Below are 114053 nucleotides of genomic sequence, written 5' to 3' on the forward strand. Positions count from 1 at the left end.
TGTAGTTAACCAGTCACTGATTCAAGACCCACAGTGGTATTACCCAGGGACAAGGTGAATGGCTTCGGCAATGAATAGATGATTGATTCTGTTGTGGAATCTAACTTTTTGAGCCAGGTGATAAATTCCTAGGGTTGGTACCTAAAAAGGTGGCAAACTCCCCCACCACCCCCGCAAAGTCAAGAGGTCCTGGATGGAACACAGGACCAGTTTTGTGGCTGTTTTTTCTACCTCACCTTCCCAGGAACAGAGGTCACCTATAGGAGGATCTGGGATGTCGTTCTTTTCTTTCTTTCTTTCTTTCTTTTTAATTTTTAATTTTTTTAAAGTTAAAATTTTTTTTAATTTTTAATTTTTTTATTAACATATAATGTATTATTAGCCCCAGCGGTACAGGTCTGAATCACCAGGTTTACACACTTCACAGCACTCACCCTCCCCAATGTCCATAACCCCACCACCCTCTTCCTCCCCCTCTCTCCCCCCAACCCTGTTTGTTTTGTGAGATTAAGAGTCTCTTATGGTTTGTCTCCCTCCCATTCTCATCTTGTTTCATTTATTCTTTTCCTACCCCCCAAACCCACCACATTGCCTCTTAACTTCCTCATATCAGGGAGATCGTATGATAATTGTCTTTCTCTGATTGACTTATTTTGCTAAGCATGATACCCTTTAGTTCCATCCACATCTTCGCAAGTGGCAAGATTTCATTTCTTTTGGTGGCTGCATAGTATTCCATTGTGTGTGTATACACACACACACAATGGAGAATATATATATTCCCCATATACCACATCTTCTTTTTCCGTTTATCTGTTGATGGACATCTAGGTTCTTTCCATAGTTTGGCTGTTGTGGACAGTGCTGCTATAAACATTCGGGTGCACATGCCCCTTTGGATCACTACATTTGTATCTTTAGGGTAAATACCCAGTAGTACAATTGCTAGGTCATAGGGTAGCTCTATTTTCAACTTTTTGAAGAACCTCCATGCTGTTTTCCAGAGTGGTTGCACCAGCTTGCATTCCCACCAACAGTGTAGGAGGGTTCCCCTTTCTCTGCATCCTCGCTAGCATCTGTCATTTCCTGACTTGTTAATTTTAGCCATTCTGACTGGTGTGAGGTGGTATCTCATTGTGGTTTTTATTTGATACCTCTTGTTATTATAGTGAGGGCAAGGTGACCCTGAGGGAGGGCATGGTTGTTTTAGAGAGAATTTATGAATGCAAGAAGATTACAGGAAATAGAGTAAGATAAAGAGATTTGGGGGGGCCTGGGTGACTCAGTGGGTTAAGCCTCTGCCTTCGGCTCAGGTCATGATCTCAGGGTCCTGGGATCGAGCCCCGCATCGGGCTCTCTGCTCAGCAGGAACCTTGCTTCCCCCTCTCTCTCTGCCTGCCTCTCTGCCTACTTGTGATCTCTGTCTGTCAAATAAATAAATAAAACCTTAAAAAAAGGGGGGGGGATTCTTTTAAAAAGAGAGAGAGAGATTTGGTAAGTTTGATAGGTAGCAGGGTCCAGTTGACAAGGAACAGCCAAGAAGCATGGGTTCCCCAACGTTAGAACCATCAGGAATTAGCCAGGGGTCATAGAAATAACCATCTGGTGGCTGAGGATAACCAGAGAATGCTAATCTTGAGGTGAGGGGGAAAGCTGTGTCTGGAGGTGATTTCTGTGTGGTTGGGCTGGGTCTGAGAAAGGAGCTAGGAGGTGCCGTGGGGACATTTCCATTCCCATGAGGGATCTCCAGGGAACACTGTAGTGGCCTGGGGCTTTTATGTTGGATTTAGTGCTGGTTAGGGAAGTGTAATGATAAATGTTCATTCTCAGAAGAGGGCCTGTGGTAAAATCACAAAGGAAAAGACAAGCCCCTTGTGAGGATGGACTGGAATAGGTGCAGGGTTTTCTCACGGGGCTAATCACCTGGGTTAAAACAGTGGAGGGCAAGCTGCTTCCCTTTCTTGCTGTACCTTTAGGGTTTTTCCAGGCTTGTGTTTCTGACAGTTGAGGCCAGGGGCAACCGCTTGGTGCAAGTAAAAGCGGAAGAGTCCGAAAGACTGTTCGTGTACTGTACCCTGCATTTTGTCCTTTTCCGTGTGAGCCGTGTCAAATAAACCACACAAGGTGACTCAAGAGATGAACTTGGGGACTGTGGAGCAGCCATCTTGGTGTTTCCAAAGTCCATCGGAGTGGCTTAAATACACAGCTTTCCCCATCCAGTTCTTTCTAAGTCTGAAGCTACCATTTGGGCCGTGTGGATTTCTTTCACGATTGCCTGAGGAGCCGTCCTAAAATAGTGCTCTCTCAAGGAAAGTGAATAATCCCACCGGGGGTCTAGGCCTTGAAAGCAGGATGCAAGGGCACAGTCCCAAGGCTTGGAACCTGCTTGGAGTTTTGGGGTGGGCAGGGCGCAGCCTGCTGATGCAGCGTACTTATCAGTCCATCTGTTTCTTTAGGTCGCGTCTGAATTTTTCGTGCCGTGTCCCTTGGCTTTTTACCATAGTCATCTACTGGGATAATACAGGTGCCTCCAGAAGTTCTGCTATTTGGGGTCTATTTTTAACTGGGGGACTGGCCGCTGTCGAGAATCCTCTCTGTTTTACGTACCCAAGTCACGTTCTACCCCAAAGGCATAGCAGCTATCAGTATATATGTTAACCTTTATTCCTTCTGCTCTTAATGCAAGCCCAAGTAAAAGCAATTAACTCAGCAATGGGGGCTGATTTGACATTTGACAGGGCTCAGTATTCTAGAGGTTTACATTGATCAGTGATGGCATTTCCAGCCTGGAAATCTCCATTCTCCTTAAGGAGGTAGGAGCCATTGAAATGAAGAGTGAGGTCAGCGTGTGTGGGGGAGGGGACTTCTGAGGAATCTAGCCTAGGACATGATCATGGTCTAGTGTTAAGGACACAGTCGTGGGCCATCCCATTAGTGGCTGAGGGAAGTAAGGTGGCAGGGTTTGGACAGTGATGTAAGGCGATGTGAGAAGGAGAGAGTAAGATTTCATGAGCGATAAGTCAGGAGGCAGAAAAGTACTATGTGCTTCCATCAAGCAGTAGGGTCTGTGCCACAGAAGGAACATGTATGTTGAGCAGATGACCTAATGCTAAATCAAAGGCCGCTGGGACAAGTTTGGTGGTTCTAGCCCTTAAGGTTCTCAAAAACATCTTTGGATAGGCGCCCCCAGACTCCCGGGTGTGGGGCTGCCTCCTCAGTTTCGGCACTAAGGGGGTGAGGCGGTGGGAGAGAATGTAGGTTTAGCTACATCCTGCAGATCCTCCAAGATCCCAAATGCCTATCGGTGGTTATCTTCTTTCAGGGAGAGGAAAATGTCAAATATGGGAGCCTTGGTCTGTGAAGACAGTTGTACGTACAGCCAGAGTATCATGACCCAGATATCAGACTCACGGGGGCTTAGCTGAATTTTGTCCCTGGGCCCTTGGTGGCCCTTTCTTGCTAAAGCCTTAGGAAGCCTGTCATGACTGTCAGAACACAGAAGGAGGTCATCTACATATTGGATTAAAGCAGAGTCTCCTGGGAATTTTAAGTCCCTCAAGCTGGCATTTATAGGGTGTGGGGGGAGTGCATTGTAGGAGCCTGCTGATGGCTCTCCCAGGGGAGGAGAACACGTACTGTACTGGGACTCCTTAGGAAGGGGAATTCTACACAAGATGGAACACACATCGGGGGCTGGGAAGTCCTTGGGGGGTTGGAAGAAATGGCAGAGGGAATAGCATTAGGATTAGGTGCCAAGGCCAATCTGGATTTAACAATTTGATTGACAGCTTCTCAGATCTGGGGCTGATGCTTTTGCCCACTTGGTATTTTTGATGGCCAAAATGGGAGTATTGCATGGATTAGAAGTGAGAATTAGAAATTTTTTTGTCTAATAAGCCTTGAATAAAGCCAGAGCTTCTGGCTTTAAATGATCCTGAGGAATCCTGGGGAGGGACATGGAGATCTAGGTCTATCTTGAGGGGTTCTGTATCTATTTATATCCATAAAGAAGAGGGAGTCCTGTCCCATAGTTGATTTGAATATTCGGTGAGGAAAGTGTTAGGTAAAGGGGGCAGAGGACCCCAAGGAAGTCAGACAGAGCCCTAGGGATGGTAGACATGGAGGGGAGGAGTCAGGGACCTAAGAAGGAGACTTTCTAGGGCATAATGAACTTTTCTATCTTACTCATAAGAAGATGCCTTCTGAACAGACTTCCGGGTTGGCAGAACTGGCAAGGAAGTGGTACCGAGCTTCAGGAGGTTCCATGGAAATATTAAGGGGTGGAGACAGAGGCAGGCAGATAAGAGCTAAATTATGAAAACTCCCCGTGGGTAAAGTTCGATGACTCGAGGAAGCAGGGCAGGAAACAAGCTGTAGCTAAGGGTAGAACACATTGCCCCAGAGTCAGTGAGAACCGTGATGGGGTGCCTTTGAACACGTAGGGTTATTTCCCCTTGTGAGTTTTGTGACCGTTGAGGGCACTGGACATTTACTTCTTAGGGGAAGAGTCAAGAATTTTCTGGTGAGGACGGGACTCGGGTTTTTTCCGCCTTCTTGAGGCCTGGCATTCCCAGGCCCAACATCCTTCTTTCTTACAATTTCAGCAAGTGTCTCGATCGATGGAAGACGGTGATTTTGGAATTTGCCATAGATGAAAATCTCAGGTCCTCCTAGCTGTTTTAATTGCAGTGTCGTCAGCCCGCATTCTGTATTCCCAGTGGTTCTGAAATACCATCTTCCCAACGCTGGGCTAATGGCTGGTGCTTACACATGTCTGCATTTTGCCAGAAATATTATTTCTCTGGAATGTGTCAGGGACCTCTGGTCTGAGACCACTTCCAAATGGAAATGTGGCCAGAGCTGCGGCTCTTTGCCAGTTCCAGCCCAGAGAGTTTCTGTCTATTGTCTTTAATTGATGGTGATCGTTAGGCACATTTCATCTTCGTTTATAATTTTGAATACATGATCAATCTATTTTGGTGAGAGAGACCTAAAGAATGGCTTCTGTCTTTCTTCTTCTTCCCTCATTTTCTTCTTCTTCTTTTTTTAAGATTTTATTTATTTATTTGACAGAGAGAGATCACAAGGAGGCAGAGAGGCAGGCAGAGAGAGAGGAGGAAGCAGGCTCCCTGCTGAGCAGAGAGCCCGATGCAGGGCTCCATCCCAGGACCCTGAGAGCATGACCTGAGCCGAAGGCAGCGGCTTAACCCACTGAGTCACCCAGGCGCCCCTGTTTCCTCATTTTCTAATGGGAGTTAGAGGTAGTCCGATACCCTTGATGACCTTCAGGTATGGTGCTCCTTTGACCTTTCCAAACCAAAAGGAGGCACCCCAAGGCCAAACCATAGGTGGAGAAGTTGATCTAAATCAGGGAGTCTGGAGAGCATGCTCCAGAACAAACCTAAAGTAGCCAATAAACCTTTTCTATTTCTTTCAGGAGTCAGGAAAGTCCTCGACGGTGGCATGTTAATTCTGACCAAGACCAAGGTTTGAATGGCGTCTCTTCTGTCAACCACGGCATAAGAACGGGTAGGGGTCACACCCTGGGCTTCATCTGCAAGAGATGGGGGTCTGGTGCACCTTCAGGGTGCAGGAAGTGGAGGCGCCGGGCGTGTGTTGGTGAAGGACATTTTGGGGGAGAGGGATGGGTATGAGGAAAACTGCGAGGCCACGAAGGGTTCGGGAGGGTTTACTGAATGAGAACAGAGTCTCTGAAGACATTGTTTAAGTACTTCTATAGTTTGAATGAGGTTTGAATCATTTAGTTACTTTTTGGCTTCTTCAGACCAAGTGAACAAAGCAGAGCATTGTGCATCAGAGAATTTTGTTTCTTTTGCCCTAAGGCTCCCCTCAGGTGGACTAATTTGGGCATATCCAAAGAGGCCCCCAAAGGGCCCACTGTAAAGAGAGTTTCTGGTGAAGTTTTGCTAATGAGAAAGAAAGTGGGCAGCATTTGGCTCTAGAAGGATAGAGTCAGCAGGAGTTTTGAGGAGAGATTTCAGTCGGTTGAAAAGCTCCCGTGTTCTTGACCTTTACTCTTAGGAACAGAAGTACCTGGGACTCTAACCCAGCCTCTGTTCCTTACAGAGATGGGCCTCCTTGAATCAAAAATAACCTAGGACTCATCTGGCCTCTGTTGACTCAGGATCTAACGCAGCTTCTTACAAACAGCTGCTTGCTTGGGACTCTGACCCAGCTTCTAGAGAATATTCAGAATCCTAAGAATCCAAATCCTCTCCGTGTTTCAGGGGACATTTATTCAAAGCAATGGGCTCCGGAGTCAGATTCATCATAGGATACCCAAGCCAGCAAACAGAGTGGAGACAGAGGGTCTAGGTGCGCACCATGAAGCCTGGTTGTCACGTCTCTGAGTCTGATACTGGTTCTGGTTCACATCTGGGTCACCGCATCAAAAACCGTTAAGGAGAAGAAACAGAGTCAGAGAGAAGTTAAAGCAGTGAGGATAGATTTTACGGGGAAAAAACTCTCAAAATAGGGAAAGAGACTCCAGGGAAGACCTGGGCTCAATTCCCAACACAACCAGAACAAGGGGAGTTTATAGGCAAGGGGCTGGGTTGGGGGTGGGGGGTGGGAGGCATTGGTGGATGGGAGATCACTACAAGGAGCCAGTGAGTCTGGGGTGGGCTCTGGCTGAGGCAGGCAGTATCACCTGGGGATAGTGGGGATGGGGGGCATGATTGGATTATCAGGGATGGGGATTTCTCCCTAAACTGATTTAGCTGGTTTCTTGCCAAACTGAATTCTATAGCAGCAAGTACACAGAGGGGCCTTATTTCTTCAGGGAAAAGGTTGGGACAATTTTATCCATTTCCACTACCTTTTCTGTGGGACCCCTCATTTGAGAAATGGATTTCTAAATGTTTTTAAAAATGAAAGAATAGTTGACAACAAGGTGTTCTATTAACCTTCTGGTGTACCACACGACGATCGAACAATTCTATACCTGCACTGTGCTCACCGTCATCAGTGGGGTGGCCTTCTAAATTTTTTACTCTGAAATGTATGGTAGGTGTCAGAAATGGACAGCAGGCTTGTCTTGGTTTAATGGAACGCATTGCAATCTTTCACGATATTTATTGCCAATTGGTCAATTTACAAAGAAGGATTTGAGGGGCGCCTGGCTGGCTTAGTCGGTAGAGCTTGGGACTCAGGGTTGATAGTTCAAACTCCACACTATAGAGATTACTTAAAAAAAAAAAAAATCTTGCAAAAATAAAATAAATAAATAAATAAATAAGTTTGAGTTTAGGAGGTTTTCAGTTAAGAGAGGGACCCAGGAACAATGAGTAATGCTCTTACAGGCCTGTGGTCAGCTTGGTAATTATTTTCTCTCCGTTGGAGGTTCCTCTCCTGGGGTAAATCCTACTTAAAGAGGAGGCATCCCTTGTGACCCGACCTTGAAGTCCCCAGTTTGGGTTCTGGCCCCTGCAGGCTCCAAGGTGGGTTTGAACACCTGTCTGTCATGGGGGCCTGTGGCTCTGCAGGGTCTGGCCAGGACCCAAGGCCTGAGGGGACTAGCCTTCTGTTACCCAGCGTTAAACCTTCCCCACATTTCGCTAATACCATTTCATCTAGAGCCTCCGGCCACCCCGCCCCTCTTGTTTTCTTGGAGACTTTTGGGATCAAAGTGCCCAGCTTCTCTGTGAGCCCCTGAGGGGTAGTGAGGGGTTGAGCAAACAGGTGGGGATTAGAAGCCAGGCCTGGGGTGGGGGCGGGGGTCTGCCTCAGCACTTATTTACAGGGCGATCTGGAGCAAGTTGTTTCCCCTCTTTGGGTTTGTCTCCTCACTGGTAGAAGGAGGGTTCTGGTTCAGGTGGTGGCCGAGGTCCCCATAAAAGCCACACGCTGTGGGTCAGAACCAGGCCCTGGACCCCCACCCCCATCCTTGGCTGCCACCCCCGCCCCCCACTTGGCCTCTCAAGCTCCCGGTACCAAGACAAGGCATAAACAAACAAGCCGAGGTAATTTCTCTCTTCCTTGGAGACAAAGCTGGGGTGGTCTGGAGAGGCCTGCGGGAGAGAGCCACGAGTGCCAGGTGGAAAGGGGCCAAGGAGGCCTCCAAGATCACTTCCCTGCCCTGCAGGGAACATCTGAGGACACCCAGGCCAGATGTGTTGATTTTGCGCTCTCTTTGGTGTGAGAAAATCCCCATCAGGAGCATCTCCCTCTTCCGAGCCAAGCCTGCCAAGGGGTGGACCCCAGGCTGCGCTGGTCTCATCGTCTGCCTTCGGATCACATCTCCTCTTATGGAAGAGCCCCAGCTGCTTCTGCACTGTCAGCCGAGCGCTGGGGAGCCGGCGGCTGGGCTCCACGGCACACTCAGTGTTTGGGCTCCTGCCAAGCCCTGCCGCCCAGCCTCCTGCGGCCAGCCTGGCCCCCTCCCCCCTCAGGGACTCTCTGGCTTCCTTCCTCCATCGCCACCTGCCAATCCCCACTGAAGAGCCCCTTCTAGATCTTGGCCCATTTCTTCAAGTTGCTGCACTGTAATTCCATCCGGGCCACATCCTCCCCTGGGACTGGTGCAGCCAGCCCTCCTGGGTTTGTTCATGGTGGGGCTGCCCTCCTGGGGAAAGCCAGTGGTCCTGATGAGGAAAATTGGGTGGTCTGGGCCTACAGAGCCGCCTAGGTGGAGGCTGGCTTCGACGTTGAGGTTAGAACCTGCCGGAAATCGGAAATCAGGATGTTGCTTGTACTTCCCCAGTGTTAGAAGTGCAGAGCTGGGGTTGGGGATTCTTCTCCAGGTGCTCTGGCTGTAAGCACCCGACACAGAGCTGGTGGCCCTGTAAGTGCCCGCTGCACAGGACACTTGCTGTGTTCCTTGCAGGCCCGGAAGGAGGCTGGGCTTCCTCTCCCTTTCCAGCGTGACCTCAAAATCCATAAGAACCGACTGCCCGGTTGGAGCTGAATCAGCAGATCAGTGCAGTGGAGTTGGGGAACCAGGCACAGAAAGTGAGTTCCCGCATCTTTGGGCTGGGATTGGGAGCTTGCCTCAGAGAGCCCAGAGATGCTGGAGGCAGTGAGAGCTGGCGTGGCAGGTCCCCATTCCCCAGGCCTGGGGTGAGGAGGGGAGAGCAGGCCTGATGGGGAGCCCCGGGGCAGGACTGAGGTCAGAGCAGAACAGAGATAAGGGATTTCAGCTGTTCTTCTGCACAAGTGGAATACCCATTCCTCCCCAGTTTACTTTTTGGGGCGGGTTACCAGGAGGACAGAGGAGATGATTCTAGAAAGGGCTCTGAACGTGTTGTAGCAGCGTCAGGTCTGAATACCTGTGCTTACACTGATGAGGAGTTGGGGTTCCCCCTCACCCGGCACAGGCCCTGCCCTGGGCCACATGTGGTCTGTGCCACTTGTCTGGGGTGCAGGCCTGGCAGGCCGGGTGACCCCACTATCAATTTACTGAGACATCATCAGTGCCTCCTCTCACGGCCACTCCAGAGCCATAATAGGGACTCCCAAGAGTACCCCTGACACTGAATGGCATGCTGGAGAAGGTGCAGGCAGAGGACAGTCATCTTGTCACCTAGCTGAACAACAGAAGCAGTCCCAAACAAAACCCAAAATCTAAACTGTAATTTTTACTGGAACATAATTGAAAACAATAACATAAAAATCTCTCTCATCACCAGAGATACAGATGACAATTGGAGAGGACTGGTCTTTTGCTCTGGTGAAAGCCTGATGGAAAATAAAAGGCCTGGACAACCCCTGGCCTTTCCTTGGAGCCCCCCTCAGAGTGCCCATGGCAGGCGGCTGGAGGCAGTGGAGAGAACTGGGGGAAGGCCTTGCCCCTCCGCCTCTTTGGGAAAGCTGAGGAGAAGCCAGAGGCCACAGAGCGTTGGAGGGCTGGCTTAGAGCCGCCATAGCCAGGCCAAAATGAAACATCTGCTCCTGGTTCCCCAGACACCTGGCTGGGGGCGAGTGGGAGGTAGGAGGTGGGGGGAGGGTGGGGGGAGAAAACTGAGGCAGAAGCACAAATCAGCGCTCTGCACCTTGGCCCTGAGATGGTCTCCGCTGGCTCCAGAGGGGGAGACCAAAAATAAATAAAAACGACGGACTTCAGGGAAGGAGGGTGATGGACCCATGAAGACACGGTGTGTCCAGCGCGAGTAGAGAAGAGCCAGGGGAACCCTGATGGAGGCCAGTGGCCTCCAGATGCAAACAGCTCATGGGGGGAGGGTGTGTGGGGGGGAGGGTGTGGGGTAGGGGCTGTTTGTAGGAGGCGCTACAGTGGGGTTGCTGGCTGAGTCTGGATGGGCTCACCATGACCCTGACTTTCTTTTGTGCCCAGCAAGTCTACAGGCCACAGATCTAGAACTAGGAAGCCCAGGCTGCCCTCTACTGGTGATTCCTGGTAATGACCACACATAGCAGGGCTGAACCTGCACCCAAACCAGCTGGGAGTAAACAAGCCCCCAGGAACCACCAGCAGTGCCTGCGCTCCAGTCCAGGTCTCCCTCTGGGAGGCTGGGAGCCTCCCCAAGTCTTGGAGCAGGATTCTCCATCTCTGCCTGGCCTGCAGAGGGGCCTGGGATGAGGGTCTCTGGTGCTCACTTCAAAGGCATGGAGAAGAACTTGTTCCCAGACTTGCAGCGGACCTGCTCGGCATGCGCACGCAGCACCATCTCGGGGTCTTCAAACTCATCCACAATGTTCTTCCACCGGAAGATGAGAAAGGACAGCTGCATTAGGGGAATCAGGGACCCACAGGGCACTGTGAACAATATCAGCCTACTAAAATCCTTCAGGGGTTAGGCACTGCGGAGGGAGGCTGAGGGACGGACGCACAGGCTCCACGCTTAGAAGTCTTGTCTCATCAGCTCTGCAGTCTGGGGAGGTGGGTCCTATCATCCCAATTTTGCAGAGGAGGAAGTGGACGCTCAGAACAGGATAAAGCTGGAAGGGGGGATGGGGTCTGTTGGAGCCTGAAACCAGAGCTCTTTACCCCATGGCCTGACTAGGCTAAGAGCAGAAGTGGCTCTATCCTCCAGCACACACTTTGTCTGGCTTGCAGTATGTTAAAAAAAAAAAAAAATTCACATTAGTGCCAACATTTGAAAATGAGAGATTGCATATAAAAGTCTGGATTTCTGGTCTCCCCTGAAAAACAGAAGAGCTAGCGACATGGTCCACATTCCTGCATGGCAGGATCCCCCACTCTCCTCTCCCTACAGTGGAGGAGTCCCAGCTCCTCCGAGGGCCCTGATGGGAAGAACTGTCTCACCTACTTAGCAGAACAGGAGGGTTACCAGGGTGGGCGCGCCTCACGCCTGGCACCGTTCACTCATTTCCAACACCTGCCGGTCCCTGCTGGGCACCTGAGCCTTAGACCTCTGGGCAAGGGGCTAGGACTTCAGGAGAGGCCTACAACATTCTCTCAGATCAGTGGTGGAGGGCAGTGCTTCTCAAATTTTAATGTGCATGCAAGTCCCTAGAGATCTTGTTAAAATGCAATTCCGATGTCTTAGGTCTGCGTTTAGGTCTGCATTGGGGCCAGAGTCTGGATGGCTAATAGGCTCCAGGGGGCTGCATCCAAGGGACTGCCGTCTGCGTAGCAAGGTGAGGTGATAGGGATCTCCTTGCCCAGATTCTGGTTTGCACACATAATCCTCAGGGCCTGTCGCCAACCCTCCCACTCCCCAACACATGGCCGGTCACTCCTGGCACTGGGCGCCCTCTGTGCTCCCGCACTGCGAACACACCTGTAGTTCCCGCAGGCACCGTCCTTCCAGGGGGAGACGCGCGTCCCCCACACACCAGGCCAGACTGACGTGGAATGAAGGGTCCTGTGGAGGAACAGCAGGGAGGCAGGAGGTCGTCTGGATGCCTTGGCAGGTGCAGACGTGACAGGAGGTCTGTCCGGTATCCTTGCCGGAGCCCTGGCCTGCTCCATGAGGGTCTAGACCCTTAGTGCTGACCAGTGTTGTTCCCAAGCACCCTCCGCAACTGAAAAAGCTCTGGGTTGGCCCCAGCTGTGGACTGAATTGTGTCCATGACCTCTCCCCTCCCTACCCACCAGATGCCTATGTTGAAGCCTCAACTTCCAATATAATGGTATTTGGAGATGGGGCCACTGGGAGACAATTAGGTTCAGAGGAGCTTTTCAAAGGGGGGCCGTCGTGATGGGATTTGTGCCTGTATGAGAGAGGGCAGGACGCTGGCTTCCTCTTTTTCTACCATGTGAGGACACAGCGAGAAGACTGCTATCCGCAAGTCAGAAAGAGTTCGCACCAGAAGTGGACCATGATGGCACCTTGATTTTGGACTTCTAGGCCCCAGAACTGTGAGAAAAGAAATTTCTGCTGTTTAAAGCACTCCATGTAGGGTATGTTGTTACGATGGGCTCAGCTGACTAAGACAGTCCTGCTTCCAGAGGCTTTCCCTTAACGGTCATTAAATCTGGGACGTGGACGAGAATGCCAGCTCCAACTCTATTTTCTGATCTAGAACATTTCAATAGATGACATACTTTCTAAGATGAAGTGAACAAAAACCAAAATGTCTAAAATTATGAGTAATAATCTCCACTGAAATTCATACTCCTATGCCTCAGCAAGGTTTTAAAAGAATACATCAAGCAAAACCAAGGGCCCTTTAAGGACCTGATACTCAGTTTGGAGTCAAATACCCCTGGAGGGCATGGGGCGCCCCGGTGAGGTGCTGAAAGGCGGGAGAAGCCACCACTCTTCCTGGTGTGTCAATTTCACTAAAAAAAAAATCTGGGAAAACTACTATTTCTGAAAAAAGAAACATGAACATGGATCCATATGGAGCAGAATGGATAAATCTTGTGCACACTGAAGATGAAACAAAAGATTTCTATGAAGCGTCGGACTTCTGACGGGCTGCACCTGAGTGCGCCCCTGGCTCCTCTACTCGCCTGTGTCCTCTGAAGTCTGGCATTTGGGACGCTTCAGGGGGGCAAGTTCTGGAGGGCTCTTCAGTTTGCTTCTAACAAGGGCTCCTTTGAGGATGGTTTGTTTCCACTTTTAGGCGGGCCAGTGGAGAGGAAGAGCCTGTTTATTACCTGGTAGAAAGTGGTGAGGTCAAATTCTTCCATGACTCTATCTACCTCCGAGACCAGGTCCAAGAACTGGGGGTGCCCGGAGGTGACCTCAAGTCCGACAAAGGTCCTAGGGGAGGGCAGAAGTGGAGATAACGTGGGCATGAGATGCAACCCCTGAGAACACAAACCATCCCCACTGAGGGCAGGGGAGGCGACAGGAAGTAGTCAGGTCAGAGCTGGGGGTTCTCCCTTCTCCCCTTTTGGGTGCCTCGCTCGCCCGCGCTCTGAGCTGGCTCTTTCCTCTGTCCCTAAACCTTCCTTCCCCAGTTGTAACCACAGATCTCTCCTCATTCCTGGGGGCTCATGACCCTCGAGGAACTCCTTCATCTGCCCCTGCCACGTGTCTGCAACCCCTCACATCACTCCTGAGTCTGGACTGTTTCTCAGGGATGAGGCTCCTGGGCATGGGCTCCCCTCCCCTCAGCTCTCAGACATGCTCCCTCATCTTTAAAAACCCTGCCATGAGCCCACATCTTTAGCCAGACACCCTCCTGGTCTCAGTGAAACTTATTAGATGACTTGCCTACTGTCACTCTCTCTAATCCCTCACCTCCTAGTTTCAACCCACTCCACCACTTCTGAAACATGCTGGGCTCATTGGTGCCTCACGACTGCCCAGTGATGGACGTATCAAGGGCAGGCGTGTGACGGCACGGAAATGAGAGGTTATGGAGATGATGGTATGAGCTAAACATTCAACTGGGGATGGAGCTGGGCAGAAGCCCATGTTTTTTTCCAGTGGCAGGCTTTTGTTCACTTTACCAAGATGTTTTTCTCTCCCTCTGCCCCCCTCCCCTCCACGTTCCTCTGGTTATTTTTCTTAATGAAAGGTTCAGATTTGGGAACAGCTGCTTTTGTAGTCATAGAGTTGGTTAAAACACAAACAAAGAGGGTGCCTGGGTGGCTCAGTCGTTAAGCATCTGCCTTCAGCTTAAGTCATGATCCCAGGGTCCTGGGATCGAGGCTCACATTGGGCTCCCTGTTTGACAGGAAGCCTGCTTCTCCCTCTGCCACTCCTTCAGCTTCTGTTCCCTCTCTTGCTTTATTTCTCTCTCTCTTTCAAATAAATAAATAAAATATTTAAAAGAAAAAAACACAAAGAAAAAACTGGGACAGAAAAGGCCAGAAGCAAAGCACCCTTTGAATCTTTACTTCGAAGAATTTGTAGAAGGAACTGGGGGCAGACGGGGAGACCCACCTGGTTTTCTCTTGATTGGTATAAATCTTTACCCGGTTGGCAGTAAAGAAGAATCTGGAATTTAGAAGACGAAAGACCATGTTTCAGGAATAATAATAATAAAAAAAAATCTGAAAAGTTTATATTAAAAAAGAGGACTTTGAAAATACCATTAACTCACTGCACCCTTCATTTTGTTATCCTATTATACAGGTGGTATAACTGAACCCTAAAATATTAGAGCTGGACAAGGCCTTATGTCATCACCCAGCTGAAGTGACACATAACTTCATTCAGATGCTGGTGAAAGTTTTCTTAATAGCAGTTCATCCCAATGAACAATGAGACTATTTCAATTTTACTGCTGGGAACTGAGAAAGTCTTATTCATCAAAGAGGTGATAAGAGATGAACATTTCCCATGTGCCAGGGGCTGAACTGAGGGCTCTGTGGGCATGAGCTGAGGGAATCCTCATGCGACTCCATGACGCGGGCGCTGTAACTCTGCCCATTCCACATACACGGAAACTGCGGTCAGGTAAAGTTGAATTTGGTAAGCCATAATCTTAACCTCAGTCTGTCTGATTCCAAAGCTCTTGCTGTCACCTATGATGCTTTAATGAGGGGAAGTGGGTCTCAGCTGGTGTGCAAATGGGGCAGAAACACCTGCCCGCCCACATACCCACCCACCCCTCAGCTCTGTTACACAGGGCCCATTGGGTTCAGTCAGTAAGTCCTTTCATTCTGGCTGGTTCCTGCTGTATTCTCTGAGACACTAGATCTTAGGGGGGCCCCCTGTGGACCAACCTGGCAAATCCCACTATAGGAAATGATCACTGATGGCCTCCAGGCCAAGGTTCCATGTGATGGAACACAACCACCCGCATGCCAGGCAGAATCTCACAACCTGTCCGGGGCTCAGATTCAGTGAACTTTTGGCTTCCCCATCAGCCTTCAGCTTCCTAATGCATCTCTTCTGGGGAAAATGGAAGGGGCGACAGAAACAGCAGGAGCTTGGTTAAGCATCAGGTTTACCCAGAGCTCAGCAAGGGACTTGACAAACATCCTGAAGTGCACGTTGGAGGTTTGTGCCCAACTGTGAGGGTTAATGTTATGTGTCAACTTGACTGCCTGGAAGGATGCCCAAAGGGCTGGTAAAACATGAAATCTGGGTGTGTCTGTGAGGATGTTTCTGGAAAAGATTACCATGTGAATTTGTGAAAGGAATAAAGCAAATGGCCCTCCCCAGTGTGGGAGGGCATCGCTCAATCCATTGAGGGCCTGGACAGAACAAAAAGGCAGAGGAAGGGCAAACTGGCGCTCCGACGCTCTCTGAGTGGCGACATTCATCTCCTGCCCTTGGACACTGGACATTGACTTTCCCGCTTGTTAGGCTTTTAGGCTCTATCAGGACTTACACCATCAGTCATCTCCTACCCCCAGCGCTTCCCCCACCCCCACGCCTGATTCTCAGGCATTTGGACTCAAGGCTGAATGATACCACTGGCTTTCCTGGTTCCCCAGCTTGCAGATGGCAAACTATAGGGTTTCTCGACTTTCCTAACTGCGTAAGCCAATTCCTATAATAAATCTCTCTGTATCTCTATCTCTGTCTCTATCTCTATCCTATTGGTTCTGTTTCTCTAGAGAGCCCCAACATAGATTTCAGTACCAAGAGTGGTTCTAAACCAGGATTTTAAGGTTGAGTTTTCTGAATTGGTTCTGAAGCTTCTGGAATTGGGTCTCTAATCTGATTTGATTCAAAGACACTACTGACTATTTCTAGTAGTAAATCGAGCACTGGTAGTCCACATGGGAACCGATTATAGAGACGTGTACAATATCTGCACCGCATCATCCCAGGCAACCATCTATTAGAAGGAGCTAAGTGACTGTATGATACTTTCTAACAGTTTGGGGGGAAACTACGGAATATAATGACATGACATTGGTTGTTTGCTCCTAATGTGGCCAAAGTGCTAAAAGAAAAAGGTGAGCTTGGGGATTTCTGCACTCAGGCAGCATCAAGGACCTAGGAACCTCTAGGTATGCCCTGCTAGGGAGACCCTCCTGTCCCATAGCCTCAGGGCTGTAACTGCAGAAAAAAAAAAAATCAAAGGTGGAACAGAGTGCTGTGATTGGCTGAATTACACCAGTGGAACTCCCAGCTGTGCTTACTGCTACCGTTTAAGTGAGGGCACTGCCTGGGAAAGAAGGGGGATTCTTGGAAGGGGCATGCATGGGAAGCACTGAGCCCCTAAATTCTTACAAGCTTTCCTTCCCAGTGGAAGTGGCCCCCAACAACAGTGGTTTGGGCTTTGCCACCTCCATCTGTGGGGACTCAGCCGGCACTGAGGGTTACCCTGCAGGAGGACGGTGAGGCTCCTCCGGACCCACTCCCACTACCCCTTTGTTTCTATTTTTCTTTTTTAAAGCTGTTTTATTTTATTTTAATTTTTTCTTTTTTTTAAGATTTTATTTATTTATTCGACACAGAGAGAGAGAGAAAGAACACCGGAGCAGAGGGGAGAGTCAGGGAAGAGGGAAGGAGAGAGAGGGAGAGGGAGAAGTAGACTCCCAGCTGAGCAGTAAGTGCGACTTGGGGCTCAATCCCAGGACCCTGGGATCATGACCCGGACTTAAGGCAGACCCTTAATCGAGCCACCCAGGCGCCCCTTCCACCTCCTACTTTGCTTCTAGACCTATAACTAAAGTCCTGGCAGTCCCCTAAAGGTGAGGTACAAAGTGGGACTTGTGAGATGTACCATACTTCCAAAGTACTACCCGAGTATTCTGATCTACATGAGCAGAAATCCAGGGAACGTGTGTGGTTATTAAAGGTGTGGGATAATGGTACAAGCCTCACAGAGTTGGCTTAGGCCGATTTCCTGATGCGGGCTCATGAAGCAGAGATCTGGCCTGAATGCCACAGCTCGGGGGATGGGAAAGGATCTCACAGTTTGCTGGGTTAGTTGCCTGAAACGTGGACAAGGGGTGGCTCCAGTGAGGGAGCTGGAGACACCCAAGCTGAGAGGTGGGTGTAGTTACCATGGAAGGCAGCAGAGCCTCGGGCAGGCCTAGGGTACTGGCTAATTGTCAGGGCGCTCCGAGAAGTGAGCTAGACAGGAAGCCTGAGAAAGTCTTACTTCATCTGTATAAGCAGAAACAGTGCAGGCCGAGTGAACAAAGTCTAATCCGATCATAAAAGGAAAGTCATGGATCCTCAATTTCCAAACTTGAGCCAGTTTATGGACCCAAGACCCCTTGAATGAAGGGAAGGGCTGGTCCCTTTGAGGAAGGACCCTGGTATACTACTAAAATTTTATAGTTCATTTTTTTCCCTAGCCTTCTCAAAAGGGACCTATGGCCTTTTGCCAGGGTAATTGTGCATTAGAGAAAAGGAAATAATCAGGCCTTCTGGGAACTACCAGATAAGGCCGTGAACTAATTCCAAGAGACCAAAACATCACTGTGGCTCTCTAGTCAGAGTGGGGGCTCATGGAGGCCAAGTGACCTATGGAATTTCAGCTCAGGCCTGTCTCGGTGGGCCCCCAAACCCAGCCTGTGGTTATTTCTCCAGTTCTGAAAGCATAATTGGAATATACACTCAGCGGCTGGCAGAATCCCCACATCTGTTCCCTGACCTGTGGAGCGAAGGTGATTATGGTAGGGGAGCCACCTGAAGCTACCAGAACTGCCTCGACCTAGGAAAGTAGTGAATCAGAAGCAATACTCCATCCCTGGAGGTTTCGCAGAGATCAGTGTCACCACCAAGGACTTGAAAGACACGGGGGAGGGGATTCCCACATCTCCACTCCACTCTCCTCTCTGGCCCGTGCAGAAGCCAGACGATCTCAAAGAATGACAGTGGGTTAGAATAAGCTTAACCAAGTCCATGACATTGATGATGACACTGTTGATTGGGCCTAATGAGTGGCAAGTAGCCACTTTTCCAGATTTCACAGAACCCTGGCTAAGACGCCAACCAACCCCTCTTGTCCCAGGAAACTTGCATTGGAAGGCAGTTCTCTCATTTTTTGCTGGTGGAGGAGTCTCTACCCCACTACCCCGGGGGTACACACCTGCCCCAGGCCTGGCCACTCAGAACACAGCATTCCCTCAGTTGCATTAACAGAATCAAAGGTGCATTGCCCACTCTTGGCCAGAGGCTCAATCAGACAAACTTGAAGAGGCCACCTAGCTTGGCTTTCTCCAGGACACAGGGGTGGAAACACCCTGTGCTGGCAAGGAGAGCCAGCCAGGTGACCTAGGTGCTGTTCTCTGGTCCCACATGCAGCAAGAGGATAAGCGACATCTGGGCTCCCCAGGGACCAGTAATTTTAGCAATGGCCTGTGGGCAAAGTTTCCAGAGGCCCCAGTAAGGGACTTGTCCACGTGAAGGACCACTGCGTGCAAAGGAGCCCAGCATCATGGCTTCCTGCCACAGGTTTTGTTCTCACATGGTCCTCGCAGCCCAGATGCATGCAGTGTGGTGATAAAGTCCTTTTTGCCAAAGTCATGTGGCCCCAGACCCAGCTGACATTCCACCTCTACCCAGAGAACAGAGCGGAAAGCAGGTAACTGAAACAGCCTCACGTAGAAGGGGACAGCGTTCTGCTAGCTGAACTCACGTATGGAGAGCCTGTTAGCCAAGTCAGACCCATCAAAGTTGTTCCCGACTTTTTTTTTTGTTTTTTTTTTTTTAAAGATTTTATTTATTTATTTGACAGAGATCATAGGTAGGCAGAGAGGCAGGCAGAGAGAGAGGAGGAAGCAGGCTCCCTGCTGAGCAGAGAGCCCGATGTGGGGCTCAATCCCAGGACCCTGGGATCATGACCTGAGCCGAAGGCAGAGGCTTAACCCACTGAGCCACCCAGGCGCCCCTGTTCCCGACTTTTGCTGAAGCTCTTAAGAAAGAGGGCTGGCTTTCCAGACCAGTAGACTGGCAGCCCCAAGCTGCCAGAGGCCTATTTGCCTTTGTGAGGAGGAAGCCCACACAGAGAGGGGCAGAGCTAAGAGATGGTGACAGTCAGGTGCCGTCTTCTGGTCACCCCAGTGCACTCACACATGAAGCCAGCGTGACTTCTGAACTTTTTAGTTATAGCAGCCTATGAACTCCCCCTCAGTTTAAGCCACTTTGGGCTGGATTTCTGGTATCTGTGACCAGTACGTCCTGACAGACATATTGCTCCATCAGTTTGGTAGTGATGATAAAAAAACAGGGGTGGGAGAAGGGGGTACTGAATGAGGTGGAGAGAGAAGTTTTAGTCCCAGTTCTCTGGCTGACTGAACTGGAACGAATCCCTTCCTCCGCTGGCCCTCAGAAAGGGCTGAAGCAAACGGGCAGTTCCCTACCTGGGTGAAGTTCGTCTACGGAATTCCTGGGTCTGAGGCCTCCACACTGGGAGTGTGGGGCTTACGCTAGAAGACTTCAGTTTTTCTCCTACACAACTACACATCCAAGCTTTTGAGTAACACCTTTTCTGAAGCAGGGGCTCTGCAAAGAAAACCACCAACTGGATGGCTTCTTGGGCTCCTTCTGGAACCGACACTCAGAGGATCCCTCTCTCCTCCTGCTCATTCAACAAATATCCATTTGATGCCTACAGTCAGCAAAGCACCTGGAGCAGAAACGTGGGGAATTCAGAAAAAAGGGGTGCTCCTGGGCCTGCGGGAGCTTGGCTCCCCAGGGGACAAGGACCAGATAGGCATGAAATGAGCACGAGGGTATAAGCTGCCCCAGTATGAGATGATCCCAGGGACTGGGGAACTCTGGGGGAGATGCCAAATTGGAGAGCCTCTGGGAAGGAGCAGGGCTTTGATATGGCTAAGTACAGGGGGAAAGGCACTCCGGTAGGAAGAAGAAATATGCGTAGTTGAGGAAAGAAAAGTTTGAGGCTAGCCAACCAAGCCAGAGGCGGGGTCCAGGTCCCATCCTTCCCCCAGCACTACGCCAAGGCCCGCATGACCTCATTTTACTCTCATAGGTCCCCTTGGAGGCGGCCACCACCGCTCCCATGACCTGCCCACAGGTAAGGATTCAAGGCTTCCAGAGCTTCTGTGGCCTGTCCAAAGTCACCCAAGGTGGGGTATATGGTAGGCTGCTCCAGATGTTCAGTGTTCAACCTTCAGGTCTGGTCTGCTGGCTAGGGTAGTACGCCCCACACCTACACCCACACAGTAGCTTAGGACAGGAAGAGGAGCTGAGGGGAGGAGAAGCAGAGGAGGAAGCACCAGGCACTCACCGCTGGAAGGAGGCCAGGCGGTCCTTCAGAGCCTGCACAAAGGGGATGATCCAATGATGCCGTAGCACCACGCTCTGGGACAAGCTGACGTGGAATGCCTCCATCCGGACCAGCCGGGGGACACATGTCTGGGCGTGGGCCAGCAACATGTCCAGCAGATCCAGGAAGTCCTCCCTCGTTTCATCTGGAGGCAAGAGTGGATAGGGTGGGCCATTCTCTTAGCCAGGGCCGTGTGGCTGAAGGAAGAATCCCAGAAGGCAGAGAAAGGCCTTCGTTACTCTGGACTTTTGGGGACACTTACTTTGAGAGCAGCCTAGCTCTATGTAGTTTAATATGATTTTTGTGGTTGTAGAAGTAAAACACATATGCTCACTGTAAAGAGTTCAAGTACGAGAAGGAAATATGCAAAGGAGAAAGCAGGGCCTCCTGAAATCCTATCACCTAAAGCAGTGGTCTCCAAATTGTTTTGATCACCTGGGCCATTAGGAAACAAACTCACAAGCATCCCTGCAATAAATGTGTATTTATTTATGTTACAAATGTGCATGTTAAAATTATGTCCACTGTAAAATGTACACTCTTGAGAATGGAAATTTTTATTTATTTATTTAAAGTTTATTTATTTTTTGGTTATCTCCATACCCAATGTGGGGCTTGAACTCATGGCCCCGAGATCAAATCGTATGCTCTTCTGACTGAGTGAGCCAGGTGCCCCAAAAACAGAAACTTTAAAAAGATGAGATAAAAAGAGATATATAAAGAAGTTCTAATACTTTTCTTCCAGATGGGTCATCCTGACCTCTCCCCAGGGGGCATACACCCCACTTTCAAGTCTACTACCCTAGAGATCAAGACTGCCGGAGTTAGATGCCTTTCTTCCCAGCCTCTGCTCAGTGCTTATCCCAGTGTACACATTTTATTTGTTGAAAAGATGAGAGTGTACCATTCAAACTGTTCTTCCACTGGCTTTCTTCATGTAACACTACAGGGTGGACAGTCTTCCTTTCAGTGTAGTGGGCAAGCTCATGGTCACTGGTCCACAGTAATCCATAATCACAAACAACACTTCCTTTATCAGTCCCTATTAGATGTTGAATCTCCTGATAAATATTTAGAATGCTCCTAATTTTTCACAAAGACGAAGAACACCACGATGACCACCACTGAATGTTCACATATTCTTCTTTTTTAACCAAATGTGGGCCTGGAGCTGCATGGGTAACTGCTTGCGCCCCGTATGTTAGTCAATTTATCCCAATGCCCTGGTGAGCAGGCAGTGTAGAGACTCATTCTTCTGTGGATGGGGAAATGGAGGTTCTAAGAGTTGACCTAATTAACACAAAATACAAAGGGCCACCACCTACTCTGTGTATTGTGTTAAGAGCCTGACATAAATAGGGCGCCTGGGTGGCTCAGTTGTTAAGCAGCTGCCTTCGGCTCAGGTCATGATCCCAGGGTCCGGGGATCGAGACCAAAATAGGGCTCCCTCCTCAATGGGAAGCCTGCTTCTCCCTCTCCTGCTCCCCCCGCTTATGTTCTCCCTCTCTCTGTGTCTCTGTCAAATGAATAAATAAAATCTTAAAAAAAAAAAAAAAAGAGCCTGACATAAACGATCTGATTTAATCTTCACAAAAGTCCTAGGAGATACAGATTTCTATAATACCCATTTTAGAGATAAAGACACTGAGGCTCTGGGAAGTCCAGTAACTTACTAAAGGGTGGCATTATGTGCCTGCCATTCACTCATGGAGGCTGGTGGGGGCGGGAGGGGAGACCTGCCCAGCATACCCAGGGGCCTCTTAGAAATAAACTGCCAGCTACAGCCACACTCTGGGATGGCCGACACTCTGCCCTAGACCCTCCCTTGGTCACCTCCTCATGAGTGGGAAAACATTATACCCAGAATTAATTAAAAAAAAAAAATTTAGGCAATGAATTCGAAACTGAAAACAAATTTACAGAAAAACTCCCCAATTTTCTCTGCTAAGTCCATCTCTTTCCTACCATCCATGTCAGAGGTTTCTGGCTTGTTCCTCCTGGTTGGGGCCAGCTTCCTCCCATCAAGAGGTACCTGTCAGGGGTGCCTGGGGGGCTCAGTGGGTTAAAGCCTCTGCCTTCAGCCCAGGTCATGATCCCAGGGTCCTGTGATCAAGCCCCGAATCGCATCAGGCTCTCTGCTCACCAGGGACCCTGCTTCCCGGGGCACCCCCCCCCCACTTGTGATCTCTGTCGGTCAAATAAATAAATAAAATCTTTAAATTAAAAAAAAAAAAAAAGAAAGAGGCACCTGTCAGTCTCAGCCTCTCGCCCTTTAGACGTTACTCACATGGCACATAGACGTGGGTAGCCCAGTTGCCCCGCTCATGGGGGAAGGTGCGCACCCGGCCTCCATGTTTTTCCTGGTCGTCCTCAGGCTCTCCCTCAGTGTCTAGGAACATGTGCAGCACACTGTCGGGTACTGGCAACCTCTGGCTGGGGAGAGGGCTCTGGGAACTGCAAGAGAGAAAAAGGAAACGGGCACACTTAGCCTCCTGACATTCTCTACCTCTGTAGCTACAACAAAAGTCATAACCCCTTATTCAGGGTGACTGTGTGCATCCATTTCCCACCAGGTGCTGCAGGCAGCTTCTAGATAACCACAAAACTCCTTCCCCAGTACTGTCTCACTGGGGTCTCCCAACAGCCCTGGGAGGCTGACTTTAGCTGGGGGCCTGGGAGACTACTGGGCAGGCAGCACAGTGTGGTTCACATTCCCTAGGGTAGACAAGCCTGAACTGGAGTAGCGCTTCCTAGCTTTGGGGTCTTGGGGCAAGTTATGTGCATTGTGTAGGCCTCAGTTTCCTCATCTGTAAAGTGTATCCCGACCTGATAGAGCTATTGTGAGATCAACAGAGATGCCTGCTTGAAAGGCACTCTTAAAAGCACCAGGCGTGGCACTTGAGAACAGAAGCTCCACGAAGTCAGACTTCGACCGTTTCGTTCACTGCGGAGCGTCCCAGCCCGAGCCTGGCGCAGAGCGGGTGCTCCGTGAGTATTTACCGGATGAATGAAAACACTCTCCAAATGTGGAAACAGACCTAGGATGACGCTGTGGGTGCGCGCCCGGAGATCCCGGCGGCACCAGGAGATCCCAGCGGCCAGCGCTGGAGGCTGGACCCGAGCCCACGTTTCCTGCCTCCTCACCTTGGCCTAGCCAGGTGGGGGCACTCTGGGGCTGTGTCCAGGGCTGTCCTCCGGACCCTCCTTCCCGCTGTGCCCCTCTTCTTTCCCAGGCGAGACGCCCCGCATCATCGCCCCTTTCCCCCCAGGACCCTCGGGTCCCGTCGAGGTGTCGCGCGAACCAGCGCCCTCCCCAGAAAGATCCTCTCGCTCCTTACCGCCGGCAGCCTCCAGCTCCGGGTCGCGCCAGGGCCCCAGCCGCGGCCTCGGCCTCATCCTCATCCTCCGAGCCGCTGCTGCTGTAGCCCACCAGGGGCGCCGCACTCATGGGGCCTTCACCACAACAGGCCGTATCCGCGAGGGATCGCACCCGGAATTCCGCTGCGCCGGAAGTGCCCTCCCGGGGGCGGAGCCAGGGGAAGCACCGCCTCGGGGCGGGGCATGGAGGGGCGGGGCCCCACAAGACTCTGGCGGGACTCTACCACTCGGACCACGCCGCTTGCCAGCTCGCAGCGCTTTGACGGCTACCTGGAGCCTCCCGGAACCCCATACCTAGCCTCTGTGTGCCCATTTCACAGATCGCTCTGGGCCCTGACCTCTCTGTTCGCTCCTCTGTCAGCAGCCATCCGTGACCAGACTTCCTTGCCGCGGACGGTCGCTGGATCAGCGGTCAGCGCCCTAGACCCAGCGGAGATCACTGCCCTCGAGGCCCAGACGGGATCAGAGGTCCGGGACACCCCTCCTCAAGCCGGTCCAGGGTCCGAGCTTCGGGGGCGCGTCTCCTAAGAGCAAGCTGAGCAGTCAGAGGCGGGTCAGTTCCAGAAGATCGGAGGGTCTAGGAGACCCCTCCTCTCAAGAGCGGGCGTCGGGCCGCGGGTCCGGCGCGCCTCCTCCCCTAAGGCCGAGCAGGTTGGTGGGAAGCGGGGCGCCCTCCCTGGGTCAGCTGAGGCGTGCAGGCCAGGCAACTGGAGAGCCACCCCGCACGCCCCACTGTGCGACCCGGCCCGGCCACGGGGTCCCCGGCAGGGGGCGGCCTCGCTCCGTGCCGCCCGCTCCTCCTGCAGCCGCCGCCGCCCCGGCTGCCGCTCCTCCCCCGGCCCCGCCTCCCTGGCCCCCGCGCCGCCCGCCTGTCCGCCGGTCTCTGCAAGGCCGTCGGTCCGTCCGCCCGCCCTCCCGGCGCTCCTCCGTCCTGGCCCCGCTATTCCGGCCACGCACGTCGCTTCCTCGGTTCCGGCCGCCGCTAGCCCGTTCCCCGCCCCCAGGCCGGCCGCCGCCGCTACTCGAGGCCGGGGATTGGCAGTGCGCGTAGGCCGCGCCGCCGCCGCTGGAGCCGGAATAAAGGGGCGGCCGAGAGAGCAGCCGGTCGCCACTCGCCCCGCGCCTGACCCCGCGGGCGGCCTGGAGCAGGTGAGCGGCGGGGCGCTCGGGGCTGCGTCTGGGGGTCACTCCCGCGCCCGCCGCACCCCTTCCCCAGCCGGTCCGCCTGCCACCACCACCTCCCCCTCTCCACCTCCGGCCCGACCCGGCGGCCTCCTGAGCTCTGGGGCGGCCCAGGCCAGCCAGGGCGCGTAGCTCCTAACCGGGCCCAACCTGCGGCCCTGGGGCCTTCTTCGGGCCCAATCGCCTGCGGGGCCGGTTCCTCTGGCCCGTAGCGGCCTGGCCATTCCTGGTGAGGGCTGACAGGAGGCAGCCCAGCTGGGCCGGCTGGCATTGCCGGCGGGGAGGTGATCGCCTTTCATTCGGTTTCCCAGGGAGGAGGAAGGGCTGGCGTGGGGCGCAGGTGGGGGCCTCCCTTTGCCTCCCTCATCCTAGTCTCTCCTCTTTGCGGCACGATCAGAAAGGCCTCTGGGCTGCACCCCTGGAAAGGACAGGGGTGGGCAGCTGCACTGGGGGCCGGGATCCGGAACCCTGGTTCTGGCAGCCATTCATGTGGGAGGGGGAAAAAACATCATCTGGGTTGGCACATCCGGACCTAGACTGAGCTCAGGGTAGCCCCTCTTCCCTCTTTCCTGGGGAGGCTTCCTACCTTCTTGCTCATGCAACCTGCTGCGTCCACCCTGAGTGGGGCTCCTTTCCTTCTTTCCTTACTGGAAGATGCTGTGGGTGACAGTTTTTGGTCTGACTCTTGGGTTTCTTGGGCAGAACAGTTAGAGGCAGGGCTGGCCTGTGAAGGCATCCCCCTTTTCCTCTTTTTTCCTTCAGGAGAAAACTTAGAAACTTTTCGATGTTTGAGGCAGAGAAGCTGGAAACCTGAAAGTCGGTTGCATGTAATTCTAAAAGTTCCTCCCTCTCGCTGTCATTACCTTCTGCTGCCACAAAGTGGTGAGTTAGAGATTTGCCTGGGATGGGTGGTCTTTACCTTCCATTGATTACCCAAAATGTTAGAGACTTGGAGCCAGGGAAGGCAGTCGTCTCTGGAAAGGTTTTTTTCCAGGTTGTCCTGGGAAGAGGAGAAATGCTCTGTGTTTAGCATGCTTCTTTCCACATTGCCAAGGGAAACTTCTGATTGATTGCCTACTTTTTCCTGCAGGCCTGGCAACTGTGATTTGGAGGATTTAGGAGTTTGGGGTGCTCTGGGAGCTAACTAGAGCAGGGATGTTCTGCTATGGAGACCTGCAGGCTGGGTGGGTCTATGGACCAATCATTGTTACATTGGCTCAGGTCTCCGCAAGGCCATCCTAACAGTTGTTGGACAAAGAATAGGCACGTGGTCAGTGGTCAGGATGGAGGGCCTGGGGGATAGTTGAGAGGGATGTGGGTCAGCCCCTCACAAAATAAGGTTTTTTTTAATTTATTTTTTAAAGTTTTTTATCTATTTGACAGAGAGAGAGAGAGAGAGAGACAGTGAGAGGGAATGCAAGCAGGGAGAGGGGGAGAGGGAAAAAGCAGGCCTCCTGCTGAACAGGGAGCCCGATGTGGGGCTCTATCCCAGGACCACGACCTGAGCCACCTGGGCACCCCACAAAATAAGTTTTTTGAGATGGTCCTCAGTTTCCCTAGTTGTTTTAGATATTGGCTGCCTGAGGCCATTTGCCATTGGGGCTTCGGGTCTAGAAGGCCTGGTTCTCCGTCCCAGCTGGCTATTACCCTGAGCAGGGAAGTCCTGGGTTATGATTCAGGGCAGCCAGGGGAAAGGAGTTGGAAGTCCTCAGGGTGTCCTCCACCAGTGCCTCTCTGCTTTTATCTAATAACATATTGGGCTTCCAAGTAAGAATTTTATTTGCAAAAAAAATTAAGTTGCTGAAATTGGTTTGGACGTCATGGCCCTCCCTCTTCCTTTGGAGCATGAGCAGAATTTATGACTTCTTGGTATTAGGGGCAGATCATCCCAGACCCTTATCTGTGAGACAGCTGACTAAAGAGGGCTGGCTGGAGGCTGGGGAGGCAGGAAGATCTCTTTGCTGGAGGGGCTGAGCCCTCAGCAAACTTCTTTGGTCCTGTGTGAAGAGAGTGGGTCTTCCAGCCCCAAACTCTGCCCTCTTCCCTGATGTGTCCACAGTGTTGGCAAGTGCGGACAGAATGGGGAGAGGGGTCCAGGGACCAGCTGTGTATCTCTCCGTGAAGCTCACGGTTTTTCTCTTCCCTCCAGAACCAGTCATCAGGGAAGGCAGAGCCCCTCTGGCCTCGAGGGCACCCTGCTTCGGAGAGCCACGCTAGCCTGTAGGCAGAGCCTTGTGGTCCGCCTAGGTATTAACCTTGGGCTGTCTGACCAGTCCCTCTTCTGTGCCTTGTCTGAGGTTTTGGTCCATACCTGATCCTGGGCAGCTTCTCCCTGGGCTGGATCGCCTTAAGCGGGAAACTGAAGCCATTACTCTCCAAACCCTGTTTCATCTTCCCAAGCATGTCGGAGAGCTGGCAGCAGCCCCCGCAGACGCAGCCGCAGCAGCCGCAGCCACCACAGCCTCAGCACCACGCAGAGCCCCCACCGGCCCTGGCTGAGCACACCCTGCCCCCGGGCTCGGCTGAGAACCCCCTGGGCTGTGCGGTCTACGGCATCCTCCTGCAGCCAGATCCGGGCCTCCAGCCCCCGCAGCACGCGCCCCTGCAGGCGGCCAGCGAGCCGGGCCCCAAGTGCGGCGTGTGTGGCCACGACCTGGCGCACCTGTCCAGCCCGCACGAGCACCAGTGTCTGGCGGGCCACGATCGCTCCTTCCAGTGCACGCAGTGTCTCAAGATCTTCCACCAGGCCACGGACCTGCTGGAACACCAGTGTGTGCAGGCCGAACAGAAGCCTTTCGTCTGCGGTGTCTGCAAGATGGGATTCTCACTGCTCACGTCACTGGCGCAGCACCACAGCGCGCACAGCGGCACGAGCGGCCTGGTGAAGTGTTCTATCTGCGAGAAGACCTACAAGCCGGCGGAGGCGGCAGAACCCGCGGCCGCCGCCGCCGCCACCCCCCTACCCCCAGCCCCCGCGCCGCCGCCGCCACCGCCGCCGCCCGCCGTGGCCCCTGGAGAGCAGGCGGACAAGCCCTACAGCTGCCCCATCTGCCAGAAGCCCTTCAAGCACCTGTCGGAGCTGTCGCGGCACGAGCGCATCCACACAGGCGAGAAGCCGTACAAGTGCACGCTGTGTGACAAGAGCTTCAGCCAGTCGTCGCACCTGGTACACCACAAGCGCACGCACAGCTCAGAGCGGCCGTACAAGTGCGCCGTGTGCGAGAAGACCTTCAAGCACCGCTCGCATCTGGTGCGCCACATGTACGCGCACTCGGGCGAGCACCACTTGTTCCGCTGCAACGTGTGTGAGCTGCACTTTAAGGAGTCCTCGGAGCTGCTGCAGCACCCGTGCACGCCGAGCGGGGAGCGGCCGTTCCGCTGCGGCGAGTGCCAGAAGGCCTTCAAGCGGCCGTCGGACCTACGGCAGCACGAGCGCACGCACAGCGCAGAGCGGCCCTTCAAGTGTGACCTGTGCCCCATGGGCTTCAAGCAGCAGTACGCGCTCATGCGCCACCGGCGCACGCACAAGGCCGAGGAGCCGTTCAAGTGTGGCCTGTGCGAGAAGGGCTTTGGGCAGCCCAGCCACCTGCTCTACCACCAGCATGTGCACACCCTTGAGACCCTCTTCAAGTGCCCCGTGTGCCAGAAGGGCTTCGACCAGTCGGCCGAGCTGCTGCGGCACAAGTGCCTGCCGGGCGCGGCTGAGCGGCCCTTTAAGTGCCCCGTGTGTAGCAAGGCCTACAAGCGCGCGTCCGCCCTGCAGAAGCACCAGCTGGCGCACTGCTCGGCTGCCGAGAAGCCGCTGCGCTGCACCCTGTGCGAGCGCCGCTTCTTCTCGTCCTCTGAGTTCGTGCAGCACCGCTGCGACCCGGCCCGCGAGAAGCCGCTCAAGTGCCCGGACTGCGAGAAGCGCTTCAAGTACGCGTCCGACCTGCAGCGGCACCGGCGGGTGCACACGGGTGAGAAGCCCTACAAGTGCCCCAACTGTGACAAGGCCTTCAAGCAGCGCGAGCATCTCAACAAGCACCAGGGGGTGCACGCCCGCGAGCAGCAGTTCAAGTGCGTGTGGTGTGGCGAGCGTTTCCTGGACGTGGCCCTGCTGCAGGAGCACAGCGCCCAGCACAGTGCTGCCGCAGCGGCTGCGGAGGGCGCCTACCAGGTGGCTGCCTGCCTGCCCTGAGTGCCGCCCAAATGCGCGCCTCCGAGCGCCCCCAACGGCCCCTGCCCCGCACTCTACCCGCCGTGCCCTCCGCCGGAGGGTATGGGCAGAGGCTGGGTGGGGGTGCCCAGCACTCCTGGTACCGGCCTGGAGGTAGGGTGTGGGGAGCCAGATTGCTGTGGCTGGCCCTGATCCCACAAACCTCTTTCCCATTACAGGATTCCCTTACTTGAGAGCCATCAGCCTCCCTTATCTCTGGGGGCCTAGAACCAGGCTGGAAGTCAAGTGGACTGTCTCAATCCACCCCAGGGAGGGATTGGTGCCAGCCCCACCTCCCCAAACTTTTCAGCCTAATTAGAAACCAGATGGGGTAGGAAAGAGGATGGTCGAGGTCAGGCGTGGGAGAAGGGCTAGATCCTGTTTGTGGGCTGGATGTAGGGCAGCTGTCCTCCAAGTCCTGTTTGAGGGAGCAGGCGGCTTTGTGATATAGTCCTGGGGACCAGGAAGGGCAGACGGTGAGCCTGAGCCGCAGGCCTCTTCGTCTGCTCCAGCTAGGGACCGGTGTGGCCTCCCAGGGGAGGGCTGCACATCTGTGAGTGGGGTGGGCCTGGAGAGAATCAGCCCCTCCAGAAGGAAGGAGGCAGAGAAGTTGTCCCGTGACACACTCAGCCAGGGACAGTGCTGTCCACAGGGAGAGGAGGAAAGGCAGCTTTCGTACTGAGGGCTGCTCCTGCTATACAGAAAACGCCCCTCCTACCTTTGCAGCATGGTACCAAGCTCTGGGGAGTTTGTTCTTGGCCTGACAGAACTACTGATGTGGAAGAAGGGGACTGTTAGACCACCTTGGTGCCTGGGAGGAAGCAGGGCCAAGTCCATGATCTTACCAGTGGACGGAAACAAGTGCCCTCCCCCTTGAATGTGTGAACCAAAGTGTCAAGGGCGGCCCCAAACAGCTTGCCCCAGCTCTGCTTCTGGGCTAAGACCAGGCCTGGGCACCCAGGGTGGGGGAAGTGCTCTCCTAGTGACTCCACAGTGCTCTCCTAGCCCCTGGGAATCCTCACCATCAGTCTGCTGGGCCTGGACCCTGGGGGTCTTTCGCTGCCAAGCCAAGGTGCCCTGGACATTATCCTCTGACTTCCAAGGCCAGAGATTCTCTCTGGGGTCCTCCGGGGGTCCCTGTAGGTCTCTGCCTGCCCACAAGGGCTCATGGAGTTAGGGGTGCCCAGAGTAATAGGGAGCAGGCCAAGGAAGGGGTTGTTAAGGGAGCCAGTAGGTGCCTGGAGTTGACTGAGATTGCTGGCCGGCGGGGGTGGGGGCCCTCGGGAAGCCCAAAGGACCTTTATTATCAAAATGATTCTTCTGAACCCAGCTGTGCCCCTGCCCCGCCCTCTTCCAGCCCTCCCTGGGCGTGGGTCTTGAAGACTTTAATCAGTGCTCGCACCAAGGGCCCAGAGGAGCAGGGAGGCCCGCCTTGTCTCGTTCTCACCTTGAGAAGGCTGAACACCCCACATCCGCCTCCTCTCTGGGACTGGGCTCCCTTCCTGTGCCTGCAGAGAGGGGCTGGTCCTTCCCCTCGGTGCTGGCTCTCAGTCACAATGCCTCAAAAGACATGGAACCCAGGCCGACAACAGGCCCAACTGCTAATTTTTCCCTTTCCTTTTGCTTTCTAAAAGCAGTTGTTATACTGTTCATAACATTGTATAGTTTAATTTCATGTCATTTTGGATCTTCTATAAAAATGTGAAAATTTGGATTTTTAAAAAGAATGACTCCATTTTAGATAGCCCCTTTTGATGTTAATATATAGTGAGTCCAATGTATGCTTTAGAAGTAAAGACATTGACCATCACAGACCAAAGCACTGCTCATTCTGGTCATTCTTCCCCTGGGGAGTGATGGGGCATGGAGAGAGAGACAGAGGGGTACAGGAGCGGGCGGCCTCCCGCCCTGCTGGAGGTCTAACTGCACCCCGGTGGAGGGAGCCAGGCTGGGAGGGATGGGCAGCTTGTGGATGGGGAGAAGCCGGGAGCCTGGCATGGCAAAGCCTGAATGGTGGCTCTGCCCCTGCGGGAAACCAGGGCTTGCTCAGTGCAGTGGTGGCCCCAGCCAGGAGCCCTGACCCAGAGGACTTCCTGCTCTTGCCCCACTCTCCCGTGGCCATCCATCTGCATGTCCAGCTAGCCGCCTCCCTTCTCCACCTTCCAACCCGCCTTTTTTCCGTCCCCTGCCCAGACCCCCAGTGGGCCAGCTGTGACTCAGGCTCCTTCCATTTCTCAAAGGCAGGGGTAGAGATGGCGGGAGAAACAGCCTACCCAGGCCAGGGGAGGGTGGTCAGCCCCTTACTCTGGAGGTGAGGGTAGGATAGAAAGTCAAGAGGATGAGGAGCTGCCCATGCCACGGGGGGCTTCAAAACTGGGTGCAGAAGGCTAGTGGAAAGGCCAAGGCAGTCCCTAGAGGTGACACACCCCACACTCCTCTACTCCCTCTGTGTGTGCCCATGCTTGGGAGGACCTCCCTTGAGGAGCCATGCGATCCCTTCCTGCAGGTGTCCACTTGTCAGCCGGAGGACACCCAGCGCCCCTTGTGCCCAGCCAGGCTTCCATCCTGCCTTCCTTGCTAGCCGTGTGACCTTAGACAAAACCCACCTACCTTGAAGAGACTTCTGGAAAGCACCAGCATGTGCTTTATAGCTTCAGGTTGCCCTTCCTGAATGGACGATGGTCTTCTTTGTGTGCCTGGGGCAGGAGGAGCCCTGGTGGGGTGGGGCTGAGCTCACCAGGAGCCAACAGTGACTTTCTCCTGCTCTGTCTCCATCCTCTCTTCAAAGCTCCCACGTGGCCCTCAGCCCTGCTCTCCAGTCTGCGCCCAAACCAGGGCAGTGAATGGGGCCTGGGAGCCCGGGTGATCAGGTTCAAGTCCTAGCCTTTTGATAAAAAGCGACCCCAGGCACCTGTTATCTGCCCCTCTTGGGGCCTCAGTTCCCCATCTGAAGCAGAGGTCTTCACCCTGATCTCTGAGGGTCCTTAGAGACCTGACACTCTGATTCTGGGAAGGTGACAGGATGAACCTGTGTCTCCTTTTCCTCTCCCTCCCTCTCCTGGCCTCGAGCCTTACGTCTTCCTGTCTCAGCCTGGCTTCAGCTGTAAGCCGCAGGAGTGGTGCGGACCGGCTTGAGCAGGTGTCCGCTGCAGCTGATCACCGCCCACCCACAGGCCCAGGAGCCCCCACAATGTCCTGCGTCCCACGGTGGATGTGAATCTCCCTCTTGTAGAGCCGAGCATTTTCATGAGGGGACTTCAGACACTGTGATGCAGGGTGTAAACTAATACCACCTCCTTTGGTCTCTGGGCATCATGCACTTTGCCCTGACCACTGATAGCATAGGGAAAAGGTGGGACCCTGGGGTGAGCTTTGACATCAGGATGACCGCCGATGGGGCGGAGCAGGAGGGAGAGGTGGACAGAGACCTCCCACTTGGGAGTTTGCAACTCTAGGGTGAGGGCACAGTGAAATGGCTTATGTGGAGGGTAGGGCATAGGGTGGCCACTCAGGAGAGCAGAACAGTTGGAAGTCAGAGGCCAGAGGGGCTGCCCTAACTCTTCCCTCCAATGTCGGGGCTCTCCTAACCCCTAGCCTGACACCCCATTCATAACTCCTATCCCTCCACCTGCTGGTCAGAGCCTCCTACCATCTCCAGGAGATGGGCTGCGCAGACCTGAGTAGTCCCTTCTGGCTGACCAAAGCCACACATTGGTGATGAAGGAGGCCTGGAATTGTGGGGGCTGGCCTGGTAGGGAACAGACAGGGGATGGGTCAGCCCTGGGCTCTGAACCTCCCAGGCCTGGGGCTCTGGTTCCAACCCACTCTTTGCAGCCCAGGAAGCCAGGCACAATGGCTGGCCCTGGTGCTGGGGCGCAGTGCTGGCTCCGGGTCAAACCAGGGGCTAGGAAAGCTCCTTACCAGCTGGCAGAGGGGGTGGCCAGCCCTCTGGTGGGCCCTCGACTCCCTGAGGGGTTAAAGCCACCAGACTCTATCTCCCCATCTGCGCAGAGGCCTCCTCAGACGCCTTTGTGAAGTTTTCTGTGCGTCTCCAGTCCTCCATCCTGACCTCCCACCTTCCTGCCTCATTTCCCTCCTCCAGAGCAGGCCTCAGACAGGCCCATGGGCAGTTCCAGTCTTGGACGTTGGCCCGGGGCCTCCTAGGCTGTGCCTGGCTGGGCTGTGATAAGTCCACATCCCATCCTCAAAGGTGGAGGGGGGGTGTTTCTTTGTTCCTTGAAGGTCATGCCTCCAGGAAAAGCCATGGCCCTATTGATTGTCACAAATCTACAAAGATTCTAGGCCCGGGATGCCCAGTTCTCCTCGGGGTCCTGAGAAGGAGGTCAACAGGAGGAGTGGGAATAGGGGGCGCCCGCGGGGTCTCCCTCTTCCCTGTGTGTGCCTCCTCAACCTAGGTCTGCATTCCTGCCTTTTTCATCCCTGAGCTGCTGCTGCAGGGGCACACAGCTAAGACTTCAGAGGAGAGAGGTTTGAGGATTTCATGTATCAAAGGGTAGGGTCAGAAATGTCAAAGCTTCAGATTTTTAGCACAAAAGATTAAGCGTGAGCCCTCCCTGACCCTCCCCTCACCCCTGATCCATCCCCATTGCCAGCCCCAGGCCCTGGGTGAGGATGTGTTTTGTGTGTTACTTTGTCATGAACACAACTATTACTTTGTAGTAGTTGTTTCATTTAGCCCAGATCTGTGCGTGGTTCCTAGGTGGCCCCAGGCCCCATTCTTGAGCCTCCCTGTTCACTCAGAGAGATAAAAGAAGCCTCCAAGTGCAGTATTTCCTTAGAGCCAACTGTGGGCCAGAGGCTAGGAGTTGTTCTATTGTATCGGGGAAGACTGGCGGCGAGAAGGGAGCACTTGAGAGAGGCCTGCCTTCCGAGAAATGGTGGGACTTGGGTAGGAAGAGATGGGGAAGGATTTCCGGTGGGAGGAAGGTTTTGAACAAAGGTGAGGAGGCAGGCAAGAGTCTGGGTGTTCAGAACAGCAAGGAGGCTGGTGGGGAGTTTGGTGTAGGGTAATGCATTGAGCCCCAGGGCCAGGGACGTGGATTGGAGGCCTGGCCAGGAAAACCTGTGGGTGAGGCTGTGGAGGCTAGACTGTCCCCAAGGTAGTGGCCATAAGAAGTCTTTCTAAGGTGATCTATTTATGATGAGTAAGGAGTCCCCTGAGGTTGAAGGGACTTCGAGGCCAGGAGACAGTGACCCAGACTAGGTGGGAGTGGGGCTTCTTCCCATCTCTTGGCCTCTGGGTGGGATTATCAGATGTCCCTGCCTCCAGGAAGCCCCCTTGGGTTTTCCCCCCACTCTTGGCTTGTATTTCTCTCATAGCTAGAAGGCAGTGGAATGTGGTGGCTGCAAGCTCAAGGGTCAGGTAGGCAGGCTTTGGTTCCCAGCTCTGCCAATCACCAGCAGTGTGACCTCGGGCCAGGCACTTAACCTCCCTGAGTCCATTTCATCACCCATAAACTGGGTCTAAAATTACCCACCTCATGGTGTCTGCAAAGTGTTTAATACATTGTCTTGCGGTTAAAAAATAGAAAGTGTTAGGGTGCCTGGCTGCCTCAGCCAGAAGAGCATGTGACTCTTGATCTTGGTTGGGGTCCTGAGTTCGAGCCCTGTGTTGGGCATAGAGATTAATTAAAAATAAATAAATTAATTTTAAAAATTATATCCTGAGTCAGGCTTGTTAATGCTCAACTACTCCGCATTTCCTTTATTCTTGGGCACTCATTTTTAGGTCTGTGGAATCAGGATTAAGTGTACAATTGGTGAGCAAGAACCTAATTCCATTGCTGGTGTGGGTTACCATTTATGGTGTCTTGGACCTGAGGAACATGGTCTAGGTGTGCCCACATTCTCACCTTCTGCTTTCCAGTTCAAATCAACTGGGCCTGCCTTCCTCCTCCTGGACTGGAAACATCTCCCAGGCAGGGATGGCATCTGGTCTGTGTCCTTCCTGCACCCAGCATGGGTCCGGGTAAGTCTCAAATGTCTGCAGGGCCAAACTCCCAGAGGGCCTTGCCCATTCATTTAGCATCAAGGAGGCAGGGCCAGGAAAAACCCCGCAGGCACCTGCTTCCATCTGGTACACTGAGGCATGCTCTCCGGCTGTCCCTAGTCCCACAAAGGCCAGGACTCTGGCATCCCTCCTGTGATGGGGGTCTTGGGCAAATCTATTTCTTCTCTGAGCTGTCATGTTGGAGGAGGCACTCAGGTTTGCAGAATGGGGCTCTGACATCCCCAAGAGGTTCTGCCAGGGGCTTCCCAAGGTTCAGGCCGGGGAGACTCCTCGCTGGGCTTGGAGGGAAGAGTTTCTTTCCTCATGAAATGGCAGGAGGAGGATGAGTACCTTCTTGAAAGGCCCCCAGGGAGGAAGGGGCTCTGTTGTTTACCACTCCCCGTGCTCCTGCTCCTCCCCATGCTCCCACTCTGTTGTCAGCAAATCCCGCACTTGAGAACAGAGGGACAGATGCCATGGTCCCTCACCTCAGTATGAGGAGAGTAACCATCACCTCCATCCTGAAAAGAAATTAAAATCAGCCTAGAGTCTGTAGGGCAGGCTCTGTCCACGTTATCAGACAATAATGACCCAGCTCATTTCCTTGTTTCTTACCCAAGTTGAACAAAAGACCGCCCATTCTGGGAAATGATTTATTCCACGATATCGAGCGCAGACTGTATGGAACACTGGGTCAAGTGTTGGGACTTGCTTTGAGTCCTGAGTTCTGGATGTGGCTGAAGGGAACTCCTTCCTGATCTGGGCCTCGGTTTTCCTATCTGGGGTACAGGATAGCATTCCTTCTGGTCAATTTTTAGAGTAGTTGTGCGGGATGAGGCGTGGAGGAGAGAATGAGTCACATGGCAATGTGTTCTGACCAGTGTAACATAGGGTCCAGAAATAAGAGGCTGGTATTATTCTTTAAATTCCTTCCACCTGAGACCCGGCTTGCATGTAGTAGGTGCTCAGTAATTTTTAGTGGAAGAAGATGGGGAGAATGTAAGGGTTCCTAACCTTTGTGGGCACTGACTCTCCCAAGAGTCAGATGAAAGCAAGGAGCCTCTCCATGGGAAAATGTATATGTGGGGGGACATGCAGTTTTGCTTGTGATTTCAGAAGGTTCAAGGATCCCTGAGGCCCCAGATTCTAGCAGCAGGGGTCTTTTCAAATAGTCTCAGAGTTTGGTAGTTATTTATCCAGATTGGGATTTGTCCTTGCAAACTGCCCACAAGTGGGGTATGAGTGGGGTATCTGGAAGGTCTGCGAGCTATGCATTGGTTCTGGCTCTCCCTAGCCACACCAGAAACATGCTTCCTTAGCTTTTGAGTGGGGTTATTTCCATATCTGGCCCAGGACAGCCCATGACTCTCCCCAGGATGTCATGCCTTCCTTTCTGTAGTTTGGTGGACAGATCTGAGGGCTAGTCCTGAAGCTATATGGATAGAGTGAGTAGGTGACTCTCGCTCCACACCTGGAGGCTGCCTCTAGCCCCCCAGAGCCTGCTGGGCCCAGGGAAGTCCCCAGAGTGTACAGGTATGGTGAAAGCTTCTGAGAGCAGTATCTAAAAACCCCGTTCAAACCTCCTTTTGTAAAAAACAAAACCCAAAAAACAAAAAAAAACCTCTTTTTGTCTCTTTGGGGCCCAAGTTCAAAGTCTGAGGTGGAGGGGGCTCAGTAGTGGGGCTGCAATCAGGGAACAGGGGCACAGGAAAAACCCAATTCCCAGGCAGCCTTGGGGTTTAGACCCCCCCAACTCTTTACTTGTGGTCATAAGATATTTTTCTCCAGCCCCCTACCAGTCCTTCAGGAATTGGCAGGGCAGGTAAAGGTAAGACAGTGTCTCCTGAGGTTCTGAGCCCTCTCCCAGTCCCTGCAATGCATGTGCGCTCACACACACACACACACACACACACACACACACACATGCCTGGTTTATTACTATTGGGTTTATTTCCACTCAGGCTGAACATTAAGGTAGGTGGTGGTACCACAAAACACCCCGTGCCCAGCTGGAGAAGCTGAGTGGCATAGCCCAGCATCCTGGGGCTCGGCTTCCTTTTCACAGATTAATGCCAGGGGGTCAGGTAGTTGACACGACTGTGGAGAGAAACAGAGTGAGGCAGAGACCTCCAGGGTGACCTGGGGAAAACCAAGCGATCCTTCTGTAGGCCTGCCCCACAAACCTATCTTGCTATCCTCAAGGCTTTGAAAACACAACTTCTATCCTGTCTATGGCTCCGGAGCCTTCAATGGCTCCCTAGTTCCTTTTGTTTATATATTTTCAGAGACTCTGCTTGACTTTCAAGCCACCCCCTCTTTCAGTTCATTTTATCTTTGTTTCTCGTTGATTCCCCAGTCCTGCACTGTTTTACTCATTTTTCAGGCATTTAGTGCACCTACCCTGGCAGGCATTATATGGTAGGAAAATATCAGGAAGAATTCCCCTGTGTGTGCACAGGGCAGGTGAGAGAAGGCAAGCCTTTCCTTGATAATTATATTACAGTAGGTTCTGGATTATCAGATAGGGATGCAGCTGTGGTGACCAGCCTGAGGAGGTTTGAGCTGGAGGGGAGAGGCAGAGGGTCAGGGAAGAAGACTTCCAGGAGGATGGGACATCTAGGCTGGGCTTTTAAGGGTGAGGAGGAATTTTCCAGGCAGAGAGGGAAGGATTGCCTAGGCCCTGAAACAGCACCAGTAAAGGTGTGGCTTGGTTGTGCTGCTGATTTCAGGGGACACCCTGGAGTGTGGTACTGCTGTTGTGGAGGGAAGGGGGATATGGCCATATGATGCTTGAATACCACGCACCTTGCACCTTCCCACTGACACACGAGCCTCAGCCCTTCCTACCTATCTGCATCCCTCATCCCAGAAGGCAGACTCTCTGTTCTCTCCATCGGCCCCTGCTCTCCTCCCTGGTGAACTTTCCTCCTTTTGGCCTAGTCTGAGCCAAATCGGGTGGGACACACACTCTGCTCCCCACCCCCACCCCCCATCTTCCAGTAGGGTGCACTGTCGCCTGGGGTGGATCTGTCTGGAGGGAAGCAGCTCCGCCCCCTGGGATGTCACTCAGGAGGTACCAATCCCTTGGTGTCAGGCAGGGTGGAGAGGGGTCTGAGAGTCGCCTGAGCCCAGAGTGGCCGGGTGTGGAGCAGGAGCAGGGTCATTCCCCTACCTGTAGATTGAACCAAAGCGTCGGAAAGCATTCCTGTGAAAAAGAGATGAGGAAGGTGAGCCTGAGGTGGGGAAGGTCGACTCTCTCGGGAACCTCACTCTCATCTCAGGAGGTGCCATCCCACCAGAAGGATGACATTCCATCCTGGTCCCACCGAAGGCCTCCCCTGGGAAAGGTGAGGCTGTCAGGGACTGGAGAACAGGACCCTCTGTTTGATTAAACATCTATTCATTCTGAAACGTCAATTTCCTTGTGATGTACTGGAGCCCGGCAGTTCTCCCAGGACTCACACTTTCTTTTTTCTTTCTTTCTTTCTTTTTTCTTTTATTAAAGATTTTGTTTATTAACAGAGAGAGATCACAAGTAGGCAGAGAGGCAGGCAGAGAGAGAGAGGGGGAGGCAGGCTCCCTGCTGAGCAGAAAGCTCGATAGAGGGCTCTATCCCAGAACACTGAGATCATGACCTGAGCTGAAGGTAGAGGCTTAACCCAAGGAGCCACCTAGGCGCCCCGGACTCACACTTTCAAGAGTCACTGAAGGTGCTCCGAGGAAAGCGACCAAGACCCCATCCTCCCTCTTCCAGGTATGGGGTCCCCGGAGGCCTGTGGCGTCACTTACAAGGAGTCGAAAGGCAGGGGCTTCTGTCCATAGCGGTCCAGGCTGGGGTTCTGGTTGAGACAGTACTGGTCCGGGCCAGAGGAATGGGCGGTCCGTGAGCCGAGGGGAACACTGACCCCTTCCCCGGCCCCCCACAGCGCTCTCTGCCAGAGATCTTGTCCCTGGGGGCTGGGAAACCCTGCTCTGGACGTCCTTTCCCCCACCTCACCCCACCCCCACCCCGTGTTAGTCAATTCTCCGGGACCGCCTGGTCCCCAGGGACGGGTCAGCGCGCAGCCCTCCTTACCCGCCAATTCTGGGTCACCTCCGGCTTCAAGTACCGCACAGCATATCCACTGAAACTCTCAACTGTGGAGAGACCACCCTTCTCCAGCCCCCAGCCCTCCCCGAACAAGCCCCGCCCTTGCTCTTACCTGAGCCCCGCCCCTGGATCCAACACGCCCACATCTGTCCGGCGAGCCAGTCCGGCCTCTAGATCCCGCTCCCTGAGTCCCAGAGCCCGCCGCGCGCTCAGCCTCCTCCCCATTGGCTCCCTCTGGCCGGGATCTGGCCCCTGCCCCGTCCCCAAGAAGAGCCCCACCTCTTTTTCCCTTAGCCCATTCGGTCCAGCCCGCTCTAAGTGCCCCAGAAGCTTCTCAGCTTCCCCACCGTCTTTGCCTCAGTCCGTCCGATGTCCCCTGCCCGCACTTTGTGCTACGGTCCCTCCGCGCCCGTAGACTGACCCCTCTTGCTCGGGCAGGGCAGCTTGAACTCGCCGGCCGAGGATACGAAGCGGGACCAGTCCTCAATGGCGTGCGTGAAGCAGGGCCAGTCGACCCGCTCGATGCCTGGCACGATGGGTACCAGCTTTCCCTCACGGCACCTGTTGTGGAGCCTCTGGCGGGTCGCCGTGACGTCCTGCCAGCGTGATGGGAGTCAGGACCGCAGTGGTATTTGCAGAAGCCTAGGGTTCCGACCCAGACCATCCCATAGCAGGGGTCTGACAACTTGACTCCTCCGACCCAGGTTCCTGCCGAGAGCCTGAAGCCCCTTATAGGACATTGGAAGGGGCCCAAGCAGGCAGGTGAAGAACCCCAGGTACTTGGGGCTGGGCACAGGCAGGACCTTCACACCCTCTCCCCTGAGCCAACCCAGGGCCAGATGTAAAGGACACTCACCAAGCACTGCAGGGGTTTGTTGGGGACACCCAAAAGTGTGAAGTAGGCATTGTCAAAGTCATCTGAAGAAGAGAGAGAGAGGGAGAAGAGGTGTCTCTCCCACTCAGGAGACCTTTGGCCCACACCGCTTTAAAAGTTCCTGGAAATATGTGACAACTTAAAAAAGAACCCAAGATAAAATAGATTTTTTTTACTTTTACAGCAGGATAAACTCTAAGTAGATCAAAGATTTCAATGTAAGAAAAATGAAACCATAAAAGTACTAGAGGGAATCATGTAAGTTCCTTTGTAACCTTGGGGTGATGAAGGCCATACCAGCTCATTCACAGTCTGGTAGCTGAAAAGGGAAGATTGATGACTTTGACTACATAAAAACAAACTTCTGCTTGGCCAAACCGAAAGGAGTTAAAGGGTAAATGGGAAAAAAATATTTCCACTTATTTTAGATGAGGTGCAATTTCCTTAAAGAGATCCTAGAAATCAAGACGAGAAAAGGAGAACAAGCAAGCCATATGCATAGGTAATTCACACACAAACACAAGGAATGCAGATGGTTCCTAAAACATATCAAAAGACACTCAGCCACGTTCACAATAAGATGAATGCATATTCAAACTACATTAAGAGGCCAATAGTTGCCTATCAGATTGGAAACTGTCCAAAAGTGAGTGCGGTTATTGGAAGCAGGGCTGCTGCTATAACATTGCCAGAGGGGGTATAAACCGATTCCAGCCTATGGAAAGCAATTGGCATTATCTATCAGAAGTATAAATACACATACCTTCGGACTCTCCAGTCCTACTTCTGGGAATTTATTCAATATGACAGGTGTACAACCAGGAAATAGGTGGGCAAAAGATCTACCCATTTCAGCATTATTGGCAGCAGAGAATGACAGAGCAGCTCAAGGGTCTGTCATCAGAAAGGACCCATTAAATACACTCTGATACATCCTCACTAGGAAGCTACTTAAAAGAGAGGAAATTCTCCATACGAAACCTCCAAGGTTCACAAAGGTATATGCTGTATGCTACCTTTTGCTTTATCACCTAAAACAGGTGATTGGAGGCAGAGAAGAATATATTCAGGTCACCACCGTGACCAAGTCATCACACTTCACATCACAATAGCAGGATAATAACATTATGAATCTCCCGCTCAAGTATTAGAGCACACATGGCATGCATCCCCCGTGCAAGATTCTGGCCAGCAACACGTTACCTGGCTAACCAAGCCTCTACATCTAGTTTCTAGTTTGCAGGAAACAATTAAGGTAAACCACGTTGTAAGGAAATGATCACTCAGATTCACAACATGGGACTATCCACAATGTAACTATTTTGAACTCTAAAAAGCTGATAATAGGGGAAAATGGAAAGTGGGAGGACTATTTCAGACTAAAACAAGACACATAGCAACCAGCTGGGATGCGCAATCCTAGACTGCAGTCTGGTTCCGGAAGGATCTTAAAACTATGAGACATCTTTACAGATCACTTGGGACATTTCTTTTTTTTTTTTTTTTTTTAAGTTTTTTATTTATTTGACAGAGAGAGAGAGCACAAGTAAGCAGAACGGTACGCAGAGGGAGAGAGAGAAGCAGGCTCACCGTTGAGCAGGAAGCCGGATGTGGGGCTCGATCCCACGATCATGGAATCATGACCTGAGCCAAAGGCGGAGGCTTAACTACTGAGCCACCCAGGCACCCCATGGGACATTTCAATATGGACAGAAGAGTAGGTGTTATGGAACTATTGTTCACTTTCCTAGATGTGATTGTGGTATTGTATCATACAGGAGGTTCTTGTCCCTGGGAACTGCTTGCTGTAGTGTGTGTGAGCGTGTGAGTGTGTGTGTGTGTTAGAGAGAGAATAATCAGGTATGGTAGTGGATTAGCTGAAGGGGTTGGAAGGCACGGGTGTCCATAGTATATCCTTTCAACTTTTCTTTATGTTTGGATATCTTCATAACAAAAAGTTGGGGAGTAAAGAATGTTATGTTTGTATTTGGATTAGTAAACAGTGGAAGGATATGTTGGAAACTGGCAGGTTACCTGTAAGTCAGCGGAGGGTGAGGAGATGTTAAGATATACATTGGTATAGCATTTTGAATTTTGAACCGGTGACTCTACTGCTTTAATTACATAAGGCATATGCCTGCAGTAAAATACATATCTAAATCAAGAGCTTTCTCTAAAGATCTAGATTCCTGGCTTCCAAGAGAACCCAGGAAATTGGAAGAAGCATGCTGAGCCTTCCCACGCCGCAGTTAGCTGGGGCCCCATGGCTGGAGGCTCCCCCTTAGAGGGCCAGGCGTGGGGTTCACCGGTCATCCCTCCCTCCTCACTGCTTCCCCACCCACCTCCAGCATTTACCATCTAGGCCCTTTAGGGCTCTGTGTGAGACCTCTGGAGATCTCCATGTATCCCTGACACCCTCACCCTACTTGTCACCCAAGCTGGAACCTGGGTCTCGTTCCATACTTCCCACTCTTGCCCCTCACCCACACCGATACCAAATCCTGTTCCTTCCTCTCCTAAATATCTTCCCAAACCCTCTCTAGTGGCCAAAACACAAGTTACTCCTTCCTGAAGACGGTGGTCCCTCCCAGTGTCATACCCCCCCCAGCTCCCATTCACCTCTGGTCCCTCTGAGCCATCCTCCATCCCCTCCACTGCCCCAGGATGCATAGACCTCTTTTCTGCTTCAAGTCTTCAGAGGGTCCCCTTTGCCTCCAAAGCTCCCTGATCTTAGCAGCAGTGTCCTTGTCCCCAGCCCCAGCTCCTGCTGCTGCCCCCGCCTTGTCCTTCAGCCCAGCCAAACCCCTTGAGTTCCCCCAACACCTGGGGCAGTTGTTCCCCTCCAGCCCCCTGTGCATGTGGACCCCTCTGTTTCCCTCCCTGTGGGGCAGCATCAGGCACAAGGTAAGAACTTAATACCTGTGCTGAAATGAAGGTGTATGCATTCATTCACTCATTCATTCACAGATACCCCCCGCTTCCACACCCGAGCTTTTCAATGGATGAAGGGCTATTCCTTGGGTGCATTCAGCCTTTTCAGCCCAAAGGTTCTCCTGTCCACACTCTCAAGTGTGAGGAGGGTCTTTCTCTTGCTTTTCCTCATGGAGAGCAGAGGGGGCAGAAGCCGTCACTTTACAATCACTCCTACTACCCCGACAGCTGACTTCTGCACACTTCTCTCTCCGTGAGTAACCACCGATACCGATGGTCTCGACTCTAAGTGCTCCTCACGACTCTAAGTGCTTCTCTTAGCTTGTCATTTATTTATATAAATTCAATTAATTAACATAGAGTGTATTATTAGTTTCTGAGGTAGAGCTTGGTGACTCGTTGGTTGTAGGTACCACCCAGTGCGCGTCCCATCCGTGCCCTCCTTCATGCCCGTCGCCCAGTGACCCCATCCCTCTACCCTCTTCTCCTCCAGCCCCCCTCTGTTTGTTTCCTATGACTAATGGTCTCTTACAGTTTGTTTCCCTCTCTGATTTCATCTCATTTTCTTTTTCCCTCCCTTTCCTGATTCTCCCAGCTGGTTTTAATCTCACCATAATAAGAGGGAGGCCCTGTTATCCCATTTTCCTGATAAGGAAGCAGAGGCTGAGTCCTGGGCAGTATGCCGGGCCCCTCCAGCTCTCCTGGAATCCTCCCCCCGCCACCGCCCCCCACCCCTTGCCCAGCCCCAGGCCCAGGGAGCGCCAGATGGCCAGCGGCAGCCAGGTGGCCCGACCTCTGCGGCAGTAGGTGGAGCACCGACAGTGCTCATCGGAAAGGCAGGCTTTGACCGAGTCCATGTCCATGCGGCGCAGGCTGGGCAGGGCGGGGTGGTAGAGCTGCTGCTTCACGCCGGCCAGCGCATTGCGCTGCCGCTCCACTGGCAGCAGGATGGCAGGGGACGCGTACACGTGCGTGGAGCCGTCGTCCCAGGGCACCAGGTCGATGATGCGGGCCATGGCTGGGGAGCAGAGATACCCCGTCCCAGCACTCTTCTATGGACTGATACGACCTTGGCTGCTGCCAATTTCTCGACTCGTCCAACATTCCTCCCCAGAGCTGGGGCCTCCCCCTGAGGAGTCAGGGACATTCAGACTCACCGCCCCGCCCTCCAGCACACACCCGTGATGAGCTAAGGGCTCTGACAGGTCAGGACAGGGTGAGCAGGGCCGCGAACGGCCTAAAAGCAGACGCATGGGAGTCTATTCTTAAATCGTGATCGGGAAGCAGCCCCGGCAAGTGGGTTCAGAATTTAGCTCCGTTTGCCTCTGGGTAGCTAATTATGGACTTCTGGCCTTAGCGAAAGTATCTGGCATTTACTCAAAATTCTACAGGGAGACATAGGGTAGTTTTAAATAAGGGGCGAGGCATGAGAGATATGAAGTAGGAAAGCATTCCTGGTTGCTCCGCGCCTCCCTTTAAAGAGTGGCTATTCCCACGGCTTGTCCGTCATTGAAACTTGAGTGAGAATTTGTGGAGTCGGCTTGCTTTCTGCCTGACCCAGTTGGTGTGGGACGTGGAGGTGAGTGGTAGGTGAGCAGGAGAAGCCGGGACCTTGGATGGTGGAGGAGCAGGGAGAGGCCAAGGGGACTGGCCCTAGGGAAGCTGTCTCAGGGGGTGGACCTTCCCAGGGAGGCCAGGGAAGTAGGGCAGGGTGAAGAGGAAGGAAAGGACTCCTTGCACCTGGACCCCCAACTGCAGCTACCTGGTCTGCAGGCACACAGGCCTGTGAGGCTTTCCTGCTCTCCTGACCACTCAGTGAGGAGAAGAGGCAGGGAGATGGGCTGGCCCCAGTGCCTTATGCAGCAAGAGAATAAAGGAACATTCTGCAGAGAGACAACGCCCATTGCCGCCTGATTGTGAGGGCGCCCACTGCTCGGCAACGCTGGAGAGGAGCCAGCTACCTGGGGTGTTGCTCACTGGCTCCCGCTTTCAGATTTCCTGAAGGTTGCCGTCTCCCAGGCCTTCGAACAAATCAGGCATGTTGAGAAATGTCAGATGGAAAGAGGAACCCTCCCAGAGGTGGCCCTGCCAGGGCGAGCCAGGGCCTGCTGTGTGATCCTGGGCTAATCGCTGTCTCTCTCTGGGCCCCAAGGTTCTACATTGGGCCCTGCCATGTTAGGCGACCAAGAGAAGAGGGCGCTGCCCTGCCTCCCTTCCCCCAGCCCTCGGGTCTCCAGGGGGTGGCGATTAGCAGTGCCCAGTAGCCAGGGTCAGCATAAAGGGATCAGGGAGAGTGGTGGCCTCAGCAGGGGTAGGGATTAGCAGGTGATATTCTAGCCCTGCCCCCCTGTGGGCCTGCAGCCTCCCTCCCTCCTTTCCAGGAAAGAGAGGTCACAAGTGGCTAAGCCCAGCACCCAAAAGCCCCGGTGCCTGCCCACCACCCTGGTACCAGCCATCGGCAGTGGGCCCCCAGGTGGGGAGACCTGGGGAGAGTCTAATGCCTTTGCCTGTATTCGAGTATGTTCCACAGACCCCTGCCCAGGTGCGGAGATTGCTGGGTCCTGGCAGATGCCTCCTGGAAGGGTCATGTGGAGTCTGGCTCCCTCGTGGCTCCACCTTCAGGGCTCCCCTGCTCCCCAACCCGCAAGCAGCATCCCCGAGCCCCACCCCTTAGAGAAAACTCTCCCACAATCGCCTCTACGCGCCACCCCACCCCTGATTGGTTGTTAATTTTTTTTAAGTTATAAAATACAACGAAATGCAGCAAGTGCGTAAATATATAACGTAACTAATAATTTATGATGTGAGAGCCCACGATCTATTATTCAGGCCAAGACAACAGGTACTACTTTGCAAAAACTTTGCAGCTTCTTGAAACACGGCACATAAAATGACCACAGAATGTAGCAATTTTACACTTAGGAATCTTCCCAAGCATATGGAAAATACAGATGACCACACAGAAGCTGGCATGAAAGTATTTACAGCAGCACGATTTCAGATAGCCGATGGGTGAGAACAGCCCAAGTGTCCGTTCCTACACTGTGGTATATCCCCACCAAGGAATATTCAGGAATTTAAAAGAAATGAAGTCCTAATACATGGTACCACATGGGTGATTCTCAAAAACATGCCAAATGAAAGAAATCAGACACAAAAACACTTCGTGTGTTGTATGAGCCATTTATAGAAAATGTCCAGAAGAGGCCCATTTGTGGGGACGGGAAGCAGATCGGTGGCTATTCAGATCTGTGGCTGAGGATGGGGGTGACTCCCATCCAGCATGAAGGGTCTCATCAGGGCGATGGCAAGGTTCTAAGTCTGGGTGGTGCAAATTGCCTCGCTCAGTCAATTTCTTACAAATGGGCGAATTTTATGGCATAGAAATTATACCTCGGTAAGTTGTTTAAAAAAACGGATTCCAGAGGCATCTGGGGGGCTCCGTCAGTTAAGCGTCTGCCTTTGGCTCAGGTCATGATCCTGGGGTCTTGGGATCGAACCCCACATCGGGCTCCCTGCTCGGCGGGGAGCCTGCTTCTCCTTCTCCCGCTCCCTCTGCTTGTGTTCCCTCTCTTGCTGTCTCTCTCTGTCAAATAAATAAATACAATCTTAAAAAAGAATAAAATATTGATGTCAGCTAAAGCAAGCAAGAAACAGGGAGGGCCCTGCCAGCCCCTAGAAGCTTCCCCAGCCCAACCTTCAGCAGAGGTAACCGCTCTCTGGCTATAAGACATCACTGCTTTTCCTGGTCGCTTTACATCTGTGTTCACAGCCGTAGACAAGACAGGCTAATTTTGCCCCTTCTGAGCTTCATCGGTATGGCTCATCAGTGTCTTTTGAGTGTGGCTTCTTTCCCTCCATATTCGCACGTGCGGGTCTTCCCAGCGGGCGTATGGCCAAAGTTTGTTCATTTCCCTTACCCTAGAGCGCCTCCTCTCCCCAGGCACATCTGACTGCCCATTCCCTAGGGTCTCTGCTACCTCCAGGTTGCTCAGCCCTGGGAGGGGGGCACAGGCCAAGCCTCAGTCATGCAGGGCCCCGTGGGATAACTGCTCCCCTGGCACCTCACTCCCTCACATGGGGTCACAAAGCTGTTATTCTCCCGTCGACCACAGTGTGCCTTGGCCGAGGTGTGTGGTACACTGGGTCCCCTGGCAACCTGTGGTGCCCCAACCAGGTCCACTTGGGGCTCTTTCCCTGGGGCCTGGATCCCTGCTAGCCCCTGGAGGGTTGCCGCTGGCTGCCTGGCTGTCCAGCTCCTGTCTTCCACCACCACCTCCCCACCTCTGTGGGGCACCTCCTAATCCTTTGCACACGGCCCACTGCTGCCTAATCCGCCCTGTGTCTGAGAGACCAGAGGCAAGTGGTGGGGAGAAGGCGATTCCTGGCTGGTGGTCGGCATCTGAGTGGGTAAGTTAGGATGGGGTCGCGGCTCGGAGGGACCTCTGGTGGGACCCCCATGCTCTCCTTCTAGCAAGGCATTTAGAATAAGGCAAGTCTGGGAACCTGGAGCTTCCTCAAGGCAGCTTGTGACATGCAGGTTCCAGGTCCCACAGAGGGTTGAGAGGAGCCTAGGAATCTTTGCTGTCACCAGCTTCCCAGAAGATTCTGAAAGGCTGGTGGCCCCAGTGCCATAGTTACCCTGGACTCTCCGCTCCCCCTTCCCACCTTTGCCTCCCTATCATTGTGGAATGGGCAGGGACGTGCAGGTATGTTCATGAGGGAGGAAATGATTGGATCTGGGGGAAGGAGAAAAGTTGGGAGAGGGGAAGGCTTCCCTGGTCATTTCCAGAAGTTCTGCCCGCTGGGAAAGGGTCTGCGGGACTGGCCTGCAGGAGTAGACGTGGGACATCTGGAGGCCAGCAGACCTGAGTGTGACTCAGCTTGGCTGCTCACCAGCTGTGTGGTGTTGGGCAAGTCTACCGATCCCTCTGTGCCTCTGTTTCCTTAGCTATAAAGTGGTAGCACTTACCTTCCTGAGGCTGCTGGCAGGCGGGTGAATAAGGTGAATGTGATCCGGGGTGGAGGACACTTCGTTCCGTTTGGGCTCATGGGGTTGCCTGGGGCTGTGGCGTCCGCCACCCTAAACATACGATCTTGGGCTCTCCCTACCTGGGAAATCACTGTGTCGGCACCTCCACCCAGCAAGGGAATGGAAGGCCGGAGGGGTTCACCTCTGGCCCAGGTTCCCATTTTTGGATGTAGAGTCAGGCTTCTGATTTCCCACCTGGAGCTCTGCCCCTCACCACAGCCTCTCCCAAGAGAGCTGGGCTGCTGAGGCCGGAGCTGGGACAGAAGTCAGGGCTGTGAGTAGAAGGGCAGGGAGCATGGCTGGGGGCAGTGGGGAGCTGGGCACTGGGGCAGGGATCCTGGGCCCTGCGCCTGTCCTTTTCAGCGTGGGGCTAGGGTCCCTGGCAGAGGAGGGACAGAGAAGCACTCTGTCATATGGGGCATCGCCTCAGAAGGGCCTTTTGAGGGTGGGAGTTCCCACATACGAACCTGTGTGGCGCTCACTGGGCCAGGCCAGCCCACAAGGATTTAGTCGTAAGGACAGAGCCCAACCCCCCCCCCCCCGCCCGCCCTGCTCCCCAGAAGGGAAAGGATACCAGAGACTGGACCGAAATAAGGTAGGACAGTACATCTTGAAAAAGGGAATTTGTCACCTTAAACATTTTTACATCATGAAAAGAGGTTCACGTTTATGTTCAAATATTTTCCATTTGTACGCAATTCATAATATATTTTTAAAAATTTATATTGGGATCATGCTGAACATGATATTCTACAATCGGTGTTTTCGCTTGACACTAAATATGCGTCTCAGTCAACATTTATTAAGCTCCCAGTGTATGCCCGTCACATTTGTATCTGTTTATTTTATTCTCACAATCCTCTCCACAAGATCGGTTCTGTAACATGCCCATTTGATAGACAAGCACACTGAGGCACAGAGAGTTTAATTAATTTGGTCATGACTGGAGTCCAGAGCATGTACATTTTCCCATATTAGTTCAAATAGAGCCACTTTCTTTAAATGGCTCCATAATATTCCATTATTGGATGTATTGTAATTTATTTAATATGTATCTCTCTTATAGATGAACATTCAGGTATTTTCCAATAACCAGGGTCCTACTCATGAATAATTGGATTTTTTTTTTTATAGATTTTATTTATTTATTTGACAGAGAGAAATCACAAGTAGATGGAGAGGCAGGCAGAGAGAGAGAGAGGGAAGCAGGCTCCCTGCTGAGCAGAGAGCCTGATGCGGGACTTGATCCCAGGACCCTGAGATCATGACCTGAGCCGAAGGCAGCGGCTTAACCCACTGAGCCACCCAGGCGCCCCTACTTGGATTTTTTTTCATCTTTCGTTGTAACACTGTGGTGACCAACCTCTTTATACACGTGTTTTTGGCTTGAGTATTTTTCTTTTTTTTTTTTTTTTTCTTAAGTATTTCTATCAGGTAAGTACCTGGAGGTATAATTTGTGTAAATGTTTTGGAAGATGAATGAGAGAAAGGAAATGTGTGACCCACAAGAGCGGTCCCAAGTGGTGGGAGCCATGGTGGGCACTGTGGGGGTGCCTAAGGACCCCATCTCCTGCAGGTATCAGGATGTTGAGCTGGGTCCAGAGGGTGCTGCCCCAGCCCCCAGGAACCCCTCAGAAGACCACGACAGAGGAAGAGGAGGGGGCAGAACCAGAGCCAGAGGTGGAGCCGGAACCAGGGCCAGAGCCTGAAACAGCCCCGGGGGAGGCTGAGCAAGGGGCTGAATCCTTGGTGAGAAATGGAGGCTGAGCAAGGGCTGCTGGGCTCGCAGCTCAGGGGATCCCCACTGTGGGTCAGCCGCCCTGCAGGGACCTTCCATTGTGGGGGGAACTCGAGCGCATCCAAACTTGCCAGTTCTGCCTCCCATCCGTCAGGATCCTGATGACCACGAGTCCAGAAGTTCAGTGACAAATATTTGACTTAGCTTCTAACTGATGCCAGGCCTGTGCGCTGTGCTGGGAGCCTGATGAGGAATAAGGCATCGACCCCCAGGGGCTTAGTAGACAAGTACCAGCCAGGTCATTCTAACAGCGGACAGAGGTGATAAGGAAATGCCAGGGCGTGCAGCGCTGGGCTCAGCTCTCCCCTCCCAGGAGGGCCAAGCAAGTGTATCAGGCAGAACTACAGGAGCTCAGAAGAGGGAGAGAATCATCTCAAATTTGGAGAGTGGAAGCTGGTGGGGGGGTGCCTCCCAGACACGATGGGCTGGGCCCAGTGTGACTGGAGATGAAGAGGGTGGAGTGTCCCTGGCAGAGGAAGGGTGAGTCCCGGGTAGTGCAGGGCATGTTCAGGAAACAGTGACTACCCTGGGATAGGGTTTGTGCACATAGTATTCCCATGTGCATGTGTGTACACACATGTGTGTGCCCTGTTTCCTTAATGGTGTACCTGCACATACATAAGCATTAGCAAACCGTGTGCATGCAAACGTGTACATATTTGTGTGCATGTGTGCACACAATACACACATATGTACACATGTGCGCATACATACATCAGTGTTCCTGTAGTTCCATGTGCATGTGGGGCAGGCTGTAAGCGTGTAAGTGTGTGTATGCAAACGTTTCTGAGTCTGTGAATGTATACCTGTGTTTGCACACATATCTGTGTATCTGTGCATGTATGTGTGTACAGACAGGTTTATATGTATCTGCATGTCTGTGCACGTACATATTTTGTACGTCTGTGCATGCCTGTTCACATATGCGTGTTCAGATGCAGAACTTTGTGTGTGCAGGTGTACACGTGTATGTATGTTCATCTATATGTGTTTGTGTTAATACACACATGAAAGGATGTGCTCATGAAGACATGTCTGTGTCAGTGCATGTGCGTGTATAAGCCCATGTCTATATGACTGAGCACACATATATGTACTTGTGTATACACACAAATGTCTGTTTCTGTGTGTATATGGAAATGTCTGTGCGTGCACATGAGCACACTTGTGTGTCTGTGTCTGATACTTGCAGATATCTGCACACGTGTACACCTGCATGCCTGCACACATATATATGAATAGGTTTGCGCGTGCCTGTTTGTACACACCTGTGTGGTGAGGAATGCATGCACATGCGAGTGCAAATGCACGTGTGCAGACACATGCATGTGGAGGCAGATACACTTGGTTTTGTCTCTGTTCATGCGTGTCTACACCCTCTCTGTGTTACTGCCTGCATACACGCATGCGCTCATACGCATGCCTCTGCACCTCTGTGGAGATTTACGGGAGCTCATACATTTACACGTCACGGTGAGCGCGCCCGTGTCAGCGTCTCTGCGTGCGCGCTCATGTTCGCCTGTACACGTAAGTGCGTGTGCGCAGCTATAGGTGCGGCCGCCATGGAAGCGGATGAGAGGCTTTGGCAGGTGCTGAATGCCCCCGGGAGGCTGGGGGGGTCGTGGAAGGTTTGGAGCCGAGGAGGAAGAGAGCTCTGGCCCGGGCTAGATGTGAGGGATCCGCGCAGCTCCCCCCCCTCAGTTTGTGCCAGTCCTCCTACCTGTTCGGCCGCTGGAATGGGGCGGTTTCCTGAGGGATGTGGAAAGCTCCAGGGGGCTACCCTGATGGGGGGGGGCGGTGAGGGCCCCACCTGGGGGTTTTGGAAAGGGAGTGTCCCAAGCTGAAGCTGCCAGGATTTACTGGGACGTTTGTGAGAACAGAGCGACTTGGCCCTGTGGGGTGAGGGGGTCCCTTGCGGGTGGGTCAGGGGCTGCCTCAGTCTGAACCAGGCTGGTCTCACTGAGGGCTTACATGGTCTTGTCTGAACCTTCCAGCCACCTGAGGAGCCTTTGGGGGTAGAGGAACTGGCTGTAGCTGACCCAGGCCCTGAGGGTGAGTGCTGGAAGCCGGGGTGGGTAGGCGGGGCAGCTGGGAGGAGTGTGTTCCCCCTCTGGACCTTGCCCCATCTACTGGCTGGGGGGCCCATTTCACAGACTAAGCAACTGAGGCTCAGAGAAGTTGAGGGCTGGGCTGCTGGGAACCTTATAGCAGAGCTGAGCTGGAAGCCTGGCCTTCTGACTCCCTTGGGGCTCTCCCCTTTCCCCTGCCTCTGCCTTGACTTTGCTAGCAGGGTAGAAATGGACCACTCTGAAGCTCCAGATCTAACGTATGAGGGACTCTTTTCCAGACATCCAGGAGGCTGCCCCTACTTCGCCTACATCCCTCCAGGCCCAGGTCACCGTGGTTCCTGAAGTGAACAGGTACCATACCGCCCTTCCTTCTCCTTGGGGCCAGCGCCTCACCCCCCCCCCCCCCAAAACTAGGGAGCCACTTGTGGGTGGGGGCCAGCCTTGCTCTCAGGTCTCTAGTCGTTCACAGGCAACTGCACAGAACATCCTGGAAACTGGCTGAAGGGAGCCTCAGGCAGAGGGCCGGGAGCTCCCGGGCCAGGTAGACAGTGGGACCAAGAGAAACAGTGAGAAGGGGCCAGAATGTCCTCAGTGCTTGGGGGAAATGCATATCCAGTGCAGCCAGAGCTTCCCACTTTTCCTAACTGAGCCAGAAATCCAGACTTTTAGATGACATCTCCAAGTTGGCTGATTTTAGACCATTAGCGCTTATCCAAATGAGTCTACCTGTGGGGGGCTAGCCTCAGGCAGTGAGTCTGTGACCCTCCTGTTGAGGCTACCCAGCCTCAGCCACAAGGAAGCACCCCACAGGAAGCCCTCAACCCTTCCAGAGCACAGGATGTGTGCCAGGTATAGGAGGGGACCCCTTGGAGCCAGGGTTAGGGGGAAAGCAGGATGACCGAACTTGGCTGCTTTGTACCCAGCATCTGATAGGGGTGGGCTCAGGATGGCCCTGGACATAACCTGGCCTTGCCAAGGTGCAGTGTCCCCTATTTTCCAAACTGGACACAAGATTCGGGGAAGGTGGCATATCTGAAGTCTCAGAGTGGGGAAATAGGCGTTTGGGATTCAAACTGAGTTCTTTAAGACACGATGGAGAGCCCCTCGGACCAGGGAGGGGCTGTGGGTCTGGTGGGTAGGTCTGTATCTCTGTCCCTCAGCAGTTCCAGCAGCTCTGTGCTGAGCTGGCTCAAGAAGGGCATGGAGAAGGTTGTCCCACAGCCGGTCCCCAGTGGCGGGCCCGCCCAGAGCGCTGCTGCTGGCCCAGAGAGTCCTGCTCAGGTACTTCTGGGACTGGGAGCTGAGGTGGGCAGGGTGGGAGGCCATTGCATCTGGGCTCTCTGTCCTCATCTGTCCATCTGTCCTGGCAGGCAGGAGCACAGACATCCGGGCAGTGCAACACTGGGGGCTCAGGTAAGGCCATGAGGCGGGATGGCCCTTCGGGGATGGGACTAGGGGAGCCTGGTGTGGGCCCTGCCCCTGCAGAAAGCCCACAGGTGGGGGATTCAGCAGAGTGGCCCCAGATTTGAGCCTGGGTTTGAGTGAGGCTGACCAGAGAAGGGGGTCTGAGTGGGCCTCCTGCTGCTGACCACCTTCCTTTCTTCTGCAGATGGACTCGTGGAGGCCCCTGGGGCCCAGGACACCAGGTGAGTCCCCATCCCTGAGCACTGGTTTGGGATCCCCTGAGCCTCATGTATAACGTGTGAAGTGGGAGGAGCCGTGTGTGCAGAGCTGAGGGTCTTGGGTTCAGAAGCAGGGTCCACTACCACCTCAGTGTGTGATGTTGGACTTGCCTCTCATCTCTTCTGGACCTCCCTTTTCTCATCCCTAAAACGGAGCCAAAGGGCCCTGTGTTCCCCCGTGTTTATTGTCCTGATTTCTGGGAGATCCCCAGGTCCTTGCCCTGGGAAGGAGGCAAGGATGGGTTCTCATAGATGGGCTGGTGTACATGGATGTCGTGTGGAGCCCAAGGGCAAGGCTGGGGCCGCTGTGGGGGACACAGAGGTACCCAGGTTGTCCTCACAGTTGGCAATAGCTTCAGACTTCTCAGACTTGACCAAGGTGGGCAGCTGGCTGTCTTGTCAAGGACAATGGCTGGCTAGGTGAGGGCTATGTCAAACAGGGGAGCCCACGGCCTTCTCTATGTGGGTCCCTACTCAGCTTCTCTTGCCTGTGCCTTGGAGGAGTTCAGGCCCAGTGTGGACAGACCCTCTAATTTTTCAAGAGAAGCTAGAAATTTTAGGTTTTGGTTTTTTTTGTTTTTTTTTTTTAAAGATTTTATTTATTTATTTGACAGAGAGAGATCACAGTAGGCAGAGAGGCAGGCAGAGAGAGAGGAAGGGAAGCAGGCTCCTGCTGAGCAGAGAGCCTGATGCGGGACTCGATCTCAGGACCCTGAGATCATGACCTGAGCCGAAGGTAGCGGCTTAACCCACTGAGCCACCCAGGCGCCCGAAATTTTAGGTTTTTATGTAATCCTTAATTTTTAGCTGTTGCCAACTAATTGAAACTTTTTTGGGACCTTGTGGACCTCCCAAATAAGCCTGAAGCCTCCAGTTCGCAATCTCTGCTAGAAACCCAGAGTCATGCATTCATCCTTATTCACCCCATTCGTTCATTCATTCCTCCCCTTACTCATTTGTTAGACTGTTGGGTTCTTGAGGGCAGAGGTTTTTGTCTTGTCATGGTTGACTCCCCATCCCCCTGCACCCAGCACCGTGCCTGCCATAAAGAGGGGACTCAGCACAGAGGGGAATGAATGAATGAATGTACTCCATTCATTTACTCTTTGTTCTAGTTCAAAGGCTATTTCTTTTTGTCTCCTGGAAGCTGCCCAGCTCAGGGCTCCCCAGGGCTACTCTGCTGACTCACAAGACCAATAAAGCCATTTAGGATGAAGGCCTCTAGAGGGCTTGCCAGCTCTTTTTTGGGGGGATTCGTTCCCCTGGGAACAGGGAGCTTCGCTTCTTCCCAGATGGAAGGGCTGCCCCATATCTGATAGCCCCCTATCTGGGGCTGCCAGATAGATCTGGGACTCATTTGCCTCAGGACCAGCTATGTAATTTGTGGAGCCCAGTGCAAAATTAAAAGGCAGGATTCCTTTAAAAAATTAAGAGTTTGGGGCGCCTGGGTGGCCCAGTCGGATGAGTGTCAGACTCTTGGTTTTGGCTCAGGTCATGATCTCTGGGTGGTGGGATCAAGCCCTGTGTCAGGCTGTGCACTCGGAGGGGAGTCTGCTTGAGATTCTCTCTCCTGCCTCTGCCTCTCATGCTTGTGCACTCGCTCTCACTCTCTCTAAGGTAAATAAATAAATAAATATTTTAAAGAATTTAAGTTTAAGATTGAGTTTCAGGTGGTGACAATAGCATGAAACTCAAACCAGGCCCTTGTAAGTATCGGGCCCTGTGTGACTGCACTGCTACCGGACTGGTGGAGCCAGACTTATCTGGGCCAGGCACAGGGAATGGCCAACCTCCTCACCCCACCATGCTGCATTCAGGTTCCTAGGCAGCCCTTATTCCTTATTCCTCACCTGCTGCCCAGGTAGCCAGGGCTGGGCCTGTTTTTCCGGGTCTGGTCCAGGCACGGGTCAGAATTTGAGGCTGGTGGAAGTTCGCCCCTTAACCTAGGCCCTTCCAGAGATTCTAGTAAAGGCTCTCCATTGTGCACAGTGGACCAGAGGTGAGAAAGGGCTGGTCGAAGCCTGGGACTCCAACAGACATTCAGGTAAGTGTGATTAGGCTGTTCCACTGACCTCTGGCCCATTTGCAGGTCTGGACCCTGGCTGCTCAGGTGGCTTGAGCAGAATCTGGAGAAAGTGCTTCCTCAGCCCCCAAAAACCTCCAAGGTAAGTCAGTGAAAAGGGGGAGCAGGCAGATGACCACCTGGGAGGGTTTCTGGGGCCCCAGGAAGGACCCTGCAGGCTGTCTTCACCCCTGGGACACATAGAGGGGGTATTGTCCTCCCTGGAGGGTTCTGGATGGAAAGGAGTGACTGCAAAAGAGCAAGGGGGTTTCATAGGGAAGGATGGAGCCCCTTCCCCCACCTGCCCTAGGCACAGCTGGCCGGGGTGGGGGGAATGCACAGGGCTTGCTTTGTTCTACGCCCCCACTCCCTGTTTCTGCTCTAGGACTGGAGAGATGAGCCTGAAGATGCTGTCTTGGGCTCAGGTACAGGGAGGGGATCTGGGAAGGGCTACCCAGCATGGCACAGGCTGGGCTGGGGTGCTGCTGGGGCCTGAGGGATCCTGGGGGAGGATCTTAGCCGTCACCCAGGCTCTCCAGGAGTGGGCTGCTATGGGGGGCCTTGGAACCCCTCCCCAGTCCAGGTTGGGAAGCGAGTGGTGTGGGACGGTCTTTCGAGCTCTCAGACAAGTCCCTTGAGCTCTCTGAGTCTCTGTTCCATGTCCATTGGATGAGGGGGTAGTTGGAGTGGGCCCAAGGGACTCCCTACTCAGTCATGTTGGGGCCTTGAATCTGGCCCCCCAGTGCCCATGAGGGGTCACATGGAGCCCTGCCTTGTCCTCTTTAGATTCTTGCTCTCCCCACTGCGTAGAGAACCCAGAACCGACCTTGGAAACTGAGCCCATGCTGCAGGCTCCGGAGAGCCCTTGCATGCCCACGGCGGGCCCCCCGGAGCCCAAGGAGGGGCTGACCTCAGAGCCCCAGCCCAGCTCCCAGGCTTCCTCCCTGCTGTCCCCCAGCGACCCTGCCAGGTGAGCCCCCCAAATGCTGCACCTTTCCTGGGGAGCAGGACCAGTATGTTGCCCCAGACCACACCCAACACTTCACCAAACTAGTTTTTTAAATTAAACATATCCCCCAGGGGAAAATTTAAAGGGATTTCCAGCAGTCCTTCCCTGGGCAGCCCTGTCCACCACTGTCACCCAACACATTCTGCATGCACACACAAGCGGGGGGGTGGGGGGGTCCCATTCTCCTGTAGCTGAAAACGTACCAGACAACAGCAAAATCTCTAGACTGCTCCACAAGTTGTTTCTTTCATCGGAAAGTGTCTCTTAGAGGTGGTCTTGTGCACGTGGGCCTGCTTTGCTCTTTCAGCAGCTGCTGAGTGCCCCATCATATAGCTATACCAGCTTTGCTTTAGCCATTTGCCGGCCGTTTAGGTTTGTTTCCACTCTTGCTGCACTCAATGGCCTTGTACAAGCATCATTTGGCTCACGTGCAAGTCCATCTGTAGCTCAGTCCAAGGAACTGGAGCTGCTGAGCCTAAAGCTGTGTGCCTTAAAAATCAGGACAGGTGTGGCCAAATGCTCCCACCCTGGGGGCAGGGAAGAGGCTTGCTTGCACATCCGGGAGGGGTGGGAGGCTGCTGGGCTGCCTGCCAGGGTCTGAGCAGTCCCAGAGGCTAGCCTAGGGACACCAGGGCGGAGGGCTACGGTCTTTGGGGCTGGACACCTGGGTTCTGATCTGCCTTCCCTTGGGCTTGCTGTCTGCCATGGTGGGGACCCGGCTCTGGTTTCAGTTTCTCCATGAGCCCTGCCGCTTAGACATGGCCTGTTCTCTCCCACATGCAGGTTGATGGCTTGGCTCCTGCACAGGCTGGAGAGGGCCTTGCCGCAGCCCACGCTCCACGGGAAGGCTGGGGAGCAGGTCTGTGTGGGGCAGGTGGAGTGGGGCGGGCGGAGCGGGGCCTCGGTCGGGGTGGGAAGGGTCTTGGGAGCTCAGATGGATGGTCTGGGGGGCATAGAAGGAAGAAGGGAGCCTGTCGTGGGAGTGCAGCCCAGGCAATCTGCCCATCTGCTTGGCTCACATTTCTTCCACACACACTCTGGGGCAGCTTGGCCATAGGGCTGAGAAGTGCTGGCCCAGCCTTGCTAAGCAGGGGTCACAGTCAGTGGAGGGAGCAGAGGGGATGCGGGGTACAGTGGAGGAGTCTCCCAGGAACATGAAGGAAGGCTTCCTGGTGGAGGTGGCTTGCAAGCGGAGACCTGAGGTGGAAGTAGGATGGGGGTGGGTAAAAGTGAAGAGGGGGAATGTAGGAAGAGCCCGCAAAGGATCAGCATATGCAAAGGGCCAGAGATAGGAGAGGCCTGGAATGTTCTGGAAAGAAGTGGGGCTTGCAGGAAACCAGAGGGCCCTCTGTGCTTTTCTGAGCAGCTACATGGGTAGGTGGGGGAGCACTTCTTCCTTTCCTTCTCCAAGAACCTGGCACCTGGGGGTGTCTGGCTGGCCCAGTTGGTTTAGCAGCCAGCTCTTAATTTCAGCTGGGGTCCTGTTCTCAGAGTCATGGGATTGAGCCATACTTCCAGCTCTGAGCTCAGCAGGGAGTCTGCTTCAGATTCTTTCTCTCCCTCTCCCCTCCTCCTCTTCTGTTCCCCCTGCTCATGCTTTCTCTCTTTCTAAATAAATAAATAAATAAAATCTTTAAAAAATAATAAAAAAGAACCTGGCACCTGGCCCTTCTCCCTTGGGGACAATTGTGTATCTTGAGAGCAGCACCTGAAACTGGGGGGTGGGAATCCTGAGCCCCAGTCCTGGCTGTGGCAGGAGGTGGATGAGAAGCCTCAGGAACCCCTTCCCTACAGGCCGAGCCCTCATGTGGCCTCTGTGGGGGGCAAAGACCCCATGTGGCCTCTGTGGGGGACAAAGGAGACACAGCCTTGGAGGTTTCCAAAAGAAAAAAAAGGTCCTGGTAGTCAGAACACTGTGTCCATGAAGATGCCCTCACAGAGAGCAGGGGCCCCTGAGGAAGGGGCTGGGGCAGGGGAAGGCGGGGTGCTGGTGGGGAGAGGCCTCTCCTGTAGACAGAGCTTTGAGACAGCTCCCCAGGGAAGGCTGGGAGGAGGTTTTCCCCACGCAGAGAGGGGAATGTTATCAGGCATTTCAGGCAGGGGGCCCAGCCCTAGCAGAAGAGCTGGGTGGGGGTGGGGGGGACCTAGAGGTGATCCAGGGAGGGGAGAGCCTGGAGCAGGGAGCAAGCGCAGAGGCAGGAGGGGAGAAGAAGACAAGAGAGGAGCTGGGAGGAACTGGACCTTCTGTGGGTGTCCTGGTAGGGGATAAGGAAAACCCTCTTGCTTCTGTCTCTGCTGGGAGGGGTGTTGGGGGCAGGGAGGCTGCTGAGCAGACATGACATTTCCTCTCTTCTCCCCATGCAGGAGCCTGATGCCCCTGGGACATGTGACGTGCAGCCAAGTAAGTGACACCTTAGTGGGTCCTAATGGGTGTCCCTGGGAGGGTATCTTGGTCTGAGTGCGCAGTGGGCTGGTAGCTGGCCAGGCCTAGACTTGCTTTGGGGGTTCAGGGCCCCTGATCTGAAGCTGAGAGAGCCTTTGCCCTGCAGACCTTCCCTCAGGTCAGCCTGGCCCAGCGCCAGACTGTGGCTGGAGATTCCTCTGAGGGGCTGGGGAGAGACATGCTGGGGGACCTGGCTTGCCTTCCAGTTTCTATGCAGAGAAAACTGTTCTGAGGCCAAGTTGGATAGACCCCCTTCCTCTGGGAACACCCAGAGAGAGCCCCCCACACTGCTTCCCTGGGACAGAGGGTGGGGCTGAGCAGAGTCCCCGGGTGAGGGGAGAGGGGCAAGGCATGGGGTTTCCCTGGGGAAGCTAGGTCCTGTAAACGCCAGCTCTCTTGAGACAGGAGGGTTCCCCTCATCTATGGGTGGGGTGGGGAGCTGTGTGCTGCCCTTTATCCCAGACCTACACCTGTATTGGGGGGACAGATGGAGGCCAGGAGGGGAAGGCTAGGATCCAAATTCTGTCCTTCCTTCATTTCATGGCCTCAGGAAGAGCATGTGGCCCATGGGGCCTGTATTTATTCATAAAGGTCACGGAGGGCCTGCCCTATGCCAGGCCTGGGATATAGTCTAGAGGTGAGCAAAGCAGAAGTCAGGACCTGTGGGTGGAGGCCATGCCCCACCCTGGACAGGGGCCCTTGGAGCATGGGCCTTGGGTGTCCTCTGGATGTCCACCCCAGCTCCATTAGGCTGATGGTGGTCTTTACAAGCCTCCTGAGGGTGAGGAGGGCCCCCACAGCCTGGAGTACAGATGGGCCAGCGACTGCTGAGCTGGGGTCTGGCAGAGGGACCATAGGAAGAAATGGGATTTGTATGATGCTAAAGATGTTGTGAGGGGCAGGCTTCAGTGCAGGGCTTGCCTGGTCTCATGGATATCCTGCAGAGAATAGTGAGCACCATATGCCTGTTGAGGCGGGCAGAGGCCCAGGGATGTGCCTGAGGTCAGAGAGCCGGTTGTCATGGAGTGGTGACTAGCATCCACATGGCCTGGTAGTAGTTGTCGAGGCTAAAGGAACAGAAAACCTTGCCTGGAGCAGAGACCCCAGAAAGCTCTGAACATGGAGGCCCTGGCCCCTCTTCTCCCCCTCTCTGCTGCCCTGGAAGGAGGAAGGGCACTCAGCCAGCTGTGGACGGGGCCTCCCTGCGAGCCCGGAGTGTGTGGGGCGTGGGTGAGCGCAGGGGCCCCAGGGCCAGGAAGCGGGTGTATGAGCTCCCTAGGGCTGCCCAAGCAGAGGACCACAAACTGGGGCCTTCAGATGGCAGAAATGTGTTCTCTGCCTGCCCAGGATCCCAAGGCCCAAATTCAGAGTGTCTGCCCTGGGGAGAAAGCATCCCGTGCCTCTCTCCTGGCTCCTGGTGGCTGCTGGCAATGCTCAGGGTCCTGTAGATTTCCTGCCTTTTCCTCTGTGTCTGTCCAGTCTCCTCTCCTTTCTCTTGGAAAGGCCCCAGTCAGGGATGTAAGGCCCACCTGAAATCTGGGCTGAGCTCATCTTGAGATCCTTAACTGATGATGTCTGCAAAGATCCTGTTTCTAAACGAGCTCACCTTAGGACTGAGTATATGTTTTCAGGAGGGACACTGTTGAACCCATGCTATGGGGTGAGCCCAACAGGCTGGGGGATGCGTGTCCTCCCTGCCACTGGCTCTGCCCCTAGCCTCTCTGCCCATTCACTCACTCACGTCCCTGCTCGTTCATTCCCTCCGCCTGCCCACCCAGCCACCCACCCCTTCTGTCTTGTTTCAGGCGTAGCAGCAGCGGGGGGCCTCTGAAACAAGAGAGAAGGGATCCTGGGAGCGCGCGGATGGACAAGCAGATGGATGGATGGAAGGAAAGAAGGGTGCCCCGAAGACCTGCAGGGGAGGGGAAGAGGTGGCTGTCGACCCTGCACCCTGCTTGAACAGTGACGCGCCCCTGCCGCTCCCTACATTCCCAGGCAGGGCGAGGGCAGCCAGTCCCAGAGCCACCTCTCTGAGATCAAGGCCGGCCCCTTCCAGAGAAGCAAGGAGAAGGGTGGCCAAGGGCAGCTGGCTAGAAAGCAGGAGGACCTCCCACCAGCAGGCTGTGGGAAAGGCCGTGCAGGACTCTCTTTGAGGGGTCCCCTGCACAGCCTTCAGCGTGGGGCCGGGCACCCAGCTGGTGCCCCCATGGGACACAGTTTTTCCCAGAAGAGGATCCCCTTAGATTTGCCTGTGTTCTCTCCCTCAAAGAGTTGGAGTCCCCGAGTGGACAGTGACACATGCCTTCACTGACATTAAAAAGCATACATTGGCACATCAAAGCTGTGACTGCATAATGTCCTTGCTTCAGGTGAACCTAATACGAGCGCTCAGGTTCAGAAGACGCATGGGTTCGTGTGGCCTGTGGTATCGGGGGAGCAGGAAGGAGGAGTTTGCCGGGGATCCCGAGCCAGTTGCTTTGGGCCCCAACTGGTTCACAGATGTCTGTGTTTGGGGCATGGAATGATTGTCAATATTAGAATTAGTTGCCAGCATCTAAAAGGGAGGTGGCGTTGCAGAGGAAAAGTCTGGCTTCTCAAAAATGGGGACTGTCTGGCTGTAATGGACCCGCACTGTGCTTGTGAGGATAGTCTGAGCAGCAGCTGCCTCCCAAAGACAGGGAACACGTTCCCCCTCAACCACATACACTGTCTCCCAGGCCTTGGCCTTGGAGACCCCTCACGTCCCAACCCTGCGGCAAGGGGAGGGCAATGCTGGAGAGGGAATAAAGTGAGCAAATGCCTGGAGGTGGGAGAGGGAGAGAGCTGGGTGCTTTCGTGAATCTTGAGTTCTTAGTTCGGAAGGTGAAACTAGAAAAGCTGGGGCCTGATTTTAGGGGACTAAACTGTAGGCAATGGGGAGCCATTGAAGGTGATTGAGCAGGGGAGTGACTTCACAAAGACTACTCTGAGGCTGAGCAAGCCCTGGAGGTTGAGGAAGCAAAGGCTCTTGAATTTTGAGCCACACTCGAAGCATTGAGGACCCCGGCCTGCTGGAGAGGGTGAGCCAGGGTTCAGGCTTTGCCAGCAACTCAGGGTCTATTGGGGGCCTTGGCCTGGAATCCATGCTCCCACCCTCCCTGTTTGCTGGTCCTGGAAACAGGAGCTCCTTCCCCAGATGCACCTGAGGACTTCACTGCTGGACTCAGAACCCCATTCAGTTGCCCTGAGGGACATCTGAGCCTGGCAGGGATGATGCTGGCCAGGAGCTGGTATGCCAGTGAGACACCCCAGGGGCAAAGTTTCAGCCCCAGATGGAACAGGACATTCCGTGGGAGCTTGAGCACCCACAGTGCTTCAGTGGCCCTATCTGTGACCCCGGGGTGGGGCCCTGGAAAAGCTAGGAGAGCTGTGAATTGGATGCCTACAGAGAGGGTCTCAGAACCCTGGCTCTGGGTCAGTGTGGCAGAGTACCCTGTGCCTGGCCCACCTGCCTAGTGCCTTGGTCATGGTCCTCTTCTCGGAGCCACAGAGTCTTTGGCTATAATATGGGGACAGTATAGGGCATGGCTCACAGGCCTGGCACAGCCATGGAAGGAGGAAAAGCTTGTAAAATGCTTACTCACTAAAGAGCACCTGAAAAGAAAGGGTTGAAAAAGAAAGCAAGGCTGTCAACAAAGATCACACCGACTCTTCAAAACACCAAATATGGGCTCATCCAGTGCCTGTTATGGAGAGGCCCCCATGCCAGGGAGACACTCCCGGGGCATGTTTATCTCCTGGGATAGCACCCCAGGGAATCGGGAGTCAGGAGACCTAGCAATGCCTCTGACATCCTGTGGGGCCTTGGCCAAGTCTCTCAGGCTCTCTGAGCTGGCTCTGTGGTTTATAAAATGGCGAGAGTACTGTTCTTCCCATGCAGATGGGCTGTGAAAGCTAATGAGCCCATGGGCCAGAGGTTGTCCTGTCCCCTGGGTGTCCCTGGCTGTGTCAGGTAGGGCCTTGCACCCCAAGTGGCTGCTCAGGGTAGAGATGCTGCCCCATGATGACAGTGTTTTAGAATGAATGATGTGTCCCACCACTGGACTTGGGCCATGCTTGGAAGACTCTCCCTGGTCAGACCCCAGGGGTGTTTGTAGGGCCGGAGGAGCCAGGACCGGCGTGGAAAAGGCTGGCTAGTTCAGGATGCATGGCTTCCTTGGAAGCCTTCTTGGAGGCTTCCTTGGAGGGCAGGATGATCCTTCCTCTGTGAGGCAGGATAATGTCGTACTCGGGAGCTAGAGGCAGAAGCAGAAGGGGCAGCTCTCAGAAAACAGACAGCCCTGCGCCAGGCACATGGGAAGCACCCTGTAAAGGAAGGTTTTAACATGGGTCTCAGTTTGCTCATCTGTAAAATGGGGAATAATATAAAAGAGGGAAAAATTGGGGAGTAACAATTATTCCCACCTCAAAAGTTTGGTGTGAGGACTCATTGAGTTAATCTGTGTGTATCACTACAGGCACATAGTAAGTGCTCAGTAAATGTAGCTGGTATTATATTATTTTTCTTCTACACTGTGAGCAATAATTTCCAGTCACAGGATAAGATGTGAGATCAACTTCCATTTAAAGTCACTGTTTATAATCCCATGCTTGGTTCAAGGGCCAGCCAAGACCTGGAGATTTTGGGAACACCTGGGATCCAGGCAATCTCCCCTCTTCCCCCACCTTTTCTCTTGCTTGTTGGGCTTAGGTTCCTGATGAGACTAGCCTATGCCCACTTCTGCCAGGCTCACAGCCCCATACCGTTTGCATTGTCAGAGACCTGGGTACATGGAGATTTAGTGAAAATGACCAATTCCAATCTGAAGATGGGACCTTCACTACCAGAAAGTCAATCCCCTTGGAAGCTGGAGCCTCTAGGCCCAGAAGGGAAAGACTTCTGGAAGCGGATGCTGAGGTTAGGAGCATGAGTATGCTGTCCCCAGTGGGCGGCATCTAGAGAACAGGCAGGGGGCAAGCTCTCTCTGCATCCTTCGGGACAGTCTAGGCCACCATGCACTTGCAGCCTGGAACTTTCATATCACCCGAGAGGCCATGGTTCTGCTTTTGCACAAACTTGCAAGAAGGAGGCCCAAGGGGACACAGAGGCTAACTGTAATCGAAGCTCTATCTCAAGAGGAAAAGGAGGGGGAAGACGACTGGAAGGAGACAGTGTGAATGATCGCAAGCTTCAGCCTGGCACCTTAGCACTGATCTGGTTGCTGAGGTTCCCCGCATAATGGTGCTGTTCCTGCTGCTTGCCCGAGAGCTGGCTCATGGTGGGTGATGGCCGAGGCCTCCCCATGTGGCCCCGGGGACTCAGAGGCCCAAGCCCACTCTCCCCCACCCACCCTGTGTTCCCTGCAGTCTGCATCCTCCCTGGAGGCCAAGAGGAGCCCGATCTCATCCTAGAAGAGGTTGACCCTCACTGGGAGGAGCATGAACATCAGGATGGCGGCACTGACCTGCAGGGCTCAGAGGTGGTTCCAGCTGATGAAGAGGAGAATGAAGCCTTGGAAGAGATGCCCAGGTGGGAGCCAGAAACAGCCTCAGAAAAAAGTGATCGTTTGGGAAGATAACAGGCATGTGGTAGGGAATCCCAAAGGTACCCAGGGGCTTACAGCACAGGAACCGAACCTGCTTCCACTCCTCCTTGCTGCACCTTGCTCTGTTTGTTCTGGTCTTTCCACCTCCCATGCCCAGAAAGATCACCCACGGTTGTTTTTACAACTGCGTAATATTCCACTGTGTGAATGTGCCGTAATTGGACTCATCTGCCCACAGACATTTTTGATTCTGAAATTGTGTTATTATAAATAATTGTGCAACAAACACTCTGGCACAGATGTCCTTACACAGGCACATGAGTAGGTGTCCAGGACAGATTTCTGGAAGGGGGGCTATGGAGTCATGGGGCATGGGAACGTGTGACCGTGGTAATGATTGCCACTTGCCCTCCATAGGGACAGCATGATCTTTGTTCCCACCAGTAATCTTGGTGATAGCCTCTCGAGGTGGGAGGTCTCAGGTCCTTGGGCCCATGGCCTACATTGTAAAGATGGGGAAACTGAGGCTCAGAGAGGCTCAGGGGCTGATCTAGGGATGACACTAGGACAGCAGGGGCTGGGTCAGGTCCCTCGTGTCATGAAGAGGCTGCTCAGGTGGGGTTCCTCAGGTCAAGTCTTGGTTGAGAAGTTCCGCTCGGGTCTCAGGGGTCGCAGGACATCCTCCTGAAAATGGAGACTGGAGGGAGATGGGGGGAGCTACAGGTGGCCTCACTTCCTACTTCTGACCTCAACTCAGGGAGCTGCCCCAGATTCAAGAGGAAAGAGAAGATGAGGAGGAGGAGGGAGAGGAAGAGGAAGAAGAGGAGGAGGAGCCGGAGTAAGGCGCTTGTGTGTCCTTCGTCTTCTCCGCAAGGGTGACCCAGGGAGGGTTACAGTGTGGGTAGTGGGGCTTCTGGTCGGGGCGGTGGGTGGGGGGGTGTCTCTGTTCGTTCTGTGCTGTGTGCTGTTGGGCACTGACCAGAGAGGCTGGGGAAGCAGGGGGGGTCTCCCACTGTGCTCACAATGACCCGGAATTCCTATGGCCCACCATTCACAGCCTCCCACACACCTATACCCACACCCACCACACACACACACACACACACATACACACACACACACACACTAGAACACAGCCTCCCTGGGGGTGGGGGATTTTGTCTGTTGTGCTCACTCCCACGTCCCGAGATCCTTGGTGCCAAATGACTGTTGGCTGATTGCATGGATGGAGGAGGGAAGGGGCCTATGCAAAGGGCTCAGAGCCCCTGTCATAGAACCAAAGCATTGGGCTGCGTCCCCCTCCACCCCGCCCACAATGGTCCCATGGGTGCCTCTGACCCCGTGAAGGCCACCCTGGATTCTGTCCTCCTGGAATGTCCTCTGCTCTCATCCATAAAGATTACACCTGAACACACAGAGAAATCAGTCATAATAATGCTTCAAGATTGGCGATCAGAAACCACTTAAAGTTTAGTCATCAAACCTGCTGAGAGACTAGATCTTAATTATTCCAACAACTAAAAAGAAATAATCATTATATCACCCAGTAGAGGTGCTAATTGTCATCACGGTGGCAATTACATTATAATCTACAAACGCGTCAGATCAACGTGCTGCTCATCTAAAATTTATATAGTGTTCTGTGTCCAACGCATTTCAGTAATAATACAAAAAGACCACTAAGATGGAGAATATTTTTTCCCAATGTGGGATGGACAGAAGGACAGATGGAAAGGGGACAGATGGGGAGATGGAGAGCAGACAATTGGACCTGAGGGCGGGGTTGGGCGGTGAGAGGTTGGAGACGTAAAGTCAGGAGTCTGGCTGCATAGACGGAACTGGAAACCACGGGGCTGAAGGAGATGCTGGGGGAGCCGGTGCGGAGAGAGGAGAGGCCCAAAGGTATCAAAGAGGGGAGTGGGAGACGAGAAGAGCATAGAACCTGGGGGTTTCGAAGAGAGCCTCAAAAGCAACCCACATGTCTGGGGACAGTGACAGTGCAGCTGGTGAACAAGGGTGGGGGAGATGGTGCTTCAGAGGCAGGGATCCAGGTTGTGAAGGCCTTGGACTTGCTCTCCCAGAAACAATGGGGAGCCACTGAAGGTTTGTGAGCAGGGGAGTGGCGTGATCTGGCAGCTGCACTGTGGAGAGACTGAGGCAGGGAGAGCCGTGTGGAGGCTGTTATCATGGGGCAGTCCAGACTGATTTAACCTGTCCCTTGCATTATTCCCTGTCCCTGTCACTGGGCCCTCTGTGGTGTCCACACCCTTCCTCCCTGGCCTGAGACCTGGGCTCTGCTCCTCCTGGCAGAGTGATCTGGGCAAGTTCACACTGCACAGAGCGTCTGCCTCTGCATCTGTGGAATGGAGACACACACAGCCCCAGCAGAGTGGTGCCAGGGCCAGCTGTGTAGCAGGCATATTAGGGCCTGGCCTGCAGTGGGCGCCCCATCAAATGTCGTTGATGTTCTCATCCCCACTGAGGGTCCCTTCCAGTCCCAGGCAGGAAATCGTTACACTGTGAAACCAACACAGGACTTCTGGGCTGGAGGCCTGCTCAGTGGCTTCTGGTTTTAGTCCACCTGTCCCTAGTTCACATATAATTTTTTCATCCTTGGCTGGAGGCTACACACCTACTTGCTTGCCTCCAATGATAGGGAGCTCACAACCTCTTGAGGACTGTCCATCCCATTCTTATACACCTCTGACTTATGAAATTATTTCCTCCACAAAAATAAGTATGTTTCCCTATGGTTTCTGTGACACAGTCTGATTTCTGCCCTCTGGGTCCCCTGGAGCCAGGCTGCTCTCCCTGACAGGTGACACCCGATCTCCTGGATGAAGACTTAGGTGCAGCCCAGCCTTGTTAGTACAGCCCCATCAGCCATCTGCTTTCCACCTCAGAGGCCAGCAAGTCAGTGTGCTCACCCACACGCACATGTAGCAAACACACATGTGCTCTCAGTGCACAGTATACATAGGCACACACGCATATCTGCACTCTATGTACACACAAATATACACAAACCCATACACGCTGGGTTGTGTGCAGGTATGCACACAGTCACACCCACACATAGCCTGCACACACAACCCACACTTGCACATGCAGGCACACTGCTACACACTCGCACGTGGCCATCCTATGCCCTGCATGCATGCTCGTGCACACAAGCACATGTATGTAGCTACCCCCAACTGCTCCAGACACGCACGTATCCACACAAATGTCTATCCAAAGTTTCCAACTCTGGGAACTTTTGGGCCCCGGGCCCCTAGGTTGGGACAAGGGCACCAGTTGGGAGAGTGAGCGATGTCCAGGCCAGGGCCAGAGGGCGTGGGACACGGGCGGAGGGACTGGGCTGTCCCTGGCTGAGGGAGGATGCTCTGGGCTGGCTTCATGGAGGCACAGGGGTTACTGATGACGTGCAACGGGCCCTGGTAACAGGCAGACGGTCGCTTAGCGACCTGATTTCTGCCAGCAACGGCTCAGCTTTTCCTAGCAACTGCAGCCTTTCGGTCCCCACCTGGCCTCCCTGGGGGCATTTCTGCAGAGTTCCCGGCACATCCCCTCAATTTGATTAGAAGCAGGAAGGATCAGTGGCTCATCGGCGACCCGAGCCACACTGGCTCCAGAGCTGGCCTGGCAGGCTTGGGGCTGGGCCGGGGCTCTCCCAGTTGTCTCCCTGTGTGCCCCCGACCCGGGGCTTGGGATGTATGTCATCGCCCCCAGCTGACCTCCTGCATCATGGGCGTTCTTGTTGGCAAAGACGGCGAGACCCAAGTAGGTGGCTCCTTCTTCCTAAGGACTCCCCTTCTTTCTATCAGGGTTGGGGTGCCGGATTAAGAGTGTGTCGAGGACCCTTGCTTTGGGCTGTCACCTTCCAGGTGACTTGGGGGATAAGGAGCAGATAGTCAACTCTTGGCTACTCCCTGCACCTTTAACTCGGATGGCCGGCTGTGGGCGTCGTCCAGGAGTGCCCACCTCAGCCAAGTCTTTCTGATCCTCCCCTGGGATTGGGGAGGTTTCTAGAATTGGGTTCTCTGTGGCTTCTGGGCCAGGCAAGAGGGGGCCTTGGGCACGTTGCTGACCAGGGGTAACATGACGTTGAGTACATAGCTCCACAGGCAGCCCCCCGGCGGTGCTGACAGGGCCATGGTAGGGCTTGTTAGATGTTTGTGCAAGATGTTTCCCAATCCACGTGGGCGATTCCTAATCCCGCAGATGCTGCCTCCTTTACTATTAGTAATAATAATGACAAGAACGATCATGACAACGGTGACCATTTGTGCAATGCTTGGTGTCCATGCCAGACTCTGGGCATTGATTATTCATCCTGCTTCACAGATGAAAGAACTGGGGCTCGGCCACGGTCTCCTCCACGTCCAGGGTGCGCTGCCAGCGAGCACAGAGCTGGGAGCAAAACCAGCACTTGATGTCGCATGAGAGGAGAGTTGCTTATCAGTGTTGAGAGATGGAGGATCAAGAATGACACCAGACATGGGAAGTCTTTTTTGACTTTTTCATGAGATTCTCACTGGCCCTTTTGATCTCCTTCAGAAGAGTCAGGCTGGACAGGCTGAACAGTCCTGCCGATTTGACAGATAGGCAAACAGAGGCAGCCCGAGGGCTTCCCGGTGTTGTGCTCAGGGCCGTTCAGGGATTTCCTGGCCTCATTCTAGAATGAGCAAGACCCCAGGCTGTGGATGTTCATGTCCTCGGCCTTCGTGCTTTGAGAACCGGGAAGGGCATGGTTCCCATCTCACGTCTAGGGACCTTCAAGCACATTTTAATTTCTTTTAATGTCAGACCCGAAAATGAACTTTACAATGGAAGAGGTTATATATAGTATTGAATCTTATATAAATGCAGTCACAAAACACAATTTTTATTTTTAAGGACGAAGGGGCCCAAGAAGGCTAAACTGTTCAGGCAGAGTCATCATGTGCCCTTGCTTTTGAGACTTGAATCTTTTGAATACAATCTGTTTCTTCCTGGGCAGGGTGGGGAGTATGACCCTGACAGCTGAGGCCCCTTACATGGAAAATAGCTACATGTCAATGAAGGGAAATGAAGAGAGCTGAGTGCCAGGATCCTCAAGACAGTTGCCTCACTCCTCTGTCCTGTGGGGCCATGTAGACCCTCAGAGGCAGGTAGCCAAGCATTGCGTACATGCCCATGTTTCATCCAGGCTTGCCTTGTGCCAGCCATGTGACTGTGGATGGACCATCTGTGCCTTCAATTGCTGAGCTGGAATGGGACCAGTCATAGCCCCGGGCCCTCAGGGTGGTCTTGGTGAGGATGGGGGCCACTGTGACCATGTGATCACTAACTGAGTCCCTCTCCAGGCCTCTGGCTCCAAACTGACTGGGGCTGCCATTCTGTCCCCACCTCCTCACCCACCTTGGGAGAGCTGAAGGTTGGCGCTCTGGGTAGGAGATGGTGAATCTGGGTTTTCTGGATGGTGGACACAGCAGACCGCCCTCCATGAGCTGACAGAGGTCTGTGGGGCAGGGTGGGCCACCAGGAACCAGGATCCAGTTCTAATTATGGAAGTCCCATTGGCCCCTGGATCTGAGTCACCATTTTAACCCACAGGCCGCACACAGGCTTCAAAGGGCCCAATTTAACCTGTAGATGGGCTCTTTTGTTTATCTACATATTGCTAGGAGTCTATTAACTTGGATTAATTTCTAGCATCTAAAGTCTGGAGATTCCACCTTTAAAGGTGGAGTTCAGGCTCTTCTCAAAAATCAGATCTTCCAAGCCAAGTGAGGTTCCCGACTCGGATCTGTGTGGTGTCAGACAATCTGCTGTGTGACTTTGGCCAGCTCAGATCACCTCTCTGGGCCTCACTTTTCTTGTACTCCCCATCCTACCTGCATCACCAGCGTCGCCTAGAGGCTCACAGAGGGGAGATGCTGGGAGTACATTTTGACCCTGCAGAGGACAATCTCTCAAGCCATCTACCATGCTTTTCTTTGCACATGCTGTTCCCCGTTCCTGGATACCCTTCCTCGCCTATTCCTCACTGTAAACTCATTGTCCCTGAGGTCCAGCCCAGAGGCCACCTCCTCTGGGCAGGCTTCCTTCCTAGGCACAGTGGGGGTCTGCTTGCCCCATTTGGGGAGCCCCATGAGGGTGAGGACCTATTCTTGGCCATCTTTGTGCACCAGCTCCCAACAGAGGGGCTGGCTCCCGTTAGGCAGGGCTCAGGAAATGTCTAACCCCCCTAACACTAGCCCTTTCCTCTTCCCCCTTGGGGTCACAGTGTCCTGCTGGATAGCTGTCTGGAGGTGCAGGCTGGTGAGGATCGAAGTGGAGTAGACGGGACCCAGCCCCAGAAGGCCTTGCAGCAGGTACAGAGCAGCACCAGGCCTGGTACCCAACTACTTCCGGGGCCTGGCTGGGCTTTGTCTACTTTGTTTACAGGGGGATTTTCAGCTGGTGAGATGCCCACTGGACAAAGGGGAGCAGGGTGGTGGGTACTGCAGGGCCTGGCTTATACCAGGGGTCAGGTGGGGTCAGGGAGGGCCTGGGGTGACATGGCCATGGGTGGGGAGCAGCCAGTCCCGTAGGCCAGTCCTCACATGGCTGTGTGACCCTGGACACATCACCTCTCCACTCTGGGCCCATAAAATGGGGCTGAAAACCCCTCCCCATAGAGTCCCACAGAGTCGTCCACTGTGAAGGGCAGTGCCCAGGTGGGGGTGCTGTGGCCGCTGCTTGGTCCCCACATGCACAGAGCTGCATGGGAACACCCCCCGCTCTGTGCCAAGTCCAGGTGCGGGGGCCCAGGGCTTCTGGGTGCCCTCCCTTCTACATGGTGGGGGCCATCTCCTGGGTGCTCCAGCAGCTGGAGGGGCAGGGCCTGACCAATCCGGCAGAGCAAGGAATTGAATAGGGGCCCAGGTGACCTCTTGAAGACAGATCTCCCAACAGGATCCGGGCTGGCCTGGTGCGAGGAGGGGCCTTGATGGTCTAGCTTTTGTTTCCACTTTCCTGTCCGCAGGAGCTGCCCAAGGAAGAGGCCGTGACTGTCAGTCCAGAAGGTAGGGGTGTGCTGGGGGTGGGGGGCAGTGCACAGTGCTTTGATAGATGATACTTTCAGGCTGGGGGCAGCCTGGGGACAAGGGCACTCACCACCTCCATCTCTACTGTCCCTACACCCCTGCACCTGTCTCATCTCCAGGCAAAACCCATCCTCTGTGTCTTGGGGCCACATTATCAGAGCTTGGTGATGTATTTCAAAGGCCCCAGGGGAATTGCGGGAGGCTCTCGGGAAGCCAGCAGGCCCGTGGAAACCCCACTCCCAGCCAGCCCTTTCTGCCCCCCCCTGCACTCGCTGGGAACGCAGCTCTCTAGGCTACCATCTAGAGAGGGTTTGGATGAAACGGAGCATCTCTGAGTGAAAATTGGGACCCAAGCTTGCAAAGGGCCCGTCCTGGACCCCGTGTCTTGATGAGCTTTTCCTTCCTGGGCAGATCCCCAGGCTGAACCCAGCACATGCACTTTGCTCTTTTTTGCCACTCCCGCTCCTGAACCTGAGAATTCCAGTCTTGGTGTGGTAAAGTCTCGGGGAGCCACGCTGGGGAGCCCCAGGCAGACGGACATGGAGCCCTGGCCTTGTGAGACTCCATGCTTCTCAAGTCACCCTGGGAGGCAGACAGACCATTTCACAGATGAGAAAACTAAGGTTCTGAGTGGGCAGGAAGTGGCTGAGCACTCAAGGCCACAGACCTGCACTTCACTCTGGGTTCCTCCTTCCGCCTGCTGTGGGACCTGGAGCCAGGCTGTGTGACCTCTCTTAATTAGAGAAAGACAGGGCAATCGTAGTACCTGCCTCATAGGGCAGTTGGTCAGAGTGGCAGGGGGACAATGTGTCGAAGGTACCCAAAGCTGTGTGGCACCGAGGCAAGAGGCCATAATGGTGACCAGCCAGCCAGCAACAGACACAGGACTGACACAAGACACAGGTGTCCTGACCCCAGGTGTCCCAAGTTTGCTCCCCATCTGATCTTTTTTTTTTTTTTTTAAAGATTTTATTTATTTATTTATTTGACAGACAAAGATCACAAGTAGTCAGAGGAGGAAACAGGCTCCCTCCTGAGCAGAGAGTCTGATGTGGGGCTCGATCCCAGGACCCTGGAATCATGACCTGAGCTGAAGGCAGAGGCTTTAGCCCACTGAGCCACCCAGGTGCTCCCCAATCTGATCTTTGAAAAGCACCTTCTTCTTCTTCTTTTTTTTTTTTTTTAAGATTTTATTCTTTTATTTGTCTGAAGGAGAGAGTGCACAAGCAGGGGGAGAGGCAGGCAGAGGGAGACGCAGACTCCCCACTGAGCAGGGAGCCCCATGCTAGACTTGATCTCAGATCATGACCTGAGCCGAAGGCAGACGCTTAACGACTGAGCACCCAGGCATCCCTGATTCTAACTTTTTCTGTCTGAGGTGGGAAATGCTACATGTGGTTGGTTAACAGAGAAGCTCAACAAGGTGAGGGGGTCCGATGCTGTCCCTTGGAGCTGCCGAGTAGACCAGTCAGCGTGATTTGGCGACGCATTCAGTGTTCACTCCAGGGACACAAACAGTGTTCGGGCATTAGGGGCAGCTGCTGCAAGCACAGACGGGCACCGGGCGGGTCCATGTTGGTGCTGGTGGGGAGAAGGCCTCCCCACCTCCCCCAACCCTGTGTTCCTGGTTGCAGTCCCCAGGGTCCCACACCTGTCTGAGCCCCACTGGCCCCAGCACCATGACTCAGCCAGGCCAGGACGTGGAGCTGAGTCGCCTGGTACAGGACCAGCCGCCCGGCCAGATGGCCCCAGGGCTTGCTCCTCCAACCCTGGCAGAGCACCTCCCCAATGTGCCCAGCTACCGCCCCTCAATCACCCGCATCCCCGTCCTCATCTCCCGGAGGACGGCCTTGTCCAACTCCAACTTCGCCAAGGAGACCAGGAATTCCGTCCGTCGCCTAGGTAGTGTGATCTCGTGTACCCAGCATGCTTGCACGTGGGCTGTGGGCTCCTGCATGGCTTGGGCTGTTCCCTGCATGGGTGCCATGGTCCAGGGGTGGGATTAGCAGTTGAACTAGAAAACCACCCCCTCTTCCTCTGTTGATCAATGCCTTTATCTTGCTTCATGGTGACTTAAGGGGTATTAGTCCACTTATCTCTGTACCTAAAAGCCCATAATTAGCAGTTAATTTCTTTGGGTTAAACATTGCATTCTGCAGATCATCATTTTTTTATAGGTAGTCGATCACACCCTAGTTTAAATAAATTACTAAGATAGCTAGACTAGGAGATCTGGGTGGAGAAAGAGAATAAATTGAGGGCAATGAGGCAGAAGTGGAATGTGGGGACCCATTTCAGACAGAATCCTACCAATCCTGAGGATTTTCTGGGACTTGGACTTCCTGGGGATTGTCAATACCCTCCTCCCCCCCACCCCTGCCGCCAGCAAATCCCATTTTAGGAACAGAGAGGCCCCCAGGTGGCTGCAGGCCAACTAGGAGGGGAGGCATCTTCAGGGGCCAGTGAAGGAGGGTAAGTCTGGATCCTGGTAGCCCTTGGGCTCCACTGCTTGCTTTGGGATAACAAGAGGACTCAGGGACAGCAGGGTGCTTCTGGACTAACCCCTATCACTTTCTGCTTCAACTTAAGCCAGACCCACCCTCGTTCCCTTTTCATTTGTTTATTTTGGAGGGATAGTGTGCAAGGTTGCCTGTGAGGTCAGTAGACAGGCAGCATTGAACATTTCATGAGTAGAGATCCACTGCTGTCTTCTCTCCCTGGCTTGCAATAGGCACAGAATGAGGGCGATCAGCCCCACCACAAGGGTTGACACCCCCCAGGCTGGGTCTTCTGGGCAAGCCCTAGATCTACTCACTCCTGAGTGTCCCCTAATTTCCACCTCCCCCACAGATCCCTTCTGAATTTTTGCTATATTCTGTACCAATTCTACTTTGATTGGCTTGCCACTTTTCTTTCAGTGGAATCATTTTTTAAATTTAATTAAGTTTATTCAATCAGGAACCTTTACTATTCTATTCCAGTGGGCAACCAGCATTGCTTGCCATAAGTAGAGGGCATAAATAGAAATAACCGCAAATGAACTGAAAACCAAGTCATGCGGACAATTTCAGCAAAGGGCGATGGCCTGCGCAAGGCTCCCAGGGGAGACCTGCCCTCTTAGCCACAAAGGTGTTAAGGCTGAGGAACACGGGGCTGAGACTTTGTCTCTGTGCATTCAGGAGCTAGAGAGGACTGAAATGGGAGAAACGTTCTCATTCCACGTTTCCTTTGTCATGTCTGTGCCATCTGAAGTCACCATGTGTCCTCCCTGGTCCCTGGGAGCCTCCCCACTTGGGGAAACAGTCCCACTGCGGGGTTAGGACCATGGGCTGATGCAGCCATGGCGGTACGGCCCACGATGGTGTGAGATGCTGCGGGTACGGCATGGTAGCCCGTAGGAAGGGCGCTATCCTCGTGTCCAGGATGCTGCTTGGCCTGGAGCAAGCTTTTGTCCAAATGGAGACCTCTGCGCGAGCGGGTCACCAGCCTCAGGACAAAGGAAGAGGAAAAATTTTAGAGCCGGGCCGCCTGGGTCACAATCGTGGCTCCGCGGCCGGTTCCTTCACTGCTCTGTGCTTCAGTTTACCCACAAGATGGGGACGACAGTGACAGTGCTCTTCTAGAAGGGCCCGGAAAGGGGAAAGAATTAATCTGTATAAAGCACTAAGAGTTTAGTGAAACGGATGGCAAGCATGGAGGAAGGGCTTTACAGTAAATATGACTCTTCTCTCAACCAATTTAATCATGCCGTGTGATTCTATTTTTCATAATGTGATTTTTGTTCTAAAACATGAAACACCGGGCTTAGGGGTTTTCCTCCATTCCTGGGGGCGACAGAGGTTGCAGCGTCTTGCTCAGGGTGAGGCAGGGTGGGGGAGGACCTGCCCCCTCCCGGGCTCCCCAGGATGGCATTATGGAGGTTCTTGGGGCTCTGCTGGGGGCAGTGTGGGGGCGCTGAGCATTCTGGACAGCCCCCCAATCCCAGCCCGGTCCGGGAAGCTGGTTGAGGTCCCTCGTGCCTCACGCTCTCTCCTACTTTCCACAGCCTGGGGAAATCTCTTGTTAGTCTGGCAACACCTCTTCCTTAAACGTTTAGAAACGTCTCTATTTCTGCTCGTCCTCTTCCTCTGAGGGCTTAAGGCTTAGTAGAGCAAATGCCAAAAGGTCTTGCTCAGCTTCCCTCCTAAGCCACGTTCCACAAAGTGCTGGCTTTTCCCCATGGTGGCCGTTTAAAAAGAAAGTCGAGTCTCCAAGGGCTTCAGAATGCTCCCTCTCCTCGTTCTGGGTACAATGGCCTGGCTCTCAGCGAGTCGTCCCCCCCAGGTAAGGCCGAGAGAGGGGGGGGCCCCATCTCGGCCCCTCAGCGTCCTCTGAGCTTTGCCTCGGGCAGGCCTGTCCCCACAGTCCCTGGGGTGGGTGATAAAGACTGAGGCAGGGCCACCCCCAGACTTGCAAGGGAGGACCCTGTCCTGGGACACGGGACCCAACACACGGGACCCAGTACCAGGCCTCTCAGAGGTCAGGAGAGGAGTTGGGCTGATGGATTTCAGGGGGTCCTGGCAAGTCCAGAAACAAGGAGGTACCAAAACACATTCCCAAACAAGGGTGCCGGCTACATACTTCAAGGGTAGGCTGTTATCCTTGATTGCGAGGAACTGCCCAATGTCTCCATTCAAGGCCCTTCAAGAATGTGATGCCGTGTGCCTTTGTGACCCCCACTTTGGGATGGGGAAACTGAGGCCCAGAGAGGGGAAGCACTGAGACTGTGCCAGGCCAGGCCCTCAGACTTGGACTCTCTCAGCCTCGCCCTGCCCTCTCTGGGTGCTGCTCCTCCCACCCCACCCCACCCCCGCCACTCCTGCTAAACCCCAGGTCCTTGAGCCTTCCCTAGGCCCTGGGAAACCAGAGCTTGGGAGACCTGGACTCCAGACGGCGCTCCAGAGCTTCTGTGGCCTCAAAGGTGTCATGGCTTCGTTTGCAGCTCTTGGGCTGGTGTCTGGGGTGGCCAAGGGCCTCGGAGGCCCCCGGGATCTGCATTCTTGCACCCCTGCATGGAGCTCTCCGGTGGGCCCCACTGGGAGGGGAGGCTTTTGGTGGTCCATCCAAACATGCTTTCTGTGGCTTTATTCAGAGCAAAGCCCTTGGGACCTGGCTTCTCTCTCTCTGACTGTCCTCTCCTCCCTCTCTCCAAGTGCCGGCTACAAAGGAGCTCCCGGAAGTGCAGGTGGAAGATGCGGACGCGGCCCACCATCCCCTCATCGTGGAGAACCCACCCACACCCGAGCTGCCACCACCCTCTCCTGCCAAATCCGACACCCTCGCGGTCCCAGGATCTGCCGCAGGGTCCGAAAGGTCAGCTTTTATGCTTCTCTTGGGCTTCTCACAGCACCGTGCCCTCTGTCCATTTGGCAGAAGGAGAGACTGAGGCCAGAGTGGGGAAAGCCAGAGTGACCTGGCCCAAGGTCACTCAGTGAGTTGGTGTCAGAACTGGGATTATGGCCCCATTTCCTGGTGGGTCAGAACTGGACTATGGCCCCTAAACCTTGGTTTAGGACTCTATAAAGAGTTCTCCAAGGAAGTCCTGTCCCAAGTACTGTCAGCTGTAAGATAGAAGGTGGGTAACAAATGTGATAAGGCTTATTTCCACCCCCTTGTTTTACTTTAAAATAAGGGAATGCAGATACCAAAAAAACACTAGAAAAATAAGCATCCCTTGTCCCACTACACTACCTTGTCTATGGGGCTCATGGTTTTGTGTGGTTTTCACTGGAGGGGTGGCTTGGATCACATTTCATTAGAGACCACATCTGACCTTCCTCCAGCTCCGTGTGTCAGAATGAACTTCACAAATCCCTTCTTGTTGGACACCGTCCATAGTGGAGCTCTGGACATCTTTTGCACTTCTTTCTGTCCTTGGGCTCCTTTCTCAAAAGTGGGAATCTTGGTCAAGGTTGTGCACATTTTTATGCTTCTTGATAGAAATTTGTTGCACGATTGGAGTTGGTTTTGAACAGCCTGAGCCAGGAAACAGAGAGTTCTTGTATACAGCTGTAGGCAAACTGTGAAGTGTAGTTCAATGCTTTGTGAATGACTGCATTTAAGCTGCAGGAGAGCTGCCAGTGCTTCTCCTGTGGTGGTTGCACTGGGAGATAGTTCCTTTTTCTTGATTCATCATTGCTCTCGTCCATGGGTCCTTGAGGACTCTCTCAGCCAAAGTAAAAAGCCTGCTGTAACAGAGATAGCTAGATGTAGCCAACTGAGGGCTCTCTGATTTTAATGTGAAGAAAAAGTAACAATCTCATCTAGCCTTGGAACACAACTCACTGTCCCATTAATTCTTTTGTTTCATTCATTGAACTATGCAGAACACAGCAGAAACAAACAAACAAACAAACAAACAAAAAGAGCTAATATTGTTACAGACATCTGGCCTACCTCTCTCTGTTTTCTTTTTATAGGCTAGGTTGGGGGTGGAAATCTGGGCACAGAGAGGGGAGTAGGCTCCTTTGGGGATAGAATCTAAGCCCTCTGCCTTAGGGCTGTTTATGGGATGGGCCTATGAGCCTTCTCTTGTTCTTATTATTCACTCATTCACTCATTCATTCATTCATAAACATTTATTGAACTTCTTTATGTGTCAGACTCTCTCTGGGTGCTGGGGGATGCATCACGGAGAAGCCTGACAGGGGCCTACTGTCCCAGAGCTGATGTTCTAGTGGGACTGAGATAGACAATGAACAGAATTAAATAAACAGACAAGACTGTCCTAGAGAGCTCTAAGTTGAACCTGGCTTTGAGAAATCAGGGGAACCTCTACCTGAGTCTTTGCCTGAGCTTGACCCTGAGAGGGGAGAATTCTGATACCTGACTTGGGAAGCCTATGGGACTGCCTATGGTCAGGGGTGGAATGAGCATTGTGGGCAACTGATAGGCACCAAAAAGCCATGGAAATCACAGACCCTGATGGAGGGGCACATGGGCTGGGCCCTGCCTTGTAGCTTAAAGCCTTGGTTTGAGGTGACTCCCATCTTACCACTTACTGATGTGAGGCTTGAGGCAAGCCAGTGAACACTCCTAGTCCTCTGTGTTCCTACTGTAAGCTGGAGATAGACACACCACCTGTTATAAGATTGCTGGAAGAATCCAACAAGCTAACTCGTGCAAGGTGCTCTGCGCAGGGCTGCACGCGAAGCAGGGCTGTGGAAGCCTGGCTGCTGGCGGAGTTCCACACTCTGCTATCTCGGGCAGCATGTGCCCTCCTGGCTCAGGAGAAGGCACCAGGCCGGGCGCAAGAGGACTGAGTTTGGGTCTCATCTGTGCAGATTCTGGCCTTGGTGTTCATGGGTGGGGATTTTAACTAGAGGGTGAAGGAGGTGAATCCGTGAGTGTTGCCATTTTTGGTGAGCTGGCAGAAGGCCATAGGATAGTTTCAGAGCCTCCTGGAATAAAGGCAAGGCAAGGCTGCACATCCCTCCATCTGTTCCCTCTAGAAGCCTCTGAGATCCTGAGTTGAGATGGTTGAGGATGGGCACAGTGACAGGTAAATTCACACCCAGACACCGTCAGCTGGGACTCCGATGGCTCCAGATGCAGAGTCCTGTGGAAGACATGGACTAAATGACAGGGGACCCCGGGGATGATTTGCTCTTCCTTTCTCAGACAGGGAGCCTGGAAGGGGTGTGCTAGGAGGGGAAAGCAGAACATTTTAGCTGAGGCCCCACTGAGTCCTGAGTATCTCACTGAGTTGAGTAGATCCAGTCCCATTTTACAGATGGGGAAACTGAGATGGTTCAGAGAGTTTAAGTCACTTGCCAAGGTCACACACTAGTGGGAAGCAGGACTGGGATGCAAAATCCAGTTTGCCTGATACCAGGTCAATGTTGTTACTTTTACACTAGGACATTGAACAGATGTGGAGACTGAGGTCCAGAGGGCGACTGTGTCCCTTCCCTCTCTCTCTTTTTCTCCATGAAGGCAAGTGAGGACCCTTTGATGGCACCAACACCCCCGGCCCCATTCCCCCCTGCCCAGGGTTCAGCCCTGGGTGATCTGCAGCGGTCAGGATTGGCTCCCTTTTCCCTGTGGCTCCTGCCCTTGCTGAAGGCCCCTCCATGACTGTGTCCTTGCAGGAAGAGGCTGCCCTCCCAAGATGATGACGTTGAAGAGCTCAAGGCACTGGCACCAGCTGAATCACCCATGGTCGCCTGGTTGGACCCGTCCAGCCCACAGGGCACTGAGTGAGTGGGGCCCACCCGCAGGGTTTCAGAGGGTGGTTGGAAGTCTGGGTGGGGATGAGCAGACAAGGAAAGAGGGTTGGGTTGGTGGGGGAGAGTATGGATGTTTCTAGAACCTTCCACCATTTGCCAACAGCTTCTGAGCAGTAAGACAGAGCTGGGTCTCCTGTCCAGGCTGCTTGTGACTGGCCTAGCGGTTCTGTACAGTCTGTAAAATGCACAGAGGCTTTGTTGTAAAGGAGAGAGAGGCTCCTGGCCCCTCAGCCAAGGTTGGGTCCTGGCTCTAAACCCCTGAGAAGGTCAGCAGGGAGAGTGAGGACCACAAGGATCTCCAGGGGTCTGAACCCAGGGAGCTTGTTAAAAATACAGATTCCCGGGGCACCTGGGTGGCTCAGTGGGTTAAAGCCTCTGCCTTCGGCTCAGGTCATGATCTCAGGGTCCTGGGAGCAGGCCCCGCATTGGGATCTTTGCTCGGCAGGGAGCCTACTTCACCCCCACTTCTCTCTGCAGGCGCTTCTCTGCCTACTTGTGGTCTCTGTCTGTCAAGTAAATAATAAAATAAAATCGTTAAAAAAAAAATACAGATTCCCAGCTCCCAGCCCAGACCCACTGGGTCAGAAGCTCAGACAGTGGGCCCTGGGGGACTGACATCTTTATAAGCCTTCAGCTGATTCTGATTATAAACCGGTCTGTGGGACAGTGTTTAGGGGCCACAGTGACAGCACTGGGACCTGGGGTCTGTGACATCTAACTACTCCAAGGGCTGGGCCAACAGAAGATGTTTTCTGGAAGAGTCTGGGATGCCTGACTGATGGTGAATCCCCCGGCCCCAGGCTCTGGCCTGGGACCCCCATCCTATTCCCAGCCTCAGCTCCTAGAGGGGCCACAGGAGGCACTGGGCTTTCCTGCCAGCCTTCCCCCCGCCGCCCATAATTTTACGGAGTATGTTTTAGAGAGCTGTGGGAAGTTCAGAAAAGTTAAAAGACAAAGAAAAAAAATCCAAACCTCACCCATAGTTCACTGGTCCATGTGAGTATACAGTGCAATTCCATCTTATGCAGTAGGGTAAGGACAGGGTCAGAGTTTAGTACCAGAAAACAGGGAAGGAATCAGTTATAGTAATAAAAATTACCCTTGAAGCCTCTTAAGGAGTTCAGCGTGGGGACCCATACATTAGCGAGGTAGGTTCAGCTGCTATAACAATTAGACCCCACAGATGCAGTGGCTTAAGCAACACAATGTCTCATTTATCATAATCATGTCACCAGACACCTGTTTCAGGTCAGTGGTGGGTTTTCCTCCAGGCAGTCATTTAGGGACCCTGTTGGCTGCAGCTGTGCCACCTGTGTGTAGCTTCGGATCAGCCCTAGACGGAGAGAATGCCAGACAGGGGGCCCAGAGATGCACACAGCAAGTCCCTCACGTTCTTCTTGGGGGAGCCCGCCCGGCCACCCTCACGGGGAGTCCGCGTCCCAGCGACCACTCCTCACGGGCGGGAGCGGATGTGGGCAAGCAGTTTGCGTCTCTGCATACCCGTGTGCCCTTTTTTTTGGGGTCCCCATGCTGCTGGTCCCCAGCTGCCTTGTCAGGTGAGCACCTGGGGACTAGAGGGCTTGATTGCCGGTGCCCCCATGTCAGAAAACAGATCGATGTGGAAACACTAGGATTGCACTCAGCTCAGCATGATGGTCAGAAGGACGCCACTCAGAGGACAGCTGATTTGCGGCCTGTCTCAGCCCACCCAGAGTGCTTGCCCCAGGCTGACCGGCGCCTGGGGCAGACTCACATTCATTCTCTCTGTGTCCATCTCTCTGTCCATCTGTCTCTCTTGCTGTGAGTACAGACAGTTTAAATTCCTAGAAGTTAAAAGGGTATGGAATGGATCTGCACTGTTTTTTTCCATCAACTATTTCCTGAGCCCAAAGCATAGCCCTGGCCCCTCTTTGATCTGTCCCAGACGCCAATCTCCTGGGAACCCCAAACTGGGGCTGACCGTCCTGACCCGAGTTCCAAGAGTTTCCCCCTAAATCACAAGTGGGATCAAAGTTTTCTCAGAACCGCCCATCGGAATCAGATCCTGTGTGGTACATTCTCTAAAAGCTGGGCACCCAGGTGCGAGCCTCAGACTGAATTTCCTCCTAGGAGCTATTAAAGTGGGTTTGATGTTTCTGGTGTCAGAAGGAAACTGGGGCAGCCTTTGCCTCCTTTGGGCTGGATGGCATACAAAGGCTGCTCGGCTGTTGCCCAGGGGCATGGGGGTCCCTTTCCATCCAGCCCGCTCAGCATCAGGTGTGTCCACAGTGGCCAGGATCGTGCAGCCTCGGCGGCCAGCCAGAACAGCGCCATCATCAACGACCGGCTCCAGGAGCTGGTGAAGCTTTTCAAGGAGAGGACAGAGAAGGTGAAGGAGAAGCTCATCGACCCTGACGTCACCTCCGATGAGGAGAGCCCGAAGCCCTGTAAGCCCAGAGCTGGGATGGTTCAACCTGCCATAAATGGGTCCCCTAGAGCCCCTTGTAAGCTCATGGTGAGGGTACCCCCAAGGAAATGGTCGGGGTGCTCCACACTGTCTGGATTTTTGGGTCCTGTATGTACAGCTTTAGCTATGGAACCAGGGGAGTGAATAAGGTCAAAGTTGTGACTGATGATCCAATCGGATTTGGCTGCCCACCCCCCCCCCCCAGGGCAAGTACTTCCTCCTCGACCCTTCTGGCCCTTTCCCACTGGCAGGCAGGTGGTCCAGCCTGGGTGGGATCTCATGGCCTTATACACAGATGGTGTCCCCCCCCCCCTCACTTTTCTTTTCAGGCTTAGTTTTTGGAGGCCTCATTTGCAATAGTCTCATGGAGCTTCCTGAAAGTTTCATGCTTTCCAGATTCCAGGAGGAAATGAGAGAAGTGCTCTCTTGTCAGGGAGGTTTTCCAGGTCTTTCCAAAGGAGGACTGTACCTTCGAGCTCAGGGCACTAACAACTGATCTAGCAGGGCTTGGATCCACAGTTCTAAAGCTAGAAACAACAGTCATACTGAACCTACAGAAGTCAATGCCTAGGTCACCAACGCCATCACCTTTCTGCTCTGAAAAACCCAGGCAAGGTTTCCCTGGTTTCTGGCTCTTGGGGGCAGTGTTCTGGGGTACGAAACGCCCCTAGCCCTCCATAGAGAACCAAGGGGGTCCAAACACAGATGCACAAACAGACTTCTGAAAGCGCCTAACTTGCCCAGAAACACTTCATTCTGGGCCATCCCTGAGAATCAGCTTCAGCCTGGCAGCTGGTAAGAGTATCTGGCCAGGTGCCGTGGACTTTGTTGTGGACAGCACCTGGGCTTCCGCACACAGAGCTGACAGCAGGGGATGGGGGGCCGCCAGGGTCTCTGTGGCTCCAGGTCCAGAGTCTGTGGTGGTTGCCCTCTTTCTGGAGCCTCTCAGATGGTCCCCCATGTCCTCCTGCAGCCCCAGCCAAGAAAGCCCCAGAGCCAGCCCCGGAAGAGAAGGCGGCTGAGGCCGGGCAGACTGAGGAGGAGCACTATTGCGACATGCTCTGCTGCAAGTTCAAGCGCCGCCCCTGGAAGTCCTACCGGTTTCCGCAGAGCATCGACCCGCTGACCAGTGAGTCTGGGTGGGACCGGACCAGCCGCTGCTGCCACTGCGTGCTGTGTGAGGGCAGGGGACCCAGTGAGAGGAGCCAGGGGTGGGTGGGGTGGGGAGAGCGAGGGAGCTCTCTGAATAAGAACCTGAATAGGAACCTACTATCCCTGAATGGGAACCTACCATCACCCTCACCTGACAGAGAAGGAAACCGAGGCACGACTGGTTGGTGGCAGACTAGGAGCCCTACCCTAACTCTTGCCCTAGTCTGCCTTCTACTCTACTCTCGAGGGTCCCTTCCTGGAGCTGCTGCTCTGAGCAGAGAAGGGCAGAGATTCTTCTGACATCTAAAGTGAATTCCCCTCACTTCGCTTTTATGTAGCCCATGTTCTCTTCCTCGGCAATGACAGCCCTTTCTATGGGCACAGCACTTTACAGTTTATGAAGCTCCCAGCCTTTCTTAGCTGACCTCTCCTTGTGCCTTCCCTGGGGAGCAGGGCAGGTGCCAGAGAGAGACATTCCTGTGGTCACACAAGAAGTCCTGGGGGGACAGGACGCCAATCCTGGTGTCCACTGGGTTTCTAAAATGACCACATGACCCATGACTTCCATCCATGCACCCACCCACCTGTCTGTGCCCATCTTCCAGGCATTAGTGTTGTGTATTTATTAAAGCGGGAAATACAATTTTGGAAATATTTCAATGAGAATGAGAGCGAACGTGTTTTCTAGTTAGCTGCCTATTATCTAATACACCCCATCCCCCCCGCTGAGTACTCTGGCTTATTAGGCCTGGCAGTGATTTATTTTTAAATCAGAGATAGTTTTACATACACACACAGGCACACAGGCACAGGCACATGCACACACACAGGCACACAGGCACAGGCACAAGCACACACACAGGCACACGCACACACACAGGCACACAGGCTCACGCACACACGTGCCTACCCCACTTACAGAAGTACCACATCTAGGAATAGATTCGTGGAAAGGATGCCCTCCCCTGATGCTCCTGCGAGGAGCCGTCCTCCGTCCGATGTTCTAGAACAGTCCCTCCCCCTGGCTCCCCCACAGACCTGATGTACATCCTGTGGCTGTTCTTCGTGGTGCTGGCCTGGAACTGGAACTGCTGGCTGATTCCCGTGCGCTGGGCCTTCCCCTACCAGACGCCGGACAATGTCCACCTGTGGTTGCTGATGGACTATGTGTGCGACCTCATCTACCTCCTGGACATCACTGTGTTCCAGATACGCCTGCAGTTTGTCAGAGGGGGAGACATCATTGTGAGGCCCGGGCAGGGGGAGGGGGCAGTGTGGCCAGCAGGGACGGGGGTGGGGTGGGGGGGGCGCAGCAGGGCCTTCAGGAGCCCGACCCGGGCTGCTGCTGTGATAGACGGGATGAAAGAACAAATCTCGGGGATGTGCACCCATGCTTGTTCAAATTACACACCCCAAACCCTGCTCATGGGTGAAGGGGCTCCTGGACCACCAGGTGGATCTAAAGATGGAAAGCGGGCCAGGGAACAACCTTCAGACCAACCTGGTTCAAATCCCAGCTCTACCACTGATAGCTCTACAGGCCCCCTCTAAGCCTCTGTTTTGTCATCCTAAAATGGGAGGACTCATTGTTCCCACCTTGTAGCGTTGCGGGGAGGGGGAATTGAGATGATGTCCACAGAGCTCTTCAGCATGGCGAGCAACATTTCCTGGGGGTCCTGCAAAGAACACACTGCCTGGATCAGTGTAAAACCATGTGCCCTGGTCAGGCCCCACTCCCTGGGGAGGAAACTGAGTCCTCATTTTGACTTGGCGAAGGCAGAGGGCCCAGTCCCTGTATCTCTGTGCAGGTCACTTCCCCAAATGTCACCCTGGCGGGGGACTGCTCCTCTGTGTGCAGGCGGGCACTTGTTGTGTCTCTAGAACAATTTAGAGGAAACAGAATTCCCTGGGCAGCCTCTTCCCCCGGCCTGATGAGAGCAGCAGCCGTTTCCTCGGAAAACCAGGTTACAAAGTGTCCAGTTAAGACCCATGTGCTAGGAGAACGACCCTAATATTGACTCCCCAGCTAGGAAGTTGGAATCTAGCTGGGTGACCTTGGACCAGTTTCTGCTCTCCGGGAGGTCTGCCCTCCCCCCTTGCAGACCTGTGGACCCTAAGGCTTTCTCTCCCCAAAGCTCAGCTGCCCCCCTGAGGCTATTCCTCTGATAAGAAGGTGGAAACTCTGCAGGGATGTCCAGGAGGCTCCCCTGGGGTCAGGAATGAAGCTCCGCGGGCCATTTCACAGTCAGCATTCCATTTCTTTCAGACCGACAAGAAGGAGATGCGCAATAACTACCTGAAATCTCGTCGCTTTAAGGTGTGTGCCAAGGGTACAAGCTTCCGTGCACCTTGAAGGGAGGTGTGGCTGGAGACTCTGGGTGCTTTGGGGCCAATGTGATGTGAATCCCACCAGAATCCCACTCCTAGGCACAGGGAGGTTTGTGGGTACAAGGCTCTCTGCCCCCTGGGTGCATTCCGACCTCACCCTTCCGCCCAAGGTAGAGACCCTATCATTCCCCCACCCCCCACCCCCCTGGGGCTGCCTGTTTTATACTCTGTGGTGTCCCACGGGGATTTCAGATGGACCTTCTCTGCCTCCTGCCCTTGGACTTGCTCTACCTGAAGTTTGGTGTGAATCCCCTCCTGCGCTTGCCCCGCTGTTTGAAGGTAGGCTTCCCGTCCAGGGCCTTCAGCTCTCCTGTACTCTGCACTAGCATCATGATGTCCCGCCTGAGCAGCACTGGGGAGCGGGGCCGGGAGGGGTGTCAGGGCGGCCCCAGAGGGGATGGGAAATTCCCTGAAAGTATTAGAGCTTCTTTACTGTGCTGTGTGTTAGGGACTTGTTCCAGAAGCTTAAGTACATAGTCTTCAACCCTACGAGTGTTGTTAGTATCAGCATTTTACCAGAGAGGTTAAATAACTTGCCCTAGGTCACACAGGTCAGAAGGAATAGAGTCGGATTGGAACCTAGGCAGTATGCCTCCACTGTGTGTGCCTTCAGTCATTACAGAAACACAAGAGAGGGACTTCTGCTTTATGATGGTCTGCATCTCAAAGATGGGGACACCAAGGCTTGAAAACCTTGGGTGACTTGCCCAAGGTCACAGGAGCCAGGAAGTACCCAGGATAGATTTGGATGTGCAGCCTATACCTGTCTCATTGTTCGTTGTTGCTCGGCATCATGACAGTCGTCCCTCCTGCCACTGGGGCAGAGCCAGTGTCCCAGTGAAGGTGACACAGTGTAAAGGAGAGACCAGGCAGTGGTCCGTGTAGTGTGACCAGGTTGACAGCCAGGTGGAGCTCTTGGAATCCCCCAAGTGGGATTTCCTGGCAGACCAACTGTGGATCCATAAGCCGAGTTTTATACCCCCCGCCCCGCCCATAGTGATGGGATTCGTATCTGGTGTTTAGCATGACTCAGGACAAAACTTGGAGCCTCAGGGGAGAGAGAGCCAAGCCCACAGCCGCCTGCATCCCATGTAAACTCTGGAGGGACTTCAGGAGGACCCCTTGGAGGATGACCAGCTCATGGCTGGGGGAATTTCCCCCACGGTCATTCTCCAATGTCCACAACACGTGTGCCGTGTGGCCACTTTGAGTATGTTCTGGGATCGAATCCTGCCTCTGCCACTTAGCAGCTGTGTGCTTTGGGCAGCTGCCTCAATGTCACGAAGTGCCCGTGTCCTCTCTGTAAAGGGAGACTGGTACCACATACCTCACGTGTAAATTAGCAAGAAAGTCATGAATAGAAAGTGCGGCCGTCAAAGGTGCTCAGTAAAGAAGAGAAGCTACTATCACGCTTTTATTATAAAAACAAGCCTTTGAAGAATCTAAGTAAGCGGTGGTAGGGATGCTGTTTCTTTATCAAATGGTTTCCTTCATAAGCAAATGTTGCAAACAGGGTTCTTAACCTGAGAAGCGTCACCCCTGAAAATGTCATGATAGGCTTCGGGAGGTTTCTGGGAGCCCCCCACACATATGCAAACTGTGAGAACAGGACTAGGCATAGTTTCTAGGGGAAGACAGGTCACGGTTTCCCACGGATTGATAAAGGGAGTTTCTGGCCCCCACCCCTCAGAGGGCTCCAGACCTCTGATGTTGGACGCTCACTGTCCAGCCTCCTCTGGGGGGCGCTGCGGACCAGGGGAGGCTAACACCGCACGCCATGGGTGGTGGGCCGTCCTGATGCTTTTCTCTTCCTCCCAGTACATGGCCTTCTTCGAGTTTAACAGCCGCCTGGAAGCCATCCTCAGCAAAGCCTATGTTTACAGGTGAGACACGCGTGCACACACACGTGCACGTGAGCACACACACAACACGGGCTGTTTGTGGTAACAACAGAACTAGGCATTCTCTACTCATATTTCTTCCCCTTTTAAGCTCCTCTGGCCCCATGGGCCCCAGTGCTACCGGAAGCCAGGCCTCTTCCTGGCCCTTCTCTGAAGGGATGTTTGTTTTTCTAGAGAGCCAGGAATGTCCCATTTCCCCCAATTGTAAGGAGGGCACACAGAAGTTCGTGTGCATGGCTCACCTCTATTTCCATGGAGCCAGGCATCATTTTGATCTCAGCTCAGGGAACTGGGCCCCTCAATCCTGCTCGATCACAGTGGGTGTAATTGTAAGGACAGTGGGCCCTCTCTCAGTGCTGGAGAGTGGGGCACAAGCCCAGCTGGGCCACGGGCAGGGGCAGAGCTTCTCCACGTCGCTCACGACGTGGTCCTTCTCTGCACATGTCTGTCCCTTCCCGCCCCCTCCAAGGCTATAGCTCCTGCTGTCCTTCACACCCCCAGAACACCCAGACTCTGGCCTTGACAACTTGCCATTCACATGCCACCATCCCTAGCTGGCAAAGTCTCCAGCAAGCATGTGGTTGGCGCAGTCCATCCAGCCGAATGTCCGTCTGGCCAGGTATCTGCCAGGTGTCCATCCTGCCAGGCAGTGGGGCCGGACCATGACATTCCATCAGGGGCATGACCTAGGCATGTGTCGGGCGTGGGTAAAGGTGGGTTTGTTCCCTGCAGTCCCTACCCTTGGGGCGAGAGACCATGGCCACCTGCTCCGCCACTGTGTTCATGCGTGTCCTTCCTCTGCAGGGTGATCAGGACCACGGCTTACCTGCTCTATAGCCTACACGTGAACTCTTGTCTGTATTACTGGGCATCAGCCTATCAGGGCATCGGCTCCACTCACTGGGTTTACGATGGCGTGGGAAACGGGTGAGCCACAGTCTTCTTCCTGGGGCTATAATTCACTGAGGGTCCTGGAAAGAGGTCCCATTGCTGCCCTGTTGCTGAGGCTGTCGTAGTCCCAAGGAGCCACTGACATGAGGAAGTTTGAGGACCACATCTCTGTGTCCTCCCTGAGCTAACATTTCCTGAGCACCAGCCATGTGCCAGGCAGTGGGGGGCACAAACAGGAATAAGACTTGCTAGAAAGGCCCTTACAGCCTCCTGAAGCCTAGGAGAGTTGGCAAATTTGCCTCCCACGTGCATCTACTCCTTTATCCCATGGACAAGGCCAAGTGGGAAGGAGGCCAGAGCAGACCTCTCAACATAGCTCCCCAGGCATCGCTAGCCATGCGGGAGCTGGCAGACAAGGCGAACCCTACTTGCCAGTCCAGAGAGCTGCTGCACGTGTGGGACATGCTCATGTAGTGACGATGACAATGGTACTACTACAATCACAGCAGCAAGCACTTAGAGCAGAGAATGCTTATTCTGCACCAGCCCTGCTTTAAGTACTGCACACAGTAACTCACTTAGTCCTTCTAGTCATCACTCGAGATGGGCACTATTATGAGCTATCTTACAGAGGGGGTAGCAGATGGGAAGTCACTTTCCAAGGTCACATAGTTAGCTCATAATTTCCAGAGCTGGGATTTGAACCTGGGGCAGCGTGGTTGCATTCTCAGCCAGTGTACCATCTGCCTGGTGCTGGAGAGGCATGGGCGTGGGACCATCAATTCCAAAAAGTCATGTTTGATTTTGGCCTTGGTAGGTGGAAAGAAGGGGCAGAGAAACTCTGGGGGAGGGAGCAGCTGGAAGAGAGGTGCAGAGTTGCAAAATGGTGTCCTTGTCAAGGCTCTGGGAGCTATCTTGTGTGGTGGCGGGGACTAACCAATCCAGTGGCCACTGGCCACAGGGCACAACCAAGTCCTCAAAAGTCACTATGACTGAGATGGGAAATACACACAGGTTCAGAAGACATGAAGAAACATGTCAACTGCCTTGTTGCTCACGCCTAAAATATTGGTTACATGTTGAAATGATATTAACGTTGATATTTTGGGTCACTAAAAAACATTATCGAAATTAATTTCACCTGTTCCTTTTGCTTTTGCAAAAATGTGACAACTGGAAGATTTTCAGTTACATAGGTGGGTCACATCGTATTTTTACAGGATAGCGTGGTTCTAGGTGATGGGGTGTCAGTTTGGTTTTTTTTTTTTTTTTGCTGTTCTTTGTTTCATATCTAGTTCTAGGTGATGGGGAGCCAGTGTGGGGTTCTTTTGTGCTGTTCTTTGTTTCATATGTATTTATCTTGATTATTGAAGAAGGATCAGGAACATTCCTCACTACATTTCTTTCTTCTAAGATGCAGTTCCTTCTAGGACACATTATTGAGTCAATGTAGCTTTTTGGAAAAAAAGAGAAATATTACAGTAAATGGACACGCAGTTTGTAAGATCCATCCCAACTTTAGAAATGTGAAAATGTGGCAAAGTATGTCACCCACAGAGATATTGAATAACAGAATATTGTGCATAGTTGTCCATGATTAATTTTTTTTAAAACCACAATACTGATATACTCCCCATGGAGAGAGGCCCGTGTTTATTTAATCATGCCCTCGTCCCCGAGCACTGGAGGATCTCCAGTTCCTTAGTCTGACACGTGATGCTGCAGTGAACATCTTTGTATCTGAATCTTTGTCCTCTGGCCTGATTGTTTCCTCAGGATAAATTCCCAAAGGGGGATTGCTGAGAATAAGAACATTTTTAAGATTAAAAAAAAATTATCATTCTTATAATTAATACACTTTTTTCTTAGAGCAGTTCCAGATTTCCAGAAGAGTTGGTAGGAAAGTCCAGGGAGTTCCCGCGGGCTGCCATATTTTTCAGTGTCGGATGGATATGGAAGGATAGCCCGGCTCCTCTCTCCCCTCTTGCCTCCATACCTTGGAAGCAGGAAGATGACAGGACCCAGGGGGATCTCAGAAAGGTGACTCTGCTGGTGATGGCTGAGGAGAGGATGGACTCCAGGGACAGGGGTGAAGCCGAGGAACCAGTTAGAGACAAAGGTTTTGTGTGGTCTGGGGGAGGGAGAGCAGTGCGGGAAGGGAGGCCGAAGTACCTGGGTCCAGGTCAGGGGTGTGAGCCTGGAGAGGCAGGGCACAGGCTTAAGGGACAGGAGTCCAGGGAAGAACAGAAGATGTTCATTAAAACTCACTCTGTGTCAGGGTGCCTGAGTGGCTCAGTGGGTTAAAGCCTCTGCCTTCGGCTCAGGTCATCCCAGGGTCCTGGGATCGAGCCCCACATCGGGCTCTCTGCTCAGTGGGGAGCCTGCTTCCCCCCACTCTCTCTGCCTGCCTCTCTGCTTACTTGTGATCTCTATCTGTCAAATAAATAAATAAAATTAAAAACAAAAAAACAAAAAAAACTCACTCTGTGACCTTGGCCAAGGCTCTTCCCCTTTCTGGGACTCAATTTCCCTTCTCCAGCCTGAGCATAGTAGTACATTCAGATTTCTTGTGAGGAATGATAAACTCATGTGTGTAACGTGTCCGGGTCATGCCTGATGAGCTATGATCATTCTTTAACCCATTTTTAAAAATATTTTATTTATTTATTTGAAGACAGAGATCACAAGTAGGCAGAGAGGCAGGCAGAGGGATAGGGGGATGGGGGGAAGCAGGCTCCCTGCTGAGCAGAGAGCCCGATGTGGGGCTCGATCCCAGGACCCTGGGATCATGACCCGAGCCGAAGGCAGAGGCTTTAACCCACTGAGTCACCCAGGTGCCCCAGCTATGATCATTCTTATGGGGAAACCAGCATACCGGGAGAGGGGCTGCTAAACCAGAATTCAGAGTTGTACGGGGGTCCCACCACCACCCTCCTGGAAACTGGAGCTTAATTTTGAGGACATGCGGGCTTCCCTAAGGAGAAGGTGGCTAGCTTTCCTTAGATCCTCAAAGGGGTTTTTGCCCCAGAGGGCTGAGAACCCAAGTCCCAGGACTGGGCCTGGCACCCCCATCATGGGCAGGCCTGGGGTGGAAGGGGAAGCAGGGAAGGGAGGACAGGGGAGAGCTGTCAGGGACTTCCTTCTGCCAACATTGGAAGGCGCACGCTGTCTTGGCAGTCCTACTCTTCTCCAGATGAAATCCGACAGGGGAGCCCCAGTATCTGCAAAAAAGCACAAAGAGTGAAGGATCCCTCCTGAAGTCCAATATCACGGGTAATAATCATTTTCAAAATAGTGACCATTTGTTGAGAGTCTGCTCTGGCCCAGAGGCTTGAGCACCCAAGTTCTCACCTATCTGCCTGGCTTGGAGCGAGCAGGGGTCCCCACAGACCCAGTAGCATTGAAGACAAGAAGACTTCAGGGAGGCCCCTAAGACCTGCCCTGCCAACAGAAGATTCCTTAGTCAGAAAGAGTTTGGGGGGTGGTCCAGGAGCACCCGCTAAGCTCAGTCCCTGCTTACGGCTGCTTTGCACGCCCTCTGGTGGCCAGGGACAGTATGACGGGGGCTTCATGGGGGAGCCGCATGTTGTCCGGAAATTTCTATGCACCAGGTGGTGAATGAGGTGCAGGTTGGTGCAGCCCCCAGCCCAGGCCTCCCAGCTAGTGGTCAGAGGCAGAGCCCCCCCTCCAACATAACTCGCCAACAAGCTCTGGGCTTCCCCCTCCCAGTATTCTTTGCACGATTTCTTGCCTGTCTGCACTAGATTGTAAGCTTCTTGAGGACACTGGTGAGTCTGTTGTTCCCTAACCGCAGGCATGTGGCAGGTACCAGTGACAGAGAAGGCTGAGAGCCTGTCATGTCCCAGGCATCTTTTTCTACCTCATTTTGTCCTCACGATCACTCTGTGGTGCTACTGCCATGTCCACTGTAGGAGAAAGAAGTCGAAGCTTGCTGAGATTAGTAATTTGTCCTCATTAGGCGGCTAGGAAGTGGCAGAGCTGGGTTTGAGCCCAGGCAGTCCCGTCCAGAGCCCATGTTCTAACTATGACTCTGCAGTACTAGCTGGTGAACGGAGCCCGGGGGAGGACCCGCTTGGGGTCATCCCTAGACTGGGTGATTTGCCAGTGGATGATGATCTTGATTTTGGAGCTGAGCAGGGACCTCAAAAATGTGGGTATATCAGGACACTGGGGTCAGGGCAGGCTCTGGACACCACCTGTGTGCCCAGGTAGGAAGATAGGAAGGCACAGGAAAGCCAGCTGGGATTATCTTGTCCTTGAGCCCTGCTGACCTCACCCATTGCTGACCCCTGGGACGGCCAAGCCTGAAGGTGTGAACAGATGTATGAGGGACTCTTACTCCTCTGTGATAATGAGATAAGCTTAGGGCATCTCCCATGCCCATCCCTCCCTTCCCGGGTTCGTGCGCCCACGGAGAGGCGTTACCAACTGTGAATGACGGCTCACTGAGGCAGATGACAGCCTGAATTCTAATCCCAGCTCTGGACCTGGCCTGCTGGTGACCATGAATGTTTCCTTTGCCTTCTGGGTCCTCAGTTTCCCCATCTGGAAAAGAGATGGGCAGGGGAGAGGGTCAGAAAACGTGGTCCTTGAGATATCTTCCAAGTTAGACATTGCTTTCGGTTTCTGGGAACCAACATGCCAGGATGGCAAAGCGAAGGTAGTGGAAATTGAAATAATATCAAGGGAGTCCAGGCATCAGAAGTCAGAAGACCCTGGTCTACCCTGCTGCCAAGTCTTTCTAGCAGTCTCCTGGAGCCTCAGTTTCCCCATATGTAAACAGAGGAGATAGCACGCCTCTGTATCTGTGCATGTGCTCTGCACACCGCGTGCCCTGTGGCTGTTAGGCTCTTTTCCTCGTGCGTAGAAATAAAGGGTTTTCTTTTCTGCATACTGCACATCCATCGGAGCCAAGCCACCCAGACTCAGCAAAAGGGGGCCTTTGCTGACCAGGTCCCCTTCCTCTTCTCTCTCTAGTTACATTCGCTGTTACTACTGGGCTGTGAAGACCCTCATCACCATTGGTGGGCTGCCTGACCCCAAAACGCTCTTTGAAATCGTCTTCCAGGGCCTGAACTATTTCACGGGTGTCTTCGCTTTCTCTGTGATGATCGGACAGGTAGCTGGCTTGCCACCCGCCTGCCTGCAGGGCCCCTCTCCCTCCCACTGCTGTCAGAAATGTCACCAGCTGTGGTCATTTCTTTTGGACTAAGTCCAGGAGAGACCGCAGGACTGGACTCAGGAGCCTAGAGCTCTGGGACCTGCAGGGTGAAGGGGACGGGGTGGAGGTCTAGGTCCCATTCTTCTCTACGCTGGCTTCCGCTGGAAAGGTCGGTCCCTTTGGGATATCTTTGGAGAGCTAGGCTGCAAGGCTTTCTGCAAAGGCTGGGGATTTGGGTTGCTCCCCTGGAGAGAAACCCCTGGGGGTGTCTAATGTGCAGGGGTGCATCTCCTATTCTAATCATTGCCTGAAGCCACAGTCCCATGGCCTCAGAATCTAGTCCTGTCACAAGGAGTAGTACACCAGGTTCACATTTCCTCCAGTGAGGTCGAAGTGGCCTCTGGCACCGAGGGGCCAGGTCAGACCACAATTAGCCTGGCCCAGCGAGGCATTTCCTCGTAGCAGGTGCTGTTCTCGGCAGCCTCACCCCGCCCTTCCCATGTCCACACTGGAAGCAGAATTTCTCCCGTTGGCAGCCTCCTCTGTGTGCTGACATGGGTCCCCTCTCTCCTGGGCCCCTTCCTCATGCACCCCCAGTCCGAGTAGATACACAGGCTCACAACTCATGGTCCCAAAGCCCCACTCTGCCCCTTGACGCTTCCTCCTTGCGCCTAGATGAGAGACGTGGTGGGGGCCGCCACCGCCGGGCAGACCTACTACCGCAGCTGCATGGACAGCACTGTGAAGTACATGAACTTCTACAAGATCCCCAGGTCCGTGCAGAACAGGGTCAAGACCTGGTACGAGTACACCTGGCAGTCCCAAGGCATGCTGGGTAAGACAGGTGCCCCAGCTACCACCAGCTATCCCCTGCCCCCTCCTCCCTGACCACCCCCCTCCTCCTACCAGCTATCCTCTGGTCCTGCCTCTAACCCGTGTCCCTGAGGTCCTGAGCACTGGTGCCTCTTGGCTGTGGCCCCAACATATTCAAGTGAAGGGGGACCCAGGGAAGCCCATGAGGTGCCCCAAGCTGGGCCATCAGGAGACCCCTGAAGACTTGAGGGCCTTGTCTTCTGGATGTCCTGCTTGCCCTCCCTTCTCTTCCCCTGCCTTGAAATGCATCCCTCTCAGAGATGGAAGTACAGCTGAAATCAGGACAGAAGGAAGATCCCCTCTCTTCTCTTTCCATAGACACACATACACACACACATATATATTTAAAGATTTCATTTACTTATTTTTTTAAAGATTTTATTTATTTATTTGTCAGAGAGAGAGGGAGAGAGAGCGAGCACAGGCAGACAGAATGGCAGGCAGAGGCAGAGGCAGAGGGAGAAGCAGGCTTCCCGCCGAGCAAGGAGCCCGATGCGGGACTCGATCCCAGGACACCGGGATCGTGACCTGAGCCGAAGGCAGCCGCTTAACCAACTGAGCCACCCAGGCATCCCTTATTTACTTATTTGAGAGTGAGAGAGAGATCGATCATGAGCAGGGAGGAAGGGTAGAGGAGAAGCAGACACCCCACTGAGCAGGGAGCCCAATGTGGGACTCGATCTCAGGACCCTGGGATCATGACCTGAGCTGAAGACAGACACTTAACCGACTGAGCCACCCATGTACCCCTACACATACACTTTTTGTAAGCTCGATGTTATGCTTTGCTTCTGAAATTCTTCAGCTGCAGCAATGCATATAACTCCCTACTGTTTCTCCTTTTTTGGCAATGATGGGGTGTACTCAGTAATTCCTGGGAAGTGGGGGAATCTGACCTGTGCACTGTTTTCAGGTGTAGTACCGTTTTCCTGAGTTGGAAATGGAACGCTTAATGAAATGTGAATATGCTACTTCTGTGTTAATTAAGTCACAATTTTTTTCCCCCCAGTCTCTCTCTCTCTCTCTTTTTATCTTTGGGAACTAGTAATTTTGTTTTCAGAGCTTAGACATCATTCTGGAAGCTACTGATGAGCTGGTGGGCCACTGGCACTATGTCTTAGGGTCCCTCAACACACTCAGCTTATTCAAGGGCCCCCTGCTTCCATGGGCTTTCCTCTGGCCTCGAAGAAGCCACACTTGAGCTCCAAGGTCTCCTGAGCCGAGGGTGGACAGTGAGCGGTCGAGGCAGTGTTAGTGTCCCTGGCTGGTGTGCTCACTCTGTACAAGGCATGGTTCCCTCCATCGCGTCATTCCATTCCAGGGACAGCCCTGTGACATCTAAATCATTGCCCCCTTCTCCAGGGGCACATATGAAGGACCAGAGCAGGTTTCCAGCTGCCCAGGTCATGCAGATCTGCACTTGAACCCATGAATGATTGTGGTGCAGTGGGGCATCAGGATTAGGTCAAGTTAGTTCATTTCCCGTCCCTAGTACAGGCATTCATTCCAGTGTGCCAGGCTCTCTGCTAGGCACTCAGCCCTCATCATGGGCAAAGCAGACTGGGACAGGCCCTGGAGCCCCATGGCCTCAGGTGTGAGACGGACTCCATTCTCCAGCCCCCCCCACAGCCCCTTCCTGGCGGTTTCTGTTACAGTTTCTGTAAACTGGGCACGGTGGTAGCGGGCACCTGTTGGGTTGTTGGGAGGATTTAATACAACCATCTTTGTAAAGCACTTTGTAAAAACTGTGTTCAATTTACTCTAGCTCTTGCTAACGTCCTCAGAGCATGAGAAGCGCAGACTAGCAGGAGTAAACCGTTGCAATAGGGGTGTGGTCAGCACGTCCACACAGAGACTGCTGAACCTAATAGCTGGTGTGAGGATCTTGAGGGAAGGCTTCCTGGAGGAGGTGATATTTAGTAAGGGGTTCTAAAGAAGCAGTAGAAGTTAACTAAGGAAGTACAGGGTGGTGTTCCCTGAAGAGGGAAAAAAGCCCAGAGAGGGACTCTTCCAATACAGTGTGGCTCTGGGTGGCAGAGGAATGGTGTGGCCCGCTGTGTGCATGTGTGGGGGCGGGGGGGAGAGTGGGATGTGCCTCTGATTGTTGCCAGCATCTTCTTTGCAGACGAGTCAGAACTGATGGTGCAGCTTCCAGACAAGATGCGTTTGGACCTTGCCATTGACGTGAACTATAACATCGTCAGCAAAGTGGCTCTCTTCCAGGTAGTGCCCACCCAGCATCCCTGTCCCCGGGATTCTGGGGAGCCCTAAGACCCTACCCTCCTCTAAACGGGCATTCTTTCCCCCTCCTCTTGGGGACAGGGCTGTGACCGGCAGCTGATCTTTGACATGCTGAAGAGGCTCCGTTCTGTTGTCTACCTGCCCAACGACTACGTGTGCAAGAAGGTGAGTGGCCCCAGACGGCTGCAAGGCCAGCTGAGGTTTGCAGCGCACCCGCCGGCCCTGAGCTGGGCTGAAGGGGGTGCCTCTGGAGGCCAGGAGGGTCGGCAAGCCCAGGGAGAGCTGCGCCCAGGCCTCCCGGCTTATTCGGCCCCAAGGAGCCTTTGTCTGGCCCCAGGCGGGCACTGAGCTCCAGTGCGCCTCAGACCTTGTTCTCTTGGCACAGGACCAGGGGAGCCAGGACGAGGAACCCCACTTTCCAGAAAAGGAAAGTGAGGAGCCTCACGAGAGGTAGGGCCCTGACTGTGCCGATGGAACAGCTTCCAGGGTCTTGGTCTTCCTATCAGGAAAACGGAGTGGAGGGGGGCTTGGGTTAGGTCACAGGCTGCAAACCGAGGGCCTTCTCATAGGAGCAGCCTATACAGTGTTTTGTGGTTTTTTAGGTGTTCTTTTTTTCCTAATCTTAAAAACAAAACCCAATGTTGACTTTGTCTCCAACCTTTACAAATTTGAAGGTTTCACATAAAAATCCAGATGTCTAGCTAAAAACAGAGCCCCATTTTCCCAAATAGCAAGAGTCACCTGGGTGGAGAAGGGGTTGCCCCCAATGAGGATGGCACCCTCCCTCCCGATGCCACAGGCCCCACCTTTCCCTGCTGCCCCATACCAGGCTCTCTTCACTCCTTCATCCGCCCATCTGATCCTGGAAAATATTTGCACTTGAACCTAGGGATACCCAGCGTCAAGGCCCTTTCTGCTCCCATTCCCCACTCAAGGTGAGACCAGTGCCCTCTGGGCAGTGAGTGGTTAGGACGAAAGGGCACGAACTTGGAATTCAGTCCCCTTGTTAGAGGCCTGTAAAGGCTGGGTGTGTGTACAGAGGTGAAAATAATGCCCATGCAACCCCTGTGCGACTCAGAAAACTTCAGCCCAAGAAGGCCCCCATCTCCAAGTTGTATGCTGTATAGCAGTGAAGTTTCTGGAAGCAGAGAGCCTGGAGAAATGGGGAAATAGTGCTACAGATGGTTGAAAACTTAAAGCTGCAGCCCTAGAGGCCAAGATGGGATTGAGAAAAATAGAGCGATTTGTCTGACACAGGCTCCTTCCTAGCTGTGCCTCCTTGGGGCAAGTGGCTTACCCTCTCTGAGTCTCTTCTTATGGGTGAAGTAGGGATGTTGCTGGTATTCCCTCCTGGGGTGGGGGTGGGGGTTGTAATGGTTGAATCAGCTGTACCTACAGAGCTAGGTGCCATTGCTGCTGTAGCTGTCTTTGGGGGTAATGTAGAACTTGCTGGCAAATGAGGAAGGCTGAACGAGGTGGAGGGGGTTGGCAGAGGGACCTTGAAGTGAACACTTGATAAGCAAGTGTGAATGGTGCCCCCTGCTGTCCAGTTTTGCTATGTGATGATCTCGCTGAGTCATCCCTGGGACACCATGCACCCCACCCCCACCCCCGCCGCCCACCCCAGGGCTGAGGGGGAGCTCTGTAGACCCTTCAGCCCTGTGTCAAATTGGACACAGAAACAGGGACATGAAGCTTTCTTCCTGTTTGTTAAGGCTCCCATGCCTGTTCACACACATTGTTCAATGAATCCAAAGTGTCATCAATTGACCTATCCTTGCTGTCTCTCCTCTTAAACATGTCAGGTGTGATGGACAGGGAGAGGGGCGTTGTGAGGGCATAAGGATTAGAAGGTGCATGGCAGACTGGGTATTTTTTTTCTTTCCTTTTTTTTTTTTTTTAAATTTTAAGAGATTTTATTTATTTGAGATAGAAAGAGCGAGAGAGCATGAGCAGGGGGCAGAGGGAAAGGGAGAAGCATACTCCTTGCTGAGCAGGGAGTGCGATGTGTAGCCCCATCCCAGGACCCTGGGATTGAGACCTGAGCTGAAGGCAGACGCTTAACCAACTGAGCCACCCAGGCTGTCCTCTCCCTGTGTAACTTTACATCGTCATCTCGGTATGCCTATCTTTGTGTCCAAATATCCCCTTAAGAGGGACACCAGTCACATTGGATTAGGGGCCCACTCACCTCCAGTATGACCTCATCTCAACTTAACGAATGAAATCTACAATGACCCTATCTCCAAAGAAGGTCGCATTCTGAGCATCTGGGGGTGAGGACTTCAACATATGGATTTGGGAGGGACACCATTCAACCCACAGCACCCATGAGGTCTGAAAGCAGACTGGGCCCCAATCCCCACTTTCCCAGGCCCTAGCTTTGCAACCTCGGGCAAAGGGTTCCTACCCCAGAGCTGTGGAGGACTAAGCAGGCCCAGCACTTAGAGCAATGCCTCGCTCAGAAAAATGTTGCACGAGAGCTGGACTTCGTGACTGATATCGTTATCACTGCTGTTTCACCTAGCAAATGCTTACGGAGCTCCTAAGGTGACACGTCCTAGGCACGGGTATCAACGTATTGTATGAACCACAGCTAATTTTTTCCATGTCTCCGGCCCTCCATTGGCGTGTATAATTGGGAATTTGTAGAATACCATTACACTCGCACCTTCTCGCTAACCTAGCACTTTCCTCTCCATCACACCACTAACTCCCCCACAGAATCTCATCAGGCAGGCCAGGGGTGGCCACTCTTCCCAATCCACAGATGGGGAGACTGAGGCCCCAGAGAGGAAGTGAGTGGCCTTGCTTCACACCATGTCAGTGGTGAGCTGGACGCCACCCCAGGTTCCTCTGCTCTGTGCCAGCGGCCTCCGGGCCCAGCCCTGCCAGTCTTCTGGTCACTTCTGATGATGGCAGAGGGGTTCAGCACTTCTCTGTTTCAGGGGGAGATTGGTCGAGAGATGTACATCATCCAGGCGGGACAGGTGCAGGTCCTGGGTGGCCCTGATGGGAAGGCCGTGCTGGTGACACTGAAGGCTGGATCTGTGTTTGGAGAAATAAGGTCAGGGGGGAAGCTGGGGTAAGATGGGCAGCCCTGGGCAAGCTGTGGTGGTGGTAGCCAAGGGGGAAACCTCTTCCTCAGGGACCCTTTGGCAGGTCTGAGGAAGCCGTGCATGGATGCTGACATATTGGGGTGGGCCCCAGCTCTTGGGTGTGTGGGGCCACCCTGTGCTCTGGGCAATGGGAGGAAAGGGACATTTTAGCAGGATCTCAACCCCAGCCTGCCAGGTCTCACCTCCTCCCTTCTCTACCCCAGCTTGCTGGCTGTTGGGGGCGGGAATCGGCGCACGGCCAATGTGGTCGCCCACGGGTTTACCAACCTCTTCATTCTGGACAAGAAGGACCTGAATGAAATTTTGGTGCATTACCCTGAGTCTCAGAAGTTACTCCGGAAGAAAGCCAGGTACATTTTTTTATTTAAAAAAAAAAATCCACATATATGTCAGTGCACATTTCTTGAGGACTAAACCTTTATCTTACCTACCATAGTACCTTATCCCAATCAGGAAATTCAGAATTGAAATGATGCTACTACCCCATCCCCAATCCATCTTCAGATTTGGCCAATTGTCCCAATCATGCCTTTTATGGCCTTTTCTGTCTTCTTTTCTGTTCCTGGATCCAGTGTGGGTTTCCCCAGTTTCATCACATAGCCTCATATCTTCAGTCTCCTTGGATCTGAGATGGTCCCTCAGCCTTTTTCCGTCTTTGGTGACTTGGACTTCTTTGAAGAGGACAGGCCTATTACTTTGCGGGATGTCCCTTCACTTAGGGTTAGCTGATGTTCTGATATTTTCTCATGATTATCTTCAGGTTTTGCATGGGGGAAGGAATGTCTGAGAAGTGATGTTGTGGGGCACCTGGTGGGTTCCCTTGGTAGGGCATGCAACTCTTGATCTCAAGGTTGTGAGTTCAAGCCCCACGTTGGGCATGGAGCCTACTTAAAAACAACAACAACAAAAAAAGTGATGTTGCATTCTTCTTAGTGCGGCGTATCGAGAGGCACCAGCTGCTGGTTTCTCCCAGTATTGATGATTTTCCCTTTGATCACTTGGTAAGGTTTCTGCACTCTAGAGTTAACGTTTTTCTCTTTGTAATTAATAAGTATTTAGTGGGGAGTCAGTCTGAAGCTATCTAGACCTCCTGTTTCCCATCAAGTAAGCCTTCATTCGCTATATTCAGCATCCACTGAGAGCTCCTTGCTAAATCAGCGATTGCTATCATGGTTGCAGAATGGTGATATTTCTGATTCCGTCATGCCTTCCACGTTTATTAGGAGCCTTCTACTGTGAGGAAGAGCTTCCTCTTCTTTCCCATTTCTTCATTTATTCATTTATCTATATCAACGTAGATTTGTTTTGTTCTGTAAATATCCTGTTACAATCACTGTTTTGGTGCTCAGATTGTTCCAGATTTGGCCAGGAGGTCCCTCTTCAGCCTGGCCCTTGTGACTCCTTGTTATGTCTCCAAAATATTTCAGCTCTTCCTTGCTTACAAGCACAGTGAGATGTTCCAGGCTCATCTTGTGACTTTCTCTGCCACATCCCTGGAAATGGCCATTTCTCCAAGGAGCCTTGATTCCTTGCACGTGGGAATGGTTTTTAGAAACCACCATCTGTGTTCTATGTGTGCTCATGGCTTCTAGGCTCCCAAGTGGACAGAGCTGGGAAACACGCCCACATGCCCACCAGTATATATACAATTGCAAATCTACATATACACATGCATCTAAGTTTGTGTATATATCAACATGCATTTGTCCGTCTGTATCTCTCTCTGTATCCATCTAACAATTTTGGTCCAACACCACAGAGTCTTTCTAATCTTCTCCTTTTCCATATTTTGTAAATTCCTTCCCCATCACTGAGAAATTTGACTCTCTTTACCCTTAACACGTTCACTCATTTATTCAGTCCTATAATACAGACAAAGAAATTTCAGAATTGCTATCCCAGAGCCCTGGGGAGATGGGGAAGCCATCCCAGCAGAATTTAATATTTGGGGCTGTTTTCTTGTCGTTAGCCTAAGTACCTATGAGTTAAGTGTTATGTTCAGAGTTATTTGGATTCGTTTTCTTTTGCCTCCCTTAAGGACAGTTGTTCATTTGAAATCTACCCAGGCTCATGTGTTTCGGTTTGCACTCTCTTCTTTTAGGATTCCTCCTGCCCCGATCCTTGTTGATTTATTTTTGTTTTGAATATGTCAAGCATTAGCAGGGTACCACAAGTCACAATGCAACAAAATGGTGTGCCTGGAGAAGTCCCAGCTCCCCCGACTTGTTGTGCCCAGCCCTGTAGGAGCCCAATCTCATTAGTTTCTGCTGCTTCCTTAGTGTGCTTCCTTTTGCAAAAATAGGCAGATGGGGGAATATTTAATTTTCCCCTTCTTACACAAAATGTAGCATACTATAGATTTTCTTTTAAACTTTGCTTTTTTTCACATGACAACCGATCCTGGAAAACATTCTCTCTCAGTCCATAGACCCATCAGTTTCCTCATTCCTCTGACAGTTGCAGAGCATTCCTATGAATGGGAAGTTAGAGTTCCAATATTTTGCAATTATAAACAGCATCACAGTGAATAACCTTGTGCCTCTGTATTTTGTACTATTGAAGACTGGGTAACTTTTTATTATTTATTTATTTTTTAAAAATATTTTATTTATTTATTTGACAGACAGAGATCACAAATAGGCATAGAGGCAAGCAGAGAGAGAGAGAGAGGAGGAAGCAGGCTCCCCGTGGAACAGAGAGTCCGATACAGGGCTTGATCTCAGGACCCTGAGATCATGACCTGAGCCAAAGGCAGAGGTTTAGCCCACTGAGCCACCAAGGTGCCCCTAGAGTGGGTAACTTTTTAGGGAAGCGGGTTTTTGCTTTCAGATCCTTAAGATCAGGCTTTAAGCTGAGTGACAGAGGTAACATGGGTGTGCTAGAAAAATCTACAACAGGCTTGGGAAGGTGATGGGGCTCATGTCCTATCCATGTGAGGTACTGGCCATGTGGCCTTGGAAAAGTTGCTTAACCTCTCTGGTCTCAGTTTTCTGCAATTCTGTAAAATAAGGGTATGTTAACCGCTTACTTTGTTTTTGGGAAAATTAAATTAAATAGCGTGTGTGCAAATGTCTCCACCAGGGTACCTGACATGTGGGAGAGCTCAGTGAACGTTCATAATAATAATTGTTCCTCTTTATCCATTAAATTCTCTCCGTAATTTTCCCATTGGATGAAGCCTTTTATTTATTTTTTAAAGATTATTTATTTATTTATTTGATAGACAGCGATCACAAGTAGGTAGAGAGAGAGAGAGAGAACGGAAGAAGCAGGCTCCCCGCCGAGCAGAGAGCCCAATGCGGGGCCAGATCCCAGGACCTTGGGATCATGACCCGAGCCGAAGGCAGAGGCTTTAACCCACTGAGCCACCCAGGCACCCCTGGATGAAGCCTTTTAAATTTACATATCTCGTTTTTCCTCCATTGCCTTTTACCCCATATTCCTATTTTCTATCTCATGCTATGAAATGACACAAAAAATAAACTACACAGAGGGAGGTCATGATAAAGGGCACAACCTTACCAACATCCACTCATAGCTCATAATCATTTACTGAGCACATAGTTCTGGGCCCTGGGGACACAGCAGGGACCAAATAAAGTTGCCTTTCTAGTAGGGGAGGCCGACCATAGCGAAATGAATGATTCTGTGATGTGTCAGCTATGAGGAAACAGAAAGCCACACCAAGGGGACAGTGGTGAGGAAGGGATTTCCTTGAGATAGGTTGCTCAGGAAAAGCCATTCTGAGGAAGTGGAATCTCAGTGGAGACCAGCACAGAATGGAAGAGTGAGCGGGACTGCTTGCAGGGAAGAGCATTCCAGCCAGAGGGAACAGCCGCTGGAAAGGCCCTGCAGAGGAGCAGCCTCGGTGTGTGTGGGCAGACCAGCCAGAAAATAAGCATAGCTTGGTGCGGGCTGGGAGCAGTCAAGGGGATGAGAGTGGGTAGGTCTTGGAGGTGAAGCCCTGCAATGGCTTTGGGTCTTGGTCTGAGGGAGATGGCAGCCTTGTAGGGTTTTACACAGCCTGGTGGCTTGATGTGACTTAGGTTTTCACAGGACCCCTTTGGCAAGCCCAGGTAAGAGGATGCCATGTCGAGGTTAGAGCATAATATACACAGGATGCTGGGGGTGGGGGTCCCCTGAGGAAGGAAGCTGCCCCATAACTCAATTTACCAGTTTGCTCTTAAGGAAGCTATGGGGCCCTTCCAAAGGCTGGTCTGTCCGACCTTCTCCCACCAAATCTGCCCACTTCCCCTGACTCTCCCCGAGGAGCAGGGAAGCACAGTCAACCCTCATTACTCAACGTATTTGCGATTCTGTATCTGCAATTCACCTACTCACTGAAATGTGTTCGGAACCCCCAAATCAGCGCTCATGGGCAGCCCCAGTCATTCGCGGATGTGTGTAGAGAGACCAGTGAGAGATTAGAGTTGTCCTAAGTGCACGTTTCCAGCAGAAGCTGACCAAGGGGACGCTCTGCTTTATTGTTTCAACCCAGAAGCGTCTGAACACTGGTCAACAAGTCTTTCCATGGGCCGTTCAGCACCGCAGTGTCCATAGTTCTGTGACTGTCATTGGCGATGTGGCCCTGAAGTGTGGTGCTGAGGTGCGTTCCTTATGGCAGGGAGGCTGGGATGTCCCGGATGGAGAAGGCACGCGGGTTAGATAAGCTTTGCTCAGGCATGGCTCACAGAGCTGTGGGGCATGAGTTCGATGTTAACGAAACTGCAGGTTCAATCAGATGTCATTAAACAGGAACACAAACAAGTATTGATCAGTTGCCGAAGTGTTGTCGTGAGAGGCTCACCAGAAACCCAACGTTGTATTTCCATTGGAAGCGATGGTTTCGGTGTTCAGTAATGCAGCATTTGTAGGGACTCCACCGAACGACCTCAAATACTGAGAATTCTACCGTTTCTGTCTGAGAGTGTGCACTGTCCCCACGGCCCCCGCCTGCCCTTCCTCCCGCTGCAAGAGGAGCAAGACTGTGAAAGCCAGGTTTGCAGCTGCCGCCCACTTCTTTGGCTAGGGTAGGTGAGGGCTTGGCCAGTCAGCTAGGACCCCGCAGGGGCTGCTGACCCGTGTGCGGAGAGCCTGCCGCCCTGCCCTGCGCTGGAGAAGGTGCAGAGAGAGGAGGAGCCATCCGGTCCTGCCGCACAGAGGCCCTGGGACCAGCTCTGTGGCCTGATTCATCAGAGAGCCGGGCTCCCTGGATAGGCAGGCTTCAGGACAGAGGCAAGGGGTGGTGAGAAAGCTCTGCCCATCAAAAAAAAAAAAGACGCGGTCTGAGAACCCCAGGGCCTTGGATGTCTGAGCTGGTGAGAGCCATGTGTGGGATTCTGTCTCAGCTCCCTACTCTATAGATGGGGGACCTGGGGCTCTAGAGGAGGGGAGGGTTCAGCTCTCTGGCTTGGCTGCTCCAAGAGATGGGGCAAAAAGCTTTCATGCATGCCACTTTCTCCAGGGGTGAATGTGCGATCCTGCTTATAGGAAAACACGTCATCTAAAAGTGAGGAGAAATTTTCCTGACTCTGGAAATGTCCCAGAAGCCAGAGCAATGTTTCAAAAGAGAGACGGCCATTAGCCCTCAGCAAAGGTCCCACAGAGAGTTCTTTTGTGTCATCTCTGAACCACGCTGAGCCTTCCCACAGACGGTCGTGCTGTGAATTATGGACTGAATAACACAGGTGACGGTGCCAGGCATGAAGAGGCCTCGGATGAATTCTCTGAATTCTCGTGTTTGTGTTCTCCTGGGGGAGCCCCAGCCAGAAAACGCCAGTCTTGGCCAATTAATATCAATATGCACAATTTAAATCCATTGCCTCTGATTAGATAAGCAGCCAGCAACGGCCTCATTTTTAAACAAACAAGTTTGCTGGAGCCCTGATGAATGAATTTGCCAATTAGGAGTCTAGGCCTGCTAGATTGCAGACGAAATCCATTTGTTCTTGAGCCAAATCGTGCATCATGTAACATGAACAATTCCCTATCAAAGGCTGGGGCTCTCTGTTCCATGGAAGAGTCTATCCTTGTTTACAGAGCAGGGTGGCATACTGCCTTTAGATCTGAGGTTGTTTTTTGTTTTTTTAAGATTTCATTCATTTATGTGACAGAGGGAGAGATCATGAGTAGGCAGAGAGGCAGGCAGAGAGAGGGGGAAAAGCAGGCTCCCTGCTGAGCAGAGAGCCTCATGCGGGGCTTGATCCCAGGACCCCCGAGATCATGACCTGAGCCGAAGGCAGAGGCTTAACCCACTGAGCCACTCAGGTGCCCCTAGATCTGAGTTTTAATTCTGCCCCTGCCACTTCCTAGCTGTGTAACCTTGCGAAAATTAACTTACCCCTTCTGGTCTTCCATATCTATTTGAAATGAGGGAGAAAAATAGGGACCTTCCTAAGAGGATTTTGTGGGATTTAAATGACTAAGTATGTATTGATTATCTGTATCACACGTTTAGTAGCTTAAAATCATATATATACGTATTACTGCAGAGCTTCTGTGAGTCACAAATCTGGGACGGCTTTGGTGGGTCTGTTCCAAGGCCATCATCAAGGTGCTGGCCAGAGCTGAGTCTCATCTCAAGTCTCCCTGGGGAAAGGACCTGCTTGCAAGGTCACCTGAATCCTGTTCCCTGTGGTTGTAGGACTGGAGGCCTCTGTTCCCGGCTAATTGTTGGCTGGTGGCTGTCCTTGGTTCTTGCCACGAGGGCCTCAGACATGACCCCTGGCTGCAGCAAAGTCGGGAAGGGAGAGTGTCCTTGCAAGACAGTGATCACCTTCCTCTGTGACATGTTCACAAAGGGGATGTCTCATCACCTTTGCTGTATTCTACTGGTCAAAAGCAAATCACCCATTCCCCTCGCCCTCGATGGGAGGGCATCACACAGAGACATGGACACCAGGATGGGGCACCCCCGGGGGCCACCAGAACACCTGTAAAGGACCAAGCCCAGAGCCTGACACTCATTAAGTGTTGACAGAGGTGACAACGAAGATGGTGACATGACAAAAAAGCCAAAGGAAGAGAAGAAAAGCTTTGGTCTTTTTTCATCTGGGTACCCTGTTTCTGAGTTCATCTGTTATAACATCATTCAGTATTTCCTGTGTGACCTCACAAAAGTGACTCAACCCCTTTGAGCCTCCGATACCTCCTCTATAATGTCCAGACCGTAAGACCCATGTCATTCCGGTCGTTCCAATCATTCACTGATACGTGCATCAAGCCGTTAGCACTGGGCTTGCTCACAGACTCAGCGAGGACAACCCACCCCTCCCCTGCCCCCCAGAGCTACACCAGACGGCCCTCCACAGACATACCTTTCTCCTCTCCGGGGGCAAGCTTGTGACCGGGCTAACACTGCTCTCTTTCAGGCGCATGCTGAGAAACAACAACAAGCCCAAGGAGCCCAAGAGCGTGCTCATCCTGCCACCCCGGGCAGGCACCCCCAAGCTCTTCAACGCCGCCCTCGCCGCAGCAGGAAAGATGGGCAAGGGGGCCAAAGGCGGCAAGCTTGCCCACCTGAGGGCCCGGCTCAAAGAGCTGGCTGCGTTGGAGGCCGCGGCGAGGCAGCAACAGCTGCTGGAACAGGTAACGTGGTGGGGAAGCAGCCAGCATCTCAACTTGGTGCCAGAGCATGGACCATACCTTTCATTGTGGGGAATGTCCGTCCCTCCCGCCCCCTCGCCCTGCCCCCACCGGCTTCTTATCTGTAGAGATGCCTTAGGAGGCAAGTGACAGAAATGCAGGTCACTGTGCCAGCTCACATTAGCTTAAGGGAACAGGGAAATGATTGGGTCAAGGAGAGGAAAAACTCAGGCAAGGCTGGATCCCAAAATCTCTGACATTGCCAGTGGGACTCGCTTTGCCTTTCCGTCATTGCTGCTTCCCTCGAGGCTTCAGATCGCAAGAGCACTACGATGGTTGGTGTCCTGGTTTAGCAGCTCCCACCGAAAGCCCCTCTCGCCCCGTGATTCCAGCGAAAGTCCCAGGGTTCACTGTCATTGGATGGAATCGGGTCACGTGTCAATTCCTGAGCCACTCGCGTGGTGCCCTAGGGGAGTCCAGGCTCCTGTGCCCACCCCGGGTTGAGGGGGGCCATGCCCCCGAGGGGAGTCCTGGTGCTGTTGCAGAGGTGGGAGCAGTAGGTGTGGGCAGGGAAGGTCTCTCCCCAGATGGCAGTGATGTTCTCATATTTAATATTTGTGTCGGTGACAATTTAAGAGGTTTGAAGAGAAAAAACCCTGCCGACAGGCACAATGCCGACTTGTCCCCGCCCTCGGAAATCTGAAGGGAATTTTAAAATTAGTTCTGGGACTCTTTTCTGTGACTAATGCCAAAGATGCCAATTAGAATGATTGCACTAATTATGACTATTCACGACTGTCCTTTAGGGAGGCTGTTGGGAAGGGGGGCGGTGGGTAGGCAGGAGCTCAGTGGCAGGGAGGGTGCGGCAGTCTACACGACAGAATTCAAAGGAGCCCAGGGGACTCAGTTTCAACTGAGGCTCCGTTCAGAGTCCAGAGGACCCATCTGGGGATCATTTGACATCTAGAGTCTGGGAGGTGACATCAAATCTATGCAGGGCTCCAAGATATTCTCAAGATGCAGTCACCCTTGGCCCCTGATGGAGGACACACAGTATTGTCTGGCTCACCAAGTGCCAGGGTCAAGGTCGAGACAGCAAGCTGGGGTCTTTAGTGCTGGCTGCTGCGTGGGAATGAGTGGACATGAACTCCAAGACTGTTCTTAGTATGGTGAAAGGCTTTATCCAGGCTTGTTGCTCCAGAGTATTTATTAGCTTTTCACCCAGGCGGCTTGGAGAGGTGCATTAAATTTGCATGAGAATTCTAATAAAAGGCAGTTTTAGAACAATCAGGGCAGAATGGCAGAGGAGCTCTGAAATAACAATCCAAAGACAAGGGTCTGATTCCCAAGTCTGTCACCGGGAGCGCAGTGCCCTGAGGAAGCTCCTCACGCTCCCTGAGACCAGATCACCTATGGTTGCCACAGGGATGAAGCAGGATAGCTCGGAGAGCTTTTGAAAAGCCTTTTGAACATGATGAACCACCTGACAACCTGCCCATGATTCTTCTGGTTTCATTCATAGCAGGAAGCTTCTGGAAGTCCTGTGACAGGCACCATCCCACCCTGGAAGGGCATTGTCAGAGTTTAGGGTGAGCAGGAGAAGGCGGAACAGGTGCACCCAAACATGCAGGAACAAGGAAGCAGAGGGAGGGACATGTGTCCCCAGAGCTGCCTTGGGTTCTACTAGGAGTGGGGTTCCCCGCCATACTTCCCTTCCTTCATCACTCTGTGGTTTGAGTAAACCTCAAGGGGGTTTTCTTCTTCAGGAGCATGCTGACTACTCTCATTTTAAATTCACTACCACTATCTCAAGTAGGTGTTGGATAGCTGGGGACCATTCAGGTCTCCTCCTCTGTGGGCCTCTCCCTTCCATTTATGTCCAGGTAAAGGTGGGTCACACAGGGCAGGGCAGGTAATGGGTATCCATGAAGGCTTGGATTTTTACCGATACCCAGACTATGGTCAGTGTCCCCAGGAACCCTGAAGGCTGGAGGCTGGAAGTCCCCACCAAGTCTCCAAACATGGGGGTTCAGCCCAGCCAAATGCCAGTGGTAGCCTGCCCATTCTCCTGTCGCATGGGGGTGGGGGTGGGGGTCTCCACCTTTGAGACCTTCCAGAAAGGGCGTCATCTCAGCCTTTATCTTGTTTGCTTAGAAATGTTCTCCTTCACCCAGGAGCATCCAGCTCTGGTAACCAGGGTGGACAGGGCAGCCAGGGGGACTGGGCTTAGCTTTGCAAAATCCTCCCTGGCTCCCCCTCCTGGTCACAGCCTCTCTTTCCTCCATAGCTCAGGAGCGGGCTTGAACCTGCAACTTCACTCTGGCTTCTAGCCCTGCCAATCAACAGAGACCAAAAATATCCACTAAATCCAACCGGGACTTTTAATCCCTAAGTCTCCCCATAATATATTCTGTTTCTACCAAATAATCCTGATGCCGCTCCGACCTCCCACTTCCCATCCGTTAGATTGCACCCCTGAGCGCTCCGCCATCCTCCTCCTGGGGGCTCCGAGAAGGGGAACGGGAAGGTGTTCAAGACCTTTCCAAGAACTCTCAGCCGTTCTGCTCCTCACCAATCGCCCTTTCCGGATTTCAGGCCAAGAGCTCGCAAGACGCTGCGGGAGAGGTGGGCCCGGCCGCCCCGGAGCAGCCAGCACCGCCGCAGCCGGAGGCCCCGGAGCAACCAGAGCCCCCAGCCCCGCGCTCTCCGCCCCCCGCCTCCCCAGGGAGGCCCGAGGAAGGCGGGGAGTCGGAGGCCGCGCACTCAGAGCCCTCCGTGCGGATCCGCGTGAGCCCGGGCCCGGATCCCGATGAGGAGACCCTGTCGGTGGAGATCCCGGAGGAGAAGAAGGAGGGCGAGTGAGGCGGCCCCCAGCGCGCCGCTCCCGGCCCAGCAGGTGCAGGCGCGCCCTCCCCGCGCCCCAGGCGGGTCCCCAGCCCCCGCGCCCGGCTCGCGCAGGCCCAGCTTCCCCGGGCACAGTAGAGGCTGTCGTACCTGCCCCGGCCTCAGCTTCTGCCACGGCTCGTCTTGAAGTCAACAAATGTAGTGTTCGTGTCCCTAAGTTCCCTCACCTGAGAACCTTGCCTCTCCCGACTATGGTTTTTAAGAACAAAATTCTTTTCCTATTTTAGAAGTTGATAGAGCAGAGAAGGGGGCTTCAGCACCTGGGAAGCTCCGTTGGCGGCTACAGGGTTATTATGGAATGTTGGAATCTCATCTCCCACATTTCAAGGATAGAAAACCATGGGCAGATGGGGCGCCTGGCTTGCTCAGCCCCATGGGGCATCTGAGTCTTGATTTCAGGGTCCTGAGTGCGAGTCCCACGTTGGGTGTAGAAATGACTTTAAAAACCTTGTCAGCAGAAAGGGCGGTTATGATATTCTTTGGACTAAATGGGAATCCTGGCTCCCCCGACCTGACGATCCATCCTGGGCAGTCACGTTAGGGACCTTGTGCTCATTCGGGAGGTTAGTGCAGATCTTCCCCAGGCTGTGTTCAGTTCCCAGTCCGATGCCAGTATCTCAGAACAGATCAAATGCAAGTGGGCTTACCGGCTGGGAGCGATTCGGAGAACCTGCCAGTCCGCCGAGTCTGGTCTGTGGGGGATCATGCTTGCTTGCTTTTGACACCCTTGCTCTAACGGTGGTGGCAGCAACTTCCATTAATCCTAGGAGACAGAAATCAACAGCTCACATCACTGACATTCCTGAACCTTCTCCAGATAAGACCTGTTGTTCTGTTTCATTTTAGAGGTTTATTTATTTATCTATCAGAGAGAGAAAGCAAGCACAAGCAGGGAGGAGTGGCAGGTAGAGGGAGAAGCAGGCTCCCCGCTGAACAGGGAGCCCAGTGAGGGACTCGATCCCAAGACCCTGGGATCATGACTTGAGCCGAAGGCAGACTCTTAACCAACTGAGTCAGCCAGGCATTCCCAAGTCCTGTTGTTTTAATGATTCAAGATAAAAGAGGGGTGGGTGGGGTGGGGAGGAATCAGTCAGTCACCGAATATTGGGAGGATTTTATTTGCATACCTAATGGCTCTTAGAGGAGTGGGTGATTAACAACAAAAACTAGTATTGGGCTATTTGTTTCCACCGGCAACAATGAACACAAAAGGCCTGGAATTCCAATAGATACTGCCCACTTTATGTAAAATCACAGGACCTTGCACCCTGCAACAGATGCCGTCGAGGGCTTGCAAATGTCTGTGTTTGTCCATCAGACTAAACGCAGGACATTCATCTCCCCTGTGAAAAAATGACACAATATGGGAGTTGCCAGGCTGCTCTAAGCATTTCCAGATCCCAGGGTGACACATTCATCTAGCTGGTGACTTACCATGTGATCTGAGTCATCACATTGAATAGAATGATGGGCGGCATGATTTTAGCCATTTAAAAAGCTTTTATTAATTTGCTTTCATAGCCAATACCATATTTTCACGGATACGAAAGGCTATGCGGTTCAAATGATCTCTCCTACCCCTGGTGCCCAGGCTGGGAGCAAACCACTACATCAGTTCCTTTCACCCTTCCTTTTTCTCTTTTCTTTTTTTTTTCCCCCCTGTACACAAATAGTAACATACTAGAGCTGCTGTTGTTTTTCCTTGGATTTATTTGGAAGGTCTTCCCTTCTTAGTACATGGAGGGCGTGCTGATCTTTCATGCCTGCCATCTGGTCCATTGTATGCAAGGACCGTGACGTTGAACGGCTCTCCCAAGGACGGTCGTTGGCAATGTTACCAATCTCATGCTGTTAAAAAAATAAATAAATAAGTAAGGCAGCAACACGCAAACGTCTTATGCATAATTTCATACAGTAAGCACTGTTTCCAAATAGGGGAAGTCTGGAGGTTTGGGCTAATTTTTGTCTTCATCATTCCCATTTATCATACTCATATTTGCACTGCATATTCTAAGATCCAAGCATAGAGAATGCTTCTATCTATAGCCAAGTATTTCAGATGTATCAATACGGTCCATGTATTACCCTCCAATAGATGGCAAAATGTTTCAAAGGCACCTTCACTGTGAGATCTTATTTTATAAGGAATCTTTTTTTTTTAATATGAACACACTCATTCTTTTAGATATCAACCCTTGAATGTATACTGCTTATTATATAAAGCGAGAGATTCTTGAGGTTCCCAAGAATTGTCCCGGAAAGAAAATTGATTTTGAAATGAGATTAGCGGTGTCTTAATTTCACTGTGATATTTCATTAAACTTGAAGCTTTCACGAAAGTTGGATAGTAGATAAATTGAATTTGAGGCTAACATTATTCTCCAAATAGAATTGGACTGGTTGGTCGCCAAGGTATGGCTGGTACAGCTCAGAATACTGTAATTCTGCAGATGAAACAGAATCTTTTACTTATGTGTGTTGAATATGTACCGATTTCAAATATCTCCACATTTCCTGTACTGAGGTAGAAAATGAATAGCAAACTATTTTTTTAAGTATATAAATATTTTAAATAAGATTAAAACAGAAGCTGTGTAAAATTTCATTATCAAAATGTGTTTGGCTACCTAGAATATTTTCATCTGTTTTCTTAGCAAACATGAACACTGCACTTAGATGCTGGCTTTCATCCTATTACAATGCATTTTAATTAAAGTGTTTAGACAAATGTTCCTGGCTTATGGATTCATTTCAGAAATTGACCATGTGTGACAGCCGCTTTGGTGAGAAAACTAAGTTTGTTTCCTGGTTCAGGCTCCTCTTACCTGCAAGTGACATCCTGGGGGCTGTCATCCATCCTGCGTTCCTGTTGCTGGAGGGACATTCTTGCGGCACACCCCTCCATGGGCCCTAGGACTGAAGAGCCTCAAAAACAGCCTCCTTGCATCTGGTCAAACCCTACTGGTCTCACCACGCCGACTGCTTTCGACGACCCCCGCTCTGTTAGATTTGTCCAATGTTGAAGCGTGCTGATGAACATGGACTCTGGGTTCAGACTGCCCAGCCTCCAACCCTAACTTGACCATGGACCCCAGATGACCATGAACCTCTCTGAGCCCCAACAACCTCATCTAGAAGACACAGATGATACAGTGCCCCTGCACAT

General features: G+C 53.0%; 4 protein-coding genes across 12 annotated transcripts; 2 read left to right on the forward strand and 2 right to left on the reverse strand.

The window, feature by feature from the left end:
* Positions 1 to 9581: 9581 nt before the first annotated feature.
* Positions 9582 to 24087, reverse strand: USB1 (U6 snRNA biogenesis phosphodiesterase 1). Of its 5 annotated transcripts, none has more exons than XM_059151585.1 (7): positions 23883 to 24079; positions 22832 to 22998; positions 20506 to 20689; positions 14283 to 14336; positions 13046 to 13151; positions 11721 to 11804; positions 9582 to 10700 (listed from the first exon to the last, which is right to left on the reverse strand). In XM_059151585.1, the coding sequence occupies exons 1-7, from the start codon at positions 23990 to 23992 to the stop codon at positions 10569 to 10571; spliced, it is 837 nt and encodes a 278-aa protein (XP_059007568.1). In that variant the 5' UTR covers positions 23993 to 24079; the 3' UTR covers positions 9582 to 10568. The 5 variants fall into 5 exon arrangements, with proteins under 5 accessions (XP_059007568.1, XP_059007570.1, XP_059007572.1 ...); XM_059151587.1 differs by having other exon boundaries at positions 9582 to 10673; positions 23883 to 24077; XM_059151584.1 differs by lacking the exon at positions 9582 to 10700 and adding an exon at positions 10707 to 10914 and having other exon boundaries at positions 23883 to 24080.
* Positions 24088 to 24120: 33 nt separating this feature from the next.
* Positions 24121 to 34982, forward strand: ZNF319 (zinc finger protein 319). 5 transcript variants are annotated; one of them, XM_059151582.1, is made up of 4 exons: positions 24934 to 25071; positions 25867 to 25986; positions 27254 to 27351; positions 27505 to 34982. In XM_059151582.1, exon 4 carries the CDS (start codon positions 27506 to 27508, stop codon positions 29282 to 29284), a length of 1779 nt encoding a protein of 592 aa, XP_059007565.1. In that variant the 5' UTR covers positions 24934 to 25071; positions 25867 to 25986; positions 27254 to 27351; position 27505; the 3' UTR covers positions 29285 to 34982. The 5 variants fall into 5 exon arrangements, with proteins under 5 accessions (XP_059007564.1, XP_059007563.1, XP_059007566.1 ...); XM_059151581.1 differs by lacking the exon at positions 24934 to 25071 and adding an exon at positions 24121 to 24390 and having other exon boundaries at positions 27254 to 34982; XM_059151580.1 differs by lacking the exon at positions 24934 to 25071 and adding an exon at positions 24437 to 24573 and having other exon boundaries at positions 27254 to 34982.
* A 2262-nt stretch (positions 34983 to 37244) lies between these two features.
* SPMIP8 (sperm microtubule inner protein 8) lies at positions 37245 to 45052 on the reverse strand. Its single transcript, XM_059152587.1, has 8 exons — positions 44970 to 45052; positions 44001 to 44225; positions 40259 to 40320; positions 39824 to 39998; positions 39388 to 39449; positions 39102 to 39166; positions 38485 to 38517; positions 37245 to 37409 (listed from the first exon to the last, which is right to left on the reverse strand). The coding sequence occupies exons 2-8, from the start codon at positions 44221 to 44223 to the stop codon at positions 37379 to 37381; spliced, it is 651 nt and encodes a 216-aa protein (XP_059008570.1). The 5' UTR covers positions 44224 to 44225; positions 44970 to 45052; the 3' UTR covers positions 37245 to 37378.
* A 4771-nt stretch (positions 45053 to 49823) lies between these two features.
* On the forward strand, positions 49824 to 113616 carry CNGB1 (cyclic nucleotide gated channel subunit beta 1). The gene is made up of 32 exons (XM_059153146.1): positions 49824 to 49988; positions 52032 to 52089; positions 52385 to 52457; positions 53267 to 53387; positions 53477 to 53519; positions 53716 to 53752; positions 55878 to 55953; positions 56236 to 56275; positions 56661 to 56820; positions 57643 to 57718; positions 59224 to 59260; positions 64688 to 64850; positions 65624 to 65704; positions 71138 to 71225; positions 71879 to 71918; positions 77132 to 77291; positions 80069 to 80176; positions 82475 to 82632; positions 83626 to 83781; positions 84841 to 85049; positions 86071 to 86121; positions 86385 to 86471; positions 88011 to 88075; positions 88898 to 89020; positions 93983 to 94124; positions 94842 to 95001; positions 97165 to 97262; positions 97362 to 97445; positions 100229 to 100347; positions 100603 to 100749; positions 107770 to 107986; positions 110579 to 113616. The coding sequence occupies exons 1-32, from the start codon at positions 49824 to 49826 to the stop codon at positions 110843 to 110845; spliced, it is 3609 nt and encodes a 1202-aa protein (XP_059009129.1). The 3' UTR covers positions 110846 to 113616.
* Positions 113617 to 114053: the final 437 nt, after the last annotated feature.

Source organism: Mustela lutreola, chromosome 16 (assembly GCF_030435805.1).
Source record: "Mustela lutreola isolate mMusLut2 chromosome 16, mMusLut2.pri, whole genome shotgun sequence".
Lineage (NCBI taxonomy): Eukaryota > Metazoa > Chordata > Mammalia > Carnivora > Mustelidae > Mustela > Mustela lutreola.

Excerpts from the sequence above, each read along its gene's own strand:
- USB1 (XM_059151584.1), bottom strand. The coding sequence starts at position 23,992 with ATGAGTGCGGCGCCCCTGGTGGGCTACAGCAGCAGCGGCTCGGAGGAT. Across the intron at positions 20,690-22,831 it reads TACCCACGTCTATGTGCCAT|ATGAAACGAGGGAGGACTTC; the intron begins GTGAGTAACGTC and ends TCTTGCCTCCAG. Across the intron at positions 13,152-14,282 it reads ACCAATCAAGAGAAAACCAG|GACCTTTGTCGGACTTGAGG; the intron begins GTGGGTCTCCCC and ends GCCCTCCCCTAG.
- SPMIP8 (XM_059152587.1), bottom strand. The coding sequence starts at position 44,223 with ATGGCCCGCATCATCGACCTGGTGCCCTGGGACGACGGCTCCACGCAC. Across the intron at positions 39,450-39,823 it reads GCCCTGCCCGAGCAAGAGGG|TTGAGAGTTTCAGTGGATAT; the intron begins GTCAGTCTACGG and ends GTCTCTCCACAG. Across the intron at positions 38,518-39,101 it reads CCCCTGCCTTTCGACTCCTT|GAATGCTTTCCGACGCTTTG; the intron begins GTAAGTGACGCC and ends TCTTTTTCACAG.
- CNGB1 (XM_059153146.1), top strand. The coding sequence starts at position 49,824 with ATGTTGAGCTGGGTCCAGAGGGTGCTGCCCCAGCCCCCAGGAACCCCT. Across the intron at positions 59,261-64,687 it reads GACATGTGACGTGCAGCCAA|TCTGCATCCTCCCTGGAGGC; the intron begins GTAAGTGACACC and ends TGTTCCCTGCAG. Across the intron at positions 64,851-65,623 it reads GCCTTGGAAGAGATGCCCAG|GGAGCTGCCCCAGATTCAAG; the intron begins GTGGGAGCCAGA and ends ACCTCAACTCAG.
- ZNF319 (XM_059151581.1), top strand. The coding sequence starts at position 27,506 with ATGTCGGAGAGCTGGCAGCAGCCCCCGCAGACGCAGCCGCAGCAGCCG.